Raw genomic sequence first — 144,179 nt, forward strand, 5'->3', positions numbered from 1 at the left:
ATTTCATCAGTTTTTGTATTATTCCACTTTAGTTGGCAATAATTCCATAATTAGGTATAGTGCCTCAAAGTCAGTGTATCAGAATTGTACATTATACATTTACCTGTTATTTATTTACCTTTTAACTTTACTGGTATCTGATAGATTCACTAATGACTGCTGGTATCTGATAGATTCACTAATGACTGATGCCAGGGGCTGAATGTGTCAATCTCCTACAGATAGCCCCACATACAGCAAGTAAATACTACCAGTGGTCATCTGTTTACCCATCTAGCAGGAAATCTTGTACTGACCAGTGTATGCTAAAAGTCTCCATTGTGTATCAAAAACATGTGGACCAGTCTCCATTGTGTGTCCAAAATGTACAGACCAATACATGCTAAGGGTCTCAATTTTGTGACCAAAAGAGTCCAAAATAAAATGTGTTGAAATAGATGAAACTTGGCACACAGGTACACAAGATCAATAGTATTTTGTTTCCAATACGTATGGAAAATGTAAAAACTTTATGCAATTAGGCATGAAAATATGTATGCCTGGAACAAAGTTTCATTTTCTTCAAAAAAATTATGTATTTGAACTGGAGACATGATTTTTCTTTTTATAGCATATGATATACACATGAAAACATTAAACTAAATGTTTTACAGGTTAGAGAATGAAAAATAGTTTGGAAATTTACATTCTCAGGAATGGTTTGTCATTATTTACAATTTCTAGTATATTGATATCACTGAGCTGCAGACACTATTTTACACAAAAAAATTCCAATTAATGTGTTACAATAACTGTATTTCACAAAATATCACACTATTTCAGTTATAACTTTGACACATATGTAAGATATTCTTGCAAGGCTTTTACAAGAATTAATTATTTAATGGATCATTAATACAGAGTTTTAATTAGAATACTAAGTACTGAATGTTTCACAGTAGAGGGATATAGCAAAACATCAATACAAATCAGATATTGCCATATTTGCAGTACACTGTAGTGTGCCTTCCCCCTCTGTAATAATGATGACACAACAAATTAAGTAATGTTCCATTATAGTTTATGAAGAAGATATTCCAGGTATGTTTATACTTAATGTACATAACTTACTCTCAATTTTACTCATAGTTTATAAGTTAATAGTTGCATTTAACAAAGTGACACTTAGATTATTTTAAAATTTAATTCATGTACAAGACCTGAAGTTGCTTAACAGGCAACAGAATGATATATATCATGATACATTATGTATTTGGTCAGTCCTGTTGTGACATGTATTGTGACTGGAGTGGTGATACATGGCCTATTACAATATTCATTTGATTTGTGTTACAAGCACCAAACTGATTAAAAACTTTGTACGGAAAATTAACGTTGACAAACATCATAATGCCTTTGCTACAGTTGTGTGTTTTTCATTGTTTTTTAACACAGGTAATATTGAAAATGAAAATAATTTAGATATGTCCAATATGAAAGATATCCATGAACAAAAGTAACAATAAAATCAAACCTTGGAATAACTCGAATCAAATGGCAGTATCTTTCCTGTATCAAAAAAAAAAAACCATCGCCGCTAGCCAAGGGTTATCAATTGAATTTGTTCCACGATGACCCTTGGCACATGTGGTAATGCCAAACAGTCATTGGTCATTTTGCTGGTGAAAGGGTAGCAAACAAAACCAAATGGCCATTGAGTAAGCCCCAGGTACAGGAGTAATGGCACCCAGTATTCACACAGGACAAGGGGAAGCACTCAGTATTCATTTTGCAGATACAAGTACACACAGTCCAAAGAGAGGCACTCAGTATTCATTTTGCAGATACAAGTACACACAGTCCAAAGAGAGGCACTCAGTATTCATTTTGCAGATACAAGTACACACAGGCCAAGGGGAAGCACTCAGTATTCATTTTATAGATACAAGTACACACAGGCCAAGGGGAAGCACTCAGTATTCATTTTGCAGATACAAGTACACACAGGCCAAGGGGAAGCACTCAGTATTCATTTTGCAGATACAAGTACACACAGTCAAAAAGAGAGGCACTCAGTATTCATTTTACAGATACAAGTACACACAGGCCAAGGGGAAGCACTCAGTATTCATTTTGCAGATACAAGTACACACAGTCCAAAGAGAGGCACTCAGTATTCATTTTGCAGATACAAGTACACACAGGCCAAGGGGAAGCACTCAGTATTCATTTTACAGATACAAGTACACACATTCCAATGAGAGACACCCAGAAAGTAATTTTGCAGATACAAACACACACAGTCCAATTAGAGGCACTCAGAAAGAAATTGTGTAGATACAAGTACACACATTCCAAGGAAAGGCACTCAGTATTCATTTTGCAGATACAAGTACACACAGTCCAAAGAGAGGCATTCAGTATTCATTTTGCAGATACAAGTACACATAATCCAAAGAGAGGCACTCAGAAAGTAATTTTGGCCAGAAGCTTGATATAGTGATCTGAGTTTGGTGTCCATGTGTATGTCTGTATGTTCACACTGTACATGTTTTAACCTCAGTGTTAAAGTTTTATCATTTGACATTTATTTCAATATCATTTTTGCCCATCCTGTTCAAATTTGGAATACAGCTTCATTATTGACTTATGATCTGTATCATGTTTCATCTTGCTTCATCATGGTCACCCTGTTGTGTAAGAAATATTAATCTGGTTCATGGGTGATTCTATAATATTACTCTGGTCCATGGGTGATTCCATAATATTACTCTGGTTCATGGGTGATTCTATAGTATTACTCTGGTTCATGGGTGATTCTAAGGTATTACTCTGGTTCATGGGTGATTCCATAATATTACTCTGGTTCGTGGGTGATTCCATAATATTACTCTGTTTCAAGGGTGATTCCATAATATTACTCTGGTTCATGGGTAACTCCATAATATTACTCTGGTTCATGGGTGATTCCATAACATTACTCTGGTTCATGGGTGATTCCTTGAGATGAGGATATATCCATATATTTTTCCCTGTTTTGTCCTTAGGCTTATTGATCATCCAACTTGGTAAGAAGTTTTCCTGTTTTTTTCAAAGTGGTAGCACATTAAGTTTGAGATTAATGTGGATGTTAAAGTATTTACTTTGGTTATAGTTCAATTATGTGGTCATTTTCTCAAGTACAGTTGGTCACTGTGTCATTTTACATATGGTCAGTTTTCAAGTACAATTCTATGATTACAGTGTCATATTACATTGTATTTTGATGCATTTTGATGTGTACAACACCATTCCCAGCCATTATGTTGTAGTCAGGCAACTTAATTTGTGGATATATCCTGTCTTGTGTTCAGGAAAATTCTAAATGACAAAAAATAGGTCACAGTAACTTAGAAAAGAAAAATGGTTTTCACATAATAACTAAAGTTTTTCGCATTGTTACAGTTATAAAACTTTGAGGATGGCTTGTACCTGCTAGGGTAAGGATAACCTTTATCAATGTGGGGTTCAAAAAGTCAAATTTTAAGGTCACTGTGAAAGACAGAGTACAAATGGTTTCCACACAATACATTAGTTTTATATCACATACCTGGACCAAAAATTGTTGATGGCTTGAACTTGGGCTAAGGAAAAAGTGTAATTACAGTAGTTTGGGGTCAAAAGGTCAAAAGCAGATGTCATTGTGACTGAAAGAGAAAAGGTTTTCACACCATAACAGTTACAAAGTTCTACTTTATGAATGACAGACACTTTGGGTATAGAAAGAAGCCTATAAACGTTTTTGGGTCAAAGGTCAAAATCACTATGACTTTAGGAAGGAAAGTGTTTTTGCATAAAATTTCAGTTATTTACATAGAGCATGCAAGTTGTCATTTATGGTACATGTTTCTTCATCATTGGAATTTAGGCAGTGTGACAGAGATATGGCAACTGTTATTATTAGCTATTATTTTTAGATGCATGTGTGTGATTTCGATTTTTAATGTAGCTTTAACAATTTTGCAATCATAGCTCTACAATGTCTGCAGTGTGGAAGTTTATAGTGATGTCTAGCACTGGGGCATCATGCCGCAGCCATGTAGCATCATGTCCCACCAAGTCACATTATCCTGACACTAGGCTGACCAGTCCTAACACTAACCTCTTAATGCTGAGCACCTTGCAAGGCAGCTGTTAGTACCATTTTTATGTCTTTGGTATGACTTGGCCAGTGTTCGAACCCGTGACCTACCGCATAGAGGCAGATGCTCTAACCACTATGCCACTGGAGTGGTCTATTATTACATGTATTATTATTAGATTAAAGTCTAATAATGATAAAAATATCTGCCATTGCAAGGTGTTGTAAATTCAGAAACTACTTTTTATTTTATTTGCTAAAGTCAGAACAGATTAAACTGACTGAAAAGTAAAAGACATTATGAATCTTTTTGCTCCCCACAAAAGATTACATTTTTGCATACTGTATTTAACTTTTTGTTGACTTTTGGAAATTGTATATAATTTTATATCTTGAATCTCAGTCACACAAGAACAATATACTTGGGGTCAATTTTTTCTGCTTTGTACAGACACACAGACATATGCACACACATATGCATACATATATGCAATTGCATATATGCACAGTAGCAACATGCATGTACAACAATATATTCACTTTCTTTCCTTCCTCTCTCCCATGTAGACATTCATATCTATGAAACCCATACTTTATATACATGCTTTTAAGTCGAGTCAAAAGGAAACAAAGATACTGATCTGCCATACCATGATGTGCCTGCAGATCAGGGTCTATGTTGTTCTACTGATAACTCCTAAAACACTGCACAAACCCAGATCTGTTGGCACATTATGCAATGGCAGATTTGGGTCTGTGTAGTTTGCAAAATACATGCAATTGGTCCCAAATAGATATATAAGGCATTTTTGAATACAAATATAGTTGTTTTTATTCTCATTTTGACAACATCTTTGAAGCCATTGGATATATTTGGTTTTAGAAGAAATCCAAAGACAGTGGTCATTCTAATATGATGTCCTTCACTATAAGACAGTACACTCTGTCTTTCCTGGACAGCATTAACTCATTAAGCCATGGAGGATTTTGTCATTTTCACCTGAAATGCAAGTAGGAAACACATTTTGTGGGCTATTTCTGAATACATTCCAATACATCAACTTCCAAGTGATTTTCCTTTAACCTAGTTCCTAGTTGTGTTAGAAACATCATTTTTCATTGGCTGTTTCACTCACACATAAGCAGAAGGGTAAAAGTTGGAGTTCTTTTCTTTTCTTTTTTTTGCTTAACAGATCCATCATTTTCGTATCGAGACCACTGTTTATTCCAAGTAACCATCTTATCCTACTTTTTGCAAAGGTTCATCTGTCTGTGTGCAGTTCAGACTGGTCTGCCTTAGATCTGAGACCAATAAGTCTAAAATCTGGACACAAAATCAGATTCCAACCATGGGTGAATTTGGGGTGGAAAAAATCGGTCTTAAAAATTAGGTTTTTTCTCTGTATTTTATAGTGCAACTAGAACTTCCAGATTATTTGGTATCATTGAAGAGCTACATCTGTCTATTTTTCTATAATGCCACTCACTTTAGTGTATCCTACATGACCTTGAGGCTACAGAGCTTGGCAGTAGGCTACTGCCTTCTTCCACATAAACACGGTGCCAGGGGTTAATGAGTTAAAATGAAGTGCAGTATACAGTATATATCATGTACTTCACTCTCACTACAGAGCAGTATACTCTAGGATCCCATGGATAAAATTATAATGACACATATATTCTTTGGAAAATGAAAGTAAAATGAGGGAGTAGTGTAAATAATTTGGAAAATGAAAGTAAAGGGAATGTAATCCCTGCTGAATCATTGTATTTATGGGTAAAGAATTTTGAGCCTTGACCTAAATTAGATTTTTTCTAACATAAATCATTTATTGCTAACTTTTTCTTGTTATTTATTTCTTTTTAAATACACCATTTTTGAATGTTGTCAAATGCAAAGGATTTCAAACTTTCAAGATTTGTCCTTTTCTTAATTGTTTTTTAATGTGAATGATTGGAAAGTAAGGATGTGTGTGGTACAGTTCCATTTGACATTAACAAAATACTCCTTCATTATAACACTGTCCATGAAAGCCATAGAGTATACCATATTATGGTAAGACTGCATTATAACACTGTCCATGAAAGCCAAAGAGTATACCATATTATCGTGAGCCTGCATTATAACACTGTCCATGAAAGCCATAGAGTATACCATACTATGGTGAGACTTCATTATAACACTGTCCATGAAAGCCATAGAGTATACTATATTATGGTGAGATTTCATTATAACACTGTCCATGAAAGCCATAGAGTATACCATATTATGGTAAGACTGCATTATAACACTGTCCACGAAAGCCATAGAGTATACCATATTATGGTAAGACTGCATTATAACACTGTCCATGAAAGCCATTCAGTATACCATTAGTATGGTAAGACTTCATTATAACACTGTCCATGAAAGCCATAGAGTATACTATATTATGGTGAGATTTCATTATAACACTGTCCATGAAAGCCATAGAGTATACCATTAGTATGGTGAGACTTCATTATAACACTGTCCATGAAAGCCATAGAGTATACCATATTATGGTAAGACTGCATTATAACACTGTCCACGAAAGCCATAGAGTATACCATATTATGGTAAGACTGCATTATAACACTGTCCATGAAAGCCATTCAGTATACCATTATTATGGTGAGACTGCATTATAACACTGTCCATGAAAGCCATTCAGTATACCATTATTATGGTGAGACTGCATTATAACACTGTCCATGAAAGCCATAGAGTATACCATACTATGGTGAGACTTCATTATAACACTGTCCATGAAAGCCATAGAGTATACCATATTATGGTAAGACTGCATTATAACACTGTCCATGAAAGCCATACAGTATACCATTACAGTAAAACCTGTCTTGAGAGACCACTGCTATGAGAGACCACCTGTCTTGAGAGACCAGGTACTCCATGTACAGATTTAGAGATTATATAGTGTTATAACCTGTTATGAGAGACCACCTGTCATGAGAGACCATTATGTTTTGGCAGAAGGGGTGGTCTTTCAAGACAGGTTCCACTGTATTATGGTGAGACTGCATTATAACACTGTCCATGAAAGCCATAGAGTATACCATATTATGGATAACACTGTCCATGAAAGCCATAGAGTATACCATATTATGGTGAGACTGCATTATAACACTGTCAATGAAAGCCATAGAGTATACCATACTATGGTAACACATGCATTATAACACTGTCCATGAAAGCCATAGAGTATACCATTATTATGGTGAGACTTCATTATAACACTGTCCATGAAAGCCATAGAGTATACCATATTATGGTGAGACTGCATCATAATGAAGTACATGAAACACTTAATGAAATGGGTTCTGTGACTTCACTTCTAACTGGGAATGTATTATAATGAAGGGATTTATTGTGAGGAATTTTTGTGCAATAATTTTGTTCTGCAGGCACATTATATGATGATAGATCAGGTTTTATGTTCTTTGCATTTGGATTTGACTTGTAAGCAGATACATATGGTACCAAGGGATAAATATTAGTTTTAATTGACGAGTGATAACAAATGTTTTTATTTTGTTCGTAGTGTGAAATATGCCTTAATCTTTCTTCTTAAATTACTTTGCTTTTGTTGCTCATTTGCTGATTGCTGTATCTTTTTTCAGCCTGAATGATTATTGTATCAAAATCTTTCTGATATCTTTCCATACCATTTCCTTTGATTAAATTGTATGACCCTTATCCTTATCCTGGGTCAACAAATAAGAATTGTAACGCCATAAAATCTTTACAAATTAAAAAGTCCACATTGTTTGTATGATAATAGTATTGTTATGCCTATTTATTTTATGTTCTTTACGCAAAATAAAATCTGATAGAAGTACAAGATGAAGGTAGTATGTTTTGGAATCAGAACCATCCACTGTATATTAGAGACAAGTGGCACTGTGAAATCTAATTGAAGAACAAGAGGAAGAAGGTGGTATTTGTTATATTGTAGACTTGGCACTGAACTTCAGCGAGGTACTGTACAGACCAGTTGTCTAGTTCTTGTTCTGGTAATGCTTCAAGTATAAAAAAAATGTATGCCATATTTTCACACAAGAGCCACATCATGTGCACCAAAAAGTTATAATATGGCTAGATACAGTAATACCTGGATAATTACAATATGGCTAGATACAGTAATACCTGGATAATTACAATATGGCTAGATACAGTAATACCTGGATAATTACAATATGGCTAGATACAGTAATACCTGGATAATCACAATATGGCTAGATACAGTAATACCTGGATAATTACAATATGGCTAGATACAGTAATACCTGGATAATTACACAGCATCACTTTCTCAGCATTGCTCAGATAATTGTCACATTGCTAAATGAATGACTCTCTTTGTTTGGATGTATAATTATTGTCTAGAACTGCACTAGTAAATATTTTACATCTGTGATAAATTTAAAACTACAGAAAACCGGAGCACAAAATTTGGTCTCTTAGCAACTTGAAGTTATAGAATTGATTGTTCTGATTATCCAATTCAGTTTCTCAATTTCTCCAGTGTGTTTGAATAATTGAGGGTTTAGTTGGATCTGTATATGAAACCAGTATAACGATATGACATATCAAAACATTTCATAAGAAAATATGTCTAGTCTTTTTTTCTATCTTATGCTCATCAGGCACATAGTTGTCTATAGGCAGATATGCAGTTGTGTACAACAAAAAAATTTACAAGAAAAAAAATTATGCATTTAAACCAATTATTTTAATGATTTGCAAGTATTGCAACCAACCTTGACATGAGAAAAATCATTCTATGATTTATGACCAGTGTTAAAAATGAATATAGACAACCATTTTCTTTGTTGTTTGCCATGCAACAAGGGAAATGTCTTAATCGTTGTATACTTGCATATGATAAAAAATAGTCTAGCTACACACTAGGCTAATAAATCAGCCCCTCACCAGTAATGATATTGACTGGTGGTTTAGGGGCTGATATTGCATATTCATTAAAACCTGCAAAAGTCTGCAGACACTCTTGTCTGCAAATATCATTGTACATTTTATACACTTACCTGTATTTCTCATGGCTGTTGAGCTACAGTCGGCTAAATGGTTCTTTTGGCAATATGTACATACTTCTTTCTGGATAAAAAAATCCTGTTTTTGACAACTTGTAAATCCACCTGGAATAGCACAACCCTCCATCCTGTGACCATTTTGAACTTTGTGCTAGATATGGCTTTTACCAAATACCAGTATGTTAAGTGTCTAAACTATATGTAGGTTTATTCAGAAAAGATTTGCACAGTTTAATCAACATGTGACATGAAGCTGACATCGTATATCACTATCAACACGGATTTAGGGTTTTATTTATCGGACTACTACACGCCTGCTCATGTACAATTTTATCAGTGATGGTACCCCATGTATTAACCACTGTTCTCTGATTGCCATTGAACAAAGATTATGGTATGCCATTAATATATTTTTCTTCTGAAAATTTTCATTACTATTATAATATTAATGATGCTATTTTATTACGAGCTTTCTTGTTGGACTACATGTGTTCTGCTCACTTCTTGTATATATATTGGACTACATTTGTTCTGCACACTTCCTGTACCAGTATATATTTGGTGTGCAGCTGGATAATATTGACGTTTTCAGAAGAATTGATCTGGAAACTAGGTTCTGGTTTTAGTATTGTGGAAATGAATGTAATGCAACTGAAGATAAAAAAAAATATTTTTGAGTCAATGTATTAAGTTAGTAAAATTTAAGTTTTGTGTGAAATTGGATAATTCTCTGTATATCACACACTATATTTCATAATCAAACAATAAGGTAGTGACAAATCGTTGCTTGTTCTCTTGAAGAGGTGACATTTAGCCCCCCCCCAACTTCTTTGATAAATGCAACAAATAAATATAGCTTTCTTTTATTAATTGCTGTGAATGTATAAATAATATCTAAGCATGAGAAATATTGTCATCTGTATTTCAGTGCTTTATTTGTAAACTATATATCCAATCAGACAAGAGATATGAATGTGAATATCCAATCAGACAAGAGATATGAATGTGAATATCCAATCAGTCAAGGGATATGAATGTCAATAGGCAAGGCTAGCATTATCAGTTATTTTATGCCCACCACTGTTGGATAGATGGATGGACAAGAGTAACATTATGAGAGGGATTTAGATGGACAGATGGATGGACAAAAGGTAACATTATGAGAGGGATTTAGATGGACAGATGGATGGACAAGAGTAACATTATGAGAGGGATTTAGATGGACAGATGGATGGACAAGAGTAACATTAAGAGGGGGATTTAGATGGACAGATGGATGGACAAAGGTAATATTAAGAGGGGGATTTAGATGGACGATGGATGGACAAAGGTAACATTATGAGAGGGATTTAGATGGACAGATGGATGGACAAAGGTAACATTAAGAGATGGATTTAGATGGACAGATGGATGGACAAAGGTAACATTAAGAGGGGGATTCAGATGGACAGATGGATGGACAAAGGTAACATTATGAGAGGAGTTAGATGGACAGATGGATGGACAAGGGTAACATTATGAGAGGGATTTAGATGGACAGATGGATGGACAAGAGTAACATTAAGAGGGGGATTTAGATGGACAGATGGATGGACAAAGGTAATATTAAGAGGGGGATTTAGATGGACGATGGATGGACAAAGGTAACATTATGAGGGGGATTTAGATGGACAGATGGATGGACAAAGGTAACATTAAGAGGGGGATTTAGAATATTTTGAATATCTTATAACAATAGTAACATGAAATTGATCTGGGTCTATACAGTTTGTTTGGAGTCATCAGTAGAACAAACAACATAGACCCAGATTATTATGAGATGGCAGATCATGTTATATGCTATTTACAGATGAGCTCAATTCATAAGCAAGTATGTATGGTAGCTATACAGTTGTAGTAATGATGTGTGTGTTTCAAGTATGTATAGTAGGTATACAGCTGTAGTGATGACTTGTGTGTTTCAAGTATGTATGGTAGGTATACAGCTGTAGTGATGACTTGTGTGTTTCAAGTATGTATGGTAGATATACAGCTGTAGTGATGACTTGTGTGTTTCAAGTATGTATGGTAGATATACAGCTGTAGTGATGAATTGTGTGTTTCAAGTATGTATGGTAGATATACAGCTGTAGTGATGACTTGTGTGTTTCAAGTATGTATGGTAGATATACAGCTGTAGTGATGACTTGTGTGTTTCAAGTATGTATGGTAGATATACAGCTGTAGTAATGACTTGTGTGTTTCAAGAATGTATGGTAGATATACAGCTGTAGTAATGACTTGTGTGTTTCAAGAATGTATGGTAGATATACAGCTGTAGTAATGACTTGTGTGTTTCAAGAATGTATGGTAGATATACAGCTGTAGTAATGACTTGTGCATTTCAAGTATGTATGGTAGATATACAGCTGTAGTAATGACGTGTGTTTCAAGAATGTATGGTAGATATACAGCTGTAGTAATGACTTGTGTGTTTCAAGTATGTATGGTAGATATACAGCTGTAGTAATGACTTGTGCACTTCAAGTATGTATGGTAGATATACAGCTGTAGTAATGACGTGTGTTTCAAGAATGTATGGTAGATATACAGCTGTAGTAATGACTTGTGTGTTTCATTGCAGCTGTAATGAGTTGTTGGAGGTAAATTAAATGTTGCTTTCATGCAAAGAATTTTAGTTAGTCATCCATCAAAGATCAAATGAATAGACAACTGAGTACCAAGAAAAGAAAGAAAAATGTAAATGTATTCTCAATAAAACAGAATTTGTATATTAAGACTAAAGAACTTGGATATATGGGATGGAATTCCCAGGTGTCTTTTCAGAAGAAAAAAAACAGGGAAACTTTTCCCTTTTAGATTTGCCATAAATTTAGAACAGGTCAGTTTTACTTGATTGCCATTGGGAGGTGCATATATACATGTAAATGTGATAGGCCTTCTTTGTCTGACATCAATAATTTCATGAAATGGGTATTTAAACACCGTGATATGTGAGGCTTTGTAAGGGCAATTGTTTAATTTGAATTAGGAAATGACATCAAGGCCAGATAACAAGCACCTTATTATTCGGTGTTGTGCATGTTGTTTGATATTCATGGTTGGTCTTGCATTCTTTGCATTCCTTGAGTAATAGTTGTTGTAGATTCTGTATAATTTTATATTGACACTATTTTATATTCATCTTTACAAACTAATTTTTTATTGAAACCAGTACTTTTTTTAATTAATGTAGAATCAGAGCTTCCTTCAGCTGAATTTTATTCACAAGAAATAAGTTATTGTACTTGTTTTGTCAACGATATTGCCATTTCAATCAATGTGCATTTAAAATAATGCATTTTCATAAATGTAGATTTAGGAGATATTGTTGATAACAGTAATCTATCTCAAAGAAAGAATGATAAGAAATAAAGAAAAAGTGTTTATCCTATGATTTTATCTATATTTAATCTTTCTGAATGCTAACAAATAATATACTTAGAAATTTATGTAACTGTCCTTGTTTAGCTGTCAAGTTGCAGATAGATATTATAATTCAGTCACCAATGTGTAGTTTCTTAATTAAAACAAACAGTGCTAAATAAGAAGAGCCAAATCAATAGAAAAATGACAGACCCAGATCTGCTGGTATGTTTTGTGATTGCCAATCAAGGTTTATGTTGTTTGGAGTTTGTCCCAACTTAAATTTATTTCCATATGTCAAGATTATTTGTCACGTGTTGACAACAAATGCCCATTATATGGAGTACAATATATAGTCCATGAATTTCATTTGTAACATATCAAACAATTATATTAATGTTGTATGCCTGAGGCTCTATGGTATGTAATTGGAAATCTTTATATGAAAGACTGCATGAAAAGGTCTTGTTGGTCTTTGACTTTCGAGTCACATACAAGCTGGCCACAGTTGTGGGCAACACATTCAAGCTGACTACAGTTGTAGGCAACACAGCAAATCTGGGTCATGGTAAGTCTGTTGAGAAAATAATGGTAATTCAGTTCATGACTACATACCTTAATCAAAAGTCCAGGTCATTAAGACCTCTTTAGTCAGTAAACTTATGGTCAGACATGCCCTACTAAACACAGGACATGCACAAAATGTGCCATTCATGGTAATATTCTTGTGGGTTTGCCTCAAAGAGTCAACAAATTAGTGTCGTATATAATATTATAACTTAGAATGTTAACCTTTGAGACCCTTGTAGATTTAGCGTGACAAATATGTGTACTACTGCTTCTGATATTTCACTGTTTACAGAGCTAGAATAGCCGAGCAGCTCAAGTGGTGACAGTAAAGGAGTAAAAATATGCAGTGAATTTGTAAAATTGATACGGACCGTGTATTTCCTTTCAACTCGGATACTGAACTTAATGCATGGATTGTTGACCTTTTTGTTCTCTTTGAATCCTGTATTAATGTTTGTATGTACGTGTAGGGAATTTCAGCACATCAGAACAGTACTGGCTATTAGTACCAGTTAGAAATTAACTTCCAAAAACATTAATATAAAGAATTGTAAAATAAAATGTAGGAAGATAAAAAAGATAAAATTAAAATCTTTAAAATCCATAAAATGTGCATATATAGTTGAAATTTGTTATATGAAATGCATGTCCATGATTTTCACTTTTGTTACATCATCATGATGTGGATAGTTTGCAAACAGTGCTTTTTAATTTTAGTTGTGCTGTGTTTGGAATGATGAGGGTTTCTTGCACGTTTTATTCATCATTTCATTTTCAATATTTGTGGGTTTTGCGAGAAGAGCAAGTGAGTTGGCTAGATGATGTCATCAATAATGTTGTTAAAAAAGTAACTTATTGCCACTACCACTATCCCCCTTCCACCCTTCCACCCTCCCACCAGTTGTTACACAGTCACTGTGTATTTGGTATTTATATAAATTTCAGATCATTTTGTGAAGCACTGTGAAACAATTGCCTGGGATGTTTTAAGTTTGTCCAAGCCAGCATGGTCAGACACCATGGCAGTTCTGTGTGTAGATTCAGTTGTCGAAGTGTCATATTTTTGTTTATTATACAGTGGCCTTTGATCAAATGGTACAAAGTACATATTTTTTCATGCTGCATAGTTGTCATTATGTCTCATTATTTATGGGACATCATAATGTTATGTTTTCAGCATCATGCATTTAAACTCGAATGTGAATTGAATTGCAAACTTATCTAGAAATTAGGTAAGAAAACAATTATAAACCATTATTTATACGAATATGAAATTGTATAAACAGGTAAACCAATCGTATTAACCTCCACTATATGTCTGTCATTATAAAGTTTACTAACTGCTCTGGTGGCCTAGTGGTTAAAGCGTCCGCCTCGGATGTGGGAGGTCGTGGGTTCATTCCCCAGCCGAGTCATACCTAAGATTTACAAAAATGGTACTAACAGCTGCCTTGCTTGATGCCCCAGTGCTAGACATCACTATAAACTGCCACACTGCCGATATCATAGCAATATGACTGCATTGTAGTATTTCTGTACGTTTTATTACATTGTAGTGTTTCCATACATTTCATTACATTGTAGTATTTTCATATATTTTATTACACTGTAGTATTTTCATACATTGTATTACATTGTAGTATTTCTGTACATTTTATTACATTGTAGTATTTTCATATATTTTATTACACTGTAGTATTTTCATACATTGTATTACATTGTAGTATTTCTGTACATTTTATTACATTGTAGTATTTCTATACATTTTATTACATTGTAGTATTCCCATACATTTCATTACATTGTAGTATTTCTATATAGCACAACTTGATTTTCTGACTGAAAATCAGAAGCTATAATGCATAGTCATGGGTATGTTGTGATCTTATATGGTCAGTCATCAAACCAGTGAACAAAGTTTAATTTACATAAATAAAGCTAACCAAAATAGTATTTAAGTTTCTTTAATTATACTCATTTGTAGAGGAGAACATCCTGTACAACTGGTAATAAGTTTTAAAAGGTATTGGTAATAAAATTATTTTATTTTGGACAATATTGATGTTTGCATTATAAAAAATTGGCAAGAGATGGTCTTCAAAAGTATAAATTTCAACTTGAGCAACTGTGAAAGTCACCAGCACAAATTCTCAAACTTTCTACTTCATGTTCCAACCACAGTGAAGGGTGAGTCACAAAGGGGTAGGAGCCTCAAGGTAGGAGCCAAGGGGTGGGAGCCAAGGATAACACCAATATCATGAGTGCAACATGACTACAAATCTTTGTGAATTTCCACGCAGCAGTTTAGACAGCAATGTTGTTAAATGATATTGGAACAGACAGAATTGTCACAGTATCCACATAGCTTTTAAAAAAACATAGAAATAATAATACAAATGCAGCATTAGATTTACAAGTAAAGGACATACCATATACACTCACTTATATGGTAAGTCCAACTGCAAACTGCATAGACCTAGAGCTGCCATTGTATAATGTGCTGGTATATCATGGATCTTTGCACTTTGTTTGGATTAATTGGTATCACTAATTACATAGAGCCTGATCTGCTTGCACATTATGTAGTGGAAGATCAGGGTCTATGTTGTTTGCATTTGGATTTATAAGTCAGTATATATGGTAAATGGGCCATTTTCAAAAAAACGCGAAATTTCAGACTAGGCCGTGGACAAAAATAAATTATTTGATAAAGACTTTTTATTTTTTTCAATCAAACAAACCAACATCAAATACCACTAATAAAAAATATGCAACCTTAACTCAAACAGTAAATATATTTTTTTTCAAAATATTCAAATACAGGTTACAAAAAATGTCAATTGCATAACGATAACAAAAATCTTTATATTTTTTTTCTGAGTTAATATAGTAATCAAAACCATAAACCAAATAATGTGTTATACGATTACAAACATATCCCACCTATTTTATCCTCCATTTTTTCAACTAACTTATTATATTGTTGAAACATGTAGTTATTGTTAAAAAATGTTTAAAAAACAATCGAAAAAAATTATTTTACATGAACAACAAATAAACAATCCCCATTTGAAGAGATTGATGTTATACACATGATGAAAACAACATTAAATAATTAGATAACAAGCATTGAATGGTGTTAGAATTTGCAAAAAATGTTATATTAAGCATGTTATGCAATTGACATTACCGTTATACAATTGACACTCTCGTTATGCAGTTGACAATATCCTGTCAAGAATTAATATAAACTTTAAATTAAAAAGTCAAAACAGAAGAAACATATTTACTAAAAAAACATATTGGTATGGTCAATTAATATAAAGGCAAAAGTCTCTAAGTATCTTACTTGATGACCATTGAAACAAAATTTAAAATATGCAAATTTTAACTATCATAACTAACTTTTATCAAACTACACTAACATTTTACCCTAATTTTATCACGTCAAAAATCTTAACTACACAGAAATACAAATTCAAACAGTGTTTCTTTTCATCTTTACATCTTGATACACAGTTAAAATGTAAGTGCAGGTTTAGGGTCTTTTAGCATCTTCCCACTCAGACTGTTTTACCGCAAAGTGGTTTGTACCCTCAATAGGTTCTGGTTCAGAAATCATGCATCTAATCTCATCAAGTTCATACCAGTTCTTGTCGTGAATTTTCTTTGGCCAGAAAAAGCAGTTTTCGTTTTTGGATCCAATTCTGACCATACATTCGATAAACACCATTTGAGATTCAAAATCAATGTCATTAACCAATCCAGGATAATACTGGTCATTGTATGTTATTAAAACATACTTTCCTAGGTAACCATCTATACTCACTTCAGTAGATTTGGTTTGTTCGCAAAATTTATGATATAGTTCTTTGATTTCTGCATTAGTGTTTCTTTCTGTTTTTTTCTCAATCTCATTGACACTGGTGTTGCAGGTTTCTGGTAAAATGGGGACAAAATGGTTCGGTATCCAGTTTTGATTTTGCATGTCTGATCTAGTAGTTGTCCAAAAAATTTGTCCAACACATGACCTTTTCTCATTAATTCTTGGTTCAACTGTTCTATTCAAATGTCGTCTAACTACTGGATTTCCAAGTTCAGGGTAAATAGATCGAAGTGACATTCCTAGAACCGATGAAAGGGCATGGATTTGCCAGATTCCCATGTAAACTTTTTCTTTAGTTATCTTCAGAACTTCTCTTTCATAAATATCTCTGATTTTATCTGATGTTAGTTTCCCATCATGCATGTATTCTTCGGAATACATTGCATATGCTTTTATCAGTGATCCAACCTTTTCAGTGTTTGCTACCTCGCCTTTGATAAGATTAGTTTCATTTAGATAGTATTCCTCATTTAATGTCAGTTCTGCTACTATTCGTGTTCTCATCTCAAATACATGTAAGTCGTTCCCATATGCAAAAACACTTCCACACGCAGGAAGACAATCTCCGTCTGCTTTGACCTTCACTGCCGTGTCACCATTAACAGAAATGTTGTTTGGTAGAATTGATTGTGAAATAGGCTCAGCTTGAAAGTTATGATAAGACCTTGGTGTTCCATGTGTATACCCAATCTGATTTTTTATTATGGCACATTGCTTTTTCAGATTAATGAATGTGTCTCTAGCCTGTAATGACTTTAGAATTCTTCTAAATGTTCCTTCTTTTCTTCTGACTTCCTGTAGATCCTCATTCGTTCGACCGTTCAAGGTAGTCTGTTTCTTTTTCTCATCTGTAATCGGTATATCCTTGAAGCTGTTATCTTGTTTCTGATTTGTTTCACTTTTGCCTTTGCTGAACACCCTTTTTGATTCTTCTGCTTTTGTACCTGGTAACAATGAGAACGTTTGAAGTTGATGGTCCTTGCAACATTGTTTATAACATACACAACTAACATCTCTATATTTGATAACATCTGGTTTATCAATAAAAATCTGATGGAGTTTTGTTGTCCCTGGAACTGTTAACAGTGGGTTCTTGTATTTTGCCTCCATACTGTGAATATCAACATCTCTGACAAGATACACCTGTATCAAAGTGTTTGTAGTCTTCATTTCTTTTAAGAAGCTGTCAGCATTAAGAATATCTGCTCCATGTTTTACTTTCTGATCTGCAGATCTCTTAAGAGCTGCCCCTATTCCGTCTGGTATCCCTTTGCCATGCCCTGCAGCATGAAAATTCCATTGAGCTTGTGTAAAGCCGTAACTAAAAATTTCATTACTAAGAATGTGAAAGTTCAACTTCTGCTTATATTGTGTCGTTGGACCATCACTGTAAAAGTGTACAGTGTCTACCTCTGGATATTTCTCTCTAATTTCACTCAACACTGGATTCAAGTGAGCCCAAATAGAATATGGATCATGTTGGAGGCTATCTGAAATTCCACAAAAAGATTGAAGCTTGTTCATTGTTCCAGTGATATAATAACCTGTGTGTAGTGTTATTTGATTCTGTGAAGCTCCAAAGTGAACACTTTGAATCTCTTTTTCCATCTTTCCTACATAATTCTCTGCAAAATCCACGTGGAGAAGACATTCATTTGGGCCTAGTGATTCCTTAAGTTTTCTGTAGTGATTCATTTGGTTTTTAACAATGAAAAGGTGCTTTCTTCCTTTTATCCATAGGTCATCGTGAAATCTGTCCATAAGATGTCCAAGTGATCCATTTTCCTGGGTTTTTTTCGTGACAGTTACTTCTTTTATTTCTCCGTTTTTAAATGTTCTCTTTTCCTTCTCTGTTTTCCACTGATTCCAACTGATCTCAGTGTTGAAATCTTCGATGTTTGTTTCTACTTGTTTTTCCTTGCAACTACTACAATTCCCAAACATGCAGTCTTTGTTATTAGGATTGCAAACCACTTGTGTTACTAGGACTTCAATATTAAATGTTTTTATTGCCTTGTGTTTGTACAGGGCAGTGGCCATAAAAGTAAGATTTTCGCAAGTCTTACACAGACATGTCTCCCTCTCTTTTTCTGTCTTTTGTTTCACCCAAAATGGTTTGAGACGCCAAAATGTGGTAAAACTTATGGCTTCCTTAGCTTCCCTTCGATACTTTTCATAAAGATTCTCAATCGTATCTAGCAATAAACGTTTCTGCCTTTTATCCTTGAGTTTAGTTACAGTTTGACGAACTCCTGTTGTAATTCGGGAATTGTCATCTCTTTCAAAAAACTGCTGAACATCAACACGCAGACGCTTGATTTTAGTTCCTTTCTTCTTCTTCCTGTCATCTTTTGATGGATTCCTTATTCCAATTTCTGATCGAATATAGCTTAGGGCTTTATATTTTCGAATCACACTACCAATTACAGCATGACTAACCTTTTTCTTATTCTCTTTTAACTTGTATTTAAGTCTAAGTTGTTTGATTAAAGCATAGTGAAACTCTAGGGACCTTCTTACTTTATTGAGCGATGAGTTGTTGCCTGCCAGATGTCTCAGTAATTTCTTTGTTTTAGTTTTTGGTGAATCCTTACTTAGTGCATCTTTCATTCTTTGTATTCTCTTCCTGTACATAGCCAGCTTTTTGTTGGCACTATCAAGTTTCATTTGTAGGGAGTTCTTGTCTCTGTAGCACTTTGCATCCTTTCTTTTTCTTTCACGTTTACTTTGTTCCTTTTGTCTAGATGGTTGTGGTCTTGACGGTGCTGGAGGTTCTTGATCTTTACTTGCGGGTGTAGATGGCGAAGATGGCGGTGTAAGTTCTTTTTCCAAGTCTTTCTGTCTTGATCTCTGTTTCCTCTTCTGTTGTCTCCAATATTTTCTCTGACTTCTTTTATTTCTTTCGGATTTGGTGTCAATTAAGGTAATTTTGCCAGCTGCTTTCTGGTCATGATACCGTTGTCTCATTTTCTGTTTAAATTCTTCATATCTTTCTGGATCTTGTTTTAATCTTTCACGAAACCTCCTTTGTCTTTCTTTTGTTGTCAAAACCATGATATTTTAGGTTTATCTGTGGATAATAAAAAGAAGATATTTTTCAAATGGACATGTCGCCAAATATAGCCTTAAATTCACTTTTTTGTCATGTCTTGTTACAGGAATTAGTCAGATTTTTAACTAATGCACAGACTATTTTATCGTTGTTTTTTTCAATATAAAATCTACCACATTCTTAGATAAATGATGTGCCACTTTACTGCCATACTAAAATAAGCAATATATTTTTGTCCACTTCATCACGAGGACGTTTTGTATGATGCTGTGAGTCTACATGAACCTTGAAGGGCTTTGAATAAATGCAATAAAAACTGGTTTAATTCGCAAACACTTTAAAAATGTTTGTGAGGGTAGTGTATTATTTTGCTGAATGTTTTTATTTCATTGTTGCATGTTTTGTCAATTGCATAACGAATCATGTCCATCAGCTAACGGCATTTGTCAATTGCATAACGGACTATGTCCATTGCATAACGATATTCGGCGTTATATCATGGACTGTTATGCAATGGACATATTCACATGCTTTTCTATTTTTACTCGTCACTACTTAAAGGTCAATGATAATTTTCTGTTAATAACATCTGCACAGGAAATGCAATTATTAGAATAATTTCTTGTTTTCCAAAGATTGCAGCAAATGCTATTTGTATGAGTTACTTACTGGACATGTTTAAAATATATGCCACTAATCGGACTTACCTTATCAATGTTTTCTTTGTAAAATGTCTTTTGTTGTCTCAATCACCCCGCCATTTTAACTTTATGAAAGTAGAGTTAGTGACAAGTAGTACAAGGGGAAATAACACATAAAGGGGGGTAATGCAAAATAAAAAAAATGTGTATGCGTTATGCAATGGACATTTTTTCTGTGACAAAAGTGAAATTGAAAAAAAAAAAAAAATACTATAATATTTGAATGTTAGTGACAAAGAAGTAAAGAAATCATGTTAAAGTTTATAGTTGAGCTATAAAAAGTTAAAAATTGTATGTTTTAAGTAACATAGTTTTATCACAAATATTAAAATTTGTTTTTGTGACATGCAAAAATGTCAATTTTGAGGATATAAATCATGATCACGAGACAATAAGATATGTAGGTGTATAGTTTTTTTGTGTGCTCCTATTTAGAATATGTATTAACATACCTTGTAAACTATTTTTTTAATGCTCTAATTGTGTATCTTGAAAAAAAAATGAGTGTGACATAAATTTCGAGTTTTTTTGAAAATGTCCCAAATACTTTTGCAAACATAAAAAGAGAAAGATAGAAGATACAAATAACAATTTCTTTTATTTGATGCTAGTAATTTGGGTAACGTAAAAAGATGGCTCTAGATGAACTAATTTGCCAATTAGACAAAACAAATATTCTGTATTTCAGTAGACAAGTACACCAATAATACATATTTCAGTGGACAGGTACACCGATAATACATATTTCAGTGGACAGGTACACCGATAATACATATTTCAGTGGACAGGTACACCGATAATATATATCCAGTGGACAGGTACACCGATAATGGAATATTCAGTGGACAGGTACACTGAAAACACATCTTCTAGCACAGGTACATGGATAATATATATTACATATTTCATGGACAGGTACATAGATAATAAATATTCAGGGTTGCTTTATTCATGCTGATTTCTAAAATATTGTGCTGAGAACTTACAGAATGCATGGAAATTGCACATCATATTTTCAACTTGTACTTTATTTCTTCATAAAGTCCCTCATAATTTTGGATTTGGCACTAACAATTAAAGAAAACCAAGAAAAGTATTTTACAAGATATGCTAGACATCAATCCCAATATAGGTCACAGTTCTCTCTAAATAAAGGGACAGCCAGGATATACAAGGAATAGCCAGACAGAATTATCAGGGATCATCTGGTTAAAATTAAGATTATCTGTTCAGATATTATTAGATTATCCAGTGTTCATGTACAGCCAACTTTACAAGCAGTGATGTCATTGGTAATTTGACAAGAAATTCCTTGTGTGTACCTGTGATAAGTATTTGTTGTATGTACCTGTGATAAGAACTTGTTCTGTGTGTATCTGTGATAAGTAACTTGTTGTGTGTGTGTACCTTTGATAAGAACTTGTGTGTATTTGTGATAAGAACTTGTTGAGTGAACCTGTGATAAGAACTTCTATGTGTACATGTCATAAAAACTTGTTGTATGAGCACTTGTTGTGCATACCTGTGATAAGAACTTCTCTGCCACACTGCAGAGATCATAGCGATATGACTAAAACTGTTAAAGCAACATTAAAAATCAATAACACACATAAACACACACACACACACACACACACACACACACACACACACACATGCACACACACACACATGAATATATATATAAAAGAGTATAATGTATGGGTAGCAAAAGAGTAAACTCTATGGATAGCAAAAGAGTCAACTGTATGGGTAGCAAAAGAGTATAATGTATGGGTAACAAAGGAGTCAAATATATGGGTAACAGAAGTCAAATGTATGGGTAGCAAAACAGTCAAATGTATGGGTAGCAAAAGAGTCAAATGTATGGGTAGCAAAAGAGTATAATGTATGGGTAGCAAAAGAGTAAACTCTATGGATAGCAAAAGAGTCAAATGTATGGGTAGCAAAAGAGTCAATTGTATGGGTAGCAAAAGAGTCAATTGTATGGGTAGCAAAAGAGTAAACTCTATGGATAGCAAAAGAGTCAAATGTATGGGTAGCAAAAGAGTCAATTGTATGGGTAGCAAAAGAGTAAACTCTATGGATAGCAAAAGAGTCAAATGTATGGGTAGCAAAAGAGTATAATGTATGGGTAGCAAAAGAGTCAAATGTATGGGTAGCAAAATAGTATAATGTATGGGTAGCAAAATAGTAAACTCTATGGATAGCAAAAGAGTCAAATGTATGGGTAGCAAAAGAGTATAAAGTATAGGTAGGAAAAGAGTCAAATATATGGGTAGCAAAAGAGTAAACTCTATGGATAGCAAAAGAGTAAACTGTATGGATAGCAAAAGAGTCAGATATATGGGTAGCAAAGGAGTAAACTCTATGGGTAGCAGAAGTAAAATGTATGGGTAGCAAAAGAGTAAAATGTATTGGTAACAAAAGCATGCAGCATTGTTTCTAATAGCTGACTGACAAAATTTCAGTATATTTAGGGAAATATTAATGACAATGAATGAACTTTCCAATAATGTTTGGCACAAGTAATGATAGAGACATAGATGTTGTATATATACTCAAGTTTAAGTTAGGTCTAATTGAAGCAACATAGACCCTGAACTGCCTTTTATTGCACCAGCAGATTAGGATCTGTACTAAGAACTATAGCACTAAAAAAAATTACATTACCCAGATCTGCCAAAATATTTTGTGATAGCAGATCTGAATTATCTATGTAGTTTGTAATTGGATCCAACATAATTACTGCAGGTATATAGCATTTGTCTCTGGTAATAATTAATAACTGATAATATGTAAGTTTATACTTCACAATAATATATTTCATTATCTCAGTTTGAAATATGTTTAGTTCACTCCATGAAGTGTACATTTTTAACATAACTACGGTTCAGTCCTATTTACCCTTGATTTCGTTGCACACATGGCATGCCATGTACAGCAGCTGACTTTCTAATGACATTATTTCATTATTCAGGTAGGTGGCATAATTGTTTAAACAGTTTGCTGGCCTGGAAACTCATTGTATTTTATTGAATAAGTCACTGCACTGAATGGCCTCTTCTTGCCTCAGTTGTTCAAGCAAAGGTATTAGAAATATCATTACACAAGCACGTTGACCTGCTGTCTAATAAAAGAACATGTCAGCGCAATAGATAATACAGTCTAAACACGGTAAAGAAACATGTCCCTCCAATGTTTTTACTTCTCTGTGAAGACAGGGAATATGTAACAGGTTCAGTACCATGATACTGGGAGGTGTTTGACACGGAACTAAAAGAGCTGTACTTAACAATAAGCCTGTCTCCACCAGTGGATCTTACTTCACACCACAACAAAGTCATTCCTGATCCCACGAAGAAGTTATAAAATTTTGTGAGTCAGAGGTGACTGAAAAGAATAATTTATTTGTAAAAGATGATTTCAAGGGTTAGTCATGTGACACCATAGAGAGGACAGGCAGTGTTGCATAGCATCGATGTAAAAAATAAATAATTTTGTTATTACAGTCATAGTGTGACTTTCTCAGGCTTTGTGTGAATCCAAGCAAAAAGGAAATCTGTGTATTGATGGATTACCTGATTTACACCAGGATAAGGATGGTATATAACAAGGGAATGTGATCCTCATGAAAAATGTTGCCAAAACATGCAAGAATGGGACAGTATCTCCCATCTGGCAGGAAGATTGCTCTTCCTGTCTCAGGGTAAGGTGTAAGGGGTTTCACATATTTGTTCCAATACAGTATATAAGATTGTATGTTCATTCAGCGAGAACTTGCTTATATGGTATGAACAATATCTGTATAAACATGAAAATATAGGAACACGATTATTTTTCTGATATTTGCTGCTTGAAAATATATAGTACATGTAGGATTGTGACATATTATGTGTATTTGATGCCATATTAAGATATTCATTTATACTCATCTGTCTCTCTCTTTTTCTGCAAAGCTTTCTTGTTGCTCTCACTTATTTCAACTGCAAAAACAAACTTAAAGACCTAATAATGTTTCCTACCTGAAATATTCTCAGCATGTTTTTTATTTTTTAATGTTTTTCTAATTTCATGGTGTTTGTTTTTGTAATAACATTATTATATGTTTTTTATCTTATAGGTGTTGTCTAATGTTGTAAAGCACTTAGAGCTTCTAAAGATTTGGCGCCATACAAAGTCCTCATTATTATTATTATTATTGTTATTGACCAGTCTTGGAACCCAATTTTTCAATAATACTGTCTATACTTGCTTAAGAAGAGTCCAGTAGCAAATTGAACAGACCCAGATCTGTCATTGCACAATGTGCCAACAGATCTGGATCTGTGCAGTTTGTTAGGTGAAATCAGAAGAACAAACAAAATAGACCCTGATCTGCAGGCACATTATGCTATGGCAGATCAGGATCTTTGTTGCTTACAGTTTGACTTGTCTAATATAAGCAAGTATATATGGTATATGGAAAACAACATTAGCTTTGAAGATCTAGAGACTCATTCAGTTTTGATAAAACTTGGTAAATGGGTTTATATCATCAAGATCTTGGATGACTTTGATTTTGGTCTATATCATCAAGATCTTCAATGACTTTGATTTGGTCTATATCATCAAGATCTTGGATGACTTTGATTTTGGTCTATATCATCAAGATCTTGGATGACTTTGATTTGGTCTATATCATCAAGATCTTGGATGACTTTGATTTTGGTTTATATCATCAAGATCTTGGATGACTTTGATTTGGTTTATATCATCAAGATCGTGGATGATTGTGAAAAAGAGATTGTACATGTTAATTATTCCTTTATCTTTTGAATGACTTTTCTTCAGTATTTAGTAAAATAGGTAAATCAGCATGATTTAAAATTTGGGAGGTAAGTTTACTTTGGTTGTGTTCTATGAAATAACCCTGCTTAGCAAAATGGCTGTCCAGTTAGGTAAGCCAGATAAACAATATCAGGCCCACAAAGGCTCTTGCTCATGATTACTGACAAAGTCTTGAAATAAATTTTATCCTCAAAATTCAACCTGATAGTCTGGATTCTGTGATTCATCCTGCAAGTATACAGCCATTTGCATATTGGGGGTATTGCTGTTGCATATAATGCACTGGCAGATCAGGATCTATCTGGTTTGTTTTACTGATTAATCTTAACAAATTGCATAGACCCAGATATGCTGGTGCAGTGTGCGAAGGTGGATCTAGCTCTATGCAGTTTACATTTGTACCCAAATTATACATGAATACGTGTACCCAAATTATACATGAATACATGTTTAACTAAATTATACATGAATACATGTGTACCCAAATTATGCATGAATACATGTGTACCCAAATTATACATGAATTCATGTGTACCCAAATCATACATGAATACATGTTTAACCAAATTATACATGAATACATGTGTACCCAAATTATACATGAATACATGTGTATAAGAATCATACATGAATACATGTGTACCCAAATTATACATGAATACACATGAACCTAAATTATACATGAATACATGTGTACCCAAATCATACATGAATACATGTGAACATGAATCATACATGAATCCATGTGTACCCAAATTATACATGAATACACGTGAACCCAAATTATACATGAATACATGTGTACCCAAATCATACATGAATACATGTGTACATGAATCATACATGAATACACATGTACCCAAATTTATATATGAATACTCATGTACCCAAATTATGCATGAATACATGTGTACCCAAATTATACATGAATACAATTGTGTACCCAAATCATACATGAATACATGTGTACCCAAATCATACATGAATACATGTGTACCCAAATTATACATGATACATGTGTACCCAAATCATACATGAATACATGTGTACATGAATCATACATGAATACACATGTACCCAAATTTATATATGAATACTCATGTACCCAAATTATGCATGAATACATGTGTACCCAAATTATACATGAATAAAATTGTGTACCCAAATCATACATGAATACATATGTACCCAAATCATACATGAATACATGTGTACCCAAATCATACATGAATACATGTGTACCCAAATTATACATGAATACATGTGTACCCAAATTATACATGAATATACGTGTACCCAAATTATACATGAATACACATGTACCCAAATTATACATGAATACACATGTACCCAAATTATACATGAATACACATGTACCCAAATTGTACATGAATACACGTGTACCCAAATTATACAAGAATACATGTGTACCCAAACTGTACATGAATACACGTGTACCCAAATTGTACAATAATACACGTGTACCCAAATTATACATGAATACATGTGGTAAGATCAAGCCTGATACTTTTAATGTGTAGCCAGCTACTCTGCAGGATGAATGCATTTTCCTCTACAGCATTGTAAAGAAAGAAAACTGCTTATACAATATAAATTTTTTATAAAAACAAATCAAATCTAGTTAAAAAAAAGACAGTTACAATAAAAATTTAGAAAACTTTGACTTCATGTTCACACCTTTGAATACAATTTCACTTTCTTCAGATTTCCATACTGTATTGCAATATACTGTACTGTACTGCAATATATTGTATTTTATAGCAATATCAATATACTGTACTATATATCAATACTGTACTGTATTACATGATACTGTACTGTATTACAATATCAATATACTGTACTATATTTCATTATACTGTACTATATTTCAATATACTGTACTATATTACAATATACTGTACAGCAATATATTGTACAAGGAAAACTATGGCAATACCCAACTTTAAATTACTGTATATACTCACATATGTGTTTGGTCCAAAGTAAAACAACATTGAGTCTAATCTGCCATCACGTAATGGAGCAGCAGGTCAGGATGTATTTTCTACTAATTAGTCTGTATAAACTGTATAGACCCAAATCTGTACAAAGTGTATAGACCCAGATCTGTACAAACTGTATAGACCCAGATCTTTACAAACTGCATAGACCCAAATATGCTAATGCATTATGTGACAGCAGATCTGGGTTTATGCAGTTTGCAGCTGAATCTGACTGGCATGCAAGCATATATTGGAAGCTGTATTGAATCTGACTGGCATGCAAGCATATATTGGAAGCTGTATTGAATCTGACTGGCATGCAAGCATATATGGTACACTGTATTGAATCTGACTGGCATGCAAGCATATGTGGTACCCTGTACTGAATCTGACTGGCATGCAAGCATATATGGTACACTGTATTGAATCTGACTGGCATGCAAGCATATATGGTACACTGTATTGAATCTGACTGGCATGCAAGCATATATGGTACACTGTATTGAATCTGACTGGCATGCAAGCATATATGGTATACTGTATTGAATCTGACTGGCATGCAAGCATATATGGTACACTGTACTGAGACTGGAATAATGCATAGTTATTCTTCTTGGAAGGCATCCTGTAAATCAGCATATTTGAATTTTATAAAATTTCAGTTGTATCTTCTACAGTCGGCATATTTGATAGGCAAAATTTTTGCGAGTTAATTGACAGTAAATATCCCAGTACAGTATTTTTTAACAAAGTCAGAATTTTTGAAAACTGATTTCCTTTAAAAAAATTCATGACAGTTTTATGCTAGCGAAAAGTTTGTAATTAAAAGTACTTCCGTTAATTTGAATTTACTTAATTTGTGTCACTTTAAATGAATGTCAACTGCTAAACTTAAATCAATCTTGATTTTTGTCTTAATATTTATCTGATGTTTTTGAAGTGGCAATTACCTTTGAAGAAAATTGTGTTTTTGCCAATTCATATTTTATGCCAACAATTGTTTGGATTTAGCCATTGCATTTGAATGCATCATTGTACAGCTGTGTTCTGCTTTTGTAATATTATTATTATTATGGTTAGAGCATCCACCTTGGATGTGGGAGATATGTGGGATCAAACCCCGGTCAAGCGATACCAAAGACTAATACAAAAATGGTACTAACAGCTGCCTCGCTTGGTGCTCAGCATTAAGAGATTAGTGTTAGGACTGGTCTGTCTGGTGTCAGGATAATGTGACTGGGTGGGACTTGATGCTGCATGTCTGCAGCATGATGCCCCAGTGCTAGACATCGCTATAAACTGCCACACTGCAGACATTGTAGCTATATGACTGAAATTTGTTTAATGTTAAAAATCAAATTACACACACAACTGAAAATTGCTCAGACCAAGATCCGGTCTATGCAGTGTGTTAGGAGTAATCAGTAAAACAATCAACATATACCCTGGTCTGCAGGTGCATTATGCTATGGCAGGTCATCATTGTTGTTGTTTGCAGTTTGACTTAACTTATAAGTGAGTTTATATGGCATATGCTTTATTTAATACATTTTATTTAAAAAAAATATTTTTGGAACCAGTGGGAATCATTTTTATTATTATTAATTGTTCATTCCTACAAGAGTCAATACCACTTTATATTTGATTAAATGGGTTAACTTGATGTCTAGACTAATACAAAGCGTTGATGACATATCAGAGCACAGACAGCCATTTTGTTTATTGACATGCAGGTTGAAACTAGTCTCAGATGCTTTGCTGGTTGTGTAATTTCAGTTATTTTATATGAGGTGGAAATATCTATTTTTGTTTCTTAGGAATACAGACATAAATAATGAAAAGTTGGTTTTGCTGCTTTGACATGCAATCAAAAATATTTTTTTATTCTTTTGCTAAATATGTACTTCATGAAGTCTATATACAGTAACATAAACTGTTCTTCATTAAGAATAGAGTATGTATGTATGTATGTATGTATGTATGTATGTATGTATGTATGTATGTATGTATGTATGCATGCATGTAATGTATGTGTGTGTGTATGCATGTATGTATGTATGTATGCATGCATGTATGTATGTATGCATGCATGTATGTATGTATGTATATAAATATATGTGTGTGTGTGCATGTATGTATGTATGCATGTATGTATGTGTGTACATATGTATGCATGTATGTATGTATGTATGTACGTATGTACGTATGTATGTATGTATGTATGTATGTATGTGTGTACATATGTATGTATGTATGCATGTATGCATGTATGTATGTATGCATGTATGTATGTATGCATGTATGTATGTATGTATGTATGTATGTATGTATGTATGTATGTATGCATGTATGTGTGTACATATGTATGTATGTATGTATGTATGTATGTATGTATGTATGTATGCATGTATGGGTGAATGTATGTATGTATGCATGTATGTATATAATGTATGTGTGTGTGTGTATGTATGTATGTATGTATGCATGTATGTATGTATGCATGTATGTATGTATGCATGTATGTATGTATGTATGCATGTATGTGTGTACATATGAATGTATGTATGTATGTATGTATGTACATATGTATGTATGTATGTATGTATGTATATATGTATGTATGTCTGTATGTAGTGTTTTACTGTATTATAAGTGTATGCATGTAATATTGATTTAAGGCACCTCAGCATGAAAGTGACTATACAGACACTGCCTTCTAAAGGTAAAGTTCTTTTATACATCCCTCCTATATTCAGAAAATTTTCCCATTTTTGTCCAGATAGAAATGTTAATTTTCCACCAGAATTGTGACTTCGTGTATAAAGACTGCTGTCTTAAATGGCAGCTGTACATCCAAAGATGTGGTCTTTCAAGTCATGTTTTACTGTAAAGATTCTGTCTTGGCTAAAGCTGAACTGCGAAAGTCTGGAAAATCCTGTTCAGTGTCATTTTAAGACATGTTTTTTCTTGAATTTATGGATTTTTCCAGAAGCATTTATAACGAACTTTCTCTGGATGTACTTCTGTAGCTAATGACCTGCCTTCGACTGGACATACCCATAGTCAATACCAACATGCTTAAAATGCCAACACCAAAGAGTGAAATAAAACTGTAAAGTGTGTTTGTGTGATTTGGATTTTTAACATAGCTTTAGCAATTTGTTTCGTTATATCGCTGTGATGTCCGCATTGTGGCAGTTTGTAGTGATGCCAAGCACTGAGGCATCATGCCCCAGACATGTAGCATGATGTCCAACCAAGTAACATTATCCTGACACCAAGATGACCAGTCCTAACACTAACCTCTTAATGCTGAGCACCAAGCAAGGTAGCTGTTATAAGTACCATTTTTATAAGTCTTTGGTATGATTCTGTCATGGTTTTGAACCCATGAACTCCCACATTCAATGCGGATGCTCTAACCACCAGACCACCACTGAGTGGTAAAGCTGGAAAGAGTCTACAGTATTGTCAAAAAACTTACAGAATAACACAATTTTTAATGGTAGTCTATGATCACCATTTTAAGTTGTATTTATCTTGTATCGTTTATCTGTACACTAATGATATTACAGGTTTCTCTCACCATTGGCACACCCTCCAGCATTTACATTTTAAGAGAGATGGTAGGCAGGGTGTGGTCTATAAACAGTAAAAAAAAAACATAATTATCAAGGAGATTATATACAGCAATATTTTCATATTGATAAATCCATCAAGATCATATTTATGTTTTTGATATTTCATGTGAGGGGGAGGGGCAGCTGTTGTTATTGTTGTTATGACTGAATGCACCTATTGAATGGTTTACAGTCAGTAACTATGGAGATTGCACTGGATTTTCCCCACTTCAAAGAATAGGACACTGGTCTTTCTTATCCATAGATGAGACATATGTATCAATCACTATTACAGTGGCAGGAGTGAAGTATTATCAATTGTTTGGGATAAATTATGGTCACAAGTCGCCCAAAAAAATATGTTTGGCTAGCTATCTTCCTTGGAGTTTAGAGTCAGTAAGCAATGATCTGTCATATCCATGCACCCTTCCCCTCACCCACATGGCCAGTCAAGGTCCAGTGAATCCGGAAAGCTACCATATGTTGAATCCAACTGCAGACAACATAGACCCTGGTCTGCCATTGCATAACACATTGGTAGATGAGGGTGTATGTTATTTCTTCTGCTGATTAGTCTTAAAAAGACTGCATGGACACAGATCTGCCAGTTCATTATGCAACAGCAGATCTGGGTATATGCAGTTTGCAGTTGGATTCATCTTATAAGCAAGTAACACTAAATTAAATCAGGATGGTTAAAGTAAATACTGGTGTGAGCACAATGGAATAGAGATAAATACTGGTGTGAGCACAATGGAATAAAGATAAATACTGGTGTGAGCACAATGGAATAAAGATAAATACTGCCAAATCAAAAGCTTTGGTCACAGGTAGTCCAGCAAGAATAAATGAGAAAACTGACTTCAAAGTAATACTAAAATGAATAGATATACAATAGTCTGAAATGGAAAGCTACTTGGCAAACATGAAAGACAATATCTTGTACTGAAAAATGCAAGTTGATAAGGTCATTAAAAAGTAATCTAATTGGTTTATCTCATGAACATAATAAAATCTTATATCCCTCAAGAATAGAGTAAGAAATTCTACAGTGCACATATCATGCCACACATGAATATTGCTGTTCTACCTAGGGTAATAGTAATTCAGAAATCAAGAAGGATTACTGACATTTCAAAAGAACAGCCAGTGTCATTCTGGTTTATACACACCATTAACAGCCAGATTCATTCTGGTTTAGACACACCTTTAACAGCCAGTCATTCTCATTTAGACACATCATTAACAGCTAGAGTCATTCTGGTTTAGACACGTCATTAACAATTAGACTCATGCTGGTTTAGACACTTTTAACAGCCAGTCATATTGGTTTAGACACATCATTAAAAGCTAGATTCATGCTGGTTTAGACACACCATCAACTAATCTTTTAAAAACAGCTTAGTGGCTTCCATGTCAGACACACTATCAACAAACCGATCTTTTTAACACAATTAAGTGGCTTCCATGTCAGCAGAGGAATGGGTTGGCTCCTGATTATCTTAAACATAATTTTGAATTTGTTAAAAATGTATATAATTATGAACTGAGATCCATCTCCAAATACAATTTATGTTTAGCTAAAGTAAATTCAGTATTTTATAAGAAGAGTTTTGCTTTTTTTCAGCCAAACAATGGAATTCCATACCACTCTATGTAAAGTCAGCTGACTTGTAGCAATTAGCTTTTAAAACATTTCTTAGTCAACATCTACAGAAACTGTCATTTGTATAATTGTATTTAATTGGGTCCAACAACTCTTTAAAATGATGTTCTTTCATTTACTTAACTGTAATGCTTTATACAGGTTCTCTATTAATCTTTGTATGAGTCCTGTATGTACTCATCCTTAAAGTCTTGTGCATATTTTATTGTAGCAGAAGCAATTATCTAGTTTTTAATAGCATTTGTTAGCTAAAGACTTGAAAAAATTGTACATCATATATATAATTGTAGAACCAAATGAGGTTCTTCCTTAAATAAAGTCATTAGTATTACTATTACTATCTCATACCAGCAGGCAGAACCAAAATCATTAAAAAAAATTAAGTTTTTGATGAAAGATTTTTTTCTTCTGAAGATAGTAAGTTTTGATCAGATCAGAGGGATTTTTCTCCTCTTAGGGTCATTTTACTCTCGTTAGTATATTTTAGTCTTGTTAGTACCAGTTTACTATTGTTAGTACCAGTGTTACTCCTGTTGTATCATTTCGCTCTTGTTAGTATCATTTTACTCCTAATAATCACTTTACTCCAGCAAGTATCATTTTACTCTTGTTAGTATAAGTTTACTCTTGTTAGTATCATTTTACTCCTGTTAATATCATTTTACTCCTGTTAGTGTCATTTTACTCCTGTAGGTGTCATTTTACTCCTGTTAGTGTCATTTTACTCTATTTAGTATAGTTTTACTCCTGTTACATGTAGTGTCATTTTACTCAGTTTAGTATAATTTTACTCCTGTTAGTGTCAGTTAACTCTATTTAGTATAATTTTACTCCTGTTAGTGTCATTTTACTCTATTTAGTATAATTTTACTCCTGTTAGTGTCATTTTACTCTATTTAGTATAATTTTACTCCTGTTAGTGTCATTTTACTCTATTTAGTATAATTTTACTCCTGTTAGTGTCAGTTTACTCTATTTAGTATAATTTTACTCCTGTTAGTGTCATTTTACTCTATTTAGTATAATTTTACTCCTGTTAGTGTCATTTTACTCAGTTTAGTATAATTTTACTCCTGTTAGTGTCAGTTAACTCTATTTAGTATAATTTTACTCCTGTTAGTGTCATTTTACTCTATTTAGTATAATTTTACTCCTGTTAGTGTCATTTTACTCTATTTAGTATAATTTTACTCCTGTTAGTGTCATTTTACTCTATTTAGTATAATTTTACTCCTGTTAGTGTCAGTTTACTCTTTTTAGTATAATTTTACTCCTGTTAGTGTCAGTTTACTCTTTTTAGTATAATTTTACTCCTGTTAGTGTCATTTTACTCTATTTAGTATACTTTACTGTTGTTAGTATCTACTTTAGGATTAACCTTGTTTTGCATTCAGATGATATAAAGAGTTTTAGTGCTGAAGAAGGTCACAGTGACAAAGAAACAACGCTTGTTGCAAGACAAATGTTGCTTTCTGATTTATCCCTGTATGGGAAAAACCAAGGCATCTTCCATTTACACTATGTGTTATTTTTTCAGAATTCTGATATTTATCATGTACAGACTTATAACACTAAATTAGATAACTTTGTCCAGAACAAATACCTTAGACCAGTTTGGTTTCATAAATCTTCAATGGAAAAACAAATCTACAATTTGCTAGTCAAAGATTCACCTATGAAATTTTCAACAAAGAGTAAGACAGGCATGCCATGACTATAACATTATGTCCAGTTTATGGTTTAGTCAGTATAAAGTTGCCTGATGCACCTTGGCCACTGTAGATTTCTATAATTTGATAGTTAAATTTGCAGAATTTAAATTTAAATTTATTATTTTTTCAGGACAATTGTTGAAAAGGATATGCCCATGGGAAGTAGTGTTGAAACAGTGAGTAACCACAGTACCATCAGTCATGTCAGCTCCAACCGGGGCTCTCCAAGATCCAACATAAGATCAAAGGACAGTATCCCAACCTACGGCACAGAGGCATGGTGGTACATTCGGGATTATGTTCACGGTGACAGGGCTGGTCATCAGAATCTCGGTCTTGCCAAGCACAATGATGATGACATGTGGGATCTCTCCGACTCACTTGTTGATCTTTTTCAGGAATCAAACAAAGTTGCTGGACAGTTTTCTGAAGAGAATCATGCATTGCTCCAAAGGTTTGGAAATAAAAGTGACATGAAAGCCTGGCTAGAGGAAGACACCAGCAATGGATTTGTCAGAGTTTTTAATTATGATTCAGATGTTAATTCAAGAATGTTTCCATGTACCCTGAGCACCACAGCTCAAAAGTTGTGCTTACATTGTGGAATGCCACCAAATTCTTTACATGTACAATTCAATGGCGATATTATCAGGAGGCTGGAACCTTTTGATTGCCCACTGGCAATACAAAATGATTATCTACAGAATATCGGCTATTCAGATTTGAGGCGTATTCAGGAAATAGGTGCCCATGAAGATCTTCCCTACCTGGTTAAATTCTATGCAGGTTTGTACAAATTTATAACTGTGACAGAAAATAATTACTGATTTGTATAGTTTCAGATTTCCCTTTAGTTTATATATGACTAGCTATTATGCTTTGACTGTCCATCTGTTTGCATCTTTGTTATCAATTTATTTCTTCTCCAAAATGACTAGAATCATCCACCATTTAGTACTACCAAACCTTGTGGGTTACCCGTACTTTTGGTAAAGAAAGAATTCTTTTGATTTTGGAATCAAAAGGCCAGTGGCCATGTTCAGTTTAACTGTAAGATGAAATATGGTTTCTGCACATTGACTTCACTTCTTTACCATCTGCAGTTACCAAACTTTGTAGGTGGTTTGCACTTGAGGTAAGAAATCACTCTCCTGATTTGGAATTAAATGTCAAAGGTCAAGGTAACTGGTTGAAATAAGATAAATGTAATTTTTTGCACAGAAACTTGAGTTTTTCCACAAGCTATAGTTATCAAACATTGTGGGTGGTTTGCACTTTGAATAAGAAAGTTGACTTTCAGTATTGGGGTCAAGAGATAAAAAACAAAGGTTAATGTGACTGGAAAAAATAAGAATGATTTCTGCAGAATAGTACTAGTTTTTGCATCAGATACCTAGATCAAACTTTGTTGATGGTTTGCATTTGGGGTAATGAAAAGCCTATTTTTTGGGTGGGAATTGAAAAGATCAAAGTTCAAGGTCATCATGACTTAATGACGAAAAGGGCTTCTGCACAAAAATGATAGTTATTCCTCATGTACATGTACTCAGAATTTGTTAATGACTTGTATATTAGGCAAGAAATAAGTATATGGATTTGTGGGTAAAAGGTCCAAGTCAAGACCATTGTAACTAAAAGAAGAAAAATGTTTCTTTGTATTGTAACTTTAGTTCAAGAAAACATGCCATGATCAAGGTTTCTGAAAGGCTTGATAAAGGTATGAAAGATACCTTCTGAGTTTTGCTTTTAAAAGAACAAAGTCCATTTTGGCCCACAGAAAAATGGGTTTTGCAGAATCATTTTTGTTCTAGGGTAAGTTCCTTGATCAAAGTTTGTGGCTAGTAGATTGCTTGTACTTAGAATAATAAGGAAATCTTTAGAGTCTGGGGTCCAAAGGTTAGAGGTCATGGTCAGGGTAAGTATAATAAGAAAGGAATGGTTTCTGCACAGTTCAAGACCCTCCTTGAGACCTGTTGGTCAATAATATTGAGTCAGTTGTGCCCTATCACTGTGCCCTACTACTGTGCCCCCTACCACTGTGCCCTACTACTGTGCCTTAATATTAAACATGGATCAGCATATGCTGCTTAAAGTATTTTTCTCCACACTGAGGCTGAAAGTTTTCCCCACAATCTTTCATTGTAACCTATATATCTTGGATTGTAACCTATATATCTTGAATGCTGAAATTTGCAATTTTTCTAGGTCATGGATTGTTATTTTAGAAATTTTGCATTTTTTGTTTAAAAGCTTACTTTTCCACAATCTTTACCACCTTGAGTCAAATCCATGAGCATGTTTTCACTGCTTTGTTCCTAAAGATAGCCATTCTGAATGTCACTATACACTTCCTTGTCAATAAAATCATGGCAATGATGGGTACAACTCCATGTCACTTTCCACTTGCTTGTAAATAAAACCATGGCAATGATGGACACAAGTCTATGTCATTTGTAATAATAAACGTAGCCATTCTGAATGTCACTTTACACTTCCTTGTCACTAAAATCATAGCAATGATGGGTACAACTCCATGTCACTTTCCACTTGCTTGTCAATAAAACCATGGCAATGATGGATACAAGTCTATGTCATTTGTAATAATAAACGTAACCATTCTGAATGTCACTTTACACTTCCTTGTCACTAAAATCATGGCAATGATGGGTACAACTCCATGTCACTTTACACTTCCTTGTCAATAAAATCATGGCAATGACAGGTACAACTCCATGTCACTTTACACTTCCTTGTCAATAAAATCATGGCAATGATGGGTACAACTCCATGTCACTTTACACTTCCTTGTCAATAAAATCATGGCAATGACAGGTACAACTCCATGTCACTTTACACTTCCTTGTCAATAAAATCATGGCAATGACAGGTACAACTTCATGTCACTTCACACTTCCTTGTCAATAAAATCATGGCAATGACAGGTACAACTCCATGTCACTTTACACTTCCTTGTCAATAAAATCATGGCAATGATGGGTTCAACTCCATGTCACTTTACACTTCCTTGTCAATAAAATCATGGCAATGACAGGTACAACTCCATGTCACTTTACACTTCCTTGTCAATAAAATCATGGCAATGACAGGTACAACTTCATGTCACTTTACACTTCCTTGTCAATAAAATCATGGCAATGATTGGTACAACTCCATGTCACTTTACACTTCCTTGTCAATAAAATCATGGCAATGACAGGTACAACTCCATGTCACTTTACACTTCCTTGTCAATAAAATCATGGCAATGACAGGTACAACTCCATGTCACTTTACACTTCCTTGTCAATAAAATCATGGCAATGATGGGTACAACTCCATGTCACTTTACACTTCCTTGTCAATAAAATCATGGCAATGACAGGTACAACTCCATGTCACTTTACACTTCCTTGTCAATAAAATCATGGCAATGACAGGTACAACTCCATGTCATTTGTAATGATAAACATAGCAAACAGCAGTTGTTCTGTCCTGAAATGCTACATCCAGATTAGCATCTGTCCTGAAATGCCACATCCAGATCAGCATCTGTCATAAAATGTTATATCCAGATCAGCATCTGCCCTGAAATGCCACATCCAGATAAGCATCTGTCCTGAAATGCCACATCTGTCCTGAAATGTTACATCCAGATCAGCATCTGTCCTGAAATGATACATCCAGATCAGCATCTGTCTTGAAATGATACATCCAGATTAGCATCTGTCCTGAAATGCTACATCCAGATCAGCAAAAAATAATCTGACAAAGAATAGGAACAGAAAACAATATTTTTGTCTTTTTAGAGTTTGCAAACTTATTTTGAATGTATCACTGCACATTTTGAAGAATAATCCACAGTGTGGCCAAAGACATGATGAAGTTGTCTAGATCATGTGATTTTGACATGAAATAAGGTTGACATGCACAAAGGTACTACTGTGAGGTTTCCATCTGTCATGTATTATAATCTGCTAACTTTTTAATTAGTTATGGAACCATTCTATTCTAAACAGAAAATAGTTTAGCTATTGATGAAGCACTTAATCAGGTTCTCATAGAAGTCCTAGTGAGCATCACTGTGACTGTCAATTAACATTTTTCACATTTGAATACAAGAGGGCATATTACATATTTGATGATCAAACTGATGTGAAATTAAAAGAGTGAGTTTAAACACAAATTTTTCCTGACAACACTTTATCACTTCTACTTTTGTATTGTGTTGCCACAGTAGGCATTTACTTCCATTTTCATTGATCAATATTTCATCAAGCATTGTCTTTTCTATTAAGAATATATTTTGGTACAGAAAATCTTTCAATGATATTTTATTAAAATTTGTGAATTTCACAATGACTGCTCCAAATTTCCATGCACTAACCACCATTTTCAACAATGACATTTTTATTATAGAAAACCTCACAATCATTTCTTAATGATTTCCTACTAAAATTAGTTAACTTTTTAGTAAAAGTTTTTAATTTCATTATGACAATTCCAAATTTATGTGCACAAACTGCATGACTGCCATGTTAAAATGAGCAGCATATCAAGTTTTCCATTGCCAACATCTCTTATGACCAAAGAGCTTCTCGAACGGTCTATTTGTCCATCGTCTGTTGTCCATCATCTGACATCCAGCTGTTCATTCTGAAAAGTTTGTTATCACCCTTCTTCCTAAACTGCTTGTAGAATTGCCATCAAATTCCTAAACTGCTTGTAGAATTGCCATCAAATTCCTAAACTGCTTGTAGAATTGCCATCAAATTCCTAAACTGCTTGTAGAATTGCCATCAAATTCCTAAACTGCTTGCAGAATTGCCATCAAATTTAAAACACATTTATAACATGGTCTAGTTAGTTCCCGATGAAAATGTTGCTGCTCAGAAATCACAATGGCCATGAGCACAGCAGCCATCATGAAATCTTGTTAATGCTACACCTCTTGAATGGACAGTCTTATGGTGTCTAATTGGACCTAAATAAAAGTGGCACATATCTGACATCCAAGATGTCACCACAGCAACTGTCTTTAAAATCTTATTATTGCTACTCAGATGAACATAGGTTTTACCACAAGATGTCTAGTTGGTACAAAATTAAAATGGTTCCACTTAGACTTTCAATATGGCTGCCTTGTTGAATATCCAAGTCTTTAGAGTTATACAATTACTAAGAATATCCGAGCCTTTAGAGTTAAACAATTACTAAGAATATCCGAGCCTTTAGAGTTAAACAATTACTAAGAATATCCAAGCCTTTAGAGTTAAACAATTACTAAGAATATCCAAGCCTTTAGAGTTATACAATTACTAAGAATATCCAAGCCTTTAGAGTTAAACAATTACTAAGAATATCCAAGCCTTTAGAGTTAAACAATTACTAAGAATATCCAAGCCTTTAGAGTTATACAATTACTAAGAATATCCAAGCCTTTAGAGTTATACAATTACAAAGAATATCCAAGCCTTTAGAGTTAAACAGTTACTAAGAATATCCAAGCCTTTGGAGTTATACAATTACTAAGAATATCCAAGCCTTTAGAGTTATACAATTACTAAGAATATCCAAGCCTTTAGAGTTAAACAATTACTAAGAATATCCAAGCCTTTAGAGTTAAACAATTACTAAGAATATCCAAGCCTTTAGAGTTAAACAATTACTAAGAATATCCAAGCCTTTAGAGTTAAACAATTACTAAGAATATCCAAACCTTTAGAGTTAAACAGTTACTAAGAATATCCAAGCCTTTAGAGTTATACAATTACTAAGAATATCCAAGCCTTTAGAGTTAAACAATTACTAAGAATATCCAAGCCTTTAGAGTTATACAATTGCTAAGAATATCCAAGCCTTTAGAGTTAAACAATTACTAAGAATATCCAAGCCTTTAGAGTTATACAATTACTAAGAATATCCAAGCCTTTAGAGTTAAACAATTACTAAGAATATCCAAGCCTTTAGAGTTAAACAATTACTAAGAATATCCGAGCCTTTAGAGTTAAACAATTACTAAGAATATCCAAGCCTTTAGAGTTATACAATTACTAAGAATATCCAAGCCTTTAGAGTTATACAATTACTAAGAATATCCAAGCCTTTAGAGTTAAACAGTTACTAAGAATATCCAAGCCTTTGGAGTTATACAATTACTAAGAATATCCAAGCCTTTAGAGTTATACAATTACTAAGAATATCCAAGCCTTTAGAGTTAAACAATTACTAAGAATATCCAAGCCTTTAGAGTTATACAATTACTAAGAATATCCAAGCCTTTAGAGTTATACAATTACTAAGAATATCCAAGCCTTTAGAGTTAAACAATTACTAAGAATATCCAAGCCTTTAGAGTTATACAATTACTAAAAATATCCAAGCCTTTAGAGTTAAACAATTACTAAGAATATCCAAGCCTTTAGAGTTAAACAATTACTAAGAATATCCAAGCCTTTAGAGTTAAACAATTACTAAGAATATCCAAGCCTTTAGAGTTAAACAATTACTAAGAATATCCAAGCCTTTAGAGTTATACAATTGCTAAGAATATCCAAGCCTTTAGAGTTAAACAATTACTAAGAATATCCAAGCCTTTAGATTTATACAATTACTAAGAATATCCAAGCCTTTAGAGTTAAACAATTACTAAGAATATCCAAGCCTTTAGAGTTAAACAATTACTAAGAATATCCGAGCCTTTAGAGTTAAACAATTACTAAGAATATCCAAGCCTTTAGAGTTATGCAATTACTAAGACTGTTACAACTTTAAACAGATTATTCTCAAACACTATTGAACAAAATATTACCACATTGACTGAAATCACCACAAATCACCACATTGACTGAAATCACCACATTGACTGAAATCACCTTTTCATGAAGGCATTTCAGATTGTACAAAATGATGGCAAATGTGATGGTTGCACGCATTGGGGTGGGGTTCTTCCAATATATATTAATTAAATTATGACGAAAGTTCCACCCGGACTCATGGGGTTAGAAAGTTAAATTAGTGACGAGGTAGATTTACAGCTCTGAGCCCCCAGTCAGCAATGCCGATGGTTAAATTATAGAGAACACGAAGATGAAGTTCAATTAATAACAATTTAATAAATTGGATAGTTTAAAACGATAAACTCTCAATCACCCGTCTTTCCCTTGACCAAGTGACAGCCTAATTCATCCCATGATTTACAGTGTGAGTTCGATTTTCCCCCTGTCCTTGCGTCTACTCATCTCTTTCTTTCCCACTAATTCCTTCCTTCCTTCCATTCCTCCAACACCTCCTTCGACTCCATTTCCTTCTCGACTATCTCCTCCTCCAATTTCGCTCCCAATTTCCTCTTCCTCCCTTCTCTCCCCTTTTCCTCCTAGACTTCAATTTCTCCTGACTTCTCTCCTTTCTTCTCCTTTCCTCTGTCTCTCTATCTGAGACTACGAGACCAAACTGTAACTGGTCTGTCCCTCAAAGCTTCCTGTGAAAAACCACAAGGCGTTAACATATGCTTTATCGAATCTCACCTCACACTAGATCAACGATTAATCATCAGATAAGGCTATTACAGTTTCTGTCACGCATGCGTACACATCGAAATTCCCACACACATCTTGCAGGGTAAACAATGGTGTAATAACACGGTACAAGCAAATTGTCATACAGACATCAATACATTGTGTCACATCAGTATATGCACATATATATTTAATCTCATTGTACTACAATCTGACAATAATCAGACGCATGTCTGTACATTACACAAATATTCAACAATGGCAAAATATATAATCACATGAACACATGTGCTAGTCTACTATAAAATACCCGCATAAGCGAATTACAATATTAACTCTTATGACGGCTAGCACGCTATATAATTCTTTACAAATATCAACTCATTTCTTCAAAATGTGCAAACATATTAACACCACAAAGTAATTCTTCATACTACGATTCTAGTAATAATAAAGTATACATACATCCTACAATTAAAAATGCAGTCACATTCCACAAAGACTGAACAACTAGCTCACTGACCTTATTTGAAGCTGTCTGTACTTAGAATTTCCTGTTCTAAGATATTCCCGCCAATAATGAATGGCTGTTCAGAGTTATGCTACCTCCTCTGGGCAATCTCTTCTTAGCGAACTAATTCTTGCCGGAAGACGCGGAGATATCATTCTAGCCAAATCAGGGTCTCTCCCCTATCTTGATTCTGATTGGGTGGTGCTGTGACCCTGTCCAATCGTCTTAGCAGACAGTTCAACCTGGCTGTCTGTCTGCAGGGAAAAAGTTAAGACACTCCCACTTCTTCGGGCAACTTCCTTTGATCTGGACAAACGTTTCCACATCTAGGTGATAATTGACTATCTGGCAGCCTCGCAGCTCCTAGGTCTGGCTCTCCACTTCAAGTCACAGCAATCTTACGTAAGGGATTAGTGCTAGCCTTCGGCAATGTTTAACATCAAACAATGGCTTGTCAGAATTACCTTGATTATACATGTTTCAAACTGGGGCTACTCTGGGTCAGGGTAAACGTGACACCAATCCTCCATCAAACATGGCTACAATTACTAAAAATGTAAAAGCTTCTAAATGACTTCTCATTAACTGCTGAACAAAATTAGACCGAAAGTATTTTGGCATAAGAGCCATTCAGTTTTATAGAAATTATGCCAATCACCTTTCTAATATGGCCTTCTTTAAAAAAGGTAGAAAAATAACTTTAAACAACTTATTTTCTGCAAGCTGAACAAAATGTGACTAAAATTGGTAAGACACTGCCTTGAAAGAAGGTTTTTAAATTGTGCACAAATGAAAACTAGTCAACATAAGATATCTAAATTTGACATAAAGCAATCTGACATAAGCTCTTTTCCATTTGCACTAATGATGCTGACTGATGATTCAGTATGATTGCCATTGCTAAAAAATATAAATACCTTTAAATATCAGAAAGTATCCTGCTTACCCAGATTTCTTGGCCAACTGCACCTGGATTTGGAATTGAGGTAGCCGTCAGGAATGTGAGTGATCTCCAGCCTTCTTGAGTCTCTTGTTTAGTATCAGCAGAACTTTATTATAAAATTATTGGACACATTGTATAATGCTACATTTTAGTATACATGCATATTATTTAATTGTTTAAGTAAACAAGATGCCTTGTTAATCTGGTTTACCCAAGAGGATTTTCCTTTGAATAATTTTCTTTTATTTTTACAGAGTTATGAATGTTTTTTCTTTATTTTTTTGTTGGTAGTTTTAATAGTTTTGGGCCCCTAAAGCATAAGTCTTATTAAAAGCCGTGTCTGTCCCAAACATATAAATGAGTGATAATTTGAACTCTTGTCCAATTGCAGAAAAGGGTATGTACAAAATCTCATGGTTCTGTAGAAATACAGTCATGCTCTATTTCTTCATAATGAAGTTATTTTTAACACAGACCTGTGGGATTTCAATTTAATGAATGGATTGAGCCTGAAGCACCTCAAGATTTTTAAGAGATGATGAATTAAAAGCAAACATATACTCCCTTCTAATACCTATATTAAAACCATTTAGGTTCCTCTAATGATGAGACAATTATCTTGCATGACTGCACAAATTATTTGCTTAGTGTTCATGCATGACATTTCTGATTGTCCAGGGTGTCATAACCATGGCAACCAGTAAACTGGCTTGTCCAGATTATTAGGCAAATTATGTATCAGGAATTTGTCATTGATTTCTGACATGGGTCCTGGAGCCATTGGAATAAGGAAATATTTGGATTAATGAGATAATTGGGAACTTTTTTAATAAAAGAGAAACACTGCATGTGTTGTTATAGGGTTTAACGCCATTTTTTCAGCACATGATAAGCTAGCTATACATGGCGGCCAGTATTAATGGTGGAGGAAGAAACCGGGAAAATCCCGGAAAGAACCACTGACCCACGAGAAGCTACTGGCAAGCTTTCTCACATACCCACATTGGCTGAATCCGAGACTCGAACCCACGCAGACAGAGGTGAGATGGCAGTGATCCGTAATAGAGAGCGCGTTAGACCACTCGGCCACTCGGGGCCCCGCAACACTGCATGTGTATCAGTACACCAAGCATGGCATAGCATAATGCCTTAAAGCAGTCAGTACCATATTTACTTGCTTATAAGACTATAGTCCAAACTGCAAAGAACCAGCTCTGCCGTCACATGATGCACTGTCTGATCAGAGTCTGTGCGGTATGTTAAGAGTAATCAGTGGAACAGGCAACATAGACCCTGATTTGCCAGTACATTATGCCACAGCAGATAAGGGTCTTTGTTGCTTGCAGTTTGAGTAGACTTATTAGTGAATATATATGGTAAGCATTGTCATAAAACTGCCTGAAATGCCATAGCAAGGTTACTGAGCAGTCTCATAACTGCCTGAAATGCCATAGCAAGGTACTGAGCAGTCTCATAACTGCCTGACATGCCATAGCAAGGTACTGAGCAGTCTCATAACTGCCTGACATGCCATAGCAAGGTACTGAGCAGTCTCATAACTGCCTGACATGCCATAGCAAGGTACTGAGCAGTCTCATAAAGTCCATAAAGACCCTGTGTTCCAACATAGCAAAATTGTATACTTCTCTATACATTGATTGTGATAAATACAGAATTTTCATTTTTTTAAAGTATGCATATAATTACAGGAAGGGAACAAAGATGTTTTTTTTTTTGTTACTTACATCTAATGGCCTCAGTTGGGAATTTTGAAATTGAAATTGCACAAATACACATTTTATGGATTGAGAATGGGATCAGAATCATGCAAAATTTTCAATTCTGAGTAATGTGCACCAAAAGTTGTAATCCCATTCTGTCTGAATTCTTCCCAAAATGATGTGTAGCATTACCATTTTCAAAAAGCCCTGTTACTGCTTGATATTTTGGGTTGAATCATTGGTAATGGTGAATGCAAATGCACCAGCTACTAACTCTGTTTAGGAGTAAGCTACAAGCCATCCATCAGACCTTTTCAGGTTTTGGGAAAATTATTTCTTGACCTGTCTTGGAAACAACAGATTTAGTGAAATTTATTAGCTACCAAATAATTCCTTGCTTCGTTTAATGATTCTTGGAATAGAAGCCTTCCAGTGCTTTGATCATTCTTGTATATTCATCATCATGTGTCTATCCAGATTTTCTTTCAGTATAGATTGCTGCTTTATCTCTTCATTTGTTATCAATCATGCACATACTGTTGATGGAATATTAAATATTTTGCGAGTCGATTGCTATGTGCCAGCTAATAATTCTCTATGCATTTGTTGCACCTTGGGCATTATAAAATTTTGTAAAGTAGGGCAGCTTGTTTGGAAGCATGGGTAATTTGTCCAGCCCATGGGCATTGGACATTTTTTGAAGGGCATCAGCTCATTTTTAAGAACAGGTACTTTGTAAAATGAATGGGTAGGATATTTGGCTGCCATTAACAGCTGAATTTATAAATTGTTAAAATTTGGTGTGGCTTAATTGTAGGCTGTCTGGTTGCCTCAGTTAATTGTAGGCTGTCTGGCTTAATTGTAGGCTGGCTGTCTTATTTGAAGGCTGGTTGCCTCAGTTAATTGTAGGCTGTCTGATTGTCTCTGTTAATTGTAGGCTGTCTGTTTGCTTCAGTTAATTGTAGGCTGTCTGGCTTAATTGTAGGCTGTCTGGTTGTCTCAGTTAATTGTAGGCTGTCTGGTTGTCTCAGTTAATTGTAGGCTGTCAGATTGCCTCAGTTAATCGTAGGCTGTCTGGTTTAATTGTAGGCTGTCTTGCTTGATTGAAAGCTGTCTGGTTGTCTCAGTTAATTGTAGCTGTCTGATTGTCTCTGTTAATTGTAGGCTGTCTGTTTGCTTCAGTTAATTGTACGCTGTCTGGCTTAATTGTAGGCTGTCTGGTTGCCTCAGTTCTGACTTCATTGCTGTATTCGGATACCATCTATACTCACTTACAAGTCAGGTCCAAGTATAAAAAACATAGACCGTGATCTGCTGTCAAATAATGCAACGGCAGATCAGGATCTATGCTGTTTATTTTACTAATTATTCCTAACAAACTGCAGAGACCCAGATCTGCCAGTGCATTATACAATGCCAGATATGGGTCTGTGCAGTTTGCATTTGGACCCAAGTTATAAGTGAGTACCTTCAGTACTTTTTCTTGTTCATAACAGTTCAAGGTGGATTTCTACGTTACCCATTTTAATGACTACTACTCATGTAGAGAAAAGTCAGTGTGCTAGATCATTTTATTTTAGTACAAATTTTTACAAGGAAATTTACCACTATATTTTATATTTTTGTTTGTAAATGATGATACACTAAGTTTCATTGCTAGATAAAAAGTTAGTACTTATGAACATTAGTGGATAAGAAAAGGTATACATTTACATAGTACAAAAGAGAATCAGTCAGGTGTCTAGCAAAAACAATGCAAAAGAGAATCATTCAAACAAACCTCATTGGTGATAACACAACTATAATATATATCTGTATCACACAGAAGCTTTCAAAACCTAATCTTTAAACTTTCCTGTGATTTTTGTCAAATTACTCACAAATCCAAATTCTTGTGAACAAAACAAAATGATACTGATAAGGATATTTGAAATGTATGGTAAATAGCTATAAGGCCTTCTATATGGTAAATAGCTATAAGGCCTTCTATATGGTAAATAGCTATAAGGCCTTCTGATGGTAAATAGCTATAAGGCCTTCTGATGGTAAATAGCTATAAGGCCTTCTGTATGGTAAATAGCTATAAGGCCTTCTGTATGGTAAATAGCTATAAGGCCTTCTGTATGGTAAATAGCTATAAGGCCTTCTGATGGTAAATAGCTATAAGGCCTTCTGTATGGTAAATAGCTATAAAGCCTTCTGAGGAAATACAATTCCTGTAAGAATGTACAAAAAAATTACAGCTTTGTTTCTTACATGTCCAGTTTCTTACTATGTGTAAGTGTTTTTGTTCAGAAATTTGATATTCACAAATCTTTCAATGCATAGTGTGGATAACAAGATGTCTACCACACTTCTTCAAAGTTTACACTGACATGTTCATGCAGAAATTATTTAACTAATTGTTTTTTTTTCATTGGGAGATGAATGGGTCCAAAACATTGACATGGTTATTTATGTGGCCTCAAAAAAAATTTTTTTTTTAAAACCAGGACTACTCTGATTAAAGTCAACTTGTAAAATTTGCCTCATTTGTCAAGATGGTATCAGAGACTGGGTAAACATACTGAAGGTGTAATTACTCAGGAATGTAGTCAGCATAAACCAGTGAGTGTATTTATCTGTAAAGGTGTATACACACCTACTCAGATTGTAAGTTCAACCACATCAATCAATCTTATCTCTCACTGGTCCACTACATGTGACCATTAAGGTGGCTATGTCTGTTATCTGGCATGAGTGATTGCATATTCTAACATGAACAATTATTGTCTCCCTGTACAACACATGGAGAAATTAAGATGTTTATCTTGCTCAGTAAGTTTTCTTTTATGTTGGGAGGTTCATATCACCAACATAAATGGTCATCATGATGTAACAGTGTTTACTTTAAAATATCATAACAAAGGTGTGCAGCCATCAGCTGACCTGTGGTATGTAACAGTTAAGAAATAATAACTTGAATAGACACACCAGTTTCTGAAGATAATGCCCCCATTTTAGTGCTGCAATTTCTTACACAATACCCTCAGATTGGCAGCAGTGCTCTGGGGTTATTTAAAATTGTAACAATGAAAACAGTTACTTGTCTGACAGTTACTTGTCTGACAGTTACTTGTCTGTCAATATGGATACCTCTTATCAAGTCATTATCCTTAATTATTACATACCACAGGTTAGCACATGGAACCATATATTGAAAAGGTCTTCCAAATAAAAGGTACACATAATTCTTTAGTTAACAATGATATATCTCAGTTTCAGTGTACGTCTGGGGTGACTATGAAGGCCCAAAGGAGTTTTGGCACTCTAGGACCTCTGGTATCTGTGGTTTTAGCACCCCAGGACCTCTGATACCTGTGGTTTTGGCACCCCAGGACCTCTGGTACCTGTGGTATTAGCACCTGGGGCAACTGACCCATCTGCCCCCTTAGTATGCTACTGCTCAGTTTAAATATAAATGTAGCAGGTCTCCCTTGAAATCCTCGTTTGCTTTATAACAATGTACAGTTTAAATATAAATGTAGCAGGTCTCCCTTGAAATTCTTATTTGCTTTATAACAATGTACATTTTAAATATAAATGTAGCAGGTCTCCCTTGAAATTCTTATTTGCTTTATAACAATGTACAGTTTAAATATAAATGTAGCAGGTCTCTCTTGAAATTCTTATTTGCTTTATAGCAATGTACAGTTTAAATATAAATGTAGCAGGTCTCCCTTGAAATTCTAATTTGCTTTATAACAATGTACAGTTTAAATATAAATGTAGCAGGTCTCCCTTGAAATTCTCAAAATATCAAGTACAAACTGCACAGACCCAGATCTGCCAATGATTAATGCACTGTCAGATTGGTGTCTATTTAGTTGTTAGTAGTAATCAAGAGAACAAACAACATATACCCTGATAGGCCTGCATTTTATGTGACAGTAGGTCTGGGTCTATGCAGTTAGTGGTTAGAGTCAACTTATAAGCAAGTGCATATGTTATTACACCGATCACATTTTAAACAAAAATAGAGATTAACATGCACACAAAAAACAGCTGAAGAATAAAAAACAAATTTTGCAAAATTATTTTGCTATGAAGCAATCAATTAAAATCAAGCTCTAAATATTTAATATATTTTTCTTTAAAACTTTCAACAAAAGTGTCAGGTGTAATTCTATATGCCTGTTTCAGAATATTTAAGACTACAATATTTCATTGTTTAGTATCAGTTTTGTGAAGTTTCAGGTGTGATGTTGACAGTTAACATAGGAGCTATGATTTTCATCAGGTACTTCTGATGTTTATTCTGCTTAATCCAATTTATACATTTGTACACCTGTACTACCTTTGGAACATTTATTTTCAAGCAATTTCAGTTTATGAAAATGAATACCAGATGATGTGTCAAAGAAGAATCCAAAACAAAGCTAACTACTCTCTTTTCAAGCTGGTTTATTCTTGAACTCTTGGAGCAGTTTCCCCATGGTGTCAAAAATTCATCAATAGCTAGTACAGTGTAGACACTTGTAACAATAGCTAGTACAGTATAGACACTGTTGTTACAGTAGCTAGTACAGTGTAGACAATGTTGTTACAGTAAAAATCTACATGTACTCAGTTAAAACTTGTGGCCAATTTCAATAAGTTAAATGTACCACTCCTGAAATTTTATCATCCTACAGTCATTGCCACATTTTAAGATTTCTCAGAAGTAGCAAGAAAAAATATCTTATTGGTTCCAGTTTTAAAGTTTGCTTGCTTGAAAAGAAGCATGGAAATATTTGAATTTTCATCTAATTATTAAATATTTTTTCAATTCCAATTAAGTTTGGGCAGATTTAAGAGCAACTAGTGAAACTAATATATGCAGTTAAAGGAACTGCCACATTAGCAGCACTCAAAGATGTGGAAAATGGTTGCATTCACAACTAAAATTTCAAAATCGGTGACTGAAAATTGTAATGAGAATCATAATGCAGCAAGTAGAAAAAGACATGAAGACTTTCCAGTTGTAAATACATACCAAGTCTTATGTCTAATAGATTTGGCAGATGTAATAATTAAATACATACCAAGTCTTATGTTTAATAGATTTGGCAGATGTAATAATGAAATACATACCAAGTCTTATGTTTATAGATTTGGCAGATGTAATATTTAAATACATGCCAAGTCTTATGTTTATAGATTTGGCAGATGTAATAATTAAATACATACCAAGTCTTATGTTTATAGATTTGGCAGATGTAATAATTAAATACATACCAAGTCTTATGTTTATAGATTTGGCAGATGTAATATTTAAATACATACCAAGTCTTATGTTTATAGATTTGGCAGATGTAATAATTAAATACATACCAAGTCTTATGTTTATAGATTTGGCAGATGTAATAATTAAATACATACCAAGTCTTATGTTTATAGATTTGGCAGATGTAATAATTAAATACATACCAAGTCTTATGTTTATAGATTTGGCAGATGTAATAATTAAATACATATCAAGTCTTATGTTTATAGATTTGGCAGATGTAATATTTAAATACATACCAAGTCTTATGTTTAATAGATTTGGCAGATGTAATAATTAAATACATATCAAGTCTTATGTTTATAGATTTGGCAGATGTAATATTTAAATACATACCAAGTCTTATGTTTAATAGATTTGGCAGATGTAATAATTAAATACATACCAAGTCTTATGTTTATAGATTTGGCAGATGTAATAATTAAATACATATCAAGTCTTATGTTTATAGATTTGGCAGATGTAATATTTAAATACATACCAAGTCTTATGTTTAATAGATTTGGCAGATGTAATAATTAAATACATATCAAGTCTTATGTTTATAGATTTGGCAGATGTAATATTTAAATACATACCAAGTCTTATGTTTAATAGATTTGGCAGATGTAATAATTAAATACATATCAAGTCTTATGTTTATAGATTTGGCAGATGTAATAATTAAATACATACCAAGTCTTATGTTTATAGATTTGGCAGATGTAATATTTAAATACATACCAAGTCTTATGTTTATAGATTTGGCAGATGTAATAATTAAATACATACCAAGTCTTATGTTTATAGATTTGGCAGATGTAATAATTAAATACATACCAAGTTTATGTTTATAGATTTGGCAGATGTAATAATTAAATACATACCAAGTCTTATGTTTATAGATTTGGCAGATGTAATAATTAAATACATACCAAGTCTTATGTTTATAGATTTGGCAGATGTAATAATTAAATACATACCAAGTCTTATGTTTATAGATTTGGCAGATGTAATATTTAAATACATACCAAGTCTTATGTTTATAGATTTGGCAGATGTAATAATTAAATACATACCAAATCTTATGTTTATAGATTTGGCAGATGTAATAATTAAATACATACCAAGTCTTATGTTTATAGATTTGGCAGATGTAATATTTAAATACATACCAAGTCTTATGTTTATAGATTTGGCAGATGTAATAATTAAATACATACCAAGTTTATGTTTATAGATTTGGCAGATGTAATAATTAAATACATACCAAGTCTTATGTTTATAGATTTGGCAGATGTAATATTTAAATACATACCAAGTCTTATGTTTATAGATTTGGCAGATGTAATAATTAAATACATACCAAGTCTTATGTCTAATAGATTTGGTAGATGTAATAATTAAATACATATCAAGTCTTATATTTAATAGATTTGGTAGATGTAATATTTAAAAACATACCAAGTCTTATGTTTATAGATTTGGCAGATGTAATATTTAAAAACATACCAAGTCTTATGTTTATAGATTTGGCAGATGTAATAATTAAATACATATCAAGTCTTATGTTTATAGATTTGGCAGATGTAATATTTAAATACATACCAAGTCTTATGTCTAATAGATTTGGTAGATGTAATAATTAAATACATACCAAGTCTTATGTTTATAGATTTGGCAGATGTAATATTTAAATACATACCAAGTCTTATGTTTATAGATTTGGCAGATGTAATAATTAAATACATACCAAGTCTTATGTTTATAGATTTGGCAGATGTAATATTTAAATACATACCAAGTCTTATGTCTAATAGATTTGGTAGATGTAATAATTAAAAACATACCAAGTCTTATGTTTATAGATTTGGCAGATGTAATAATTAAATACATACCAAGTCTTATGTTAATAGATTTGGCAGATGTAATAATTAAATACATACCAAGTCTTATGTCTAATAGATTTGGTAGATGTAATAATTAAATACATACCAAGTCTTATGTTTAATAGATTTGGCAGATGTAATAATTAAATACATACCAAGTCTTATGTCTAATAGATTTGGCAGATGTAATATTTAAATACATACCAAGTCTTATGTTTAATAGATTTGGCAGATGTAATAATTAAATACATACCAAGTCTTATGTTTATAGATTTGGCAGATGTAATAATTAAATACATACCAAGTCTTATGTTTATAGATTTGGCAGATGTAATAATTAAATACATACCAAGTCTTATGTTTATAGATTTGGCAGATGTAATATTTAAATACATACCAAGTCTTATGTTTATAGATTTGGCAGATGTAATAATTAAATACATACCAAGTCTTATGTCTAATAGATTTGGTAGATGTAATAATTAAATACATACCAAGTCTTATGTTTATAGATTTGGCAGATGTAATAATTAAATACATACCAAGTCTTATGTCTAATAGATTTGGCAGATGTAATAATTAAATACATACCAAGTCTTATGTTTAATAGATTTGGCAGATGTAATAATTAAATACATACCAAGTCTTATGTTTATAGATTTGGCAGATGTAATAATTAAATACATACCAAGTCTTATGTTTATTAGATTTGGCAGATGTAATAATTAAATGCATATCAAGTCTTATGTTTATTAGATTTGGCAGATGTAATATTTAAATACATACCAAGTCTTATGTTTATAGATTTGGCAGATGTAATAATTAAATGCATATCAAGCCTTATGTCTAATAGATTTGGTAGATGTAATAATTAAATACATACCAAGTCTTATGTTTATAGATTTGGCAGATGTAATATTTAAATACATACCAAGTCTTATGTCTAATAGATTTGGTAGATGTAATAATTAAATACATACCAAGTCTTATGTTTATAGATTTGGCAGATGTAATATTTAAATACATACCAAGTCTTATGTCTAATAGATTTGGCAGATGTAATAATTAAATACATACCAAGTCTTATGTTTAATAGATTTGGCAGATGTAATAATTAAATACATACCAAGTCTTATGTTTATAGATTTGGCAGATGTAATAATTAAATACATACCAAGTCTTATGTTTAATAGATTTGGCAGATGTAATAATTAAATACATACCAAGTCTTATGTTTAATAGGTTTGGCAGATGTTATAATTAAATACATACCAAGTCTTATGTTTAATAGATTTGGCAGATGTAATAATTAAATACACGCCAAGTCTTATGTTTAATAGATTTGGCAGATGTAATAATTAAATACATATCAAGTCTTATGTTTATAGATTTGGCAGATGTAATAATTAAATACATAACAAGTCTTATGTTTAATAGATTTGGCAGATGTAATAATTCAGACCATAATCCCATATTTGATTTTGAGATGGCCTTTTCCTACATTAAGTAAGTGACACCATTACATGAATTCCTCTTACAGCTTTTAAGTGACTAGTTTTTTTTCAACCAGACATCTCATAGAGTTCTCTCATATCTCCACCATATGATGGTATGGTACAAATAATGGACTTTTCCTTGTAATGCCAGAATGAAGCTTTTCTAAAGTTTGGACAAGTTATTTCAATGGATGATGAGACAGGGTGATCTAATACTGGATATGTCACTGTCATGATAAGATTACATTATATTTTGTGTAAACATGGACATTTTCAATAACTGTTTGAGACACTCCTCCTGTACCAGTGTCTGCTAATAAAGTGATTATTTAATGATTTCTTTTAAGCTTACAGCAGAATTTTGGCAAGATTGATCACAGGAAGTATGTTTACATAAACACTGAGAAAAAACAAGAACTATCTTTTTCTTCATTGGTTCTAGAAAATTTGACTGTGCCTTATTATCAGTACTGTTGAGTGATGAAGCATAGTTTGGTCACTGTTTTGGGGTGAAGGAGAGAATGGAAAAGGGGGATTAGGCCTTTGAATATGCAGTAGTAGTATTTGCATTGATGAGTGATTGAAGTTGCTTCATATTTCATTTCCGTCAGCCAGAACAAGAATAGTCAATAAGTATGGAAAATCAAATAATTCAAAATTCAATCTATACATATCTAAAGCCAGACAAACTCTCTTTGTATTGGGCATATGCTTACTAGTACTAAACTAGTTATTTTGAACTGTAGGTTTGCTCATTAGCTCTATTTGTCACTGTCAATATATTTAGTTATTTTGTCTTCATTCAAAAGTTCCGATCAAATGTACAACAATGAAAGTAAGAAGTTCACATTCTTCTCACTGACCCTTTAACCCCTGAGTAGTACTTTAACCCCTGTGTGGTCCTTTAACCCCTGAGTAGTACTTTAACCCCTGTGTGGTCCTTTAACCCCTGTCTAGTCCTTTAACCCCTGTGTAGTTTTACATAAAAGGCTTGATGAAAAGTTCTATAACAAGCACAGTGCAAAAAAAAAGTTAATGAATGTTTACAGTGGTTTTGTAATCCTTTGTAAAGTGAATCCTTTTAAACTTAATGCACCTCTTCCATCTTGTGACCCATGTCCTGAACATAGACAACAGCCAGTCATGTGACAGCATGGGGGCCTAGTAATTGCATCTCTTAGTTCATCTATGCTTTTGTAATGGTCTCTCCATAATGAATCTTTCAGTTTTAGAAAAAATTGGAAGTTGCAGAGATTTAAATTTCAACCATATGGTGGGTGATTTAGGGTTTCAGTGCCATGTTTTTGTAAGGTCTGGATTACAGACAGGACTGTTTGTCTTAAAAACATTTGTTTTTTTATTTATAAAGCAATCTGTGCACTTAACTATGACAAACTCCATGTAACTCTGTATTTCTAATCACAGTTACTATGCAGAAGTCTCTGAAAACACTGGTTATGTATGTCTAATATTTTCACATATGGCAACCTTACAATCCATAAATTGTATTTATCCTTTTGAAAGGAAGAGCTGAGTGATTAGAATGCCAGACTGATGTCAAAAAGGGTATGGATTTAAAACTTGCCCAGTCCAGGCCAGGTCAGCCACTGTATTATGTCTCAGAGCAAAACACTTTTTTCTAATTGATTCAGCTTTTCATGTGTTGATGTTCCATTAAAAAAACACTTAATCAATCAATCAATCAATCAATCAATCAATCAGTCAATCAATCAATCAAGCCTTGTGGAGAGTTTCAAACTGATCACCCATCCACTTCAGTGTTGACAAGCTGCTGATTGGTGGAGGTTTTGGAGTTTGGACATCAGCAGTTGGTAGCCATCCTTTTTGTTCCTATCATCAGCATTTGCTGTCCCGCTGATCATCTCAATATTTATATACATTCTTTTATTACAGTAGTTGCAACAGCCATTAATATTGATCTACAATGTATGTTTTCTTCAGAACAGCCCAATGCATTAACACTGATCTCAAACATACTTCTTCTTAGAATAGCCCAATGCATTAACACTGATCTCAAACATACTTTTTCTTAGAACAGCCCAATGCATTAACACTGATCTCAAACATACTTTTTCTTAGAACAGCCCAATGCATTAACACTGATCTCAAACATACTTTCTCTTAGAACAGCCCAATGCATTAACACTAATCTCAAACATACTTTTTCTTAGAACAGGCCTAACAGCATGCATCCTCCTCATGTCATAAGAGGTGATTTAAATAGAGGCAACAATATTGACCTAGATTGTAACCCATAACACTGACCTTGGATGTATTCCATGATATTTACTTTGGATGTATCCTATGATACTGACTATGGATATATCCCATGATACTGACTTTGGATATATTCCATAATATTGACCTTGGATGTGTCCAATGATGGATGTATTCCATGATATAGATCTTAGATGTATGCCATGATATTGACCATGGACGTATCCCATAATACTGACCTTGGATGCATGCCATGATATTGACCTTGGATGTATGCCATGATATTGACCTTGGATGTATCCCATGATATTAATAATAATAATAATAATAATAATAATAATAATAATGAGGACTTTGTATGGCGCCTAATCTTTAGAAGCTCTAAGCACTTGACCTAGGATGTATCCCATGATATTGACCTAGGAAGTATCCCATGATATTGACCTTGGATCTATGCCATGATATTGACCTTGGGTGTATCCCATAATAGTGACCTTGGATGTATCCCATGATATTGATCTAGGATGTATTCCATGATATTGACCTTGGATGTATCCCATGATAGTGACCTTGGATGTATCCCATGATATTGACCATGGATGTATCCCATGATAGTGACCTTGGATGTATCCCATGATATTGACCTTGGATGTATCCCATGATATTGACCTAGGACGTATCCAATGATATTGACCTTGGATGTATCCCATGATATTGACCTAGGATGTATCCCATGATATTGACCTTGGATGTATCCCATGATATTGACCTAGGATGTATCCCATGATACTGACCTTGGATGTATCCCATTATGATGTTCATACTGATAAGATCTTGGATTTTTAAGATCTAAGTTTATATCAAAAGCTGTAACTTTGAATATTGGCATTTTCCCATCTTTTTCCTTTTTCATTTATATAAAAAAAATTGGGCCCTTTTATGCCTAAACTAATACTTGGCACTTGATGGTCAGGATTGTGCTGATGTGCCATTAAACTCAACATGTATGCACCTTTACATTTACATCAGCTGTATGCACCTTTACATGTACATCAGCTGGACAGAGAATAATTTTGAGGAAGGAAACACCATAAAATTTGTTGTCTTTCTGTGTTTAGTCAATCTAGATGTATTACTTTATTTCAATTTATGTCCTTGTCTGTCTTTTTTAACACCTTGTATATGTCTGTATATCTTTGCCTGCCTTTATTTAGCACCTTGTCCCTGTCTGTCTTTACCTGTATTGTATGCTTTTTACACCATGTTTCTATCTGTATGTCATTGTCTATCCCTTCTTTAGCACATGTCTCTATTGGTATGTTTTTTTTCCTGTCCTTTTTTAACATCATATCTCTATCAGTATGTCTTCACCTGTCATTTTTAATAGCTTGTTTCTATCAGTATGTCTTCAACAGTCCTTGTTTATCATGTCTATATCATTATGTCTTTACCTGTCCTTTTTAACACTTGCTATATCAGTATGACTTCACCTGTCATTTTTAATACCTTGTCTCTATCAGTATATCTTTACCTGTCATTTTTTAACACCTTTATATCAATATGTCTTTACCTGTCCTTTTTAACACTTGCTATATCAGTATGTCTTCACCTGTCATTTTTAATACCTTGTCTCTATCAGTATGTCTTCACCTGTCCTTTTTTATCACCTTTATATCAATATGTCTTTACCTGTCCTTTTTTAACACTTGCTATATCAGTATGTCTTCACCTGTCATTTTTAATACCTTGTCTCTATCAGTATATCTTTACCTGTCCTTTTTTATCACCTTTATATCAATATGTCTTTACCTGTCCTTTTTTAACACTTGCTATATCAGTATGTCTTCACCTGTCCTTTTTTATCACCTTTATATCAATATGTCTTTACCTGTCCTTTTTTATCACCTTGTCTATATCAGTATGTCTTCACCTGTCCTTTTTTATAACTATGTCTCTGTCTCTTTAAATGTTAACATCATCAATAACTGTATCTTCAGCAAAACAACTGTATATGAATAAAATATAGACAACATCGTGTTTTCAGCATCAAGGATAGTAATCTTGAGTCATTCATAATTCCCAGTTGGTGATATATTGAGTTAAATCAGGCTTACAAATCATGTATGTTGCCATTCATGGTCTGCATCTGCCTCACATGGTCTGCATCTGCTACACAATTTATATATGGTTTAATTATCATCTCAGTATCATGAAGTGTTCATTCTAATAAAAATCAAATAATTTCATCATCTAATAATTGCTGACTTTAAAAATTTCATGTATAAAGTATTATAAAATAATGTCTTGTTTATTTTTTTTTACATTTTCAACAGTACACTGAACTGCAAATACATGTACTGTATATAGCCACTTATAAGTTGAGTCCAACTGCAAACAACATAGATCCTGATCTGCCATGACATAATCCACTTGGAGATCAGGGTATATTTTCTTTGTTTTACTGACTACTTCTCACAAACTGCATATAACCAGATCTGCCAGTGCATAATGCACCAGCAGATCTGGGTCTATGCAGTTTGCAGTTGGACTTATAAGCAAGTATAAAGGGTAATTCACTTTATTTATTTTCCACATGATGAAATCACTCTTTGCAAATAATTGAATGTTATAAAAAATATCGTTAGGATCCCCTGGGCATTTTAGTCTTTTTTTATATCATTACCGTCAGTACCACCCATCTTTCAAGTTATGCTAATGGGATGAATAACTCTTCACTTATGAGCATTCTGTTATTTTCTTCCTTTAAGTCCTGTTGTTTCAACAATAATTTGGGGTATATGAACTTGTTCAATTTATATTTTGAATTTATTCATTTAGGTTAGATTTCCTGAGATGAAAAAGGAAAGAAAAATGTTGACATCTTTTTAATTGAAGACTGTGGACTCATGATGTAATCACAAAATAATGCTGACAAGGAATTAGTTTATTCCTTGTAAACTGGAAATATACATGATGACGGTGGAGGGGGGCTTAGCACCCCACCAGCTAACTACCTTCCTACCCATCTGGCTCTTTCTCTGTCTCTCTGTCTCTCTCTCTCTCTCCGTCTCTCTGTCTCTGTCTCTCTCTGTCTCTGTCTCTCTCTCTTTCTGTATATATCCTTGATAGACATCAGTGATTTTGAACAAATTTGATTTAGAAAAATGTGTTATTGTTGTTTTTGTTATTGTTATTGTTATTATTATTATTATTATAACAAAATGAAACCCATGTTAAGATTGTTCACTGGTGACATATTGTATTATTAGGTTGAGTTGTTAAAAAAATGGACATAAAGTTAAAGTTAAAGTAAAATGTCCAAGCAAGTCCCAAAATAAATAAAATATGTATATGTGTGCAGCCTTGTGTAGTTGATGCACTTCAGGTCATCAAAATTCTAAAATTTTCCAAAGCCTAGTGTTCTTTTTTGTTGACTTTATCAAAAATTTTAAACAGGGATGCTATTGAAATTAATTATTATAACTGAATACAAATTTTTCTTTTCAGTTAATAAGAAACAGAATTCGCAGCCACATCATTTTACATCAAGTCAGTCCTAGAGTTCATAACACTTCAATACATTCTGATTAAATGTGACATATCATTTTACATCAAGTCTGTCCTAGAGTTCATAACACTTCAATACATTCTGATTAAATGTGACATCATTTTACATCAAGTCTGTCCTAGAGTTCATAGCACTACAATACATTCTGATTAAATGTGACATATCATTTTACATCAAGTCTGTCCTAGAGTTCATACACTTCAATACATTCTGATTAAATGTGACATATCATTTTACATCAAGTCTATCCTAGAGTTCATAACACTTCAATACATTCTGATTAAATGTGACATATCATTTTACATCAAGTCTGTCCTAGAGTTCATAGCACTACAATACATTCTGATTAAATGTGACATATCATTTTACATCAAGTCTGTCAATGAGTTCATAGCACTACAATACATTCAGATAAAAAAGGAAATCATATCAATGATGTCTTGGTGTAATGACTTTTGTAAAATCCATATTTTTATGGCATATAAATGTTGATCTTTGCAAGCTGAACATTTATGTTCTTTTAAACATGGGATACAAATTATTTATTGCTTTTATAATATTAATGGAAGAAATCTGTTGCTATAGTATTATCAAATTTGTTAGGTTTCATTGTTATGGCATTCATCCACACATTTTAACAAATATTTCTTTTCACAGTCAAGTCATAATATAATGGACTAATAAAATTAGGAAAATTGGGTCCTTTGTAATAAAATAATTTATCGGTTATTGATACTGAAAAGACAAATTGCCATTATGTAAGTCATTACATTATGTGCCCAAAATTCAATATTTATTCAACTGTATAAATATGTAAGTTACGTACAAATTTGTATGTCTAATTGAGCCTCCTTTGTAATGTTCACTTCTAATACATTACAATTATACTCATTTGTAAACCATCTTTGCGGTACTTAGTGCAAGTAAATAAGTTTAAAATTTCCTTTAAGATGACCAGTATGTTGCATTCTTTTATAGCATGACAGCATGAATTGCATTCATTATTGCCCACCTTTACAAAAGCATGTGAGTAAAGACGAGAAAGTGAAGCTAACTAAATGATACATATTTACCCCGGTATAATGTATGCATAAATGTAAACAGTGTAAACCCAGACATTTCACTGCATCATGTGCCAGTAGATCAGGCTTAAAGCAACAAAAAATTGTGTGTGTGTGTGTGTGTTTGTGTGTGTGTGTGTGTGAATGTGTGTGTGTGTGTAAGTATGGTTCTTGTCATATGTAACTGTAACTTCTGATACCATAATATTCACTCATTCAACCTAATCTGTTTTTAAAAGGTGTCCCTGGATATTTTCTTCCCCTCCATCTGTATTTCTGTCCATCTACAGTCCGCATCTGTTCTGAAATTGTTGTGTGTAAATTCAGAAAACTTCATAGATACATTGTTTTTGTGGCAGCTATCATCAAGGAAGGTTGTCATTAATTGCTGCTGACAAGGAGGAAGTCAAAGGTCAAATGACAATGACATTTTCTGCCCAAAGTTAGCAGCTATATCTGCAAGACACGCTATATATCTGATGGATTTTGCATTATGACCCTTGGGTCACATTCTGAAGGTCAGATGGAGTAGACTGCTCCGGTGGCCTAGTGGTTAGAGCGTCCGCCTTGGATGCAGGAGGTCGTGGGTTCGATCCCCGGTCGAGTCATACCAGAGACTTAAAAAATGGTACTAACAGCTGCCTCGCTTGGCGTTCAGCATTAAGAGGTTAGTGTTAGGACTGGTCGGCCTGGTGTCAGGATAATGTGACTGGGTGGGACATCATGCTACATGTCTGCGGCATGATGCCCCAATGCTAGACATCACTATAAACTGCCACATTGCAGACATCATAGCGATATGACTGAAAAATTGTTAAAGCTACGTTAAAAGTCAAAATCACATCACATCACATCACATCACAGATGGAGTACAGCAAATTGTACATTTGTAATATGCAGTAAAAAGCATTAGGATTTGTATTTATGAACCATTGCAGTTGCTCTAGTTTTTTTTCTTCTAAATTTGTAAAATCTGTTAGTTCTTTTTGTTTGTACAGCTAGACAAGCAGCTTATGTCATGTGCATATGTTTGTGAATGTTAAATTTCGACTGGTCTCATTTTCATGTGGGTATTTCGGAAGTGTGAGTGCTCTATCATTCTTTCTGTGAAATTATTAAATTATTATTTTGTCTTCATTCAAAGGTTCAGATCAAATGCATATAAGTCTGCAGCACTAAAAGTGAATATGTACCTACCTTTTTCTTAAAGACCTTTTAACCCAGGCATGTCCAACCAGCAGGCTGCATGCAGCCCAGTCCTTGACATTGTGTGGTCAATGGCCATGTAAGCAGTCCTTTTGAAAATACACATTTTAATGTGTATTTAGTCCATTTGTTTTCTGATGATGTTTTATTTATCTACCACATTACATGACTATTTTATTTGACAAGATTATGACAACCATGTCATAAGAATTATATTAGTGTCAATGTAATAGTTGTGTTGGATTTTCATACATTACATGACTATCTTATTTGACAACATTATGACAAGCATGTCATAAGAATTATATTAGTGTCAGTGTCATAATTGTGTTGGATTTTCATGCCTTAAGCATTTTGTTCTAGCCCTCAACCATAAAAGGTTGGACATCCTTGCTTATAATTCCCTAAATAGGGTAATACAACTAACTGTTATAAATTTTAAAAGACACACTCATGGCACAGCAAGTCGAGCTATTATGACATCTATAAAGTTAATAATTGTCATTTCAAGTTATCAAATTCTCAGACACCAATAGATGAGACGGTTGGCACTGTATGCCTGATGGCCTGTATGATTTGTACTTAATAAATCACAGAAAGAGTTTTCCTCTAAAACAAATGGCAGGGTAGAAGGGTTATATTCATCGTCAGTGTCAAAGGCTTAAAAACATAAATGAAGTCAATCATCTACTCAAACGAGTCAGTAATATTTGATTGGATGAATGCCAGTGATGATGTCATACTAAGATTATGGAGTCAGCCAATCAGGTTATGATCCAAATGACCAGTCATGTGATCATGATATATTGTGCATTAAAAGGATGAGTTGAGAATAAAACAAGATTTGTTTTTCTCTTTATCTTTTTTTCCTTAAAACAACACATAATTTGAAAGACTGTAGTGCCTACACACAGAGTTCTAAAATTACACAATGTCTGGTTTGGTTTAATGCATGTATACAAGGTATCACTACATTAATTACTTCCTTTTTAAAATGATACAGTGTATTATTGCAAAGTTCCTATATACCAGGGATGTCTTCCTTAACCCTTTATTTTATTTATAGTACATCCTAAGTAGGTACTAACAAACATTTTGGTCACACTGAGTTTGAAGACAGAATAGGAAAATGAGGTCTACATTCATATATTAGTCAGATTTGAAAAAGAAATTTACTAAAGACCTCTAAAATGTAATTTATTGATTTAAATGAACAAGTTCATAGTGTTTTTAAGTAGTGGGTGGGAGGAGTGTCATTAAATACAAAGATTGCCCCCCCCCCCAGCAGAAAATATTATTTTATAGCTTTATTAACATCAACAAATATTGGAATTCTGTCCCAGCACATGACATGAATATTTAAGTAGGAAATTTTTGAATTCATCTCACCTCTGTCTTACATATGTATTATCCAGGACACAGTATGTCATTTATAGATATGTTGCTATTTATAGACTTTATTGAAAGGACTGGTATTTTCAGGGTATTAGTGACCATTTAGACGTTATATATTATATTCTTTTTCCAACTGAATGTGTGTAACATTCTTTATTGATTAGAAACTGTCTAGGAAAAATCATGGGAAAAATGATTTTTTTGTAGAGACTAGAATACGAGTTGATTGGCTAGGAAGTTAGTGTACTGTTACTTTCATTAGTACAATAAGAGTTGATTGGCTAGGCAGTTAGTGTACTGTTACTTTCATTAGTACAATAAGAGTTGATTGGCTAGGCAGTTACTGTACTGTTACTTTCATTAGTACAATAAGAGTTGATTGGCTAGACAGTTAGTGTAGTGTTACTTTCATTACTACAATAAGAGTTGATTGGCAAGGCAGTTAGTGTAGTGTTACTTTCATTACTACAATAAGAGTTGATTGGCTAGGCAGTTAGTGTAGTGTGATTGGCTAGGCAGTTAGTGTACTGTTACTTTCATTACTACAATAAGAGTTGATTGGCAAGGCAGTTAGTGTAGTGTTACTTTCATTATTGCATTAAGAATTGATTCGCTAGGCAGCTAGTGTAGTGTTACTTACATTATTGCATTAAGAGTTGATTGGCTAGGCAGTTAGTGTAGTGTTACTTTCATTATTGCATTAAGAATTGATTGGCTAGGTAGTTAGTGTAGTGTTACTTTCATTACTACACTAAGAGTTGATTGGCTAGGCAGTTAGTGTAGTGTTACTTTCATTACTACAATAAGAGTTGATTGGCAAGGCAGTTAGTGTAGTGTTACTTTCATTATTGCATTAAGAATTGATTGGCTAGGCAGTTAGTGTAGTGTTACTTACATTATTGCATTAAGAGTTGATTGGCTAGGCAGTTAGTGTACTGTTACTTTCATTAGTACAATAAGAGTTGATTGGCTAGGCAGTTAGTGTAGTGTTACTTTCATTACTACAATAAGAGTTGATTGGCTAGGCAGTTAGTGTACTGTTACTTTCATTACTACAATAAGAGTTGATTGGCAAGGCAGTTAGTGTAGTGTTACTTACATTAGTGCATTAAGAATTGATTGGCAAGGCAGTTAGTGTAGTGTTACTTACATTAGTGCATTAAGAATTGATTCGCTAGGCAGTTAGTGTAGTGTTACTTACATTATTGCATTAAGAATTGATTGGCAAGGCAGTTAGTGTAGTGTTACTTACATTATTGCATTAAGAATTGATTGGCTAGGCAGTTAGTGTAGTGTTACTTTCATTAGTGCATTAAGAATTGATTGGCAAGGCAGTTAGTGTAGTGTTACTTACATTATTGCATTAAGAATTGATTGGCTAGGCAGTTAGTGTAGTGTTACTTACATTATTGCATTAAGAATTGATTGGCAAGGCAGTTAGTGTAGTGTTACTTTCATTAGTGCATTAAGAATTGATTGGCAAGGCAGTTAGTGTAGTGTTACTTACATTAGTGCATTAAGAATTGATTGGCAAGGCAGTTAGTGTAGTGTTACTTTCATTAGTGCATTAAGAATTGATTGGCAAGGCAGTCAGTGTAGTGTTACTTACATTAGTGCATTAAGAATTGATTGGCTAGGCAGTTAGTGTAGTGTTACTTACATTATTGCATTAAGAATTGATTGGCTAGGCAGCTAGTGTAGTGTTACTTACATTATTGCATTAAGAATTGATTGGCTAGGCAGTTAGTGTAGTGTTACTTACATTATTGCATTAAGAATTGATTAGCTAGGCAGTTAGTGTAGTGTTACTTACATTAGTGCATTAAGAATTGATTGGCTAGGCAGTTAGTGTAGTGTTACTTACATTAGTGCATTAAGAATTGATTAGCTAGGCAGTTAGTGTAGTGTTACTTACATTAGTGCATTAAGAATTGATTGGCTAGGCAGTTAGTGTAGTGTTACTTACATTAGTGCATTAAGAATTGACTAGCTAGGCAGTTAGTGTAGTGTTACTTACATTAGTGCATTAAGAATTGATTGGCAAGGCAGTTAGTGTAGTGTTACTTACATTAGTGCATTAAGAATTGATTGGCAAGGCAGTCAGTGTAGTGTTACTTTCATTACTACAATAAGAGTTTATTGGCTAGGCAGTTAGTGTAGTGTTACTTACATTAGTGCATTAAGAATTGATTGGCTAGGCAGTTAGTGTAGTGTTACTTACATTAGTGCATTAAGAATTGATTAGCTAGGCAGTTAGTGTAGTGTTACTTACATTAGTGCATTAAGAATTGATTGGCAAGGCAGTTAGTGTAGTGTTACTTACATTAGTGCATTAAGAATTGATTGGCAAGGCAGTCAGTGTAGTGTTACTTACATTATTGCATTAAGAATTGATTGGCTAGGCAGTTAGTGTAGTGTTACTTACATTAGTGCATTAAGAATTGATTGGCTAGGCAGTTAGTGTAGTGTTACTTACATTAGTGCATTAAGAATTGATTGGCTAGGCAGTTAGTGTAGTGTTATTTACATTATTGCATTAAGAGTTGATTGGCTAGGCAGTTAGTGTAGTGTTACTTACATTAGTGCATTAAGAATTGATTGGCAAGGCAGTTAGTATAGTGACACCTGCAAGTGCAACAGGGACATCTTGATGTGCTCTTGTCAGACATATGTATAGTAATTTCTTCCAGATGTCCTTAGATTTTGTAACTAATTGACACAGTTATGCAAGAAGCACTTAACACTGATTAATGAATCCAGTTTATATGACATGTTCTTACAACACATGTATTTAATTAAATTTGAAGTAATTTGTTGCATTTTTGAATATGACTCAAATACTTTTTGGACTTTATATGTTTGATTTTAACTTAATTTTTTTATAGATTATTACTTGTACTGATTGATTATTACTAATACATGTACTGGTAGACTATTACTCATACTAGTAGAGTTATTCATACAGGAAGATTATTACTTGTATTGATTGATTATTACTCATACCAGTTGATTTTTACTCATACTAGTAGAGTTATTCATACAGGAAGATTATTACTTGTATTGATTGATTATTACTAATACTGGTAGATTATTTCTCATACTAGTAGAGTTATTCATACAGGAAGATTATTACTTGTATTGATTGATTATTACTAATACTGGTAGATTATTACTCATACTAGTAGAGTTATTCATACAGGAAGATTATTACTTGTATTGATTGATTATTACTCATACCAGTTGATTATTACTAATACTAGTAGAGTTATTCATACAGGAAGATTATTACTTGTACTGATTGATTATTACTCGTACCAGTAGATTATTACTCATACTAGTAGAGTTATTCATACAGGAAGATTATTACTTGTATTGATTGATTATTACTGATACTGGTAGATTATTACTCATACTAGTAGAGTTATTCATACAAGAAGATTATTACTTGTATTGATTGATTATTACTCATACCAGTTGATTATTACTAATACTAGTAGAGTTATTCATACAGGAAGATTATTACTTGTATTGATTGATTATTATTAATACTGGCTGATTATTACTCATACTAGTAGAGTTATTCATACAGGAAGATTATTACTTGTATTGATTGATTATTACTCATACCAGTAGATTATTACTAATACTAGTAGAGTTATTCATACAGGAAGATTATTACTTGTATTGATTGATTATTATTAATACTGGCTGATTATTACTAATACTAGTAGAGTTATTCATACAGGAAGATTATTACATGTATTGATTGATTATTACTCATACCAGTAGATTATTACTAATACTAGTAGAGTTATTCATACAGGAAGATTATTACTTGTATTGATTGATTATTACTCATACCAGTTGATTATTACTCAGACTGGCTGATTATTATTTGTGGTGTGTGTGATGTGATTTGGATTTTTAACATGGCTTTAAAAAATTCAGTCATATTGCTACATTGTCTGCAATGTGGTAATTTATAGTGATGTCTAGCACTGGGGCATCATGTCGCAGACAGGTAGCATGATGTCCCACCTGGTTACATTATCCTGACACCAGACTGACCAGTCCTAACACTAGCCTCTTAATGCTGAGTGCCAAGCAAGGCAGCTGTTAGTACCATTTTTGTAAGTCTCTGGTATGACTCGGCTGGGGATCGAACCAACGACCTCCCGCATCTGAGGCGGATGCTCTAACCACTAGGCCACCGGAGCGGTCATTATTATTTGTATTGGTATTACTTGCAATGATAAATTATTAGTAATACTGGTAGACTTTTACTCATGCATGTCGATTATCAGTCATACTGGTAGATTTTTACTCATGCATGTTGATTATCAGTCATACTAGTAGATTCTTACTCATGCATGTTGATTATCAGTCATACTGGTAGATTTTTACTCATGCATGTCGATTATCAGTCATACTGGTAGATTTTTATTCATGCATGTCGATTATCAGTCATACTGGTAGATTCTTACTCATGCATGTTGATTATCAGTCATACTGGTAGATTTTTACTCATGCATGTCGATTGTCAGTCATACTGGTAGAATATTAGTCAGACTGGTAGAATATTGCTCATACTGGTAGATTATTACAACCTCTTGAACTTCTGACACAAACCAGATTTAGTGGAGTCTATTATTTCTAACAAATAATTGGATTGTGAAATAATCAACTTGATTGTTTTTGAATTTTTCAAAAGTTTATTTTTTGTTTCAGGGAAGCCAATATCTGACAGCACATATTCCAGAAACCAGCTGTCAACATTGGTCTATGTAAGGAAGGGGAAAATTATTTATCAGTGGGTCCCGAGGCTCTGTGTAATTAGTGGAACTCGTCTGCACATTTACAGAGGTAAACTTGAGCACCATCTTTATACAGCTACATAATCATGTAAATGTTGTAGTTGACTTTGATATTTTGCTCTACATAATAATATATATATAAGTCAAACTGCAAATTGCACAGACCCAGATCTGCCATCTTATTATGTTCCAGCAGATTGAGTCTATGCAGCTGGTTAGGAATAATCAGTAGAATGAGTAATTCAATTTAATGTATGTCCACAGTGTTTGTAACATCCCATGTGACTTAGAAAATTAGATTTTGTATCCTCATTTCTAAGTCAAAAAGTTTTTGTTTTCTAGATACATGTATACACAAATATAGATAGACAAGGTTTGGATAATGAAGTTTCACAAATCCACACTCCCTGTATCTATCCAACACACACACACACACACACACATATATATATATATATATATATATATATATATATATATATATATATATATATATAAAATCCATTTTATTTTCAATTTTCAGATAAAAACAAAACCACAAAGCCGACAATAGTGCAGTTAGCAAAGGGGACCGTTGAGGAATATCAAACAAAGGGACATGACTTTTGTCTCAAGCTGACCTCATCATTGCAGGGCGAGCGATCCGTGTACCTGTCCTTTTCAAATGAGAAGGATTACAACAAATGGCTGCGCAAAACAAAGAAGGTAGTTGCAATTGGAGCTTTTTAATTTGTAAAGAAAGAATCATCAGAGACTTGCTTGCATTGTAAATACTGTTGAAGATGGTGGTTTTACAAATGGGGAGTTTTTTAAAAAGTCATTCAGATTAAACTGAATAGTGTTGACTTAAAGATATTTTGTGTCAAGATTGTCCTTGAAGTCATTTTATCAACCATCAAAAAATCTCAGTGATCTATAATTCATTCCAGCACATGTATATATTATGGATATTGTTTAGATAATTGATTGTCCAGAAAATTTACAAATATATGGAGAATAGACACTGTTCTTAGATGACAAACTGATTGCCTTAATGAATGGACACTCAGATGAGGTGGTATATGCATAATACATTTTTTTTACCTGTAGAAGCCACAAATCTAAGACTGATAGTTCCTTTCAGTTTCACCAGTTTACTTCGACTCAAGAGTCATTGGATTCTATCATCTGGGCCATTGAGAATGAGTTTTAGCTGGATCTTCACCATGTAGCCATATACACTAAATAGGCCACTGAGAATGACTTTTAGCCAGATCTTCACCCTGTAGCCATATACACTAACTGGGTCATTGAGAATGAGTTTTAGCCAGATCTTCACCCTGTAGTCATATACATTAACTGGGCCATTGAGAATGAGCTTTAGCCAGATCTTCACCCTGTAGCCATATACACTAACTGGGCCATTGAGAATGAGTTTTAGCCAGATCTTCACCCTGTAGCCATATACACTAACTGGGTCATTGAGAATGAGTTTTAGCCAGATCTTCACCATGTAGCCATATACACTAAATAGGCCATTGAGAATGACTTTTAGCCAGATCTTCACCCTGTAGCCATATACACTAACTGGGTCATTGAGAATGAGTTTTAGCCAGATCTTCACCCTGTAGCCATATACATTAACTGGGCTGTTGAGAATGAGTTTTATTCAGATCTTCACCCTGTAGTCATATACACTAACTGGGCCATTGAGAATGACTTTTAGCCAGATCTTCACCCTGTAGCCATATACACTAACTGGGCTGTTGAGAATGAGTTTTATCCAGATCTTCACCCTGCAGCCATATACACTAACTGGGCCATTGAGAATGACTTTTAGCCAGATCTTCACCCTGTAGCCATATACACTAACTGGGCTGTTGAGAATGAGTTTTATTCAGATCTTCACCCTGTAGTCATATACACTAACTGGGCTGTTGAGAATGAGTTTTAGCTAGATATTCACCCTGTAGTCATATACACTAACTGGGTTGTTGAGAATGAGTTTTATCCGATCTTCACCCTGTAGTCATATACACTAACTGGGCCATTGAGAATGACTTTTAGCCAGATCTTCACCCTGCAGCCATATACACTAACTGGGCCATTGAGAATGACTTTTAGCCAGATCTTCACCCTGTAGCCATATACACTAACTGGGCTGTTGAGAATGAGTTTTATTCAGATCTTCACCCTGTAGCCATATACACTAACTGGGCCATTGAGAATGAGTTTTATCCAGATCTTCACCCTGTAGTCATATACACTAACTGGGCCATTGAGAATGAGTTTTATCCAGATCTTCACCCTGTAGTCATATACACTAACTGGGTTGTTGAGAATGAGTTTTATCCAGATCTTCACCATGTAGCCATATACACTAACTGGGTCATTGAGAATGAGTTTTAGCCAGATCTTCACCCTGTAGCCATATACATTAACTGGGCTGTTGAGAATGAGTTTTATTCAGATCTTCACCCTGTAGTCATATACACTAACTGGGCCACTGAGAATGAGTTTTAGCCAGATCTTCACCCTGTAGCCATATACACTAACTGGGCTGTTGAGAATGAGTTTTATCCAGATCTTCACCCTGCAGCCATATACACTAACTGGGCCATTGAGAATGAGTTTTAGCCAGATCTTCACCCTGTAGCCATATACACTAACTGGGCTGTTGAGAATGAGTTTTGTTCAGATCTTCACCCTGTAGTCATATACACTAACTGGGCTGTTGAGAATGAGTTTTATTCAGATCTTCACCCTGTAGTCATATACACTAACTGGGTTGTTGAGAATGAGTTTTATCCGATCTTCACCCTGTAGTCATATACACTAACTGGGCCATTGAGAATGACTTTTAGCCAGATCTTCACCCTGCAGCCATATACACTAACTGGGCCATTGAGAATGACTTTTAGCCAGATCTTCACCCTGTAGCCATATACACTAACTCGGCTGTTGAGAATGAGTTTTAATCAGATCTTCACCCTGTAGCCATATACACTAACTGGGCCATTGAGAATGAGTTTTATCCAGATCTTCACCCTGTAGTCATATACACTAACTGGGCCATTGAGAATGACTTTTAGCCAGATCTTCACCCTGTAGCCATATACACTAACTGGGCCATTGAGAATGAGTTTTATCCAGATATTCACCCTGTAGTCATATACACTAACTGGGCTGTTGAGAATGAGTTTTATCTGATCTTCACCCTGTAGTCATATACACTAACTGGGCCATTGAGAATGACTTTTAGCCAGATCTTCACCCTGTTGCCATACACACTAACTGGGCCATTGAGAATGAGTTTTAGCCAGATCTTCACCCTGCAGCCATATACACTAACTGGGCCATTGAGAATGACTTTTAGCCAGATCTTCACCCTGTTGCCATATACACTAACTGGGCCATTGAGAATGACTTTTAGCCAGATCTTCACCCTGTAGCCACATACACTAACTGGACCATTGAGAATGAGTTTTGTTCAGATCTTCACCCTGTAGCCATATGCACTAACTGGACCATTGAGAATGACTTTTAGCCAGATCTTCACCCTGTAGCCACATACACTAACTGGGCCATTGAGAATGACTTTTAGCCAGATCTTCACCCTGTAGCCACATACACTAACTGGACCATTGAGAATGACTTTTAGCCAGATCTTCACCCTGTAGCCATATGCACTAACTGGGCTGTTGAGAATGAGTTTTATCCAGATCTTCACCCTGTAGCCATATACACTAACTGGACCATTGAGAATGACTTTTAGTCAGATCTTCACCCTGTAGCCATATGCACTAACTGGGCTGTTGAGAATGAGTTTTATCCAGATCTTCACCCTGTAGCCATATACACTAACTGGGCATGACCTAATACAGTTTTTCATGCAACTGGCATGGATTCATTTGTGAACTTGTCCACTTGACAATTTCAAGTAGTTTTGTGAATGGACAAGTAATTAATCCAAGGTCATGTCACAGGATGTCACATAAAGACATGATAAAACTCCAGTAGCCCACAACCGGATTGATCAAATTCAAGTTACAAGAATCCTTTAGACTCTATCGATGAAAGGCTTGGAGGGAGATTTTTCAGTCTAACATTTTGTTACAAAAATGAGCTTTACAAATGTTTTGAAGGTTGATGTGTAGCTTTTTGGATATGCTGCCAGGGCACATGATTGTGCGTATTGCACAAATTGTTTACGAATTGGCACAGTTAGAGAGCAGTGATGTGTGAGAACTCCTGGGAATTAGTTTAAAGTTGCACAAATGAATATGAACTCTGTGCAGTATACAAATTTTATTTAACAAAGTGCTTTTCATGACATAAGTCCTCCATTAGAGGTATCATTGTGCTTGTTGCAACATCTATCTTTCTTCAGGTAGGCAACTATTTACACATCTGGTTTCTTCAGCGTAATTTACATGAATAGTTGTTCAACTACATTGGGTCCTGGAACAAGCATTCTGTTGTAGATTGAACCTTGCATAACGATGTTTTACAAATTCATATATCAAATATGGGCTACCTAGAAAACTCCAACATGGTTCATCTTAACAAGACAATTTTGTTTGACAAATATTGGCTGATAATAGTAACAATGGCAAATATTGGCTGATGATAGTGATAATGGCAAATATTGGCTGATGATAGTGATAAGGGCAAATATTGGCTGATGATAGTGATAAGGGCAAATATTGGCTGATGATAGTGATAAGGGCAAATATTGACTGATGATAGTGATAAGGGCAAATATTGGCTGATGATAGTAATAATGGCAAATATTGGCTGGTGATAGTGATAATGACACTGATTTTTAAAGTTATGAATTATATCAGATTTTTGGAGCTTGTAAAGTATTATTGGAAATGCCAGTGAGTGATTTTTAGCCCATAAATGTATTGAATATGAGTTTGATTCACATACAGGCTGGAGAAATATAGATGGCATGCCACTCCCCCACCCAACCTTTCAGCAGATAATACATGCAAGTCCTGGAAAATTGTACATAACAACCATAAAGAACAGTTTCCCAACATGTTCAAGCTAGCTTAGCTGGATCTCAACACAGTACAATATTCAATCCCATATAAGAAACAGATTAACTCATAAACAATCAACATATTGATGGTTATATAGCTAGAGACCAAATCTTCTAACGATTTTGATTTCAATAGACCTCTAACATAGTGGAGCAGAAAGAAAGAGAGATGGATATTGAAGTGATAGGTAAATATTGAACTATGGCCATTTCATATTCTCCCTCCTTTTTCTTACTCCCACCTTATTTTGATGACAAGGGGAGAGCTTTTCCACTATTCCATGGGACAAGAACTTTGAAATATAAAATTCAACCCAGCCATGGATTTAGCTCTTCAGTCTTGGAAACTATTAAGATCCTCACTCTACATGAAAATACAAATTCAGATGCACAATTAAAATTGTCTCCATGTCAGTTCTTAGCCTATTAAACTTTATTTAGAGGGACTGATTTTTGGAGGTGGGTGAGTGCAAAGATATATGTTGTGCAACTCTTTAATTTTTGCAAGATTTGCAATCAACAGAATTTAAAGAAATCTCTATAGAAACCATTCTACTAACTCTAATTTCACAACCAACTGCTTTTTCATTAGGCTGTTTGGCTGATCTCAGACAGGAGAGCAACCTTCAGTTTAAAAGAATATATACATATTTTTTCCTTACAAAATATCATTAAAATAATACAGGCATTATAGACAAAATTCTTCTTGGACATTACATCAGAAATGCTATAAATTTGAGAGAATAATTAAATTCCACTGAATAAAAACTCCAGGTGTAAATTCAGAATATTGAAGTCAGTGGAGTGTTTAGTTTGGAATTAATTTCCCAAGCCATTACAAGTGGTAAGTCTGTGTCTAAAAGGGGGTCTGCTTGTCTCACCTGTGTATATTTATCTAATCAGGTGTCTGAAGCTATGACTGATAGATATACCTGAGATGGCTACCTCATTTAGTATGTGCAGTCAGTTGGAAATGGGAGAGGAATGCAAGGTTGTTACTAGACTGCCTGTGAATGAGACTTGAGTGAGGGCATTGTAAACATTGTTTTCATTAAGTTATCAGGTGGAATGCATTTGTTAAATTAAATGGTTGTGAATTACATTTGTTATTAGAATGGATATAAAATCAACTTAACCAGTCTGACATAATGAAACAATGAACTGTATTAGTACAAACAAGATACACTTAATATTGATGTTTCATTTAGGGACACAAATATATGCTTGTAAACATAACTATTCATTTAGCCTGGGACACAAATATATGCTTGTAAACATAACTATTCATTTAGCCTGGGACACAAATATATGCTTGTAAACATAACTATTCATTTAGCCTGGGACACAAATATATGCTTGTAAACATAACTATTCATTTAGCCTGGGACACAAATATATGCTTGTAAACATAACTATTCATTTAGCCTGGGACACAAATATATGCTTGTAAACATAACTATTCATTTAGCCTGGGACACAAATATGTGCTTGTAAACATAACTATTCATTTAGCCTGGGACACAAATATATGCTTGTAAACATAACTATTCATTTAGCCTGGGACACAAATATGTGCTTGTAAACATAACTATTCATTTAGCCTGGGACACAAATATGTGCTTGTAAACATAACTATTCATTTAGCCTGGGACACAAATATATGCTTGTAAACATAACTATTCATTTAGCCTGGGACACAAATATGTGCTTGTAAACATAACTATTCATTTAGCCTGGGACACAAATATGTGCTTGTAAACATAACTATTCATTTAGCCTGGGACACAAATATGTGCTTGTAAACATAACTATTCATTTAGCCTGGGACACAAATATATGCTTGTAAACATAACTATTCATTTAGCCTGGGACACAAATATGTGCTTGTAAACATAACTATTCATTTAGCCTGGGACACAAATATGTGCTATTGAACATAACTATTCATATAGCCTGGGACACAAATATGTGCTGTTGAACATAACTATTCATTTAGCCTGGGACACAAATATGTGCTACTGAACATAACTATGCATTTAGCCTGGGACAAAAATAAGTGCTTGTGAACTTAACTGATCATTTAAGGACAAAATATTTGTGAACATATGTGTTAATTTTCTGACATACATATGTGCTTGTGAACATAGTTGTGTATCTGATGAAATGTATAGATTGTATACAAAATTGTAGATTTTATAATTAGGTATAGTTGATGAATGGAATTTCTGCTGTGCAAATGATGTTGATATAGTTTAACTACCAAACTGATACTTAAGGGAAGGTCATTCCATATAATTGGCACCAGATACATACTATATTTACAATGGCACCAGATACCTACTATATTTACAATGACACCAGATACCTACTATATTTACAATGGCACCAGATACCTACTATATTTGCAATGCCACCAGATACCTACTATATTTACAATGGCACCAGATACCTACTATATTTGCAATGCCACCAGATACCTACTATATTTACAATGGCACCAGATACCTACTATATTTACAATGGCACCAGATACCTACTATATTTACAATGGCACCAGATACCTACTATATTTACAATGGCACCAGATACCTACTATATTTACAATGGCACCAGATACCTACTATATTTACAATGATACCTACTATATTTACAATGACACCAGATACCTACTATATTTACAATGGCACCAGATACCTACTATATTTACAATGACACCAGATACCTACTATATTTACAATGACACCAGATACCTACTATATTTACAATGACACCAGATACCTACTATATTTACAATGGCACCAGATACCTACTATATTTACAATGGCACCTGATACCTATTATATTTACAATGGCACCAGATACCTACTATATTTACAATGGCACCAGATACCTACTATATTTACAATGACACCAGAAACCTACTATATTTACAATGGCACCATATATCTACTATATTTACAATGGCTGTACATTTTTTTGATAAAGAACCATCTCCACTACAAGGCTTTAGTTGTCCAGTCTTGAATATATTTCATTATGGATCATGTCAATAGCAGTGATCTCCCTTAGTCTGGTTGCTAGGTGTTACATGAGCAAAGTAGGACAGTGGCCTGATAGTTCATATTGACATGTGCCAGTATTTATCACTGTCATGTTCATTATTATTCTATTAAATGAAAATTTGATAGTAGTAATCTCTGTAGTTATGACTTTCAAATACCATGTATACTTGTATAAAAGTTGGATCCAACTGCAAACTGCACATACCCAGATTTGCCACTGCATAATGCTCAAGCATATCTAGGTCTGTGTAGTTTAATAGGAATATTAAGTAGAACAAACAACATAGCACATGATCAACACATTATGTGATAGCAGATCAGGGTCTATGTTGTTTGCACTCTGACTTGACTTAGTGAGTATAATGTGTCATATTCTAGGTATTATCTGCGCATGATCAGTATTGATGATGAACTGAGTGGTAAAAAAGGTCAGCATCATGTCAGTATTAATGATGAACTGAATGTCAAAAAGGTCAGCATGATGTCAGCATTAGTGGTGAACTGATTGGCAAAAATGGTCAGCATCAGTCAGTATTAATGATGAACTGAGTAGTTAAAAATGGTCAGCATCATGTCAGTATTAATGATGAACTGAGTGGTAAAAAAGGATCAGCATCATGTCAGTATTAATGATGAACTGAGTGGTAAAAAAGGTCAGCATCATGTCAGTATTCATGATGAAATGAGTGGTAAAAAAGGATCAGCATCATGTCAGTATTAATGATGAACTGAGTGTTAAAAAAGGTCAGCATCATGTCAGTATTAATGATGAACTGAGTGGTAAAAAAGGTCAGCATCATGTCAGTATTAATGATGAACTGAGTGGTAAAAAAGGTCAGCATCATGTCAGTATTAATGATGAACTGAGTGGTAAAATATGGTCAGCATCATGTCAGTATTAATGATAAACTGAGTGTTAAAAAAGGATCAGCATCAAGTCAGTATTAATGATGAACTGAGTGGTTAAAAAGGTCAGCATCATGTCAGTATTAATGATGAACTGAGTGGTAAAAAAGGTCAGCATCATGTCAGTATTAATGATGAACTGAGTGGTAAAAAAGGTCAGCATCATGTCACTATTAATGATGAAATGAGTGGTAAAAAATATAGTGTGTGTCTTCTAGGGGAATGAACATTTATTCATAAGATCTTGCATGAACAAAACATGCCTTCTAATTTAAATTTAGGGCCTTAATTTATCTGCGCTAAGTCCCTCTTCATCATTTTCTTTGAATGTTAAACAGTGATTAGATTTATGTACTGTATAACAGGATTTCTTCTGTTCCGCCTTGTGGTACCTGCACATACATGTATTAGATTTATGTTCATTGTGTCAAGACTTCTTTAGTTCTACCTTCTAGTAACTAAGAAGTATGTTACATTTATGTGCAGCATGACTGGACTTCAGTTCTGCCTTCTCTCTAAACTGATTTATTTGCAGTATTATTACTCTATGGTCTTAATCCAAGTAACAGAAAAAGCAAAACCAGCAAGTTCAGTAAAATTCAACAAATAATTTATTGCCCTAGTAAACAAAGTGAAAATTTAAATGGAACTTACAATATCATGAATTAAATCCCAAATAATCCTCAAGGTTCTATCACAAATGCAAAAGTATAGAGTGTTTTGAATAAATGCCAGTTGTATTCCAAATGAATTCCAATCTTTAAAGTGCTGATTTCCAAAGGTCTTGAATGTGCTGATGAACTAATAGTCATGATGTATCACAACAATATAATTCAGAATCCAGAACATCTTTGATATTTTCAAATGTTTCACATATCAAATAACCACATATAAAAAAATACCTAAATAGTGTTTTAGTCCAAAAGTTAATGAACACTGCAATTTCAATTAATAATTCTTTAAGTAAATGATTCCCCTCAAATTTTATATCTGAACACAACAGTAGATTCTTCTACAGACTGAAGTTAAAGGATGATAGAATAATCTTGTTGATCTGAACCTTATATACATCCCCACTTGACATATATACATCCCCACTTAACCTACATACATCCCCACTTGACCTGTATCATAATAACATTTTGAAAACACTCAATCATCTAAATGGAAAATTACTCAAGCTGTAATAAAGTTGTTTCTAGAACCTTCTCAGGTCATAATGAAGGCTAGGTCTTGAACTCAGACCCAAGTAAACATCCATTTATAAATTACAAACAAGACAAATATTCAGGTATGCGCTGAAACTCTATCCTCAATCATGGACAAAGGTCAAGCACTCATTACAACTAAATATACATATCACTGGGCTTGCAATCTACCAACTGGTGCCTAAACAGACAAAAATTATTTTCCTAAAATAGAGTTGATATCTGCTATGAAGTGCATGATCAGGCAACTTAAGTTACAATGAAGGTTACAAGTACAACAGTGAATTTTTTCCCTGCCCATGAGATAAACTTTATTATTTGAAAGGGGATGGTGTTGATGTTGGCTATGACAGTATTTCTTGTACTTATTATCAACCTAAACATTTTAAGTTTCTTTTTTGTTTCTTAACTTAAAGTTATTACTTCTTGTTTCTTGTTTTTTATTATGTTGGTAGTCATGACAAAAAAATTAATTCTGCTCTAGTTGGTTAATAAATTGTTTTGGTAATAGGTATATTGTCCAAACCCATCAGAAGTCAATTATTTTATCATGAAAAATAATTTTCTGGGTTACATTTTTTAATGACAATAGCAAAGTATTTAACAGGAGACACGGTTGGGATATTCATGAGCAAACAATCTGGATAAGCTTAGTCTGATAATACCGAATGAGTCTAATAATCCCAAATGAGTCTAATAATCCCAAATGAGTGTAATAATCCCAAATGAGTGTAATAATCCCAAATGATGCTGATAATCCCAAATGAGTCTGATAATCCCAAATGAAAGGTCAATTCAGAAGTGACTCAGATGACAGCTAGGTGTTCATTCCTTTTCAACTGTACAGCAGTTTGAAAGAAACAGCTATGATGGAGTTATGTGGAGACATTAAATTTAATTTAAATTAATTTAATTCTTACCTGTGACATTCTATATCTTGTATTAAAACGTTTTTGTTGTTGTTGTGGGGTTTAATGCCATTTTTCAGCACATGATAGGCTATGCATGGCGGCCAGTATTAATGGTGGAGGAAGAACCCGAGGAAACCCAAGGGAAGAACCACCAATCCACGAGAAGCTACTGGCAAGCTTTCTCACATACCCACATTGGCTGAATGATTTGAGAGAATGTCACAGGAAAAAGGCATGGAAGAAAAATACTAACTTAATAATTACTTAATGCATTTGAAAGGAATTTAAAATAAATATTTATCATTATGGATCTTGAAAAATCATATTCCTAGTAAATGATGAAACAATTGGTAGAGCTCCCAGAAAATTAATTTAAATTAGACTTGACCATAAAGCACTCTTTAAGACTCCTTTTCTTTGAACCTAGAGTAAACATCAGGAATATTTACAAACCAGTTGATGCAGGTAATGTGTGCAATAAATTTTGAAACTTGAGTCTGTTCACTTTTGCTTGACTAGACTTGTGTAATGTCATGTTCAAATCTTAGACTTTGAAACAAAACAAGATCATGAAAACAGTGTTCTGAATTAATTTTTATTCATGGAGCACCACATTTTTATTCATAGAGGACCACATTTTTATAGTCTCATGTCAGCTGGAATGCCAAGATTAAGAATTCTGTGAACAATTATACATCCATACAAATAATTTGGCCTCTTATCTCATGGAATGAATTTAAGCACTGACTAAAATGTTCTTTTTTTGTAAAACCATAAAATTCATGCTAGTTAAAATGTAGGAATTCATTATTCATGTCAGTGCTACAAGTACCTGTCAAAGTATGTAAGCCAAAAGGCAACCTACTTGAAAATTTTAATGGTCATTTCAAATCTTAGTTCTCCAAGCCCTAGTAATTACTTTTTAGTTAAAGCAACTGGAAAGAGTAATTGTTTTGATTGGGGGAGGGGAGGGCATAAGTTTTAATAGTCTCCTTGATCAAGTGTTATGTATATCTATATTGTGTGTTTAACATTTGTCAATGATTGTAGATTGTAAGGGTCATTTGTAAACAACATATTACATAGCTTACTTTTGTCCATGACTATAGATTATACTTTAAGATAATTAATCATTTGTAAACAACATGTTTACTTAGATTTGAGTTCTTGGTCTTGGGAATCTATGATCAGACCTTTCAGAGGTTTTCAGATCTAATTTGAGAGGAATTGTTTATTTGAATTATTCATTGAAATTACAAAGTGCTCATTTACATTTGGACTAAAGCACTACTTTGAGATTACTGAAGATTTATTCAAAGACATTCTAGACTATACCATTGTAATACATCAAGACTGTTTAAATCAACCTATTCAAGACTACTGGCCCATCAGACCATTCAGGATTTGGTATTCATTCAGAATAATCTATTCATTTCATGGTCCTTTGCTACATTAGGTGGATAAGAAATCTAAAAATATTAAACAGTTGAATGTGTCTGCTTATTGTCAATTTTTTGTTTCCTTATCTATATTACATACCTTTTTTCAGGCCACCGCCAAACTGCCCACAAAGGCTGATTTGTCCAATTGTCACCTGGAGTTTCTGCCAGAGACTGTTTTCATCAATGAAGACCTTGAGTACCTCAACCTGCGTCACAATGTATTGAAAGAAAGGCCAATAGAGGAGGACATCTACACGATCGGTTGGCTGGATGACCTTCCCAGGTAAGTCATCAGAAAATGAAACTCCCCCTGGTTTCACTAAAAATTTTAAAAAATTCACAGTAAATAGTATCTTAATGTCAAAGTGTCTCTGAAGAAAAAATTTGGACATGAAAATTTCCTTTAGTATATTGAAATGAAATTATTACAGCCAAAATTCCACTTTACATATTTATTGTATTCTCTGAGAAGAAAACAATTATTTCCACAAGTGTTAAGAAATTTAGTAAAACTATTTTCCAGTCTGTCTTCAAATATAGAGACATTAGAGATCCTTTTATGCTTCCTCCCCAAACTCAGTCCTAATTATTTATATTATTCTTTATCAGACAGTGTAAATTTTCTCTCTGAGTAGAAATTTAGTGATGTCAGTTATGGAGTTTTCTTCTTGCTACATCATTACCATCATGCCAATTGATATACATTACCTGTATGCATGCATGCATGTATGTATGTATGTATGTATGTATGTATGTATGTATGTATGTATGTATGTATGTATGTACATACATTTTAAATTTGTTTAATTTTTCTGTGAACATTAATCTAAAACCTTCCAATGTTTGTAGCAAAGTTATCCTCAAAAGCAGATCACATTATTTTCTTGAAATCTTCATTGACAATGCTCAAATTATTTAAGAAACTAAAAGAGAATCATTTCACCAGTTGGAAATATGTGTACCATGTCTCTAAGGGGAGACAATCTAGCTTTTAGACTTTGTCCTTAAAAGTGACAGTTGTATTACATGTATGTTATGTGTTGTAAGGCACATCAGCACAACCCTGGCTGTAACATGCTGAGTAGAAGTTATGGCAGGATAAAAAGGATGGTAAAAATAGTTAAAATCTGTGGGAAGATCAACAGATCCAAATAAAATCAATCTCCTGTCAAATTGAATGATAGAAAACTGAGATTGCATAAAAGTTCTTATAATGGATGAGATTATGTAAAAGTTGTTATAAAGGATGTGATTATGTAAAAGTTGTTATAAAGGATGAGATTATGTAAAAGTTCTTATAAAGGATGAGATTTTGTAAAAGTTGTTATAAAGGATGATATATGTAAAAGTTGTTATAAAGGATGAGATTATGTAAAAGTTGTTATAAAGGATGAGATTATGTAAAAGTTCTTATAAAGGATGAGATTTTGTAAAAGTTGTTATAAAGGATGAGATTATGTAAAAGTTGTTATAAAGGATGAGATATGTAAAAGTTGTTATAAAGGATGAGATTATGTAAAAGTTGTTATAAAGGATGAGATTATGTAAAAGTTCTTATAAAGGATGAGATTTTGTAAAAGTTGTTATAAAGAATGAGATTATGTAAAAGTTGTTATAAAGGATGAGATTATGTAAAAGTTGTTATAAAGGATGAGATTATGTACAAGTTGTTATAAAGGATGAGATTATGTAAAAGTTGTTATAAAGGATGAGATTTTGTAAAAGTTCATAAAATGGTTGAAATTGTGTGTCAGTTCTTAAAAAGGTTTGACTATAAAAGGTGAAGGTAAAAGATGTCAAAACATCAAAATTACTGAGTATAGTAACAATGTCATGGAAAGTTCAGATATGATAATCTGAAATTTGAACTAATTAACCAAGAGTTACCTTCCTTGGTGACCTTAGTGCCATGTATTCCTTGAACATTCACATATGGTCATAACCCATTCAACTGATAAAGGTAATACAATACAATGGCACCATTATGAACCACTTTTCCTAACTTCAATAATGCATTTAATCTCTGTATTGAGGCACCTCTCCACAGAAATTAAAAGACAAAATGTAGTTCTGCAAGTGTCCTTTATGGACAGGTTTTTATTGTCATTGTATTGAAATATCTTGAAACCATAAGCATTGTTAATGTTAAATTTTAGCTCACCTCATCAAAGGCCAAATGAGTTTATGGTATTGCCCAGCATCTATCATCAATTGTGTGTTGTTGGTCCATTATCTGTTGTACATTGTCCTGTGTATCTATCAAACATACATCAGTAATTATTTTAATGCTCATAAGACTTAATTTCTAGTCAGATTCAGTCAAACTTGGTATGTAAGATTATACCATCAAAACTGCCCATGAGCAATAGTCATGAAGATTACACCATCAAAACTGCCCATGAGCAATAGTCATGAAGATTACACCATCAAAACTGCCCATGAGCAATAGTCATGAAGATTATACCATCAAAACTGCCCATGAGCAATAGTCATGAAGATTACACCATCAAAACTGCCCATGAGCAATAGTCATGAAGATTAATGATGTGATCTAGTATTTGGTAGCTGGAGCCTGTGAAAACTCTAGATGCCATATTTTCCTGTAAAAACTCTAGTGGTCGTATTTCTGATTAGATTTTGATCTGATATGGTATGTAAACTAATGTCATCAAGAGTGCATATTAATAAAGCCATCTTGCATTTGATTGGCTGAGGTTGTTCACATTTAACAGGCAATATTTTGATCAGATTTGGTGTGAAGGCTTATATAAGATGCCAGAGGTATTTGATAATGAGCAGCATCAATGCATATTAATGAGGTGATCTTGCATCTGATTGGCTAAGCTTGTAAACACAGTATAGACCATATATCTGACAGATTATAATCAGACTTGTTGTGTAAGCTTGTTAAAGGTTTTATTTAGTCTTGTTGTGTAAGCTTGTTAATGGATTTATTTAGACTTGTGTAAGCTTGTTAAGGGATTTTAATTAGATTTGTTGTGTAAGTTTGTTAATAGATTATAATCAGACTTGTTGTGTAAGGTTGTTAAGGGATTTTAATTAGACTTGTTGTGTAAGCTTGTTAATAGATTATAATCAGACTTGTTGTGTAAGGTTGTTAATGGATTTTAATTAGACTTGTTGTGTAAGCTTGTTAATAGATTATAATCAGACTTGTTGTGTAAGCTTGTTAAGGGATTTTATTTAGACTTGTTGTGTAAGCTTGTTAAAGGATTTTAATTTGACTTGCGTAAGCTTGTTAATAGATTATAGTCAGACTTGTTGTGTAAGGTTGTTAAGGGATTTTAATTAGACTTGTTGTGTAAGGTTGTTAATAGATTATAATCAGACTTGTTGTGTAAGGTTGTTAATAGATTATAATCAGACTTGTTGTGTAAGCTTGTTAATAGATTATAATCAGACTTGTTGTGTAAGATCACTTCATCAAAATCTCAGATGGATATGATAATGAGCAAGAGTGTTGCATATTAATGAGCATCTGATGGTAAGAATGGAACCTGCAACCATCTGGTCAGGAGTCAAACATGCTAACCACCACTGCAACACCCTTGGGTCAGGGTCTTAATGGTTTCCAAATTACTCTAGGGACAGGGCCCCAGAAGTAAGTAATAGACTACTGAATCAGTTCTGACAGCATAGAGTTACTCCCCTTAGAATGCTAAGGAATTATAAAATTTGAGGGTGGGGCTACTGTTTTAAAGTTAAGAATAAAATCTAAGTCCCCAGGGTAAAGAAATATCCAGGAGACAGTTGCTCTGTTGGTTGAGCCAACTCTTCATTCAAAGGTTCAATGTTCAATACTCACCTAGACTCCATTCCAGGTCACCTGCCTAAGTGTGATTTTGAGAAAGGTACTGTCTTAAGCATGCTTTTAAAAGAAAATAAAAACCTGCAAAAACTACAGAGAATATGACACCAACATTAGCTACTATGCACTCCAGCTTTTTGCTCTGTATAGTTTCTAGATATGTGTGTATTCACAACCTGACATACATCAGCTACCAGGTGAGCAGTATTGGTCCCACCTGGACCGATTGTTATTTTATGCTTTCTTAGATTTCACAACTTGAGGAGTCTGAACCTGGCCGACAATGAACTGCATGTGTTTCCAATGGCGATATGCAAGATGAAGATGCTGACAGAGTTGAATGTGGCCAGTAACAAGATAACACAAATACCCCCAGATATCATAGGGCTAGAGAAGTAAAAATATATTTTTTTATTATATAACATGGAATGGCTATAGAATGTAACCTTAATTGCAAGATTAACCTCAGTGTCCTACCTCCATTGATTGAAAATATTATATAAGTAACATGTCATCTTTGAAATTACTCAGAAGAGATAACTTTGAGAAAATCTTGATTTAAATCATGACTCATGTTTCAGGTATTGCTCTGTTCTGGTATCTTACCTTTTCAGTTTCATATTTTAAATTTTTATATTGAATTGCAGTAATATAAATCTTGATGTAATGTCTTCACTCAAATTTAAATTATTTATGTTTAGTATTGAATTTTTAATGAGAGTATATATACCAAGAATATGAATGGGGATTTGGGGTGTTAACGTTGCAAAGATACAACTTTGTTGGAGACTATGATTTAAGGTCATTTCAGGGTCAACCTCATTCATGTATATCATATGAGAATATCCTGTAATTGTTGGTCTTTACATGATCTGTTCTGTTTCAATTTTTTCAGCTTACAGCTTTTTCATGTCCATAACAATCACCTCTCCTCACTCCCAGATGAAGTATCTAGAATGAAGAATCTGATGGTGCTGGTCCTTGCATTTAACCGCTTTACCACAATCCCTAGTGTACTACTACATTCCCATGATACACAGAATCAAGTGGATAGTTTCATTATGGCAGGCAATATGGTGGACAAAATGCCTCATGAAGTGTTGAACCGAATGAAACGCATTAAAAAAATTGATCTTCGTATGAACAGACTGTCATTCATGCCAAGTGAGATGGCAAAATTTCATTTACTGGAGCATGTGACCCATTTAGATGTACGTGACAATCATATTACTGATTTAGACATCAGGGCCCTACGATCCCTGGAGTATCTGAACTGCGAGAGAAATCAAATTCATACATTGCAGGTCAATGGCAGTGCAATAAAGTCTATCTTTGCTAAAAGAAATGGTAAGTTGTGATTTATTTGTATTGTATTATTGAGAGAAATGTTAAGTTGCACGTTTCATTGTGGAATTTAGAGGTATGAGTTGACAAAAGTAATTTGTTTTGTTTACAACACTAAGTAAAAACAATGAAAATAACAAGGCTTACAAATTGATTATAAAATTTCAGGAATCATTCCCTTGGTAATATATGAATTGACTATAACATTTTAGAAACCATTCCCTTGGTAATATATAAATTGGCTATAACATTTCAGGAATCATTCCCTTGGTATATATGACTTGACTACAACATTTCAGGAATCATTCCCTTGGTAATATATGACTTGACTATAACATTTCAAAAATCATTCCCTTGGTAATATATGACTTGACTATAACATTTCAGGAATCATTCCCTTGGTAATATATGTCATTTATCAATCAGTATAATGCCTGTTAATACAAATATTTTTTCCCAAAATTATTTCATCAGATTTTCACCTATAATACCTGGTAAAAGTGAAGTAACTTTTTAAATTTTATATTTACACTGTAACAAATTTGAAGGCTTAGTTTGACATGCAAAAACACCCTGGTTTTCTTAATCTGTCCAAAACACCCTGATTTTCTTAATCTGTCCAAAACACCGTTTTTCTTAATCTGTCCAAAACAACCTGGTTTTATTAATCTGTCCAAAACAACCTGGTTTCATTAATCTGTCCAAAACAACCTGGTTTTATTAATATGTCCAAAACAACCTGGTTTTATTAATGTCTCCAAAGCACCTTGGTTTAATTAATCTGTCCAAAACACACTGGTTTTATTAATCTGTCCAAAACACCTTGGTTTTATTAATCTGTCCAAAACACACTGGTTTTATTAATCTGTCCAAAACACACTGGTTTTATTAATCTGTCCAAAACACACTGGTTTTATTAATCTGTCCACATATTTGTCAGTACTTTATAATTTAATGCATTATGTCATCATTTCTTGTCCTGTAATTGATCATTCTTTGGTGTAGTTATTTTTAGAAAAGCTTATGTTGATTGGTGGCCAGTATATTTAGGTTGCCCTTTGTGTATGTTTGAATATTTCTGGCATATCAATTGGCATGCAAGGGAAAATATATATTTCTTGTGAATGTCTGAATATTTCTGGCATATCAATTGGCATGCAAGGGAAAATATATATTTCTTGTTAATGTCTAAATATTTCTGGCATATCAACTGGCATGCAAGGGAAAATATATATTCTTGTTAATGTCTGAATATTTCTGGCATATCAACTGGCATGCAAGGGAAAATATATATTTCTTGTGAATGTCTGAATATTTCTGGCATATCAACTGGCATGCAAGGGAAAATATATATTTCTTGTGAATGTCTGAATATTTCTGGCATATCAATTGGCATGCAAGGGAAAATATATATTTCTTGTTAATGTCTGAATATTTCTGGCATATCAATTGGTATGCATGGGAAAATATATATTTCTTGTGAATGTCTGAATATTTCTGGCATATCAACTGGCATGCAAGGGAAAATATATATTTCTTGTTAATGTCTGAATATTTCTGGCATATTAACTGGCATGCAAGGGAAAATGTATATTTCTTGTTAATGTCTAAATATTTCTGGCATATCAACTGGCATGCAAGGGAAAATATATATTTCTTGTTAATGTCTGAATATTTCTTGTTAATGTCTGAATATTTCTGGCATATCAATTGGCATGCAAGGGAAAATATATATTTCTTGTTAATGTCTGAATATTTCTGGCATATCAACTGGCATGCAAGGGAAAATATATATTTCTTGTGAATGTCTGAGTATTTCTGGCATATCAATTGGCATGCAAGGGAAAATATATATTTCTTGTGAATGTCTGAATATTTCTGGCATATTAATTGGCATGCAAGGGAAAATATATATTTCTTGTGAATGTCTGAATATTTCTGGCATATCAACTGGCATGCAAGGGAAAATATATATTTCTTGTTAATGTCTGAATATTTCTGGTATATCAATTGGCATGCAAGGGAAAATATATATTTCTTGTGAATGTCTGAATATTTCTGACATATCAACTGGCATGCAAGGGAAAATATATATTTCTTGTTAATGTCTGAATATTTCTAGCATATCAATTGGCATGCAAGGGAAAATATATATTTCTTGTGAATGTCTGAATATTTCTAGCATATCAATTGGCATGCAAGGGAAAATGTATATTTCTTGTTAATGTCTAAATATTTCTGGCATATCAACTGGCATGCAAGGGAAAATATATATTTCTTGTTAATGTCTGAATATTTCTTGTTAATGTCTGAATATTTCTGGCATATCAATTGGCATGCAAGGGAAAATATATATTTCTTGTTAATGTCTGAATATTTCTGGCATATCAACTGGCATGCAAGGGAAAATATATATTTCTTGTGAATGTCTGAATATTTCTGGCATATCAATTGGCACACAAGGGAAAATATATATTTCTTGTGAATGCTGCATATTTCTGGCATATCAATTGGCATGCAAGGGAAAATATATATTTCTTGTGAATGTCTGAATATTTCTGGCATATCAACTGGCACACAAGGGAAAATATATATTTCTTGTGAATGCTGCATATTTCTGGCATATCAATTGGCATGCAAGGGAAAATATATATTTCTTGTGAATGTCTGAATGTTTCTGGCAAATCAATTGGCATCCAAGGGAAAATATATATTTCTTGCAGCCTGTATGATCAGATTATTTCTATGTAGTATAAACTGTAAAATGCATGAAATAATAGTCACAATGATAATATCAATGTAGCAAAAACTGTAGAAATACTTGAAATAATAGTCACAATGACAGTATAGTATTTTAATAAGCATACTCCTTTGTGTTTTATTTTCAGATATTATCAACTTTTCTGTAAACCCTAAACCTGAATGGTTGCTGGAGTTGGATCTGTCATTGTAAGCTCAGCATAGTCTCAACAAATATTTTCATCTCCATGATGATGTTAAAAAATATATATTTTATTGTAATTCTGAAAAGATACAAACCAAAATTGTATTGTATCATATTTATTTGAACTGCTGTGGAACTGTGTGACTTGTATCTAACAATCAAATGAAAGCACATATTCAAGGTAAATAACACTAAATTCAGTATTGTTTGCAAACAAATTTCAGACCAGCTTTTAAGAGATGATGCCATTCAGGTAGTCCTGCCAGGCAATTATATGAAAAGAATTCAACTTTTTTATTTGCAAAATCTATGTTATATAGCACCATAATTGGTTTTTGGTGATGGCAGAATTAACATAAAGTCTTGAATTGATCACTAAGAGTTTAACATAAAGCCTGGAATTGATGACTAAGAGATTATCATAAAGCCTTGAATTATTCACTAGGAGATTAACATGAAGACTTGAATTGATCACTAAGAGATTAAAAAATTGTTTCAAAACATTTTGATGTTATTTTTATTTTTCAGTAACCAGCTTTTGGGGTTACCAAACTGGCTCAGTGACTGTTTCTTTATGACCAATCTCAATGCTAGTCATAATCAGTTGATGGAACTGCCCGACCGGTACATAACTAATGCATTTTTGTTTGTTTTTTAAAAACAATAGTGTAACCTAAACAACTGTTTAACTTTTGATTTCTCAAAAGAACTTGCAGATTTAAGACAGTTTACAAACCTCAAAGTAGGCATTGTTCATAATGCATGGATCTCCATGCGATGGACCAGCATCAGTTTGCAAGAAGAGTGTACCATATACATTTGAACTGAATTCCTTTTGAATGTGACCCTAATTGACCTATTGAAATATTATATTTATTTTTGAATGGGACCCCTAATTGACCATTTTAGATATAATATTTATTTTTGAATGGAACCCCTAATTGACCATTTTAGACATTATGTTTATTTTTGAATGGAACCCCTAATTGACCATTTTAGAGATAACATTTATTTTTGAATGGAACCCCTAATTGACCATTTTAGATATAATATTTATTTTTGAATGGAACCCCTAATTGACCATTTTAGACATTATATTTATTTTTGAATGGAACCCCTAATTGACCATTTTAGACATAATATTTATTTTTGAATGGAACCCCTAATTGACCATTTTAGACATAATATTTATTTTTGAATGGAACCCCTAATTGACCATTTTAGATATAATATTTATTTTTGAATGGAACCCCTAATTGACCATTTTAGACATTATATTTATTTTTGAATGGAACCCCTAATTGACCATTTTAGACATAATATTTATTTTTGAATGGAACCCCTAATTGACCATTTTAGACATAATATTTATTTTTGAATGGAACCCCTAATTGACCATTTTAGATATAATATTTATTTTTGAATGGAACCCCTAATTGACCATTTTAGACATTATATTTATTTTTGAATGGAACCCCTAATTGACCATTTTAGATATAATATTTATTTTTGAATGGAACCCCTAATTGACCATTTTAGACATTATATTTATTTTTGAATGGAACCCCTAATTGACCATTTTAAATATAATATTTATTTTTGAATGGAACCCCTAATTGACCATTTTAGATATAATATTTATTTTTGAATGGAACCCCTAATTGGCCATTTTAGATATAATATTTATTTTTGAATGGAACCCCTAATTGACCATTTTAGACATTATATTTATTTTTGAATGGAACCCCTAATTGACCATTTTAGACATAATATTTATTTTTGAATGGAACCCCTAATTGACCATTTTAGACATAATATTTATTTTTGAATGGAACCCCTAATTGACCATTTTAGACATAATATTTATTTTTGAATGGAACCCCTAATTGACCATTTTAGATATAATATTTATTTTTGAATGGAACCCCTAATTGACCATTTTAGACATTATATTTATTTTTGAATGGAACCCCTAATTGACCATTTTAGACATAATATTTATTTTTGAATGGAACCCCTAATTGACCATTTTAGACATAATATTTATTTTTGAATGGAACCCCTAATTGACCATTTTAGATATAATATTTATTTTTGAATGGAACCCCTAATTGACCATTTTAGACATAATATTTATTTTTGAATGGAACCCCTAATTGACCATTTTAGACATAATATTTATTTTTGAATGGAACCCCTAATTGACCATTTTAGATATAATATTTATTTTTGAATGGAACCCCTAATTGACCATTTTAGACATAATATTTATTTTTGAATGGAACCCCTAATTGACCATTTTAGACATAATATTTATTTTTGAATGGAACCCCTAATTGACCATTTTAGACAATATATTTATTTTTGAATGGAACCCCTAATTGACCATTTTAGACATAATATTTATTTTTGAATGGAACCCCTAATTGACCATTTTAGATATAATATTTATTTTTGAATGGAACCCCTAATTGGCCATTTTAGATATAATATTTATTTTTGAATGGAACCCCTAATTGACCATTTTAGACATTATATTTATTTTTGAATGGAACCCCTAATTGACCATTTTAGACATAATATTTATTTTTGAATGGAACCCCTAATTGACCATTTTAGATATAATATTTATTTTTGAATGGAACCCCTAATTGGCCATTTTAGATATAATATTTATTTTTGAATGGAACCCCTAATTGACCATTTTAGACATTATATTTATTTTTGAATGGAACCCCTAATTGACCATTTTAGACATAATATTTATTTTTGAATGGAACCCCTAATTGACCATTTTAGACATAATATTTATTTTTGAATGGAACCCCTAATTGACCATTTTAGATATAGTATTTATTTTTTAATGGAACCCCTAATTGACCATTTTAGACATTATATTTATTTTTGAATGAGACCCCTAATTGACCATTTTAGACAATTTTTTAAATTTTTAATGGGACCCCTAATTGACCATCTTAGACATATTTATTTTTAATGGATCCCTAATTGACCATTTAAGATATAATATTTATTTTTGAATGGAACCCCTAATTGACCATTTTAGACATTATATTTATTTTTGAATGGAACCCCTAATTGACCATTTTAGACATTATGTTTATTTTTGAATGGAACCCCTAATTGACCATTTTAGAGATAACATTTATTTTTGAATGGAACCCCTAATTGACCATTTTAGATATAATATTTATTTTTGAATGGAACCCCTAATTGACCATTTTAGACATTATATTTATTTTTGAATGGAACCCCTAATTGACCATTTTAGACATAATATTTATTTTTGAATGGAACCCCTAATTGACCATTTTAGACATAATATTTATTTTTGAATGGAACCCCTAATTGACCATTTTAGATATAATATTTATTTTTGAATGGAACCCCTAATTGACCATTTTAGACATTATATTTATTTTTGAATGGAACCCCTAATTGACCATTTTAGACATAATATTTATTTTTGAATGGAACCCCTAATTGACCATTTTAGACATAATATTTATTTTTGAATGGAACCCCTAATTGACCATTTTAGATATAATATTTATTTTTGAATGGAACCCCTAATTGACCATTTTAGACATTATATTTATTTTTGAATGGAACCCCTAATTGACCATTTTAGATATAATATTTATTTTTGAATGGAACCCCTAATTGACCATTTTAGACATTATATTTATTTTTGAATGGAACCCCTAATTGACCATTTTAAATATAATATTTATTTTTGAATGGAACCCCTAATTGGCCATTTTAGATATAATATTTATTTTTGAATGGAACCCCTAATTGGCCATTTTAGATATAATATTTATTTTTGAATGGAACCCCTAATTGACCATTTTAGACATTATATTTATTTTTGAATGGAACCCCTAATTGACCATTTTAGACATAATATTTATTTTTGAATGGAACCCCTAATTGACCATTTTAGACATAATATTTATTTTTGAATGGAACCCCTAATTGACCATTTTAGACATAATATTTATTTTTGAATGGAACCCCTAATTGACCATTTTAGATATAATATTTATTTTTGAATGGAACCCCTAATTGACCATTTTAGACATTATATTTATTTTTGAATGGAACCCCTAATTGACCATTTTAGACATAATATTTATTTTTGAATGGAACCCCTAATTGACCATTTTAGACATAATATTTATTTTTGAATGGAACCCCTAATTGACCATTTTAGATATAATATTTATTTTTGAATGGAACCCCTAATTGGCCATTTTAGATATAATATTTATTTTTGAATGGAACCCCTAATTGACCATTTTAGACATTATATTTATTTTTGAATGGAACCCCTAATTGACCATTTTAGACATAATATTTATTTTTGAATGGAACCCCTAATTGACCATTTTAGATATAATATTTATTTTTGAATGGAACCCCTAATTGGCCATTTTAGATATAATATTTATTTTTGAATGGAACCCCTAATTGACCATTTTAGACATTATATTTATTTTTGAATGGAACCCCTAATTGACCATTTTAGACATAATATTTATTTTTGAATGGAACCCCTAATTGACCATTTTAGACATAATATTTATTTTTGAATGGAACCCCTAATTGACCATTTTAGATATAGTATTTATTTTTGAATGGAACCCCTAATTGACCATTTTAGACATTATATTTATTTTTGAATGAGACCCCTAATTGACCATTTTAGACAATTTTTTAAATTTTTAATGGGACCCCTAATTGACCATCTTAGACATATTTATTTTTAATGGATCCCTAATTGACCATTTAAGATATAATATTTATTTTTTAATGGAACCCCTAATTGACCATTTTAGACATTATATTTATTTTTGAATGGAACCCCTAATTGACCATTTTAGATATAATATTTATTTTTGAATGGAACCCCTAATTGACCATTTTAGACATTATATTTATTTTTGAAGGAGACCCCTAATTGAACATTTTAGACAATTTTTTAAATTTTCAATGGGACACCTAACTGACCATCTTAGACATAATATTTATTTTTGAATGGACCCCTAATTGACCATTTTAGTCTTATTTATTTTGGAATGGGACTCATAATTGACCATTTTAGATTTTATTTTTTATTTTTTAATGGGACTCGTAATTGACCATTTTAGACATTATATTTATTTTCCTCAAAAACAGTAGTAAGAGATACTTGGAACATCAGTTTCTTTGTGGCACATGAAATTTTCTAATGAACTGTTACTTAAGTTTGCATTGCTTCATAATTTAGGAAAATCAGTCATTTTCCCATGGAATCATTGGTTTTCTGGGCTTTGAAGTTTTCTGTAATATTACAAATAATTTTTAAATAAAATGTTCTGCAGTCACATATTTAGTTTGTTTTTTAAGGGTTCACTCTTTCATCATTTATCCGTGTTCTGACTGGAACTGATAGGCAGAGTGGTATTGAGACAGAAAGGACACTTTGCAAGAGGTGCCTGACAAACCATCAAAAGCATATAATACAAAAATACAAAATTAAAAAATTATTTTACCAAGATTAAATGCTTAAAGCAAGATTATTGACTACATTATAATTAAATATTTTTATAGACAAAATTTTAAAGAACGAGTCTGATATATTGAGGCCCTCAGGATTAGGCATTTTGAGGCCCTCAACATTAGAGATATGTTGAGGCCCTCAGGATTAGACATATGGTGAGGCCCTCAGGAATAGACATGCTCCTATGCCATATCAATCAATGTCTTTCCCTTGACTCAGAAGAAGAATTTTTATTCACACATTTATTTAAATTTTTTGATGTATACTTTAAAATAAAATGAATTAGGCATTTAGCACTTTGGTAAAGATATTGTACAACCCTCTGAAACATCCCCATGTGATGTACATGTTGGCCTGAGTATATACTGTGCAGTTGTTTCATTGGTCTGTTAACTGCGACTAGGCCTAGATATATACTGTGCAGTTGTTTCATTGGTCTGTTAACTGGGACTAGGCCTAGATATATACTGTGCAGTTGTTTCATTGGTCTGTTAACTGGAACTAGGCCTAGATATGTACTGTGCAGTTGTTTCATTGGTCTGTTAACTGGGACTAGGCCTAGATATGTACTGTGCAGTTGTTTCATTGGTCTGTTAACTGGGACTAGGCCTAGATATATACTGTGCAGTTGTTTCATTGGTCTGTATGCATTGCTGATATGGTGATTTACTCTTTAGCTTGGAATTTTTAAAACAAAAGTTTGATGGGACATATGAATGGATTTAAACCACAGTCACAGGAAATGGATTTTTTCTTACTTTTAAATAGAACATAGGTTTTAGACCAGTAAGTGACCCTTTTTCTTACCCCCTTCTTACTGAATACACACACTCTACCTTGATTCAGTTTTCAGGGCAAATTTCACCAAATAACAGTAATTAAATTCAATTTATACAGAAAGCTCACTAATTTACAGTACTTTCTAACTCCAAAGTTTGTTGTTTTCATTACAAGAAATTACTGATGCATTGAACTTAAAGATGATAAGTTAAGCATCTACTTTTAAAAAAGTGAAGATTCAGTCTCTTTCTAACATGCAGACTACATTTTTAATAATCATTCTGATATTTGTAACAAAGAAACTCTAAACATTATTGTCATTTCCTACATAATAATTTCTACTTGAACAGTCGCAAGGATTTAAAATGTAAATTAATATACAATTCCCTGTTTGTGTCCCAGTAATGAAAAAATTGTCAACAGTATCGTAACAGTATTCTAAATTTACATGACAAACATCTGCTACTCTCTGTAATACATCTGCCTTTATGTTGAAAATGTTTGTAGTCATTCTTGGCATCACTTTCCACACCAACTTCATGTGAGAACTCACTATAAAGCTTTGTCCAAAGCATTGTCAACCTCAGCTGATTTCATAAGAAGTCTTACCATGAAATGCACACAAATTCCTCATCACTACATACGGTATTAACCCGTTATCCCTCACAGTAAAAGCAGCCATTTTCACCCAATATGATAGCATTTTTGAAAATTACAAATGTATCTTGACATTAGTTTAAAATGTAGAGTGATAAATCATGCCCAATATTTTATCACTGGACTATTATTAAATAGGGGCCTGGAGTGGCCAAGTGGTCTAAAGTGCTCTCCATTACAGATCACTGCCATCTCACCTCTGTCTGCGTGGGTTCAAGTCTCGGATTCAGCCAATGTGGGTATGTGAGAAAGCTTGCCAGTAGCTTCTCGTGGGTCGGTGGTTCTTTCCGGGGTTTTCCCGGGTTCTTCCTCCACCATTAATACTGACCGCCATGTATAGCCTATCGTGTGCTGAAAAATGGCTTTAAACCCTACAACAACAACATTATTAAATATTTCAAGTTGTAAGAGTAGTTCAAGGCAGGGAGTGTGATACAGGAATTTTAGGTGTGTGATATGGAAATTTTAGGTGTGTGATACAGGAATTTTAGGTGTGTGATACGAAATCACAGACTGAACATCTGTATTGATCATCAGATCAGCCATATAACATGTATGTAATAAAAATATTTACTGGTACTAGGGGTCACATTATGATGCATTGTAGCATCATAACTATTTGTGACCTTACAAATCTTTCTTTGCTCAGTGTATACCTATATTAGGTTCGTGTATACCTATATTAGGTTTGTGTATACCTATATTAGGTTTGTGTATACCTATATTAGGTTTGTGAATGAGATCTAAATCAAATAGTAAAAGTGATCAGTTGAAAGATCTTGTACATAAAATTCACATATCTGAACATTAGATATACTCACCAAAGCTATCTTCAATTGCAAAATAATTTTAAAACTAATTATGATAATACCATATATTAAAAGTGACCATATTTAAGATGTCATTAAAGTTTTTAGAGGTGATATTCAGTCTTACATGCCTAGATCTTAACCTGTATGTTTGTGATGGGCTCAATGTAAGATTTACATATTTAATAAATTTCCTCAACCGATTCTCTCTTGTAGTCTCAAACAGTAATTACTGTATTCTTCCATGGTTCTCTTACAGTCTCACAATGTAGATATTCTCCCATGATTCTCTTTTGCAGTCTCAAACAGTACTTTATTCCACCATGAACCTGTCTTGTAGTCTCAAACAGTACTTATTCTCCCATGATCCTCTCTTGCAGTCTCAACCAGTAATTACTGTATTCTTCCATGGTTCTCTCTTACAGTCTCAACCAGTAATTACTGTATTGTTCCATGGTTCTTTCTTACAGTCTCTTGCAGTCTAAACCAGTAATTACTGTATTCTTCCATGGTTTTCTCTTTCAGTCTTTTGCAGTCTCAACCTGTAATTACTGTATTCTTCCATGGTTCTCTCTTACAGTCTCAAACCGTATATATTCTCCCATGATTCTCTTTTGCAGTCTCAAACAGTACTTATTCTCCCATGATTCTCTCTTGCAGTCTTAAACATTACACCTTCTTCTCTGATTCTCTTTTGCAGTCTCAAATGTTACATTTTCTCCCATGATGAGATTAGGGGATTTCAAAATAAACTCATTGAAAAATTGCATTTTTCTGGTTATTTGACAAGGTTTTCTCAAATTTTTCAAATATGTGTGATGCACTTTCCATCAGACATGGGCTTATTATCAGAACATCAAAATGTGTGTTGAAAGGAATTGTTATATGAAGTAGAATGAACCTCTATAAACTGTTAATTCAATTTCTTTGTAGATAACAATTTTGTGGTTTGGTAAAAATTGACAAAATTGAAGTTATTACTTACATTCATGGTGATACCTCTAATGGGATAGGGGTTCTTGTTGTCTTCATATTATGGGATAGGGGTTCTTGTTATCTTCATATTATGGGATAGGGGTTCTTGTTGTCTTCATATTATAAGATAGGGGTTCTTGTTGTCTTCATATTATGGGATATGGGTGGGATAGGGGTTCTTGTTGTCTTCATATTATAAGATAGGGATTCTTGTTGTCTTCATATTATGGGATAGGGGTTCTTGTTGTCTTCATATTATGGGATAGGGGTTCTTTTTGTCTTCATATATAGATCAATCATATCTTGAAATTTTTTGTTTGTAGTTACCATGAAATCCAGGAAAATTAGTACCCCTATCAGAGATTGCTTTAATGCAAAACTTTGCATAATATGATTCAAACTGCTTCAGTCAAGAAACAAAAAGATCCTACCTTACATGGATATCAAAAAATTGGAAGATTTTGTACAAGAAGATTGCAAGTTGAATTATAATTTGCTTGAGTTTTCTTCATCATAGTTTTCTTCAAGTCTCATGAAGTGTGAATTATTTACAAATGACCAATGCTAAAATGATATTTAAGTTTTTAATTTTCATAATGGTCATTATTCAAAATGTTCACTAGATCCCAATCATTTGTACCTCCCACATTATGTTTACCAATAACTGGTGTTTATGTAGATTCTGGCCTCTGTATTTGTTTGGTTCCTGATTCCTGCATGGCCTTGAGTATATATAGTTTGAGTATGAAGTTTGGGCAGTGTGGGACCAGATCACTGCACTCTATGTGCACTATTTTGCATACACAAGGTGGTGCATGTACCCCTGACCTCTAGAGAAAGTATTGTTTTGCATTTGAAGAACCAAAGTGGACATTAAGTGGGAGATGCAGACCTTGGATATAATGCTTTCTTACAGTGGATTGGAGAAATGAAACCAGTTTTGTCCAATGTATGGATACCTAACACATTCTGATGTTTATAATTTCAGTCTGTTAACAGATGCTCAGAAACTGAAGGTGCTATATATAAATCACAATTGCCTGAAGTCACTCCCAGAGTATGTCGGTAGTGCCACACTGGAGGAAATCAGTCTGGAACACAACCAGCTCTCTTCACTTCCTGATGAATTCTTCACAAAAATGCCAAAGTATGTCTGAATAAATCATCGCTACCATCATCCTCAGCCAGAATTAATGTTATCATCATCATCATCATCATCATCACTACTACCACCACAACCACCATCATTTTTATTCACAGAGATAGTTGAATATACAGAGAAATATGACGTGATATCTGTAACACTGTTATTTCATCTTCACAAGACCTTTACAGTAATATACCTAATTTATATATACACCCCCAGATTTCTTCTTTATACTTATATCATTTATATACATATACTTATATCATTTATATACATACACTTATATCATTTATATACATACACTTATATCATTTATATACATACACTTATATCATTTATATACATATACTTATATCATTTATATACATACACTTATATCATTTATATACATATACTTATATCATTTGTATACATACACTTATATCATTTATATACATACACTTATATCATTTATATACATATACTTATATCATTTGTATACATAGTACTAGTTGGAATTTTCAATGTTGCTCTCAGTCTGTCCCAACTGTTTCTTTCTGCAACGCTGAGTAGTGAGCATAAAGAAAATATACATATAAAGACTGATGTGTCAGTATTTACAAGCTAATGTATTTGTATGTTGAATATACATTTAAATAATGATATGTCAGTATTTACAGGCTAATGTATTTGTATGTTGAATATACATTTAAATAATGATATGTCAGTATTTACAGGCTAATGTATTTGTATGTTGAATATACATATAAATATTGATATGTCAGTATTTACAGGCTAATGTATTTGTATGTTGAATATACATTTAAATATTGATATGTCAGTATTTACAGGCTAATGTATTTGTATGTTGAATATACATTTAAATATTGATATGTCAGTATTTACAGGCTAATGTATTTGTATGTTGAATATACATATAAATATTGATATGTCAGTATTTACAGGCTAATGTATTTGTATGTTGAATATACATTTAAATAATGATATGTCAGTATTTACACGCTAATGTATTTGTATGTTGAATATACATTTAAATATTGATATGTCAGTATTTACAGGCTAATGTATTTGTATGTTGAATATACATATAAATATTGATATGTCAGTATTTACAGGCTAATGTATTTGTATGTTGAACATACATATAAATATTGATATGTCAGTATTTACAAGATAATGTATTCATCCAATATAATAACAAGATTTGTTTCTTTTGTCAAACAGAGAGTGCTTTTGATTTTCTTTTTTTTTAGACTGCGATATTTGTGCTTGACGCATAATGATCTAGTCACAATTTCACCACCTCAACAAAATGTCTACCAGAACAAGCTAACAGAGTTGTATATATCAGCAAATCACCTGACAGATGAGGCTGTGCCATTGATATGTGATTTTCCTCGGCTCAAGGTGCTCCACATGGCTCACAATAACATTACAGAAATACATGACAGGTATGCTCTACACTCTGTGGCATATCCATACATCTATGGGTCATGGATGGGTGAAAATCCATCCAAAAGAAAGTAGATTTAGTCAATTTCCAGATATATCAGATGGGAAGAAAAATGATTTTTTAAATATTTTTAAAAAGTGTCTAAACAGCTGCAGCAAAATTTTAAAATTTTAAAATGCAGAAGTAAAGATTTAGGATTTATTTAAAAAAATACTATTTTCTATTTTACCAAACAAAAGGGCATAATTGTACAGTGGATGGTTTAACTAAATGACAGTTTCACTTACAACAAATACCACATTGTCAGGAAAATCCCTTTAAATAGCATTCTGAGGCAAATGCAAAGATTTTTCTATTCAGTTTAAGTATTTTTCTTTTACCTTGTAAATTTTGGATAATTCTGTCAAAACGAAGAAGTAATATGCTTCGCTATCCCTAGAAACATATTACAGTTGTAAAAAATTATCTTATTTTCTGTGTTTCTTCATCACATTTGCTCATGCCATCTTAGACAAAGAAAGAAAAAGAAAAAATACAGTGTATGCTTAAGTAACACTGTAGTCACTGAGGTTTACCTATGTTTAAAGAATCTTTTTGTTTAAAATTATTTTTTCCTGTTTTTGTTGCTCACTTTTCATTTTAAATGTGCAACAAAATTCATGGGACTAACATTCTTTGATTCATTTTCAGAGATTTTAGAAAATTAGAAAACTTGCAGGAACTGAATATTTCTGGCAATAAACTGCGTCACTTGCCACGGAGTATTGGGCGCCATCCAAAACTTCAGATCTTGAGAGCAAATGCCAATCTTCTGAAAGAACTTCCTGATTTTAGGCAGTCTACAAACCTCAAGGTAGGCATTCTTAGAACTCTTGTTAAAAATTAGTTTATTCACTTATTTAGCTCATTTTTGCTAATTTTAATATCTGCACAGAGCTTATGTGCTATGGCACATCCAGACATCAATGTGTGTATTCACTTCCAATCTTAAACAACTATTTGAACACTGTTTAACCCATTACCTTGCACAAGTACTAATGGATGCCTTTGTTGCATTTCAGTAGAAGTGCTTTTCAGTGTCTCCATCTGATTTACATACAGGCATATTTGAACACTGTGCTCCATGCATCACATATAGACACATTTGGACACTGCTCCATCCAATTCAATATAGACACATTTGGACATTGCTCCATCCAATTCAATACAGGCACATTTGAACATTGCTCCATCCAATTCAATACAGGCACATTTGGACAGTGCTCCATCCAATTCAATAATGGCACATTTGGACATTGCTCCATCCAATTCAATACAGGCACATTTGGACATTGCTCCATCCAATTCAATACAGGCACATTTGGACATTGCTCCATCCAATTCAATACAGGCACATTTGGACATTGCTCCATCCAATTCAATACAGGCACATTTGGACAGTGCTCCATCCAATTCAATAATGGCACATTTGGACATTGCTTCATCCAATTCAATACAGGCACATTTGGAAATTATCCATCCAATTCAATACAGGCACATTTGGACATTGCTCCATTCAATTCAATACAGGCACATTTGGACATTGCTCCATCCAATTCAATACAGGCACATTTGGACACTGCTCCATCCAATTCAATACAGGCACATTTGGACATTGCTCCATCCAATTCAATACAGGCACATTTGGACATTGCTCCATCCAATTCAATACAGGCACATTTGGACATTGCTCCATCCAATTCAATACAGGCACATTTGGACATTGCTCCATCCAATTCAATACAGGCACATTTCGACATTGCTCCATCCAATTCAATACTGGCACACATTTGGTCACACCATTTCACTGACATGACAGTAAACAATTTGAACATGCAACAGGGTCAAAACTGCCACAGGAATATGATATGAATAAAACATCACTGCATGATTGTCTCACTTTATTATTCAAACCTGTGATGTTTGCAAATATTTCAAGACACTAAAACTTTGCAAATAGGAAAATGAGGCAATAGGTTGTAGATGACACACTGTGGGTGGAGACAACAAATGAGGAAATCAGAGTCTATTGCAACATTAGTGTTTAAATGGGCATCAATTACTTGTCTAAGACAGATATGTATTGGTCTACAGGCAATGCAGGCATTCAGAATGTAGTTACATGTAACAGGTTTCAAAAGTTGAGCCTGTACTTTCATGTGTCTGATATAGAAAATGAGCCCCATGACCAGTCTGATATAGAAAATGAGCCCCTAAACCAGGTTATACAATGTTGGAATGATCAATAAACAAACCAGTGAGACATTTCATGACTAACTACAGTCTATCCAGAGAAGCATCTGTCAATGAAACTACAATAAAGTTCTCTGGATGCATTTAATTTCTCTGGTAGAGGCCTGCAAACCAATAATGATGTATACAAATCTGGATGCCTTGTGATGCCCAGACATCCTGCCAGTCATGCTTTGATGTGTATCTAGGCAACCAGTCATACTTTGATGTGTATCTAGGCAACCAGTCATGCTTTGATGTGTATCTAGGCAACCAGTCATGCTTTGATGTGTATCTAGGTAACCAGCATAACAATAACATTGCTGAGCATGGCCTTGCTTACAACAAAACTGACTAACAACCTGCATGGCTTCAACTATCATATCTGTTTTGACAACTACTTTGCCAGCATCACTTTGCTGGAAGATCATAATGCAAATGGTTGGTATGAATGTGGCACAGTCAGGGGAAAATGCAAAAGATTTCCAAATCTTAAACCCCTTACAGGCAATTAAGAAAAAATGTTCACAAATTAAATATCATGTTCTATGGAACTTCTGTAGTAAATGTTCACAAGTTAGATACAATATTCCAAGGTACCACTTTAGTAAATGTTCACAAGTTAGATACAATATTCCAAGGTACCTCCCTAGTAAATGTTCACAAGTTAGATACAATATTCCAAGGTACCTCCCTAGTAAATGTTCACAAGTTAGATACAATATTCCAAGGTACCTATCTAGTAAATGTTCACAAGTTAGATTCAATATTTCAAGTTACCTCTCTAGTAAATGTCAAAGTTAGATATAATGTTCAATGGAACCTCTGTTGTAAATGTTTCAGTTCAAGTAATGTTAAATGACTATAAGATAATCCTGATTGTAATTCTGACCCATACAAGCACTAGGTTAGTGACATTTACATTTCAGGTGCTTGATGTGGGATCTAATCGCCTTTTTGATGTCTCCGTCACTAACTTGATGTCTTCCCAGATCAACCTCTTAGACATCTCTGGCAACCCAGAAATGCAGGTGGACACCAAGGAACTCAAAGGGATCAAGTATGTAACTACAGTCAAGCTTTTTATATTGAGTTTTACTTTCTCTCTTTATAAGACTCTAATATACTCCTGAAAAAGTAGAAGGTGGGCTTATTATCAGACAAGAATATCATAAATACAATATTTAATTAAAAAAATGTTAAGAAAGGGTGTGTGCTTTATTGCCTAGAATGGGTTTATCATCAGACAGACACAGTAATATGAAATACAGTACACTGTCCATTGGGGGAAAGTTCAAATCAGTCTTTACAGGTGCTCAAATGTGTCAATAATCAACATGTGAATAATATATTAATATGAGTTCTCTTAGAGGTTTATAACATATATTGACACTGAGAAAATAATATTGACACTGAGAAAATAATATTTTGACACTGAGAAAATAATATTGACACTTGAGAAAATAATATTGACACTGAGAAAATAATTATACTGTATGTCAAGGCAAAGCTTGAATTGTTGTTGGTGGGTGCCATAACGGCTCTTATTGCATTAAAATAAAGTTTAATAGCTGTAAAGATAATTACAGTTTTTAAATCAATAAATGTGAAAGAAATTTATTTCAGGTTTTACAAGGAGATGCTCCCACCAAATACCTTGAGTATAAACATATATGTGATGGAAAAAACTGAATGATGGAGGAAAAATCAAATATTTACCTTTGACCATGAACTTGAAGATAGGAACCAAAAATGTTGTATGCAACAAGTACTAAAAGTGAAACATAAGTGTACAAATCAGGTTTCATCAGTTTATTTCTTATGGGTGAAAAGTGACACAAAAGAAAAAACTGATTGATGGATAGAAAAACTAACAGTTTTCATCTTTAACCTTGACCTTGAAGATAATACAATTTTTATAGTATTCAACACACCCTCTGGTAATGATACTTAGGCATACATGTATAAAGTTTCATCACCTTATCGTCTATGACATAAAAGTTACATAACTGAAAAGAGTGTGAAGGATATTGGCTAATAGAAGGACAAACATATGCAAACTCCTATGATGTGTCTTTTGTTTTTTGTTAACCAGAAAGTAGGGGACAATTAAGCAGCTATAAAAAGCTGGAAAATATGTTTTTAATTGACAGGTCCAAGAAGAAGGTCTGTATAGTGGACATCAAGGGCCAAAATCGGTCCCTTCTTGACCTGCAAACCGCAGTCATTGATGATCTGGACAAACCTTGGAAAAGTGGGCTGTCTCAGACATCAGGCATCAGGAACAAGTCAGTACCTTTAGCTGTAAAATAATCACACTCAGACATCAGGCATCAGGAACAAGTCAGTACCTTTAGCTGTAAAATAATCACACTCAGACATCAGGCATCAGGAACAAGTCAGTACCTTTAGCTGTAAAATAATCACAGCATTTTCGTGAGGATTAAATTTTGTGACAAATTTGCATGACATATTTATGAATTTTAGGAATGACAATACAAACATACCATATATACTTGCTTGTAAGTCAAGTTGAAATGCAAACAACAAAATCCTGATCTTTGGTCTATTTGTTTACTCTACTGATTACTCCTAGTAAATTGCACACACGTGGATATGCCAGCACATTATGCAACAACAGATCTGGGTCTGTGCAGTTTACAGTTGGACTCATAAGCAAGTATGTATGGTAGTTATACCAAATGCTTGTATACAATAAAACATTCTTAATGACTGCATTTTGTATGTATGCTAATGTGACTGAATTTACAAAAGTATTTTAATAACTTTCTGATTACCTAATGAATTTATTACCTCATAAATGTGTTGAAGATATGAATGATAAAACTGCACTTGTAACAGTTACCTCCCTTGAACAGAAGGAACAACAGCTGAATATCCATCAAATTAGTATTTTTTTAAATTGAAATTCTAGCCTTCTTTTGGGGAATAATTTCCACTGATAATAAACCACATGACAACTCATAAATAGACCACACAACTTTTTTCTTTATATAATACAATTATTTCATACATACAGAACATAAATTAGATATTTGCATTTTACCTTATCAAATTTAAGCTGTCTGCCATTTGTTTTACCCTTGTTGTATATTGGCAGTCATCATGGGACTTTTGCACTTCACTTGTAGGTCACATTGTCGAATTATGACTTTGTTGGGGTTCTTGCACTTCTTAGATTAGCTTAATTTAACAGAAATGTTGTATTTTATATCTTTATAATTGGCCAATCATCTTCATAGCACTTTGTTCTCAAGGAAATACTATGATTTACAATGTGTTACTAATTTTCATATTGTAATTTTTATGAACTTTCATTCCTTCTTACTCTGGTAGTGTAGGGAGACAGTGTAACAGTGTGATGTATCAATGATAAATTACACTGTTCCACTGTCTCCCTACACTGCCAGTCCTCATTGATGCATTACACTATTATACTGTCCTTTGTACACTACTAGTCCCACTGATGCAATAACAGTACATTGCAATATCCTTCCTACACTACCAGTTCCCACTGACTGATGTATTATACTGTCAAACCATCCTTCATACACTACTAGTCCCACTGACTGATGTATTATACTGTTAAACTGTCCTTCATACACTACTAGTCCCACTGACTGATGTATATATATATATATATATATATATATATATATATATATATATATATATATATATATATATATATATATATATATACTGTTAAACTGTCCTTCATACACTACTAATCCCACTGACTGATGTATATATATACTGTTAAACTGTCCTTCATACACTATTAATCCCACTGACTGATGTATTATACTGTCAAACCATCCTTCATACACTACTAGTCCCACTGACTGATGTATTTATACTGTTAAACTGTCCTTCATACACTACTAATCCCACTTACTGATGTATATATATATACTGTTAAACTGTCCTTCAATCGCTACTAGTCCCACTGATGCATTACACTCTTACACTATCCCCCCTACAATAACAGTTGCACTGATGAATCACACTATTACACTGTCCTTCCTATACTTCTAGCCCCATTGATGAATTACACTATAACACTGTCCTTCCTACACTTCTAGCCCCATTGATGAATTACACTATAACACTGTCCTTCCTATACTTCTAGCCCCACTGATGAATTACACTATAACACTGTCCTTCCTACACTTCTAGCCCCATTGATAAATCACACTATAACACTGCCCTTCCTACACCTCTAGGCTCCACTTGATGAATTACATTATTACACTGTCCTTTCTATACTGCCAACCCCACTGATGAATCCACTACTACACTGTCCTTCCTATACTTCTAGCCCCACTGCTGAATTACACTATAACACTGTCCTTCCTACACTTCTAGGCTCCACTTGATGAATTACATTATTACACTGTCCTTCCTATACTACTTACCCCACTGATGAATCACACTACTACACTGTTCTTCCTATACTTCTAGCCCCATTGATGAATCACACTATAACACTGTCCTTCCTACACTACTAGCCCCACTGATGAATTACACTATAACACTGTCCTTCCTATACTTCTAGCCCCACTGCTGAATTACACTATAACACTGTCCTTCCTACACTACTAGCCCCACTGCTGAATTACACTATAACACTGTCCTTCCTACACTACTAGCCCCACTGCTGAATTACACTATAACACTGTCCTTCCTACACTACTAGCCCCACTGATGAATTACACTATAACACTGTCCTTCCTACACTACTAGCCCCACTGCTGAATTACACTATAACACTGTCCTTCCTACACTACTAGCCTCACTAATGAATTACACTATAACACTGTCCTTCCTACACTACTAGCCCCACTGCTGAATTACACTATAACACTGTCCTTCCTACACTACTAGCCCCACTGATGAATTACAATTACACTATAACACTGTCCTTCCTACACTACTAGCCCCACTGATAAATTACACTATTACTCTGTCTCATGTTAACAGATTACTTCACTTTCTTTTCCCATTAAATATTTTTGTTCTCTGTTCTGAATGTCATATATATATATATATATTGAAAGCAATAAGCAATGAATGTTCTTATATTTAGCAATTATAAAAAACATCCTTTGGATGTTAGATAATTGTAAGGCAAAATCTGTCAAGAATGTCATGCAGTCTTCATTTTCAAATGTATGTTTGCTTCACACTTTAGGTTATTATCTCACCTACAATAGCATATTGAATCATAGGTATCAATTTTTAAGCTAACCATAACAGCAAGAGGGGGGGGGAGTGATGGTGTGAATTTTCCATAACAGGAAGTGTGTCAGTTTTTCATCAGGTTGCAACAGCAATTTGGTGGCAGGATGGGTGTTAATTTTAAGAGTCTATTGTAAAAACAATGCCAGAGATAAGAAGTGTAAATTTTATATTTGATGCAAGCAAATGAACTAAAGATGTGTAAAATAATTTTATATTTTTGATTACCGAAACAATTTAAATTTAAACATTTATTCTAATGTTGTCAGTGAAATGTTTTTGCTGTGAGCCAAGTCCATGCTTTATAATAATAACAATAATAATAATAATAATAATGACCTAATTTAAAGAGGCTGACACAATTAGTAGCATGGAGCAAATCCTCATTGTGCCCACTATTATATGTTTATTCACATGTACAGTAAACAGTTGCACAACCAGTAAAGAAGGGAAAGACAACTCTTAGTTCTTTCTATAAAAATTACAACTTCATAATGGAAAGAAAAAAACATTAATAATAAGCTACATTTGCATGCGGATTATTATTATTATTATTATTATTATTATTATTAGTAGTAGTAGTAGTAGTAGTAGTAGTAGTAGTAGCAGTAGTAATAATGACATTTTATAAGAACATACTTCTACTATGTACATTGTGTATATACAGTACAAAATAGTGGTACAATCAAGTGGAAGATTGGAGAATTTATACTTTAAGTTGTAATTTATTTGTCCACTCAAATTAGGCCATATAACCAAATACACCCTGAATTAGTCTTGGTCACTAAGCAGTTTGACACCTTCTAAAAGACACAATAACATCCAGATGATTATGACTTGGTCTAGTATCCCAAATGTGTACTTTGCAATATTCAACTTTGAATTTAAATCAGCATTGAAAGTGACGTGAAATTAAAAGTAATTCATTTACTCCAAGAAGAACTTTATATCAGGTACAGACATCTATTGTTGTCATGCAGATAAGTTGCTGTAAACTTCTTTTTTCCACATACAGGATCTCAGTCATGGTGATAAATAAACCAGGATTCAACAATGGCAAGGAAGGACTGTTTGCTGTTATTGATGGTGGAAGGACCGATGAAGTGTCAAAATTATTGTCCAAAAAGTTTCAGTCCATTCTGACAGAAGAACAACAAAATTGCCCATCTTCAAAGGACTACCTAAAATATGCCATGCTAGCATCACACAGGTATCTGGGTGGGAGGCAGAATCCCAAATTGACTGCAATACTTCAATTAAAAAAAAAACAGCAGTTTCTCACCTCAAAAAGTCAACCATAATCCCCAGTTGTTAAAAATACTTAACGTATTTTGGACAATAAAGCTCAGCAAGTTTCTCTTTTCCTTGTGGCATAACATATTTAACTTTATATGTATTTTCACATTACATATGTGCATTTTAAAATCACAAATGTAAATTCATAAACAGTTTTGATGACAGGAATGAAGTGTGATAACAACGGAGAAAATAAATCAAGCTACCGCAGATTCAGATGAATAATTATTCAAAGACCAACATTTCTGTTATGATTTACCTGAGAAAAATGAAAGCCGTGTAAAAATCTGTAGTTGTAGTTTCATGATGGCTGTGAGAGTTTGTATTATGTAAGACATTGTTGTACATAGAAATCAGTTTTCCACCAGTGATATTGTGAGCAATATGATTTTGTGTGAAAGATTCTGAAAGACATAAATGGGAGTATGGGTTAGGAAAGTGGGTTACATTAGAGCAAAATTTGCAGGCAGGACAATTGATCTATGGTATTCATGCTACAGTTTGTGTAGTGTTTAAATGTATAAAACTCTCACTGGATAGATTAACAGATTATGCAGAACAATATTGTGTTTTATAAAAACAGATTTTTATTTGAATGCTTTCTTTATAAATGATGTTGAGTCTTATTTATACACTTAATAGGCAAAATGTGACTTGTTGTACACGGCTCCCTCGATAACTCATGCACAACGGGTTCCACAAAACATAGACCACACTATAAGTGAGGAAATGAGTTACAGAGGGACCTCTAAAAATTAAAAAAATCCACTTAGATAGACACTGAGAAAACTGCGGGGAGTGGGGTTAAGGAACTGGGCTGTTTAATGACTGAATCCTTGTTTAACAGTCACATGGATACTAATTGTTAATAACGTGCTTTCTTTAATGAAGTTGTTCATTATTCTGTATAAACATTTTTTTCAAAATGTAAAACATGTGAAAGATATTGTTTCATCTTAAAAATCCTAAACATGAATGCAAAAACATCTGTGTATTACATCACTGCTTTTTGTTTTCTGATTAGTCTGGTTCCCAGAGTGATATTTAAAAAGCATACTGCCAAGCCAGGAGTCAAGGTAGCAGGGAACTAGACTAACTGTTGATACATCACCAAACAAGATTCTTTTATTTCCAAAAACTAGCAACATTTATTTTGTGAGACAATTGCCTACCTTGAAACTCAATTTTTTTATTGTTCAATTAGTACAATATTGATGTCGTGATTTGATTGGAAGTAATATTGAAACTTCTTATCATCCTTGAGGATATCTCAAAGTGCCAGTTCAGGATTTTTCTGAAACTCACTTGCCCACAATGGTCCGTATCTGTGAAACCAAGCTCTTTATTTTACAAAGTATTAATTTTGCTTGGTTGGCTCATTTGCTTTCTTTGATCACATTTTCAAATGAATCAGTTAATTTAAGGTAGTTTATGTTAACTACACAATAACATTATAACAGTGTTTGAGTGATCAACTGAAGTGAGTTCACCCAACATAACAATACAACAAATACTTTCACAAGTCAGTTATTAAAACACGGCACTTTTTTAGGTTCTCAGAGAAATGCTTGTGGACATAGTTGTTATGATAGATTGACACATTTTACATTTGAATACACATTGCATGTATGGTTATTACACTTAAGAGGAACTGAAAACACAAATGCTACTTAATAAAAATTATTCAATCGGTATTTTACATTTTCATTGATCTAAATTGTTTGGATAGAAAATGTAGCCAATTCTATGACTTCTTGTTAAATGTAGCCAATTCTATGACTTCTTATTAAATGTAGCCAATTCTATGACTTATTTTTAAAAGTTGATTATGTCAAAATGTTGATTAAAATTTCCAGGTCCTAACTACTATTTTTGATCATAAAACAAGTGATTTAATAACATTTCAGTTAGCAATTTTGATCACGATTTTCTTCAAGTTAAAGAAATATATAAATTTCTTTTGGCATTTTCTGGTTAAAAAAATGGGATCCATGCCTGCTCCCCATGTTTGTCAGGGCATGAATTATCGAGTGAGTCATGTATTTAAGTCTTGCACACTATGTGGAGGGGGGCAAATAAATCATTGTAAAAGCTTGGTTTAGGCACTGGCCTACAGTTTGTGATTTCGATTTGGATTTTTAACATAGCTTTAAAAAAAATTCCAGTCATATCGCTATGATGTCTGCAATGTGGCAGTTGATAGTGATGTCTAGCACTGGGGCATCATGCCACAGACATGTAACATGATGTCTGTCCCACCCATTCACATTATCCTGACACCAGGCCGACCAGTCCTAACACTAACCTCTTAATGCTGAACGCCCAGTGAGGCAGGTGTTAGTACCATTTTGTAAATCTTTAGTATGATTCGGTCGTGGATCGAACCCATGACCTCCCGCATCCAAGGTGGACACTCTAACCACTAGGATCAAACCAGTTCCATCGTGTTCAAACCAGTTCATTCTAGTTTACCCTGGCTCAAAACCAGTTCAAACCGGATTAATCCAAGTAGATTTCATGGTTTTAGTCCACATTGGACTGGTTTTGACCTATTAGAACTGGTTTAAACCAGTTCCATCTGGATCAAACTGATTCCATCGTGTTCAAGCCAGTTCTTTCCAGTTTACCCTGGCTCAAAACCAGTTCAAACCGGTTTAATCCAAGTAGATTTCATGGTTTAAGTCCACTTTGGACTGGTTTTGACTGGTTAAAACCAGTTGAAACCAATACAGTCTGGATGAAACAGGTTCCATCTGGTTCAATCCAGTTCATTCCAGTTTATCCTGGTTCAAAACCAGTTCAAACCGGTTTAATCCAAGTAGATTTCATGGTTTAAGTCCACTTTGGACTGGTTTTGACTGGTTAAAACCAGTTGAAACCAATACAGTCTGGATGAAACAGGTTCCATCTGGTTCAATCCAGTTCATTCCAGTTTATCCTGGTTCAAAACCAGTTCAAACCGGTTTAATCCAAGTAGATTTCATGGTTTTAGTAAACCTTGAACTAATTGTGACCAGTTAAAACCAGTTTAAACCAGTTCCATCCAGATCAAACCGGTTCAATCGTGTTGAAACCAGTTAATTCCAGTTTACCCTGGCTCAAAACCAGTTCAAACCAGTTTAATCCAAGTAGATTTCATGGTTTTAGTCCATTTTGGATTGGTTTTGACTGGTTAGAACCAGTTTAAACCGGTTCCATCTGGATCAAACTGATTCCATCGTGTTCAAACCAGTTCCTTCCAGTTTACCCTGGTTCAAACTGGTTTAATCCAAGTAGATTTCATGGTTTTAGTCCATTTTGGACTGGTTTTGACCAGTTAGAACCAGTTTAAACCAGTTCCATCTGGATCAAACTGATTCAACCTGGTTCAATCCAGTTCATTCCAGTTTATCCTGGTTCAAAATTGGTTCAAACCAGTTTAATTCAAGTAGATTTCATGGTTTTAGGTCACTTTTGACGGGTGATTTGTTCTTAGTGTGTGCTGAACAGTTTCTGGTAACATTGTTACAGGTGTCTGAAGGCAGCAGGTCAAAAATTAGGGGCAACAGCAGCCATTTGCCACCTTGTAAAGCAGGATGAAAACAGCAACCATTATGTCCTAAATGTGGCTAATGTGGGAGATGTAGAAGTGGTTCTGTGTCGTAGAGGTGAAGCGGTTTGCCTGTCTCGTCTTTTCACAATACAAGCCAACAAAGAGGAGTGTAAGAGGATATGCAAATCAGATGGAATCATTACTGAGGTAACTATTTCCACGGCAGCAGTTGTTGTTTACCAAGGCAACAGTGTAATTAGTAGAGATGATATCAGTTTATGCTGATATTTCTTTTTTTTTTTTTTGATCCATCCCCATCCATTTCTCATTATAATGATAATAGGCATCACATTTCTAGCAGCAGCAATGTTGTCAGTGTTGTTAAGAATGTTGATACATCAACACATGGAAGCAGATGAGATACCATGTTTCTAGGAATAGTTGGTTTGAAAAGTTGAGTACTTTCTGTAAAATCCTCAAATAGTTTTGATCATCATTCAGTTTTTAAAGAATTGCCAAACTTTTGCCACATAAATTTTAAACTTTAATTCTGAAGCAGAAGAAAGAATGAAACATAGTTTTATTCAAAACTGATATATTTCAAACATATTTTGTTTTGTTTTCTTTAGGATAATAAGATCAATGGAGTGACCCATAATTCCCGTCTCCTTGGCAACAGTTATTTGTTTCCCCATGTCATACCAGATCCATATACAAGCAGTACTGTACTCCAGCCTGAAGATCAGCTGATCATTGTAGCCAATCAGGGATTTTGGAATTTCATTTCCTACCAGGAAGCTGTAAATGAAATTGTAGATATTCCAGATCCAGCTCTTGCAGCTAAAAAATTGCAGGATTTAGCTCAGGGTTACAAATCTCAGGAAAATATTGCAATTCTTGTGGTTCGGCTGTTGTTTTATCCCACAGAGAGGAATCGGATAAAGACCTTGATACAGATGCACTATCAAGAGGAGCAGCATGTGCTAGCTGCATTAAAGAGGAGAGATGCTGAAAGGGATGAAATAAAGAAACAACTGGAGGAAGAAGACTCCCTTGAGTCAGTCCCCATGGAAATTGTAAAGCTGAGAGATGGGAAGAAAAGAGGTCAGTTAAGTTATGTTTTTAATAAAGCTGATGTTAATGGACCTGCAGATATAACAGACAATAAAGATGCAGCAAGTCCTAAAGCTCATTTGCAAAAAAAGATCAAGGGCAAGACTGTTGTGGATATATGGGAGGAAGTGTTACAAAAGCGTCTCGCAGAAGAGGTGAAAGAGAAGGAAATGAAGCATGTGATGCAAATTGGAAAGGAGGAGGAAGCTCTGGATGCAGATGTTGGTTCAGAGGGACAAAATTGTGACAACTGGTCAACTGTGGCCGTACCTGGTCATATAAAGAACAGAGTTGTGACAGTTCCTTCACCACTGTCTGTGTCTCCAAAGAAGCATCCAGCACCCCCCCCTCCATGTCATATGGGGCCATACATGTATGGAGATAATGCCAACCATGCCTCTCAGGTATCAGTGGAATTCACAAAAGAACTAAAGCATCCTATTGATGTTGATAGAGATGCTGTTCTGTTTTATCAAATGCAGCTGACAAGATCAAAGAGTCATGGTGCCAGCAGTGAAAGTTTGGATTCTACTCAATCTGACCCCTCATTTTCTTCAGTCAAGGAGGCCTTACATACTAAATCCTTTCCCTCCCATAGCATTGAGGTACTAATGAATATTTCAAGGCTTGAGCAACTTCAGCATATTGGAGGCTCTGTACCTCAACCTCTAACAAATCCACATTCTGGAAAGAGGACCACTTTAACTGACTCGTGTCCAACTACATCCGTGCCAGCAAAAACAGACAGAATTAGCACCAGATCAAGCTATTCTGATATCAGAGATCTTGATGCTATACTGAACAGTGGAGATTATCAGTCTAGTCCAGAACAAGATAATTTCATGAGAGATAAAGAGGTTGATGAAATTGACTGGTCCATTAGTGATATAGATTCCAGGACAGAAGAGGCTTCACATAAATCCACACATCAGATTCAATCGTCTCCATTGTCAGATGCCACAGTCAAGTATGGTCCAACCATCATGTCTGATGTCGAAAAATTGCAGTCATTTTCTCCAAAGAAAGACCATCATTCTCAGGAGTCAAAAACTTGTATAGAAAGTCCGTCTAACCTACGAAAAGACAGACAAGTTTCCAAACAGGATGAAGGTATTTCTAATCAAGTTGTATCTTTTCCACATTTTGAAAGTGAGGACCAAAGTAGTACTAGTTCTGATTCTGAAAAGGAAATAATACTAATTACAGGGCAGGATGGTCCCAAAGATTTTCAGGACACATATAAAAAGGTGACAAGAATTCCAAGAACTACTAATAACATGGAGAAATCAAATGTAACCACTACACATTTTTACCCATTTGTAGAGCAAGATGTAAATTGTGATTCACTGAATAGTCTGGAGGATCTTCTAGCCTTCAATAGACTGCAGAGCCAAAAGACAGACAGTGTCCAAAGTGCGTCTCCCAAGAATAAGCTTAAAATGACCAATACACCTACACCTCCCCCCTCCACTCCATCAAACATATCACAACCAATGATTCCAGATTCTTTTAGCCAACAAAGTATTATTATAACCTACTTATGAATTCAGGTCAAGATGGTATTTAGGATCAACAGAACCATTGTCAATAGGTCTAAGTGAATCAGATGAGATCAATGTCAATAGGTCCAAGTGAATCAGATGAGATCAATGTCAACAGGTCTAAGTGAATCAGATGAGATCAATGTCAATATGTCTAAGTGAATCAGATGAGATCACTATGAGGATCTGATATCAAGTGAAATTTTTGACCAGCTGAGTGAATTTTCAGGGATGATCTTAAGTGCAAAGGATGTTCTGTTATGAATATGGATGACAATTGAAATTCCTGACATTCTTACCAGTAGCTTTTCTTGATGTTATGAATGTGGATGACAATGACTATTGAAAATCCTGACTTTCTTACCAGTAGCTTTTCTTGATGTTATGAATATGAATGACTATTGAAAATCCTGACATTCTTACCAGTAGCTTTTCTTGATGTTAATAATATGGATGACAATGACTATTGAAAATCCTGACTTTCTTACCAGTAGCTTTTCTTGATATTATGAATATGGATGACAATGACTATTGAAAATCCTGACATTCTTACCAGTAGCTTTTCTTGATGTTATGAATATGGATGACTATTGAAAATTCTGACATTCTTACCAGTAGCTTTTCTTGATGTTATGAATATGGATGACAATGACTATTGAAAATCCTGACATTCTTACCAGTACCTTTTCTTGATGTTATGAATATGGATGACAATGACTATTGAAAATCCTAACATTCTTACCAGTAGCTTTTCTTGATGTTATGAATATGGATGACAATGACTATTGAAAATCCTGACATTATTACCAGTAGCTTTTCTTGATGTTATGAATATGGATGACAATGACTATTGAAAATCCTGACATTCTTACCAGTAGCTTTTCTTTATGTTATGAATATGGATGACAATGACTATTGAAAATCCTGACATTTTTACCAGTAGCTTTTCTTTATGTTTTTTCCTCATAATGATGATAATAGTACTTCACTACTAATAAGTGCTTATCAGAAGGAGAATGGACTGGTTTCAGTTTGCAATACTTACCAGAAGGAGAGTGGACTGCTTTCAGTTTGTAATACTTATCAGAAGGAGAGTGGACTGGTTTCAGTTTGTAATACGTACCAGAAGGAGAGTGGACTGGTTTCAGTTTGTAATACTTACAAGAATAAGAGTGGACTGGTTTCAGTTCGTAATTACATGTACTAATAATTAGTATCAGAAGGCTGACAGAAATAAGTTCTAGAAAAAAACTTTTCACACAATCATGTTTAGATAATCAACTTCATCAACTTTTATACATGTAAGTCTATTATAGTTGGGTGAGTAGGAGTTCATTGTGGGTAGGTTTTCAGTACTTTCCTGACAGGATGGTTGTTTATATATATATATATATATATATATATATATATATATATATATATATATATATATAGATTTTGAACTGCTGGATACATGGTTTACAGTGTGCAAATATTTATCCTCACACAAATTAAGAGTTTGAATCCAAGGACTTAAAGTTTTGTTTTTGAATGTATCCAGAACATGTCCATCAGAAAGTCTAGCCTCATTGTTGAGGGAAATGAATGATCAAATTATCTCACATGAATAAAATTATCTCACATGGTTTGACAGTTTACTACCAAACCATCTATACTACCAAACCATCTTGAATCAATCAGTGACAGTATACTACCAAACCATCTTGAATCAACCAAATCTGTATGTGATATAGTCATTAGACATAAATATCAGACCTTGTATGCTGAGACACCATTTCATTCTGAGTTTGACCTCGCTGTGAAGCAGTAAATATCAGTATTACAAATACTATAAAATTGCTTGTTCCAAAATCACCAATACAAGCCCTGTATAGAGATAGTTTGAAAATGGAGGTCAGTTTAAAGTACTTATCAAAAAAATATGTGGAACAAAATCTTCACATAGATGTTTTGTAACATCAAAGTCATCATTGAAGAGTGGCACTCCTCATATCAAACCTGTCAGAAAGATACTATGGTATTGTGCTAATTAGATTTAGGATACACAAATTTAACTGATGCATGCTTGAACAATGATGAACCTCAACCAGAATGCAAATGACAAACTTTCTTTATCAGATGTGTTGACTTCTATCCTGTGAGACAATTTTTTGTATGTGAACTCAGTTAAGGAACTCTAATGATGATGTACCATAAGAAACAATTTGGAACATTTTTTTGGAGGGCATGCTAACAAATATTGAGCCATTTTTATACTTTATCTTTCATTGCTTTTATGTCTGTTACAGAATTTTAACCTCACATATTTTATCTTTTATAACTTTATGGTAATCTTTTTTTCCTGCAATTCTTTATATTTACAGCTTTAAAACTTTAGTTTCAGTCCAGACACTGTAGCCACTATTGTACTGATGTGTTGTTAGGACCTATTACATAGGTATTATATACATCCTCTGAGTTTTCTGGGAACTACAGTACTTGCACACACAGCAACCTGTGTATGGTTATTATGTACACCTGATTAGTCTGTACATAAATACCAAATACATACATATCTACTACAAACAACATAGACCCTGATCTGCGGTTACATAATGCACCAACAGATCATGATTTGTGTTGTTGGTTCTACTAATTAGGCCTAATAAACTGCATGGACCCAGATCTGCAGACACGTTATACAATGGTATACCTGGGTCTATACAAGAGGGATTGAACCTACATGCAAGTCCATATTGTACATGAAAAATCATGTACAAAAAATTCACCTTCAAGAGGATTTTTCAGTTCAGATATTTGAACAAATCAATAGTATCATATTCATACATAAAGAATCACAGAACATATGTTGAATTATATGGTAAATAATGAACATGAATTAAGATGATATCCATACATAAAGAATCACAGAACACACATGTTGAATTATATGGTAAATAATGAATTCATTTTAAGATAAATAATGAAAATGAATTAAGATGATGGAGATTTATGAGGAGTTAGTTATATGATTGTTAGATTTTTACAACTACTGCATTTAGCAAGATATAACTCTAAATGATCCATTGTGTGAATTAAATGTTGTATCAAGACAATAGGAGAGCTATACCAATCTTTCTTGCTTATAAGTCCATTGTGTGAATTAAATGTTGTATCAAGGCAATAGGAGAGCTATACCAATCTTACTTGCTTATAAGTCAATTCAAACTACAAACAACATAGATCCTGATCTGTCTTAGCATAATGCACCTGCAGATCAGGGTTTCTCTTTTTTATTTTACTGATTACTCCTAACAAACTGCATAGATTCAGATCTGCCAGTGCATTATGTGACAGCAGATCTGGGTCTGTGCAGTTTGTAGTTGGAGTTGCCTTTTAAGTAAGTATATGTGGTACTGATAAGGTATGTACGTTATCATATTTATTAAATCTGTTCTAATGAAATCAAGCTTTCTAACATCAATCAAAGCTTTCTAACATCAATCAAAGCTTTCAAGTCAATTTCTAATGACTGCGTTGTCACATTATGAAATGGACTAAACATTAAACGTATGGACAATTTCTGTTTTCACAGGTAAAGAACTTATAAATATGTCAATATGGTATATGGAGAAATTCATTTATTGCAGAAAAGTAACTGAGAAATTATCCCCTTACAAAAACAAATATGGCAACATCCTGAAATTTTGAGAAACTCACTGATTGCAGAAAAGTACTTGAGAAAATTATCCCATTACAAAAACAAATATGGCAACATCCTGAAATTTTTAAAACTCATTGACTGCAGAAAAGTACTTGAGAAAGTTATCCCTTACAAAAAAAGTACTAAAAGCAGACTCTCATAAATAACAATTTGTATGCATATTTGATTCAACAGATTTGTCACATTGAATTTATTATCCATTAATGACATTTAGTTGACTATTCATTGATTCATTTGATGATTCATTGCTATACTTATATAGAAAAATACAGAATCATCAACTTTAATTAATGAATTGGCAAGTTTACCCAGTCCATGACAAGCCTTTAGTCAGTCATTGTAAATGGAAATTCCAGTGTATTTGAAATTCCATTTGATTGTTGAATCAGTTTTAAGCTGAACTTGATGTAAATCCAAATAGCTTTAAGTTTAAGCATGCCAGACTGGAGAGACAGCTAAGTTCACTAATGGTTATGTAAAGTAGAGTACTGATTTTCCAAATTGTTTGCTTATATAGACTCCCACAATGTTTGTGTGTGATTTGTGTGTGTGTGTGTGTATGTGTGTGTGTGTGTGATTTAGATGTACCTTTAACAATTTTAGTCATATCACTATGATGTGTACAGAGTTATGTCTGACACCATGCTGACCAGTTCTAACACAAACCTCTTAATGCTGAGCTCCAAGCAAGGCAGCTGCAAGTATCATTTTTAGAAGTCTTTGGTTACTTGGCCGGGGTTTGTACCCATGACCTTACCAATCTGAGGCAAACACTCTAACCACTTAGGCCACTGAAGCAGCCACCACAATGTCCCCAGAATCCAGAATGTATAAAATAAAAAAATCCCCATTTGATTAAAATGATATACCCGAATGAATGATTTTCTGGAAGAAGAAAAAAACCAGTCTTGTAATTGGTCTGGATAATTAGTTATTACTAAGTAAAATCCAAGTTCAATTGTTGCAAGCTCACTTTCTTTAACAGAGTTTTCATGAAATGTTTACTGCCATCTAATCTTTTTTAGCGGAAAAACATTCAAAGAAAAATTTCAGTTTGATAGAAAATGATTGCTGATGACAGATGTTGTAATCACCACTTTGTTAATTTATAATTTGTGTGAACATTGAATTATTGTCATCAACAAGTACTGTACAATCTAATCTAGTTTTTCCATATTCCAAAAATCCTGCTGTAACTGTAATCCAACATCAGTTGTTGTAAATATAGTAAAATTTCACAAATTGGAAGCATTGGTCTTGTATTACTCACAAATAGAAAATAATTTTTTGTGATGAAAGTTTGTTTATTCACTCACATAACCCTGATATATATACAATTTTTGCATTGCTTGACATTTGTATATAAAACTAGCTCAATTTTTTATCATTCCATTTAACAGTGTGCAATGTCTTTTTGTAATTATGGTTCATGTTTATTTAAATGGTCCTGCAAGAATGAAATCTGATATTAGGGCCATGTTTATTTAAATGGTCCTGCAAGAATGAAATCTGATATTAGGGCCTTATGTTTGTGGAAATTTTGTGTGTGTGAGAGAGAGAGAGAGAGAGAGAGAGAGAGAGAGAGATAATCTGAAGGTTCATATGTTCAAGAAATATGGCACTGAATGGAAAATGGACACATGTGAAAAGAAATAATACATTAAACTCTGTCAATAATAGCATCTGAGTGAACAAAATTAAGTTTTTTTAGGGACATTGTAGGGTCCCATCTTGTGTTTTGTATAATTTTGTAAGTGATGATGGTCGGAGACCAGAAGAAACTACACAATGACCTTGTGACTATATTTTGCTTGTGCAGATTTTTAATATCTGTTCCTACTAAACTACTGCTGAACTGTGACTATTGTTTGCTAGTGCAGATTTGTAATTTCTATTCCTACTAAACTACAGCTGAACTGCAGCCAAAACTTTACAGACACACTCATTTTATCACATTTTGTCCTGTATGCTATGACTCCTAAACTCAATCAACATGGAGCTAAACTCAGTCAACATGGAGCTATTAACTCAGTCAACATGGAGTTTTACATTAAATTCTTCTTAAGCTGCTTATTTGGTCCAAAATGAAGCTGGTGCCAATCCAACATCCAGCCTTGCCTCCATGGTCTTACTATTCCTGTTGAATGGATGGTCATATCAACATGTGTTTCTACTTCTTGTGACCTTGTTGATCTTAAATGAAGATGATGTTGATACAAAATCCACTATGGCTACCATGATGACCATCTTGTTATCACTACTCCTCTTGGATGGATGGTCATATGGGATTTTCACCAAAGGACTATTGATAGTTATATCTACTTGGTCCTAAATGAAATAGTATTGGTCTGACATCTAATATAGCTGCCATGGCAGCCATCTTGGAAATTGTGTTACTGCAGCTTCTGAACAAAAAGTCATATTTTCAACATAATTTTTTTTATATTTACTCAGACATCCAGTATGGCCACCATTTAGGCCATATATATCCAGTGTGGCCACCATTTGGGCTATATATATCCAGTATGGCCACCATTTGTGATTTAGATATCCAGTATGGCCACCATTTGGGCCATCGTGAAAATCTTGTTACTCCTCCTGAATACAGGGGCAGATTAACATGGGATTTACACTAGGATGGCTTAGGTGGCTCCAATATTATATTCTGTATGACCAAAACAATGATCATCTTGCAAATCTTGTTATTGCAAACCCACATGATTTGATGGTCATATTAACATGGGGTTTTCACTAAAAGACTTCATACAATGTCTAGCTGGTTGATGTACATGAAAATTGTTCCAATCTTTTTTCCAGAATGGCCAGCATGATGGCCTCTTAAAAATCTTACTATTGCTAATCCTCCTAATGGATTCATGTCATATTAGCATGGGGTACAGAGGCGTAGCTATGATATTTTGCGCCCGGGGACGAACTATAAAATTGGCGCCCCAGCCCCCTCCCCGTTTAATCACATTTTTGAATATTACCCTTGTTTACTTATTATAATGTAACGTTGTAAGCCTCATTTTGGCGCCCCTGTACCTTGGCGCCCGGGGACATATGTACCCCCCTGCCCCCCTCCTAGCTACGCCTCTGATGGGGTATATTGTCTAGCTGGTCCTAAACGGATGCATGTCATATCAGCATGGGGTATATTGTCTAGCTGGTCCTAAATGGATGCATGTCATATCAGCATTGGGTATATTGTTTAGCTGGTCCTAAATGGATGCATGTCATATCAGCATGGTGTATATTGTCTAGCTGGTCCTAAACGGATGCATGTCATATCAGCATGGGGTATATTGTCTAGCTGGTCCTAAACAGATGCATGTCATATCAGCATGGGGTATATTGTCTAACTGGTCCTAAATGGATGCATGTCATATCAGCATTGGGTATATTGTCTAGGTGGTCCTAAACGGATGCATGTTATATCACCATGGGATATATTGTCTAGCTGATCCTACATGAAAATAGTGCCAATCTTAGATCCAGTGTGATCCAGTGTGACTCCCAAATAGTTTCAACATTCAGCAGTTACAAGGAAAAAATTGGTTTTATATTGGACACCTGGAAATTCATTTTGGAAAATTGGACGCCTGGAAATTCCTTTTGGATAGTAGAGTGTCAGCCCATAAAGAAACTTGTATTAATAGGTTACACCAGAATTGAAATAAAGGTAACGGTTTATATTTTGGTTCCATTAAGCTTGTATTTATAGGTTACACCAGAATTGAAATAAAGGTAACGGTTTATATTTTGGGTCCCTTAAGCTTGTATTTATAGGTTACACCAGAATTGAAATAAAGGTAACGGTTTATATTTTGGGTCCCTTAAGCTTGTATTTATAGGTTACACCAGAACTGAAATAAAGGTAACGGTTTATATTTTGGGTCCCTTAAGCTTGTATTTATAGGTTACACCAGAACTGAAATAAAGGTAACGGTTTATATTTTGGGTCCCTTAAGCTTGTATTTATAGGTTACAGCAGAATTGAAATAAAGGTAACGATTTATATTTTGGGTTCATTAAGCTTGTATCTATAGGTTACACCAGAATTGAAATAAAGGTAACGATTTATATTTTGGGTCCCTTAAGCTTGTATTTATAGGTTACAGCAGAATTGAAATAAAGGTAACAATTTATATTTTGGGTCCATTAAGCTTGTATCTATAGGTTACACCAGAATTGAAATAAAGGTAACGGTTTATATTTTGGGTCCCTTAAGCTTGTATTTATAGGTTACAGCAGAATTGAAATAAAGGTAACGATTTATATTTTGGGTCCCTTAAGCTTCATTATATTTTGCATTTAATCTTTTTACCATCTATATTTGTAATGAATGAATTTACCAACTATTTTTGTACATTTTTATCTGTGTTATAGTTTGTAAATAAAGTTTAACAAATGTGATAAATTTGTGACTTCTATTTTCATTCCATCAAATCATGTCTACAACTACTGAAGATTGTTTTTCTAGCTATGTACATTATTTATCCTTCCAGATTGATTACTGGTGTGTGATAATAAAATTGCTTATTCACCAGGACATGTCATATATCCTAATATAGACCCTGTTTATTCACAATGACACATCACATATCCTAAAATAGACCATGCTTATTCACAATGACACATCATATATATCCTAGAATAGACCCTGCTTATTCACCAGGACATATCATATATCCTAATATAGACCCTGCTTATTCACCAGGACACACCATATATATCCTAGAATAGACCCTGCTTATTCACCAGGACATATATATATCCTAATATAGACCCTGCTTATTCCACATGACATATTTTAAATATTACGACTTTATGGTATTAGGCTACCGGTAAATAACAGAAAGAAGCAAAACCAACAAGTTTTGTAAAACTTAACAAATAATTTAATTCTCCAAGTTATGAAAGGAAAATTTAAGAGTAATTAAATCCATAATAGTCCTAAAAGTTCTATCACAAGTCAAAAAGAATAGTGTTCCAAATGAATGCCAGGTCCAGAATGTGCTGATGTACCAATATCCTTAAATATGCTCAAGTGCCAACAACCTCAATGTATTACGATGTCATTTTCCCCAAACACCTTTGAATGAATTCACGATGATCCCCAAATATTATTTAGTCTAAAGTCAATTAGCACTTTGTAATTACAATGAATAATTCAAACAAATGATTCATCTCAGATCAAATCTAAACACAGCACTAAGTACATCTGCAGACTCATTTGAAAACAAATGCAATACTAGGAATTAGGAATGAATAAATTCTCTCTCCATGAATCTATTTACAACTCTAACCCTCAATACCTCCTATGTGACTTAAGTCACAACATAACTCATTTGACTTCATAATCCAGTGGGAAATTACCCCAAATAGGTTCATTGTCTCAAACTCGAAACCCAAATCAAAATCCCGTTTTGAGCTCATTTCAGTCTAGTCATGTATCAAAAGTTAAAGACATAATGTCATATGAATGACTAAAAAATATATGCAAAATAAAAAGCAACAAGGTACATATACATGTGAAAATGCATCTGCAATCAGATTATCATTTTCCTTAATGTGCCTAATGTCAATATTGTCTTCATGCAACAGCAAACTCCTCCATAACAATCTGATTTTTATTTTTCATTTTCTTCATGAAAGTAAGGGGGTTGTGATCAATGAATACTTTAATCAGAGAATCAGCAGAATCAATATACACTTCAAAGTGTTGCAAGTCAATATTAAAGCCAACCCATTCCTCCTCCATAGTGGAATCATTTCTCTGGTGCTTGTTTAATTTTGTTTAGAAATAGCACACTGGATGATCTACACCATTGTTGTCTTCTTGAATTAGTACTCCACCAACCCTTCATCACTTGCATCAACATATATCTTAAATGACTGGTTGAAATCTGGAGCTGAAAGAGCTGGTTCACTCGTAAGAGTGACCTTTACTTGTATTAAAATCCCCGTGATATCTGTCAGACCAATAAAACTTGGTTTTCTTACGCAACAAATTAGAAGTTCAGCCATTATGGAAAGATCTGAGCTAAATTTCCGATAATATACAGCAATATCCTAAAATCTCATCAGCTGTTTTTTACTGACATGCACTGAAAATTCTGAGACCCCCTAAAAATAAAACCATGTCAAACAATATGTCCTAAAATGTTAACACACGCACGCTAAAAGTCACTTTTACTAAAATCAATTGTCAAATTTTCATCACTGAGTCGATTAAAGCATTTTTGAATGGTTTCCGTGTGATCTGTCCAGGTCACGTACATGATAGCGCCGTCTAAATACACTTCACAAATAATTATACTAGATGATATTGCGTTCATTAAACGCTGGAATGTTACGGGAGAATTTTTCACACAAAACCATGTCACTTTATATTGATAAAATCCATCTGGAGTTGCAAATGCCGAAGTTTCTTCATCTTCGCTAGCCAAGTTTCCGATAATCATATATACACCTTGGCGTAAGTAGCAATCATTTCAGTGTTTCGGGTCTGTGCATTTCATTGGATACGGTGACAAGACACTGCATCCATTCAAAATTAAGCTGTTCAAATGTGAACATTGTTCTGATGTGACTGAGACAAGAGGAGCACACAACTGAATGAACTGATAAGCAATTTTCCAATACAGTCCCTATTTGCACAGATATAGATCACTCAGCTCAAATACACCTGTAATGGCTTCCCTCTGGTACATAGTTTCGTTGTTCAACTTCAATGTATCCTTTTTAGATCAATCGCCGCCACCGTTTTCGGCTGAAGTACAATGCATCATGCTATTGGTTAGTTGGCATTACATGCTAATGGAGGCAACTAATGAAATCCAATAGATGTCGCTATGACAAAGCATCAATATACATGTTCGATCAGCGAAGGTGTAGATAGGGTTATCGGAACCTTGGCTAGCAAATAAAATGTTTCTATGGCTCTTTCTTTCAGTGGAATTTGCCAGAATCCTTTCGAAAGGTCAAACTTGGTAACGTAGTTTGTATTTCCAATTTTTGCAATGCATTTATCGATTCTCGGTATTGAAAATGAATATGTTTAGGGGACACTGCTAACTTTTCTATAGCCAGTACACGTACGGACAGTAATACCAGGTTTCCGCACAAGAATATATGGTGAACTCCAGTTACTTTAACTTGGTTCAATAAAATAATTCTCCAGCAAACACAGAATGTTTTTTTCCAAACCTTTCTGTTTGAGATGATTCATTCTGTAAGGATGCTTTTTCACAAGTGTAGATTCTACAATTTCAATGTCATAATAGATTATATTTGATCTTCAAAGAACACCAAGAAACAATGTTTATATTCACATAACAGCTGTTTAAATTTACTGTTTTTGTAGATGTGAAAGTTTCTGGTCCAATTGTTTAATATTTTCGAATTCTGAAGAATGGCTAAACCAAAGTCACTACAGTCCGATGGCACGCCATTGTTAAATTCCTCACAGTGTGGGCCAGGTACAACTAAATGGATTGAATGATGAACAGGGCCGTCTCGATAAACATACCCCTTTAAAATATTTATGTGGCAAAGTTGTGGTTTTTTTTCGCCTCTCAGTAGTGTTAATGATATAATTTAAGTCACTTAGTCTCTTTTGAACTGTAAAAAACCTGTAGAGGTATGGGCAAGACAGCCAGAACTGTATCAACAGGCTAAAAACTCATTTTGTTTGTATTAATGTCATACAACTTATATTTGAACCACGAACATAATCAAGAAGATTAATTTCTGAACCCTCTGCTGAAAGAAGTTTCTCTTCTTACAACTCCAATGTTACACGGACAGTGTGTCCTAAAAAAATAGTTCAAAAAGACTATGTTGTTTTAAGCACAAGATAGGCTATACATGGCAGCCAATAAAAATAGTGCAGGAAGAAACATGGAAAACCTCGGAAAGAACCACCGACCTAATGATTCCTGAACTGATTTCCTAACAGCAAAAAAAAAAGCAAATGAACACAATCATCCCAATCCTCTCGTGTATCAAAGCATTAGGACTGAATCATATTCTTCAAAGTCTAATGAAATCTTTATAAAGCCCATTTACTTTAAGGGTTATAGGCAAAAACGTATCGTAGATTGCTGGATGCCTAATTTGTACATAACTTGCTTGAAAATTTCCAGACATAAAATTATACCCTTAATTAAACTGGACATATTCGGGAAGGCTGAAAAATTGTAAAATAACTTTAATCTATCCGAATTTATACTATGGTTTTAATCTTAATAGTCCTAATAGGAATTGCCTCTGGAAATCCTGTGGATGCACACCTTGTTAGTCAACAAGTAATCCCCACACCAAACTGCCTATCCTTCTGCACATGAGGTTCTCACGTGAGGTCTAACTCAGGTTAGTCTCATATACGTTGTAACATGTAAATTAGGTAGAACTCACGTGAGCAAATATATTATAATAAGAAAATCGCATATGCAGGAATTGTTAACATGAGCAAGATCTTGGTCACCGTGAGTAAGTCTGCTCATGTGAAAATGGCATGCTTATGGCATGCTCAGATGAGCATCATCTTGCTCACATGAGCAAAAACCAAAAATAAAAAAAACCAAAAAAAAAAACAAACAACTATAGTATTTAGTTTTTATTAAATACATACAATTTTTACAAGAATTAAACAGAATAAGATCATATTCAAATCTACGTACGTACGCATGTATGTATGTATGTATGTATGTATGTATGTATGTACCTGTTATATTTAATACATCACATTCATTCTCAACCTTTACGGTCATAATGAAAGATACTGCAGGAAATTTGCTTCAAATAAAGATCATTCTTCACTGTTCCAGAAAATTAAAAGCAATCAAAATATGTAATTGACATCCCTGCTTCTAAATTTCATCATGTATATCTATTCATACGCCAGTCTGCAACAATATTTTCATTTGGAGATTGTTCACTTTGAATCAATACACTTCCTGTTGACCACTAAATTTAAGTCAACAGGCTCTGTTTTGAACTGTTGAAAAATGAAACCTGAAATGGAAATGAAAAAGTTGGTAGAAGTTTTTTCTCATCACGGCATTTGAGACATTCTGTAAGGTGGATTTTTGTAGATTCATTTGACAAGGTAGAGGCAAAATAAATAATTGTATTTTGGATTAGATGGCTCTTTTAACACGGTGTCTATCTCACACTGTGAAAATAGGAACCAAATGTCTTCCCAAGGACACAGGTAGCCGACCGAGCCTGACAATGCATCCCGTGGACTACAAGTCTAATTGCTCTACCAATGGAGCTACCATAGTTCGGTAGCAAACATAATATAAACTACTGGTGAGATACCTGCAAGCAACATAGCATATTCCAAATTTGACTACTTCTACATCTAGATATAATAATACAATCCTTTCTCAAGCTATCTATTTAAGAATCAAATATAATATTTCAAGCTTGACCGTATTAACTTTGTGCCTGTCCATGGTTCGTGCACCAATTTTCTCGTCACTTAAACACTCTTGTTTTGAGATCCGGATGACATTAACTTGGTCAAAAGCGACAGTAAGCAATGATTAAAAAATATTCGACAAAATAATAATTAAATACGTACTACAATTCAAATAAAAGAAAGCACCGTATAAATATCCGGTTTAACTAATGCCATTTTTATATCCAGCTTGTGGCCCTGGAACTAGTATTAGCTGTTCAAGTCAGGGCCGCTGTTCACATGATCGTTTACTGTACCCATTTTATTAGCGGGAAACCCGAGACAAATTTCTTATACCATGCAAGGGAAAAAAATGAACTAAATGGACAAATTTACATAATGACATTTTTTACAGAAATATTTAAATATGAAGGAAAAAACGTTTGTTACTTAATAACATTGAAATAAAAAAATAGAATACAAATTCACCACGTGTGTAAAGGTGATAGCTTCTACATGAAATATACATCAAACAGTTCCAAGAAAACAGACGGGTTCTTAAATGTCAAAGCACTTTCCCTAGATTCATTGTATTATGATACTTCATTCTATTATGATACTACACACAAAGCAGACCAGTCTAAATTGAAAAAAGGCGCCAGATATCATATAAAAAAGACCACCCACCCCCCAACAAAAAACAAACAAAACAACACAACAAATAAAATGGGATGTATCGATGACTGAGGGATGTTATATGACTGAAAAATGTTAGAGAAGAGGGATTTTATTAAATATATTGCACCGGACCGTTTTTATGGGATGAACCATGGCAGGTCGAGGATAATACAACAATCATCCTTTGTGGACTTAAAACAATTCAAGAAAGCTACTGTGGACATGTACACTAGTCGAAGTGACTGCTATGCACAAATCATTTATCAATTTCTTTTGTCTATTCTCGTCCTTACCACTAATCCACATGAATTTAGCTGATTTGTAAGAAAAAATTTAACTACAGGTACGTTTTCTAAAGTTTTCTGTAATAATGGCATGTAATATATACTCTTTTTATGTTCAGATTACACTTTTTTGCCACTTATATTAGTAATAATTATGTTTACAGCCCTTTTCGGGTTTGGCACGTGTGAACCTACAACAAAGCAGTTTCACATTTAATACAATTTCCTTTTGATCATGTACCCTGGTAACCGGTTGTTGGGACTGACAGATACCCAGTAGAAATTTCCCAAAATGTTGACATATCTACTTCTGGAACAGTCCTCAGGGAGATTTTTCCAAAACTTTTGGGATACATTTTCCCAAAATATGTACATTTGCAATAAGTAAAGAAATTCAAAATCTGGTTTCCAATTTTTATATTTTAAAAAAATAACATTTGGGGGTCAAATTTTAGAGTCTGAAATGCAATATGTATCATGTGTATTACATAAAAAAAATTGAAGTGTCTTATACATACCCTTTACTGGAGTCGGAATTTCCTATGGTATGACAATGGGGTTTTGTCTGACTTCCTCACGTTGCTGGCGATGTTTTGCACTTCTTTCAAATGATTGCTAACTTAGTTGTGTTCATTAAAATTTCGTGACCTTCAAGAAGTTTAATCTCTAAAAAATAACATCAGAGATTAGTAGAAATGATCATTTTTTGGTCTATGCAGAACAGAAAGAATGCACTGAAATGGGGAAAAGATTTGGTTGGAAAAAAAAGAGTCCCAGTGTATATAAGCATTAAGAAAAGCTGTAATCCTTATCCAATTAAATCTTTATTTTTAATCTACCCATCAAATGACTTGACAGACAGGGCAAATGTCTTTTCGGAATAAAATCATGAATTAAGCTACTGCATTTTGGATCTCAATCGCGCATGCTGATAACCCGGGTCACAGACGAGTTAACGGAAACGTAAGTGATTTGTCTCGTGATTATTTCAGTAGCAAACTTCTTTTATAAACGTTTAATAGACACGATCAGAACATTTAAAAGTTTGCAAATAAACAAGAGTTTTTATTGCCAAGAATATAAACGTGCAAAACAGCTACACAATGAAACACGACAGGATTAGGCAGTTTCTTAGGCATGGAAGAAAATGACATAGTATATGTAGTTCTCCAAATCTTCTGGAAAAGGACTTATTAGGCCAAAAGGACTGCACATCAATGTTTAGTTTTCCAGATATGTGGCTATGTATTTGTTTTACAATTTTATAGTGGAGTTTGAGAAGTTTAATCAATTCTGAATCAAGGGGTTGCATCATATTTTTTTTTATATACCATTAATTTTCGGGCAAAAAAGTTTATTTCCTTTCTTTATAGACAGCTATCAAATAGTCATTAGTTTTCTTATGCATACTGGACACAACTTGGATGACTTTCTTTTCTACAATTCCTAAACCTCTGTCGATATGCCCCAGGAACCAACTCATAACCCTTCGAAGTAAACATTTAAGCTCCTCAATATCAGCACGTTGTTGTACTGACAGTGGAGTCTAGAATTCAGGTATACAAACAAGTCCATTTTGTAATAGCAAATTCCAGTGCTCTCTTTGCCATTACCAACTTTCAGCAATACTGATATACTTTTATTTAAAAGGAAATAATAATCTCATAAATTTGGTAACTTTCAAGCCTGTGCTTTGGGTGCTGGTAGTGCTTTCTGCTTGTCAATTCTAATTTAAAATCAAATTTCCTTTCTTCGTTTTCTCTTTGTATTTGCATTTCTCTCTCTCTCTCTCTCTTATCTTTCTTCTTTCTTCATTTGAGATGTCTTTTTCTTTCTTCATTCTGGTTTTCAAGTTGCACTATTTCTTTCTGAAGCTTAAGTTTTCTTAACTCCATCTGGTTTTTAATTCCATTTATTTAGATTTCATTTCGGTGTCAGATATAGATTTACTAATTAACCCCAAAACATTTTTATCAAAAATATTCTTTTCCACTAAACAAGGTATGAAATATGTTTTGTTTCTTGTTTTTCCAAAGATGCTTTTGCTTCTGAAATAAGGCAGTGCTTGGAAAGCTCCAGCAACTCCTTTATTTTAAAGAATGTTACTCTTCCTGGTTCAGATCAGAAACAAGATTGTCCACTATAGATAACTTTGTGAAAGCTTGTTGGTTTCAGTAAAGATTTCTCAAATATGTGACATTAAAATACCGGTGTCACGTTTGCTCAGCCCCATTTCGTAAGTTGTGTATAAACTAAGGTATTATTACAAGCCATGGTTTGATGTCGTAACACTTCCGCAGCTATAGTTAATATATTACACAAGGTTACCATGACCAGAGAGAAGATCCGGCATCTTGGATCGGCACAGGCGTTATTAGATCGAGCGACTTCACACCTGTGTTACAGGTCTGTCATAGGATCAAGAGGAACCCGAGAGGGAACAGAGTGTGTTCTAAATCCATCCCCACGTGGACAGAAAGCGAGAAGGACATTGTCCGCTAAGTTTGATTGCATCCAATAAAAGCGACATCAAATCGGAATTGAGATATAGGGTGCGGTAACAATTTAATTCCTAATTATAACTTCTAACTAGCAAGGGAAAAGTTAGTCTCGCCTAGGAAGATAGCTGAGAAATATAGGGTTAATCCGAGAGAGCCACTCGTAATTTGGAGGTACATTTCAGAGAGGAGAATTTATGGAAAGGCAAATCATCATAAAGGTCAGTAAGTTATTTGGTTGGTTTTTACAGAATATTACAGCATTGTAATTGTAATAATGTGTAGTATGTATACATAATTACTAGGATCATTTATCACGTAGAATTCTCTTTGCAGTGTTTAATTCACATGATTATTTGAAAAATGAGCTTAAGAGTTAAGTAGATTTTTAGCTTGTGAATTTTATAATTCGCTATTAGGTTACTTCGTAGTAATCTAGCGCACTCATTAATGTGATATGTTAGATTTTACACATGCTTGAACTGTGATTTTGGAAAATGTTTGAAGTGCGTAAGATTAGTTAATATGGATTTATGGATATATCACATCATGGATATTTGAATATTTATGTACTTCGTATGTGCTGTAAAGTAAAGAAATGCGTATGATTGTTGTGATATTATTTAGTATAATGGGATTAGGAATATGTGCTGATGTGATGCAAGCTATTGATGTATGTATGAGAAGTAACTCATACCGTGCTTTTATTACGACGTTGTTTTACCATACAAGAACGCATGAGTATTTCGATGTGAATGAATGCGTAACCGAAGAAATTTAATAGCCGTTTTCTGATGATAGGCTAGGCGTAGTGTGAGATGAGATAAGAGAAATATTATACCAGCCTTGTGTTTTCACAGCAAGCTCTTTCGGAGACAACTTCCGTTTCAGTTAAGTCCCGAGTTTCTAAGAGGGGAGACGGAAGTAAGACTAGTAGAGCAGTCAGAGTCGATAAGTCTAGTCGGTGGAGAGATTTGAAGAGGAGGAGGAAAAGGAGTCAAAGAGGAAGAGGTTGAGGAGATTTAAAGAGAAGTCGAGAGGAGAAGGAATTTGGAGAAAGTCGGGAGGAGTAGGAGGAATAGGAGAGAAGACCACACACATGAGTAGATTACAAGGACAGGTGTAAAGCTATCTCACACTACTAATCAAATGATGCAATAGTTTATCACAGGGTCGAGCGGAAGGAGACTATTGAATTGTCTTTTAATTGTTAAACGTTGAATTTCAATTTTTTGTATATTCAATCATTTAACCGTGGCATTGCTGACTGGGGGTCGGAGATTTACATCCATCTTTCACTAATTTAACTTCCAACCAAAATCGAGCCTGAGTGGGACTTCTATAATAATTTAAATAAATATTGGAAGCACCCCCACCCCACACCTACCACAGTGACGGCATAACAAGCCGTCACGCCACAACCAGGGACAGCAAAATATTCAAAACAAAGTGAATTTAAAATTTAAAAAGCAAACTGAATGTCTCTATTTTTCAAAAATTTGTATCCTGGTTGATCCTTTAATGTACGTTATGTTTATATGATCTTAAAGTAAGAAACCGAAAAAGCGAAACCAATAAATTCTGTAAAACTGAAGAAATGTTTTATTTAAGTTATGAAATGAATCTTTATGAGGAATTTACATTATTATGAAAAACTAATTATATTTTTTTTTATATCACAAGTTCAAAATATTAGAGTATTCCAAATGAATATCAGGTCCTGAAGGTGCTGATGATATGCCAGTGTTCTTGAATGTGTTCAAGTGCCAAGAGTCTTGATGTATCACAATGACCTTCTCCAAAACTCCTTTAAATGAATTAACAATAATCCACAAATAAGATTTTAGTCCAAAAACAATGAGCACTTTGTAATTCCAATGAATAATCCAAACAAACTGATTCTTCTCAAATTAGAATCTAAACATAACATTAATTACATCTTCAGACTGACTTTAAAACAAAACCAATACTAGGAAATAGAAAATAGGAATTAATAAAAATTCTTTATATACATTTCCACAACACTATTTTGATTCTAAATTGCAATACCTCCTACCTGACCTTCTGTTACAACACAACCCACCTGACTAAATCATTCAATAGGGAATTACTCCAAGCAGGTTCATTATCTAGAACTCAAAACCCAAATCAACAACAATCCACAATTATGGACCAAAAGTTAAAGACACAATGTGGATATAAATAACCGTATATCCTAAAATAGACTTTGGTTATTCACCAGGACATATATCTTAAACTTGATCCTGCTTTTTCACCAGTATATATCATATATCCAAAATTAGACCCAGCTCATTCACCAGGACATATAATATATAATAAAATAGAACCTGCTTATTCACCAGGTCATATAAATCCTAAAATAGACACTGCTTATTCACCAGGTCATATAAATCCTAAAATAGACACTGCTTATTCACCAGGTCATATAAATCCTAAAATAGACACTGTTTATTCACCAGGTCATATAAATCCTAAAATAGAACCTGCTTATTCACCAGGTCATATAAATCCTAAAATAGACACTGCTTATTCACCAGGTCATATAAATCCTAAAATAGACACTGCTTATTCACCAGGTCATATAAATCCTAAAATAGACACTGCATATTCACCAGAACACATGATCTTCAAAGACCCTGCTTATTCACTAGGACATATTGTATATTCCAAAATAGTCCTTGCTTATTCACCAGAACATATACATGTATATCCTAAACAGATCTTGGTTATTCACCAAGACCTATCAGGGCATACCCAGTACTGCAAATCTTAAAATACATGTAGACCCTGCATATTCACCTAGAAATATCACATATCCTAAAATTGACTTGCTTATTCACCAGGACAAGTGTTAAACTGTCTCCCAAGAATAATTTAGGACTTGTATATTGCAAACACAACTTATCAGCTTCAGCACCATTGTTATTACTAAATTGTGTTTATATACATTTGAGAGAGAGAGAGAGAGAGAAAGAAAGAAAGAGACAGAGAGATCAATACTGTCTACTAAATAAAGCTACTGCTTAATTCTGTGAACCAGTAGCATGAAAATTTGTAAATTGAAAAATCAAAACAAATACAATAAAATGTTTTATTCAATAAAATAAACCATAGCTCTATAAAAGTGAGAAATAAATCACTGGAGGTAGACATTGAATTTAACACGATTTTTGGATGGCAAGGTGGCAGGGGTTGATTTAACATACAATTTGGATGGCAAGGGTTGATTTAGCATGATTTTAGATGGCAAGGAGGCAATGGGTTGAATTTAACATGATTTTTGGATGGCAAAGAGGCAGGGATTGGATTTAGCATGCTTTTTTTTAAGGAAAAGGAGACAGGGGTTGATTTATTGATGGCCAGGTGGACAAAATGATTCAAAATTTTCTTTTTCTTCTGTGCTAGTATGTGTACCCAGAAGATTGCATTTACCATTACCGTTTGTGATGCATCTTCCAAGTACATCATACTATTCCCACTAATAAACAAGAAATGATAGCAAAAATCTCAAGCTCTCAAAATTTATAACTACAGAAAATGATTTTATCTGTAAATATAAACAGCCCTGCTTTGAAAAAATATTCTGAGGAAATTATAACCAGTAGTGAACTTCCATTATAACACTTACTGATGCCATTACAACCCAGTCAACTACCATTATAACACTTACTGATGCCATTATAACCCAGTCAACTACCATTATAACACTTACTGATGCCATTATAACCCAGTCGACTACCATTATAACACTAATGCTATTACAACCCAGTCAACTACCATTATGACATTTTACTGTTGTCATTATTACCATTACTCTGCTGTCATCAAAAACTAGTCTTCTGCCTTTATAAACCATATTCAAAAGCCATCATAAGCCACATTATGTTGCCATTTTAAATACCCTGCAGCCATTATAAACCACATTCTGTTGCCATTTTAAATACCCTGCAGCCATTATACACATGTTGCCATTTTAAATACCCTGCATCCATTATAAACCACACTATGTTGCCATTTTAAATACCCTGCAGCCATTATAAACCACATTATGTTGCCATTTTAAATACCCTGCAGCCATTTTAAACCATATTATGTTGCCATTTTAAACACCCTGCAGCCATTATAAACCACATTATGTTGCCATTTTAAACACCCTGATGCCATTAAAAACCACCTTCTGCCATTTTAAACACCCTGCAGCCATTATAAACCACATTATATTGCCATTTTAAACACCCTGCTGCCATTAAAAACCACCTTCTTCTGCCATTTTAAACACCCTGCAGCCATTATAAACCATATTATGTTGCCATTTTAAACACCCTGCAGCCATTATAAACCACATTCTGTTGCCATTTTAAACACCCTGCAGCCATTTTAAACCATATTATGTTGCCATTTTAAACACCCTGCTGCCATTATAAACCACCTTCTGCTGCCATTTTAAACACCCTGCAGCCATTATAAACCGCATTATACTGTGATTTTAAACCATACTCTGCTGCCATTTGTGTACAAAGTACAACTTGTAAACATGTAAACAACTATGTAATACTGTTTAAGTTATTTCTCTCTCTGAGGCTCCTCAAGTGTCTAATATGTCAATGTCTTCTTGTATGTATGTAAATCAGTCTCATATTGAACATTCTCATGTATCCACTACATATGGTCATGGTACAACAGATGGATCTTGTATGTTATCTTCTTCATGTGTTTATGTAAGTAATCAAGATGACGGGAAAAAATCGGTCAAGTCTAAAAACAATACATTGCATACTACCTTGTCTGAAAATCAATCCTCTGATCAAAACTGTCACGTGTTTGGCTTCCTCAAAAGAGGTCTGCAAATAATCAATGTAAATATTCAACACATCCTCCCTAAACTGAATGAGATAAAGTTAATATTACAGCAAACTAGATCAGTCAATATTCTCGGTCTATGTGAAACCTTTCTTTCTGATGATACTGATGATTTGGCTCTCCAAATACAGGGCTTCAACTCTGAAAGAAAAGATACGGAATCCATGGTGGAGTGGGGTATTCTTCTCTATGTAGATAGTTCTATTAGTTATAACAGACATGTTGATCTAGAGACTATTGGGGTAGATTATTATCTGGATCAAAGTAACCCTTGCCCAATCAAAGCTAATACTCTTATGTTCAGTTTACAGGACACCTAGTTCCTCAGCTGATAGGATTGATAGATTTGAGGTGCAAATTCGAAAAGCATTACTAATGGAAGATTTAGAAACTATCATATTAGGTGATTTTAACATTGACTACATGAAAACTCCACCATTAACATGGATAAGTAACTTTGAACCTTACAACTTTACTCGATCAATTAACACCCCAACTAGAGTTATTGGATAAAAGTGCTACTATCATTGATCATGTCTATACTAATAGACCTGAAAACATAAATGAAATTAATGTGTTAATGTGCCAGTGTATGCATGAGTGACCACTATCCACTCTGTATAACTAGACATGTTCCAAAATTATCTAAAAATGGTCAACACATTGAAATACAATACAGGAACTTTAAACAATTTGATGAGGAAATGTTCTTAAATGATTTAGTTTGCAAACTCTTCCAAACAGTTTGCAATACAGCTGATGTCAACACTGCCTTAGACAACTGGTATAGAATGTTCAATGCAGCCTTAGACAAGCATACCCCAATTAAAACAAAAAGGGTTAAACACCAAATTATACCAAAGTCAATTACCCCTGACATCAACAAGGCTAGGACCTAAGAAAAAAACACAAGAAAAAATGCATGAAATCTATAGAAAGTGTGGGAATAAAACTAAGCACCTGATAGATATTGCAAATGAGAACTACTATAAACAGGCTATTGATGAAAGTAAGAGTACCAAGACATTGTGGAAGCATCTAAAAGAGCTGAACTCACTCAGGAACAGTCGTCTTTCCCCTAGACTTAAGCAACATGATGATATAGCAACATCTGTACAAGGCATTGTGGAAATGTTCTACAATTTTTTCAGTAACAGTAATCTGAACAAGACTAACTGAACTTGATGCTCTTCTTTTATTTATAAGAGCTAAAATTCCTGATAATTGTTTTTCAGTTGATAATGTTAGTGAAGCTGATGTTTTTGATATGCTAATTAAGGTGAATAATAATAAATCCTCTGAATTAAATAGTATTGGTCCACAAATTCTTAAAATTGCTGCACCAGTAATAACAAAGTCATTAACACGTATCATAATCTTAAGCATATAAGTGGCGATTTTCCAGAAACACTGAAATGTCCAAAGGTTACATATATTTTTAAGAAAGGAGAAAATGAGGATCCAGAGAATTACAGACAAATATCGATTCTACCTGTATTGTCAAAATTATTTGAAAAGCATGTATCCATTCAGGTCTATAATTTATTTTGAAACATGCTCTTTATTTCATAAAGCATAATCAGGATTTAGAAAGTACCACTCATGCCAAATAGAACTTACCAAATTAACTGATCTTTGGCTGAAGGAAATGTATAAAGGACATATTACTGGGATTGTTTTCCTTGACTTCAAGAAAGCCTTTGATCTTGTTGATCATGAAATTCTGCTGCAAAAGTTGACCTGTTACAGGTTCCACAATCCTTCTTTAAACTGGTTTAGATCATACCTAAACCAAAGGTCTCAACAAGTATTGGCAATATTAGCTCTCAAACTCACACAATTCATTCAGGGGTCCCTCAAGGCTCAGTTTTGGGCCCTCTCCTCTTCCTTATCTATATCAATATCTACCATTAAATAATGAATCCATAAATATAGATTTGTTTGCAGATGATGCAACCTTGTATACATCTAGTTCTCATACTGAAGTTATCCAAATGAGATTAAACTCAGACCTTATTAGAGTCCAAAATTGGGCACAACAAAATAGGATGGTAATTAATGAAGGTAAAACAAAATGTGTGATTTTGGGGACATAACAAAAGCTACACAAGTTAGGGAACCCAGAACTATCTGCAATAAATAATCATTCACTAGAAAATGTCAAACATGAAAAGCTTGTAGGTGTGACCATAGATAATTATTATGGAATGATAAGCTTTGTAAAACACTGTCATCCAAATTGCCGAACTCGGCAGAATCAAGAAATATTTACCTATGGAAACTCGAAATCTACACTACAAGTCATATATTCTTCCAACAATGGATTATTGTTCAAATGTATGGGGAAACTTTTAAATCCGAGCTTGACAGGATTTATAAACTTCAGAAACGAGCAGCACGTGTAATTTTAGATGCATCTATTGATCATCCATCAAAAGCATTATTTACAGAACTCAAATGGTTCACAATTTATGACAGGATAGATTTTCACAAGGCAGTTCTTTTATATAAATGTCTACATGGAACTGCACCAGAGTATCTTCAGGACTTACTCAGGATTGTTTCAACACAATACTAGTTGAGATCAATATCACATGGAAACCTTCCAGCACCAAAACCAAGAACAGAGCAATTGAAAAAAAGCTTCCAATACTCTGGTACAGTTCTGTGGAACAAGCTTCCACTATATGTAAAATCTGCTGAAAATATTAGAGTATTTAAGAAGAGATATCATGAGCATGTATGTGCTTCTAATAGATAATGGAATTTAGTGTTTTAATAATAAAAATGTTAAAATAAACAGTAATTATTGCTATCTTCATATAATGTGTATTGTTATACTCTCCTCAAGAGAGCCTCGGGGAGAATAGTCCTTGACTAAATGAGTCACCCTCTATAAATAAAGCATTATTATTACTACTAGTATCATTATTATTATCATAAACCATACTCTGCTACCATTATAAACCATACTCTGCTACCAATATAAACCATACTCTGCTGCCATTATAAACCATACTCTGCTACCATTATAAACCATACTCTGCTGCCATTATAAACCATACTCTGCTGCCATTATAAACCATACTCTGCTGCCATTATAAACTATACTCTGCACTGCTGCCATTATAAACTATACTCTGCTGCCATTATAAACTATACTCTGCACTGCTGCCATTATAAACTATACTCTGCTACCATTATAAACTATACTCTGCTGCCATTATAAACTATACTCTGCGCTGCTGCCATTATAAACTATATTCTGTTGCCACTGTAAATTATACTCTGCTACCATTATAAACATTTTCAACTGCCTTTTTAAACCATACACTGCTACCATTATTAACCATACTCCGCTACTATTATGAACTATACTCTGCTACTGTTATGAACTATGCTCTGCTACTATTATAAACGATACTATGCTATCATTATAAACAATATTCAAATGCCTTTTTAAACCATACTCTGCTGCCATTATAAACTATACTCTGCTGCCATTTTAAATCATACTCTGCTCCCATTATAAACTATACTCTGTTGCCATTATAAATTATACTCTGCTACTATTATAAACCATACTCTGCTACCATTATAAACAATATTCAACTGCCTTTTTAAACCATACAATGCTACCATTATTTATCATACTCTGCTACCATTTATAAACTATACTCTACTGCTATTATAAACTATACTCTGCTGCAATTATAAACTATACTCTGCTGCCATTTTAAACCATACTCTGCTCCCATTATAAACTATACTCTGCTGCCATCATAAATTATACTCTGCTACTATTATAAACCATACTCTGCTACCATTATAAACAATATTCAACAGCCTTTTTAAACCATACAATGCTACCATTATTTATCATACTCTGCTACCATTATAAACTATACTCTACTGCTATTATAAACTATACTCTGCTGCAATTATAAACTATACTCTGCTGCCATTTTAAACCATACTCTGCTCCCATTATAAACTATACACTGTTGCCATTATAAATTATACTCTGCTACTATTATAAACCATACTCTGCTACCATTATAAACAATATTCAACTGCCTTTTTAAACCATACACTGCTACTATTATTTATCATACTCTGCTACCATTATAAACTATACTCTGCTGCAATTATAAACTATACTCTGCTGCCATTATAAACCATACTCTGCTACCATTATAAACCATACTCTGCTACCATTCTTAATGGGCTGTCCATTTAATATGTACATATGCAGGGGTGGTGGTAACCCAAATGCATATGCTTGCGTATGGGCGGGTCTTTTGATATTGTACATACACATAGGAAATGATGTGTGTGTGAAACCTTGACAATAATTTGTCTAATATGTAACCTGTTCAGTGAGCATTTGAATTTTAGCAAATACTAGACAAACTTTTTAAAGTTACGCAGCTTATTTCTTTGGTCCAGCCAGACATTCAGTATTGCTGAATGCTTTTATTAAACACATTAATATTATTAATCCTTGATTGTTTTTTGCATAGATTAAATATAGGCTGTTCTATAGAATTAGGGGAGTGGAGGTACGCATTAAAGCATATGTATGCAGGTGGGCTGGTCTACAAAAGTAAGCATGTGTACGGGGGGGGGGGGTCAAGATTTGCCAGATTTTTGTGTACGTACTAAATGGATGCCCCCTAACCATTCAAAGCTGCCATTATAAACCATACACTGCTGTCATTCTAAATGAATACTCTTCTGCCATTATGCACCAGTCATTCTGCTGTCATTATAAACCAAACTCTGCTGAATTCTAAACTATAGTCTGCTAACATAAGAAACCATATTCTGATACCATTATAAACCATTATCAGCTGCCATTATAAACTGTATTCAGTTGTCATTATAAACCACATTCAGCTGCCATTTTAAATCATACTCAGCTGCCATTACAATACTTTGATGCCAATATAATTTTAATCTGATGTCATTATAATCTATATTATATTGCCATTATAAACCATAGTGCTGACAGTATAACCCTTACTCTAATGCTGGTGTTCTAGACCATACTCTGATGCCAGTATAATCCATACTCTGATGCCATTATAATGCATAATCTGATGGCATTTGTAGACTATATTCTTATGGCAGTAGAATCCATACTCTGGTGCCACTGTAATCCATACTCTGATCCCAGCATAATCCATACTCTGATTCCAGTATAATCCATGCACTGATTCCAGTATAATCCATACTCTGATCCCAGTATAATCCATACACTGATGCCAGTATAACCTGCACTCTGATGACAGTATAATCCATACACTGATGCCAGTATAACCTGCACTCTGATGACAGTATAATCCATACACTGATGCCAGTATAACCTGCACTCTGATGACAGTATAATCCATACACTGATGCCAGTATAACCCACACTCTGATGCTGTATAATCCATACTCTGAACCCAGTATAATCCATACACTGATGCCAGTATAACGCATAATCTGCTGGCATTTGTAGACTATATTATTATGGCAGTATAATCCATACTCTGGTGCCACTGTAATCCATACTCTGATTCCAGTATAATCCATATTCTGATGCCAGCATAATCCATACTCTGATGCCAACATAATCCATACTCTGATCCCAGTATAATCCATACTCTGATCCCAGTATAATCCATACACTGATGCCAGTACAATCCATACTCTGATCCCAGTATAATCCATACTTTGATGCCAGCATAATCCATACTCTGAAGCCAGTATAATCCACACACTGATGCCAGTATAATCCATATTCTGATTCCAGTATAATCCATACACTGATGCCAGTATAATCCATACTCTGATCCTAGTATAATCCATACACTGATGCCAGTATAATCCATACTCTGATGCCAGTATAATCCATACTCTGATGCCAGTATAATCCACACACTGATGCCAGTATAATCCATACTCTGATGCCAGTATAACCCATTCTCTGATTCCAGTATAATCCATACACTGATGCCAGTATAATCCATACTCTGATCCTAGTATAATCCATACCCTGATGCCAGTATAACCCATACTGATTCCAGTATAATCCATATTCTGATGCCAGTATAATCCATACTCTGATCCCAGTATAATTCATACACAGATGACAGTATAACCCACACTCTGATGCCAATATAATCCATACACTGATGCCAGTATAACCCACACTCTGATGCCAGTATAATCCATACACTGATGATGGTATAACCCATATAATGATGGCAGTTTGACCCATACACTGATGTCTATATAACCCATATACTAATGCCCATATAACACATACACTTATGCCAGTATAATCCTTATACTGATGCCCATATAACCCATACACTGATGTTAGTATAATCCATACAATGATGCCAGTATAATCCATACACTGATCAGTTTGCCCCATACACTGATGACAGTATAACCATACTATGATGCCAGTATAACCCATACAATGATACCAGTGTAACATATACACTGATGCCATTATAACTCACACTCTGAAGACAGTTTGACCCATATTATTAGGATCTATTTAATGTTCTGACACCTTGACATTCATTCTGTGATATCATTCATCTGTAGAACATGAGCATCTAGTAATGAACAAACAATAAATCAAGCAATAGGTTAACATAGAAACATGAACCGTTGGGAATAATAACATTTTTCAAGCAAATGATACATGATTATAATGCATCTCACTGAAAGCATGTGCAAAAACTATAGCATTAACTATCAGCATTTAATCATCTGGTTAATAAACTTACAACTTTCTTCAGTTAATGATTTGTAACGATTACTAAGTCATGTCCTACCATGAGGAATTTCCCTATCTTACATCTCGGAGGATTGTGTCAATGACTAACATTTACATCTCGGAGTATTGTGTCAATGACTAACATTTACAACTCAGGGTATTGTGTCAATGACTAACATTTACAACTCAGGGTATTGTGTCAATGACTAACATTTACAACTCAGAGTATTGTGTCAATGACTAACATTTACAACTCAGGGTATTGTGTCAATGACTAACATTTACAACTCAGAGTATCATGTCAATGACTAACATTTACAACTCAGGGTATTGTATCAATGACTAACATTTACAACTCAGTATTGTGTCAATGACTAACATTTACATCTCGGAGTATCATGTCAATGACTAACATTTACAACTCAGAGTATTGTGTCAATGACTAACATTTACAACTCAGAGTATTGTGTCAATGACTAACATTTACAACTCAGAGTATTGTGTCAATGACTAACATTTACAACTCAGAGTATTGTGTCAATGACTAACATTTACAACTCAGTATTGTGTCAATGACTAACATTTACAAC

At 33.7% G+C, this 144,179-nt stretch overlaps 1 protein-coding gene across 1 annotated transcript; it reads left to right on the forward strand.

The window, feature by feature from the left end:
* The first annotated feature begins 23,496 nt into the window (after positions 1-23,496).
* Positions 23,497-115,776, forward strand: LOC149787419 (PH domain leucine-rich repeat-containing protein phosphatase 2-like). Its single transcript, XM_089978031.1, has 17 exons — positions 23,497-24,513; positions 34,769-35,424; positions 68,193-68,327; positions 68,802-68,983; positions 80,944-81,119; positions 84,914-85,060; positions 85,561-86,012; positions 88,898-88,958; positions 89,482-89,577; positions 98,726-98,884; positions 100,138-100,335; positions 101,028-101,190; positions 103,538-103,668; positions 104,762-104,896; positions 108,886-109,080; positions 112,677-112,905; positions 113,328-115,776. The coding sequence occupies exons 1-17, from the start codon at positions 24,443-24,445 to the stop codon at positions 115,353-115,355; spliced, it is 5,214 nt and encodes a 1,737-aa protein (XP_089834157.1). The 5' UTR covers positions 23,497-24,442; the 3' UTR covers positions 115,356-115,776.
* The last annotated feature ends 28,403 nt before the right edge of the window (positions 115,777-144,179 follow it).

This window comes from Sinohyriopsis cumingii, chromosome 12 (genome assembly GCF_028554795.1).
Source record: "Sinohyriopsis cumingii isolate HCF-2022 chromosome 12, ASM2855479v2, whole genome shotgun sequence".
In the NCBI taxonomy this organism is placed as follows: domain Eukaryota; kingdom Metazoa; phylum Mollusca; class Bivalvia; order Unionida; family Unionidae; genus Sinohyriopsis; species Sinohyriopsis cumingii.

Coding starts and splice junctions, on each gene's coding strand:
- LOC149787419 (XM_089978031.1), top strand. CDS start 24,443: ATGTTGCCAAAACATGCAAGAATGGGACAGTATCTCCCATCTGGCAGG. Junction 24,514..34,768: donor ATTGCTCTTCCTGTCTCAGG/GTAAGGTGTAAG, acceptor TTATTTTTTCAG/GACAATTGTTGAAAAGGATA. Junction 109,081..112,676: donor GCCATGCTAGCATCACACAG/GTATCTGGGTGG, acceptor ACATTGTTACAG/GTGTCTGAAGGCAGCAGGTC.